The sequence below is a fragment of the Podarcis raffonei genome, chromosome Z (assembly GCF_027172205.1).
Source record: "Podarcis raffonei isolate rPodRaf1 chromosome Z, rPodRaf1.pri, whole genome shotgun sequence".
NCBI lineage: Eukaryota > Metazoa > Chordata > Lepidosauria > Squamata > Lacertidae > Podarcis > Podarcis raffonei.
Window position 1 is genome coordinate 12,911,686 of NC_070621.1, and position 132,950 is coordinate 13,044,635.

Consider the following 132,950-nt stretch of genomic DNA (forward strand, 5'->3'; position numbering starts at 1 on the left):
TTGGAATGTTTCAGCAGAAAATATTGTTTTGTGCTGCACAGGCACCATGGATTCAATCCAGGTGAAGCTCAATGCTTTGATTTAAATGAAAACATATGGGTCCAGAAGCTCTGAACTATGCAGCAATCCCACCACATATGAAGCAGTGTTCCAGGCAGCAGAACAAATATTCCATACCTTGTAACCTGCATGAATTGTTACTATGAGACCAAGCAAGTAAGTGGCTAGTTACAACCTGTCTTCAACCATCAACAGACAGAAAAAGGCCACATTGCTACAAATATATCTAATACGATTTTTACAGGATGAAAATCATAAATCCACAGTGAATAGTATCACTTCCATTGTATTCAAAGAGGACAAGGTATGCAACTAGAGGATAGTAGCATAATCATAAATTTGTTCTCTCTCAAATTTTATGTGAGAGAAGATAAAGGATGGCTAATCAGCCTCTGGGACAGATGGTGCAGTAACTTTGCAATATGTAGTAAATTCTCACCACCTAGAACACAGTAATGGTTAGTATAAATTTAAAACCTCCTTTGTGGCCTGCACCAGCTCCTCCAAATAAGGCAGAAGATCATCCACGTTACCCTTCTCTGCATCATCTCTACTACACAACTTGACATATTACTAAACAGAGTAATGAACAAAAAAATACAAATCTTAATATGAATCTTGTAAGTAGAATGACAGCTATATTCCCATTTAAGATCACTCAAACCCAGGTTTCACCTTTCTCCTAAAGTCCCTGGGGCTGTGTCTGAAGGCATATAAAGCAAACACCTTGCTGAAGCAAAGTTGAAGTTCAGTGCTAGGAGGAGAGACAGGAAATCTACATAAGCAGAATTTTCCAACCTGGCACTCTCCAGAGGGGCTGTGGCTCAGTGGCAGAACATCTGCTTTGCATGCAGAGGGTCTCTGGTTCAATCCCTAGCATCTTCAGGTAGGTCTGGGAGAGAACCCGCCCTGAATTCTTGGGAGAGCTGCTGCCAGTCAGTATAAACAATGCTAGATGGCAGCTTATCAAGTTACCTTTTGACATCATCTCCCATGTCTAACAATGTTTGTATGTCATGGGTGAATTCTCAAAATCATTTCATATGACCAAACTAGTTGCCACTTTAAAACCCCACTGCCTCCTTTGTCTGGTAAGCACACACGTGAGGTTTGCCCCTTTCTTCTTGGAGAGCCATAATTTTGTTCCCTGCTTAGCATACCATAAATATGCAAAACAAACCTCCGTAACACTTTTGTGGAACTGTGGAACATAGAATATATTTTATCTGATAATTTTCCTGTTTGCTTTCTCCCACAAAAAGAACCATTTTGACACCCAAAATAGAGCTCCTTCTTCAAACAGACTTTGCTACTCACCACCATCAATACCCTAAAACAATGCTACACCCAGGGTAATGTGGGGGTTGCAAAATGATGGCTCATCTGCCAGCAGAGCTGGACTCCCTCAGGTGGAAGGTTGGGATATAAACAGAATAAATAAAATGAATTTGCAAATCAAAAAGAAGCCATGATGCTTCAAACGAGCTCATGCCCACAATAAACTGGGATAATTTCTCCTCCCTCCTCCTCATGCCTCATAATTTTTGGCAAAATGGTACCGCCTCATTTTACTGCCTGCAAACAGGATGGGATAATTTCACTATTGGGATGGGATAATTAGCTTATATGTCTGAGTGTTTAACACTGCTTCCAACTTGTAGACACCTAAGACACATCCATCTAGTATTTATGGACCCACTGCCTTTGAACATGGAGGCTCCAGGGGGTTATAATGGCTTTGATCATTTGAAGCTACCTTAAAACAGAGTCTGGTCATTGGCCCATCAAGCATAATATTACCTGCTCTGACTGGCAGCAGCTCTTGAACATCTCAGCCAGCATGTCCCACTTCTCCCCCCATGCCCAATATGATCTGCTGGAGATTGAACTGGGATGCCCTGCATTCAAACATAGTGTTTGCCACTGAACTACAGCACCTGCCTCATCCACAGATTTATCTTCCATGATTTTAGAAATAAAGCTATCTAAGCCAGAGGTTGCCAATCACCCACCACATGCTGTGGCCCTGAATTCCTTACATTAATTACACACAGTGTGAAGCAGTGCTTCCTTCTGTCCACTCTGAACCTACCAGAGATTGATTTTGTGAACCTGCCTGATTCTGAGCCAGACCATGACCCCATCTATGCCAAACTACGGTCATCTCAGATGGGAAGAAACTCTAGTACGGCGGCACCTCGGGATGCGAACAGGATCCATTCTGGAGCTCCATTCGCATCCTGAATAGAACTTAAAACGTGACAGCGGATTGGCGCGTCTGTGCGTGTGGCGTTTTGCCGCTTCCACGCATGTGCATGACGTCATTTTGAGCGTCTGCACATGCACGAGCACTGAAACCCAGAAGTAACACGCTCCGTTACTTCTGGGTTGCAGCAGAGTGCAACCTGAAAGCGCTCAACCTGAAGCACATTCAAACCAAGATATGACTGTATCTCACACAGAATTTTCTCTTTTTGGGGGAAGTGCTTCGAGCTTTATTACCTAGAAATTAAGAACTAGAAATTAAGAACACATTCTCTTCCTCTCTCCAGCAGCCCCCATCACTACCACCACCCTCCAATTTGGAGGACTCTTCTACCCCACACTTTTTCTTCAGAGCCTTACAAGTTTGAAGGTTGGAGGAAAATTCCTTTTCTGCAACAAGAAGAGGGAAATATGTCATAGAACAACACAGCAGGGGACAATCCTAACTGGCAAAGAGAAAATAAATATTCTGACTTTAGACTAAAGTGGGGGTAGAGGCACAAAGAGTAGAATAAGTTAGTTGAAATATAGATGAAAACTATAAACACATAAGGGAGGGAAGGAATGCTCTGACCTGAGAATTAAACTGAGGGAGGACACTGAGAACAGGATGCTGGGACTAGAATGTGATGGCCTGAAGCAGATTCTTCACACAGCAGGAATGAGGAACCTATGGCCCTCCAGGTGTTCTTGGACTACAACTCTCATCATCACTCACCACCAGTACAGTTGGCTAGGGGCTGATGGGAACTGGAGTTCAACAACAAGAGGACCACAAGGTATAGTGTTGGTTGTATGGCCTGAGAGGGAAAGGAGGGGATGTCAATGCAAAATATGGAGGAGGGACGCCTAATTTGTGGCAGAGGAAGAACATATAAGAGCTAAATTACTTCTGAGATAAATGCATATAGGTCAAGGTGTAACCTGATCAGAAGTTGAAAGGACGGGGTAAGCAAATGCAAATGTAAGGAATTAAGGTTGTATGTGTGTCAGTGCAACAGTGGCAAGAATTGACAAAGTGAGGAAAAAATGGCCTGCCTTTAAGCTAAAGGGGCTGTAGACTGGGGGGTGGGGTGGTAGGATGCAATGTCAATGGTGTGAATAGTCTGACCAGACACTGAAAGGGTAAGGAATAAGACGTGCATGGCTTTATAAAAAAAAAAAGGAGGCAAGGCCAGGTGGCTGCTATCTTTGCAAAATTGGGGGCGGGGTGGGGAAGCCGACAATCACGAGGTGGGATAGGAACACCTTGATTTTCGGCTGAAAGGGGAGAGGGCGTAGTCTAGGTAAGAGGACGGGAAGCCAATGCAAAATATGGAGAGGGGAGATAAAATAGGCGGTCACGTGCAAGCTGTAAAGAAGGCAATGCAAAAAAAAAAACTGGGGTGGGGTTGGGGACAGAAGTATCCTGAATTTAGGCTGAAGGAAGGAGTGTAGGGAGGCGAGGGGGGGGGGCAGAGAGAGAACGTAAAGGGATGCCAAAGCGAAATATGGGGCGTGCGGGACAGCGCAGAGGAAAACGACACGGCGGGGCTTTAGGGGCCGTTCGCTTAGTGGCAGAGCACCCTCACCGCGCGCGGGCAGAAGGTCCCGGGTTCAACCCCCAGCGGCGTCTCCGAAACCCCCGCAGAGCTACTGCCAGCCAGTGTAGACAACACTGAGCTAGTTGGGCTCGGCGTAAGACTGAGATAAAGCGGGGCGGGGTGGGCTGCTGCCGCCGCCGTCGCCGCAAACTAGACCAGGTCCGCCCCTTCTTTTGCCGAGGCCGGACTCTGCACCCATTGTGTGCCTCTTATCCCACCCCCCCAACTTCACCAGCCCCACCTCGGGCAGCCCCCTCACGGCAGGGCCCGGCGCTGCGAGGGCGGGCAGGACTACTGAGAGGAGGGGGGGCGGCCTGGTACGGGCTTTACCCAGCCTAAGGGGACCAACCTGTGAGGCGAAGCTTCCGCCGCCGCTGCTTGGGTCTCTCCGGGTCCGCCGCCCTGCGCGAGCTCCTTCCAGCAGGGCCGCCGCCGCCGCCGCCGCCGCCACACCGAGACGCTCCTTCACTCTCCCTCTCGCTTCCCAAGCCAGACACTGCGCATGCGGGATAGAGGGGAGCGCCCTGGAGTGGCTGGTATAAATACTGTCGTCCTGGGAAGGGAAGGTGCGCGCCACCTGCGTAGCCAGCAGGGGGCAGTGGCGGCAGCAGCTGCGGCAAGGGCGTTGAATTGCTTTGCAAGTGCAGTCACTCAAAGGAGAAAGGGCGGGACGCCACGCCCCGAAGGCGGGGAAACTGTTTCGTCCTCCGGAGTTCTTGCTACCTTCGTTCATTGTTTTCATTCATTTATACGTACCCCGCTTTTCTCCCTGAAAGGGACTCGAGGCGACTTACAGTTAAAACAGGAACAGCTAAAAACATTGGGGAGGGAAACAATTAAACAATAACAGAATTTAAATTCTCTGTATGTATAACAGCTAAATTTTAATAGAATTAAAACACATGCTATAAATAAGGGGGTTAGTTAGAGGGGGCTGTACAATATTTAGGATAGGAGGGATGCTGCGATTTCACATCGTGCTACTATTTCAGTGTTCTGTGTGTTTTGATGTTGTACTCGCCCTCCCTGGGGCCTATGGGGTGAAAAGATGGACAATAAATTATAATGACAGAATTTTTTTTTAATTCACTGGAGCATTTTGCTATGCTTTCTTTGCTCCTCCCCCCATCCTCCCCCCCTTTAAAAAATCATGTCAAATTAAGACAGGGACTACCTTAGCTTTTAATACTCAGATCATTTGTACTGTTGTTTTTTAAGTCCTCACTACATCTGTATCCATACCATTCCTTCTTGTGGTCCCCCCCCCCAAAAAACACACTCTCTCTTCACAACAGACCTGTGAGATAGGTTAGTGCTGAGAGAGTGTGACTAGTTCAAAGTGAGTTTCCTGGCTGAACCATGATTTGAACCATGGTCTCCCAGGTCTTAATCCAACACCATAAGCACGAAACCACACTGGCTCTCATACACCATTGCTGCTTGTCATGCAATCTACATTCCCAGGGGATGAGGGACCAAGGAAGGAAGCAGTGGTGTGTCCGCTCTTAAATAAAACTTCATTAGATCCTTTAGGTAAAGGTCGCTGTGGGTTAAACCACAGAGCCTAGGACTTCCTGATCAGAAGGTTGGCAGTTCGAATCCCCGCGATGGGATGAGCTCCCGTTGCTTGGTCCCTGCTCCTGCCAACCTAGCAGTTCGAAAGCATGTCAAAGTGCAAGTAGAAGGCGGGAAGATAAACGGCATTTCCGTGCGCTGCTCTGGTTTGCCAGAAGCGGCTTAGTCATGCTGACCACATGACCTGGAAGCTGTACTCTGGCTCCCTTGGCCAGTAAAGCGAGATGAGTGCTGCAACCCCAGAGTCGGCCACGACTGGACCTAATTGTCAAGGGTCCCTTTACCTTTACCGGGACAGCTTCCGGGGCACGGATCTATCCAATTACCGCCCAGTTTCGAATCTTCTGTATCTGGGTAAGGTAACTGAGAGAGCAGTTGCTGAACAGCTTGGCAGGTTTCTGGAGGAAACATCGGCTTTAGATCCATTTCAGTCTGGTTTCTGTCCTGGTTTCAGGACCGAGACGGCTCTGGCCACCCTAACAGATGATCTCCATAGACAACTGGATTGAGGCGGGGCGGGACTGCTTATTCTCTTAGATCTGTCAGCAGCCTTTGATATGGTCGATCATGATCTTTTGGACCACTGCCTCACTGACGTGGGGATACAGGGCACAGCCCAACGATGGCTGTGCTCTTTTATCTCTAGTTGGGGACAGAGGGTGGCACTAGGGAGGGAGATGTCGCACCATTGCTTGGTGTGTGGCGTACCGCAGGCCGCAATCCTCTCCCCAATGCTTTTTAACATCTTTATGTGCCCCCTTGCCCAGATTGTCCGGAGCTTTGGGCTAGGTTGACACCAATATGCTGATGACACTCAGCTCTATCTCTGATGGATGGCCACACCGACTCGGCCCTGGACACACTGACCAGATGCTTGGAGGCTGTGGTGGGTGGTTTCCTGGGAGCCGATTGAAACTAAATCCTTCAACGACAGAGGTCCTCTGGCTGGGTCGGGATGGCATGAGGATGAGGGACCAACTCCCTTCTCTTGCGGGAGCCCAATTAGTGCCAGTGCCTTCCGTTAAGAGTTTGGGTGTAATCCTTGACGCCTCCCTTTCCATGGAGGCACAGGTTACAGCAACAGCTAAGGCGACATTTCTCCATCCTAGAAGCATTAAGCAGTTGGTCCCTTACCTTTCCCACCCCAATCTGGCCACAGTGATCCATATGACAGTCACCTCCAGGCTTTACTGTAATTCACTCTACATGGGGCTGCCCTTGAAACTGTCCCAGAAACTCCAGCGGGTGCAGAATGCTGCAGGGAGGCTCCTCACAGGGTCCCTGCCATGGGAGCATATTCACCCAGTGCTTTACCAGTTGCACTGGCTCCTGGTGGAGTTAGGGTCAGGTTCAAGTACTGGTTTTGACCTTTAAAGCCCTTTGTGGCTTGGGGCCCTCTCATTTATGGGATCACCTCTCCTGGTATGCCCCCCAGAGGACCTTAAGGTCCATGAAGAACCATAGTTTAGAGGTCCCAGGCCCTAAGGAATTCAGATTATCCTCCACCAGGGCCAGGGCCTTCTCAGTGATGGCTCCGACCTGGTGGAATTCTCTGTCCCATGAGACTAGGGCCCTTCAGGATTTAATCTCCTTCCATCGGGCCTGTAAGACAGAGCTATTCCACCTGGCCTTTAACTTGAATTCAGCCTGATCTTTTATTTCCCTTCTCTTCCCTCCCCCTCCCCTTTTATGAAGATCACCTGTTCTGAGACCCCACAGCTGATTCTCCCTTGGCCTCCTCACTGGCCCAAGTAGGACCAATTCAGCCAGCTAGCCCTGGGGATGATCTAATTGATTTTTTATTTTTATTGTTATTCATGTTTTTATACTGTATTTTATGCTGCCTTTATAATTAAGTGTTTTAAAGTGTTTTAAATTTGTTGTTAGCTGCCCTGAGCCCAGTTTTTGAACCAGGAAGGATGGGGTATAAATAAATTATTATTATTAGTAGTAGTAGTAGTAGTAGTAGTAGTATTATATCTGCTGAAATTCCCTCTTCTACATAACTGTTAAAGCTCTGTCCTCTTTTCCATCTGACCAGTCTAGTTACATTTCATTCTGACCTTATCAAAAGGCAAGCAGGGTTCCTGGGGATGATCTTAAAGCTCAGATAGGTCCAGGTGAGTGCAATCTGTCTTTCAAATAACCAGGTGTGAAATTCCTCCACTATAGATAACACCTGCTTCAAACATGACAACATTCCCTGAAAGGAAAAATCCAGCACTTCAGGGAGAAAGGTGCTAGCACTTTTTAGGGTGCTAGATTGTAGTTAATGCATGTAGTTAATGCATGCATTTTATTCTGTGAACCACCCTAAGACCCCCAGGCATAGGGCAGTATACTAATGCTAATACTAATGCTAATACTAATACTACTAATAATAATAATAATGTGTTACAGTCATACCTCGGGTTACAGACGCTTCAGGTTGTGTTTTTTTCGGGTTACGGACGCACCAAAACCCAGAAGTACTGGAATGAGTTACTTCTGGGTTCCAGCGGTCACGCATGCGCAGAAGCACCAAATCCCGCATGGATCACGTTCGCAACCCGAGCGTCCACTGTACCTTAATAGTGCCTGAATGAGGACACTTTTTATCTAATGATCTAGCCAACCTCTGCTTGTACAGTGGTACCTCGGGATGCGAATGGGATCCGTTCCGGAGCCCCGTTCACATCCCGAACAGAACGTAAGATGCGACAGCGTGTCTGTGCATGCGCGGGTTGCGTTTCGCCGCTTCTGCACATGCGCGTGACGTCATTTTGACCGTCTGCGCATGCACTCCGTGCGAAACCTGGAAGTAACGCGCCCCGTTACTTGTGGGTCGCCACAGAGCGCAACCCGAAAGCACTCAACCTGAAGCGTATTTATCCCAAGGTATGACTGTAGTCTCTATCTCTTAAATTAGGTCCTCCCCTAAAAGCTGAGCCACTTTGTTGTTCTCCCCCAACTAGTTGATACAAGATGTCTGCTATTTCTCTCATTCTCTGTAACTGTAACTTGTTTATGCATTAATAAAGCCTTTGAACTCCAGAAACTTGTAACTGATTGTTTCGATCTAATTCACTCAAGCTGCAAAGGTCTGCTAACAATGGTGAAGAATTATATTTTGAGATTTTAACATTCCTACTTGAGATTTCCACTGGCCTGGGGACAATTATTATCTCAATAGGGATCAGAAAGGTGTGTTTTAAAACTTCAAATGGAAACCGTGAGTCTGCCAAAAAGGCAACACCCATCGCAGCACAACTACAAATGATGGCTCTCTCACTAAGATGCATCCACAAATAATTTGGAATGTATTCAGCTTTGGTTCTTCCACAGTATACAGGGTTAGGGGCGAAGGAGCACACAATTGTGGTGTTTGTTTGCTTGCTTGCTTGCTTGCTTGCTTTTTGGTGCCAGTTTTGCGGACAAGGAGATAAGAGCAGAGTTGGAACAGATCTCAAAGATCCATCGACGCAGGAAATCTGCTGATACAGTTAGTGGCCATCCAGCATCTACCTAAAGAACTCTTAACAAAAGAGAGTTTGACACCTTCCAAAGCAATCTGTTCCACTGTTGAACCATTAGTTACATCTGGATAATACCTTTTAATGTCTGGCCAAAATCACAGCCCCAGATGCATACGTCAGAACAAGTTCTCTTTTTCCCTCACATCACAATAAGCCAGACCTTCTGGCTCATTGTGGTTTATTGTGAATAAGCAGTGTGCTGAAACATGCAGCCCACTTCACTCCTCCCCTGGTACAAATAAGGTAAATGCACCCAGATGCCTGGGCATCTAGCTACATCCAAACCAGGAATCAGAGCTTCTTGCTCCCTGGAAAGTCATGATTGCTAGCTATGGTTTGCTGTTGGCTTCCTGATCATGGTTTGTGAAGGGGCAACAGACCATTATTCATGGTTTGGATGTACAGTGGTTCCTTGGTTTTCGAACATAATATTTTCCAGAAGACCATTCGAGTCCCGAAACGTTCGATAACCAAAAACTCAATGTGGAAAACTCAATACGGAAGCCGCATGGCATGTTTGACTTCCGAAAAGTGTTTGAAAAGCACTTACTTCCAGGTTTATAGTGTTCAAAAACCGAAATGTTAATCAATAGAGACATTCGAAAACCAAGATACCACTGTAACAGGGAGTCAGAGCAGGGCCAGAAGCAAAAGCGAGTAGAATAACAGGCGTGTACAAAAGTCAAAAATTTCTACACACACACACACACTTCCATCCAGACAAGAAAGAGGCAGTATAATAGTTCAGTGACATATTCCAGCCAGGCAAAAACATTCAAGGGTAGTGGAGAGAGGAAGGGCCTGGACAGTAGTTATTAAGACCAGCAAAATAGGTATGGAGATATATTTAGCTCCTGACCCTGAGGCTCCCCACCCTGACTTCAGGACTAATCATAATTATATCTCACATCTGAACAGTAGGTAGAACTGAAGCCATAGAAGCTGGGTGTGAGTTGTACATTCTCTGACTCCATTGCATTCCACTTCTGAAATCAGTGAGCTGCTCTGTGCACACTCCCACACTAATTTTTCCTCTCCCCGAAATTATAGAAGATCCCCCTGTGGGCTCTCAGGAAAAGTCACAGAGGACTGTTCTTGTCCTGTTTTTTTTTTTTTTTTTTTTTTTTACCTAACTGATGCCATTTTGCTTCTGTGAAAAACTGCCTGCTTTAGAATTTAGGAGGATGAGCCACAAATATGTGAAGACCAGTTAACGTTGCTAGGCGATTTTCAGGAAAACCTCCCTCTGCCAGGCAACTCACCCCTTCAAGGTATCTAGGAAGGGTGTCCTGTTTTGATCAGCGCATGGAACCTCAAAAGGGGGGAAAGAAGGGGGGACGCCTATAAAAAATAAGAAGAAAGGCTGTTTGGTGTGGCTTCATCATCACACTAGTGAGTGTGGCTCCCCTGCTGTTTTACTCAGTTGAATAAACAAGTGATTATGGGAATCTCCTCTGTCTATGGCATTTATTGGCTTTTCAGTGACCAAGGCAGCTTGGGCCCAATTAATTGATACCCAACACCCATCCCTCAACAGCTCCCATCTTGATACTTGCTTGATATAGTATTTTATTAGTGCCTGCTAAGGTAGGGTTACCAGACGTCCCCAATTCCCGGGGACAGTCCCCGGATTTGCAAATCTGTCCCCGGACAAATTACATCCCTGGAATGTCCCCAGATTTGCAGATCTGTCCCCGGGAAATGTGGCAGCGGCAGCCTCAGCAGCCTGGTAGCGCATTTGCTCTGGCTGGTTTCAGGAGCTGCTCACTACTTACTGCCGTGGCGCATGCCATTTTTCCTCTCCGGAAGTCCCCATATGATATGTCTTGTGCACAACACATCATATGGGGACTTCCAAAGAGGAAAAATGGCGGGCACCATGGCCACGAGCAGCTCCTGAAGCCAGCCAGAGCCAAATGAGCTACCAGGCTGGCTCCAGGCTGCTGACTGTCTCTGCCGCCATCACTGCCAAAGGGGAACCGGGGACGTCTAGCGCTACAGATCTCCTGCCCACTTCCCCCTTTGTTTTGACTGATCAGGGGAGGCTCAAGAGTTTCAGGTGGGTGGTGCGCCATTGCCCAGGAGGGGCGCAAGGCGCGTGGTTTCTCTGCCAGGCAAGGTGCAAAGCCCTTCTTTCAAACCCTGTGAAACATAAATGCGCAGAGTTTTTTAAAAACTGGGCAATGGCACGCCACGTGCCCGTGATTCCCGAGCCTCCCCCGATCTCCTGCCCCCTTCCCCCTTTGTTTTGACTGATTGGGGGAGGCTTGGGAGTTGCAGCCGGTCAGCCGTTGCCCAGTTTTTTTAAATCTCTGTGCATTTATGTTTCACAGGGTGCAAAAGAAGGGTTTTGCACCTTTATACAATATGCATGTGTGCTTGGGCCCAGCATCCCCACTACTGACTCCCTGTTGCTACTCAGCTTAAAAAAAAAAAAGTGTCCCTGGGTTCATTGAAAAAAAATTGGTAACCATATGCTAGGGCACATTTTCTCTCTTGGCTTCAGTCTTGGCTTTTGAATATGTTGGGCTGGTAGGAGGGGCTAGCACCTTGAAAGACAACTGGCAGAGAAAGAAGCATACCTGCATCCTCAGCTCTGAGGCTCAGCACCATATGCCTGAGTGAAAAATAATCATTTTGTGATGTATTCACAGAGTCCTGCACACATCAAACAGGTAGTTTAAAGTATGTGTAGAAAACAGTTTTATTTCTAGGCAAAGAAGAGCCAAGCTCATTAATCTGATTTGGTTCTGCAGTTATTGTGTTTGTAGCACCATTAAGGCCTTTCAGTGGCACTTGCAAAAAGGCTGGAGATATAACATGGTGTGTTAGAGAGGGATTGTGTACTGCAAGGAGCAGGACACACACCCCTTCTCCCATTTGGGGCTGTAATCTACACAGCTGGCAATAGAGGTGGGTGGGACGAAAGCAGATGGTAGCCAGAACCTCCCATCCCATTCTCTCTTTCTTACCCCAAATCAGCTTTCCCCTTGCCCAAAATAATTACCCAGCCAGATTATCTGACTTGGCATTCTTAAAGTAGGCTTTGACCACCAGGTGGCTTCCCCAAGGTTTTGTTGGACAACTGGCTGTCATACTGTCTGAGCCTAATGGGAGTTGTAGTTCAGAGCGTCTTGGAAGGCATCAAATTGGCAAGGCTCCTTTGAAAGTTTAAAGCAAGGATTCAGATACGCATCTGAATACCTTGCTGGAAAACAACAGGAACATGTTGTGCCCATATTTGCCTTCAGGGCTTCCCATAGATATCTGGGGAGCCACTGTGGGAATGTAGGACGCTAGACTAAGGGGGACTTTGGTCTGGATACTATGGTTTGTCTCATGCGTTTTTATTGTTAAGCAACAAATCAGTTCACAGAAGGAATTACTGAAGGCTGTTTACTTTCCACATGGCACATTTCACAACAGCCAGTAGTTTGATGTTAAATTGTTGCTGTAACATCCAGCCTTTATTTGCAGCTCTTGTTTCCCCTTGAATGACGGTAGTGTGTGGGACCCCAGAATAGAGCGTAACTCTCGTATCCTGTTTAGCAGAAGTAATTTGTATGAGGACTGTATAGTGACACAACAAGCTTATAAAAGTTTTAAGTGTCATGCTTTCTTCCATCGAATTGTGGGAATTGTAGTTTGTGAGAATACTGATACATCTCCATTAAAGATCCCCGTCACAGCAGAACTATAGCTCTCAGGATTCATTGGGCTTGGGCGCATCCAGGAGGAGGCAGGGGGCAGCTGCCCCCACAGATCAAGTAAAACAATAAAAATACTTAATTAACTGAGGTTCTGCCCCCCCCATAAATTCTGGCTACACCTATGCCTTGGGAAGATGGAATGACTGTTAAACCTATTTAATTATGTGGCATAGATATATATATGTATATAACACTGCTTTTTTTCAAAGGTAGAATCACCTCTGTTTTATCCTGCAGAGGGTTAACAACAGCAGCTAGGAGGAAGATGTGCACATTAGTGGCATTAAGCCAAATTTAACCTCTTAGAATCATAGAATTATAGAATCTTAGAGTCATAGAATCTTCTTGGTATAGGTCTTGTTATATTTTATAGGTATACAGGCTTCACAGGTTCTTCCTGAGGCAGCTGAGCAAGTTGAGGAAGTCTGTGCTCAAGTAACCCTAGGAAAGCTCCCTCATCTTCTGCCTGGATGAATGCTAGGAAGTTGAATGGCAGGATATGGTGCAATACTATGAAACTGTGGGGTGACTCATACTATGTACATTTATTCAGATATTAGTCCCACTGGGTGGTATCTGACTTAAGTCATAAAAGACCAATTGAAATCAATGTCTGCTGACTTCTGTAGGTTTACTCTGAGCATGGCTTAGGCTTCCAGACGGTTGCTGTTTTCAGGTGGGATGCAATCAGATACTGGCAAATTTATGTATTTATTTATTTGATTTATATCCCACTTTTCCTTCAAGGAGCTCAAAGTGGCATACATGGTTTCCCCGCTCCTTGTTCCATTCTCGCAACAATGCTGTAAGGTGGGTTAAGCTAAGAGGCAGTGAATGGCCCAATCACCCAGTGAGCTTCATGGCTGAGAGGGATTTGAACCCTGGTCTACCAGGTCCTAATTCAACACTATAACCACTGCACCACACTAGCTTTAAATCCAGGTTGTGCAACTGAAGTTGATTTGGTGCTTTTGTGCAACAAACCTGCTTCCCCAATCCCATCAGAATTTTTATAATAAGTGACAAGAAAATGCACTGGAAAGTGATGGATAATAATTGCTTGATGAAGTATCTCTGCAAACAATCAGAATAGAAGTTCTAGAAAAGATGGTCTGACTGTTGTCTACCCTCCCCACAAATTTTGTGCAGATAAAAAAGAGCAAAGCAACTACCCATAGTGTGCAAAACTAAGTGTATTTAAGATTCAAAAGCTCAACCTAAACAATATCCCTTCAGTGGATGGTTATGTCTGTTTTTCCCATGGGGACTCTCAGTTGGACATTCTATGCCAGGGATGCCCAATCTTTTTTCAAAGAGGGCCAGATTTGATGAAGTGAACATGCGTGAAGGCCGACTTTTTTTCAATTTTACCCCAAAGTTGTTGAGCTTTTTTAACAATTGTTGAGCTTTTTTATGGATTTGACCCCCAATGAATAAACTGCCACAGGGGCAGGGATAAAAACAGACTTTGGACGTGCCTGTGAATGCTTCATGTAAAAAATCATGTGTGACTACTGCACATGTGTGTGTGTGGAGGATCTTCTTTGTCTTATCTACCTCTATGCAGTGACATAAAGAAGAAAGATTATCTTACCCATCAAAAGAGTTTATTTGTTGCCAGCAAATATGGACCCTGGCAAGCTAGTACTTGATATAATGGTTTGAAAAGAGTTTTTCCTTTGCATTAATTAATGTCAGAAGCAGGGGCACGCCTACAACTGGAGTTGCTACACCTGTGACTAAGGGGGAAATTGCAAGTTGATTTTTTTCCCTAGTCACGAGAGCTTATGCAATTTTGAATATTTCCCAACACCTTATACCTTCAAGCTATTGCACTGTTTTTATGAGGCTGCCATTCTCATGAACAGTTATGCCACTTTCAGACAACCTGTTAATTGAGAACTCACATTGATTTGGAAGTTTGCAGGAAGGTTAGACAACCCAGGCCAGGCATAGGCAAACTTGGCCCTCCAGATGTTTTGGGACTACAATTCCCACCATCCCTGAACCACTGGTCCTGTTAACTAGGGATGATGGGAGTTGTATTCTCAAAACATCTGGAGGGCCAAGTTTGCCTATGCCTGACATAGGCTATTTATTTAGCATGCATTTTGATTTCTTTGCAGGGACATTAAGCAACACTGAGTCAAGCAAGTGTAAGCCCCCACTTTCCATTTAATTTTCTTGTCACTTTTCTTATTGCAGTAAGTCCATTTTGGGTGGGATGGGGAACAGGTTTGTTTGCAGTATTCTGGTGAAAAGTAAGAACATAAGAAGAGCTTGCTAGATCAGGCAAGTGGCTAATTTAGTCCAGCGCCCTCTTCTCACAGTGGCCAACCAGATGCCTCAATGGGAAAGGACCTGAGCACAGGAGCACTCTCCCCTTCTGCAGTTTCCAGCAACTGGAATTAAGAACTAGAGGCAGAGAATGCCTATCACGGCCAGTAGCCATGGATAGCCTTTTCCTCCATGAAACTAATACTCTTATTTCTTCCAATTAAGGGCATGCTGACTATACTTTCTCTCTCTCTTCCTTCTGGTGTTGTGTTCTGTACATAGAATGCTTAGTGTTAAGGTTTAGTCTTAAGTTTTTGTAAGTGCTGCAACTGGATTTTTATGGACTGTGCCAATCCTGAATGTACAGTATTTGGACTTGTGACCATTATGCTCATTTCCCTTCAGCACAAGTAAAGCTCTACTGGATAAAATATTGCCTCTGATCTATTTTTGGAAACTCTGCTACTACGAGTTTAAGTTTTTAAGTTTTTCCTTCACACGTACAACATAAATGTATCACCTCTTCCTGGCCTTTTCCCTAATCAGAAAGTCCCAAATACTGCAACTGTTGCTGGAGGCCTCCCAATCACTGTTGATTGCGGAACCTGAATCTACAATCACGTGGCTGGATCCCACCAAAAAACAGCAGCAGTCTGTTGGTGTACCCTCACGTTACAAGGGGATGGTGCTAGTATTGTTGTAGGGCAAATCTGCTGTCTCACTAGTACCATTAACTACTCGTGAATCGGGCTGAAGAAAGAGTCTGTATTTAGGCTCCTCATTTTCTCCTACATGGAATGAACTGTGTTATGACACCATATAACACAGTATGTCTGCTTAATTATATACTCCATGTTTTGTCTGGGAAACTCAAGGGATGAAAACGAGGTTCCAACGTTTTACCCTCACAATAACCCTGTGAGGTAGGCTAGGCTGAAGCAGAATGACAGGTCTATCCTTGGCCAGTTAGCTGCGTGGCCCACAGAATATAGCAGCCAGCATCTCCCCCAGTCCTAGTCTGACACTTTAACCGGCGCAAAGCAGCCTTCAGTACTGCCTACGGAGACATTGTGGCAGCCATAGGCACAGCAACCCATGCCTTTTTCTGCCCCCCCCCATAACAGGCTGCTAGGCCCCGTAACCATAGAAACTTCCAGAAAGAGCCAACCCCTCCTGCCTAGAGATTTTTCAACATGACGCCCAATTCCAGCCAATGAGCTCGCTCCGCTTGGCTCATGCAGCAGCCCTTGATTGGACTGCAACACCGGTAGGACGGCCCAATGAGGCTCGAGGACGCCGAGATGAAAGAGAAGGGGTGGGGAAGGAAAGCGACACAACCAAGCCTGACGGAGCGGTGCGCGACGGGGGCCTGACGTCACAAACGGAGCGGACCTATCGGCTCCGGCCAGCTTGGTGGCAAGCGACCAATCGGGAGGCTCCAGCGAGAGAAAATGGGCCAATAGTACGACTCCACGCAAGGCCACGGGAAGATATATAAGAGCCGAGGGGGACATCTGGGCCAGACCGTGATCTTTGAGTGAGAAAATCACAATTCAGATCGTTGCGTTCGTCGGATAGAGCGTGAGGCGACCGCGAGGTCCCGTGACCTAATACAGGTAAGGCTCGGGGTGGCCTAGTGCTTGAGCGGAGGAGGAGGAGGCGGGGGCCGGGGCCTAACGAGAAGGGGAGGGCGGCGTCTCCAAATCTATCGGGCCATGTGGGTTCCCCCTTGCCCTCAAAATGCCACTTCGTTCTCAGTTATCCAGGTTCCCATTGAGAAAAATCCTATTGCGGCTCACGGTCCAAAGCGCGCCATTTTTATTCCCATTTCCTGCTAGTTCCATATTCCCCTTGGTCGTGGTGGGGTGGCGATTGCAATGGTTACAGTATTTGGCATGCATGAATGAATAAAAGGGGTTTATATCGCAGAATAGGAACAGAGGTTTGTGCGGGGTATTCCTTTTCGTTCCCCTTGCTCCTTATCGGGGAGAGGGGATTTATGCAAAAAGCAGGACTTGCTAGACGTCTCTGTATTGTGTTTGTTTTGTATATTGATAACCTTTACCGGTTTGGGGTAAATAGTAATGGCTGGGTTTCTGGTGGTGAGTACAGCGACTACTCCCTTCTCCCACTTTTTACGATGGTTTTCTTATGAGAATGGGTGAGGGCAAAACAGCTGTGGTTGTAGTGAACAATGTTAATTATTTGATTTGAGGCTGCTACTCGTTTTACAATGGCTCCGTATACCAAAATTGGGAGGGGGGAGCAGGCTATCTCTAGCACTGGATTACCAATTTACTCTTTGCCTTTAATGTTGGGATTGTCTGAACTAAAGTTAAGAGGTTGGTAGCCCTTTTTTTGATGTGTTACGTTTTGCAGCTTTTACACACTGCCTTTCCACGTGATTTTTCTCAATGAATGTCTGTAGAATTTAGCACAGTGTGTGGGTTCACATTCATGTTTAAGTATCACAACAGCTACATATTTTCTTAACCCCTTGGCCGCCTTTTCCTTGAACAGAAAAGTTTCCTTTGTGTAGGATTTAGGGTGTTTTCTTTGAGTGGCCTTCATGTTTGCAGGCTGTGGGTCTTGGTAGCCTCTAGTCCTGACTGGCCCGCCCAGCCTTTGCTAATGATATGTGGGACAGTAATACTTACTCTGTAAATCTGCCTCCATTTCTGTTAAATGGGCATCATGGTATTGTCTTTTTGCTCATAGTATTGCCACTGATGATTGATTTTACTTATTACAGGGTGTTTTTCTCCCTGATTGTGAATACTTGGTACAAGGGCAAAATGAAGTATGCGCTTGTCTGCCTGTTGATCATTGGCAGTGTATTTGCTGCTGATGACGACGACAAAAAGGAAGATGTGGGGACTGTGGTTGGCATTGATCTGGGAACCACATATTCCTGGTAAGTAAAAGAAGGGTGCCTATTTGATTGAGTGTCTTCTGGGTGTCTTGAATAGCTTATGGCCACTGCACCAAAATATGGCTAAGATTTGATGCAGTGTTGTGAACCGTCATTCTGCACTAGTGTACGCAAATTAATTGTACTGTACTACTATTTTAATGCACTTGGTACAAGTCAGGGGAGTAACAATACGATAGCTATTCAGCTCAAACTATTTTGATTCAGTGTACAGTGGTGCCTCGCAAGACGAACGCCTCGCAAAACGAAAAACTCGCAAGACGAAAGAGTTTTCCGTTTTGGAGGTGCTTCGCAAAACGAATTTCCCTATGGGCTTGCTTCGCAAGAAGAAAGCCCATAGGGAAATCTCCGCTGGCCTTCCCGGGACAGCGGAGACTTCTCTGCTGTCCCGGGGCGATCTGAAAATGCTGGCGGGCGGCAGCGAATGCTTCGCTGCCGCCCGCCAGCATTTTAAAAGCCCCCGGGACAGTGGAGACTTCTCTGCTGTCCCGGGGCGATCTGAAAATGCTGGCGGGTGGCAGCGAACGCTTCGCTGCCGCCCGCCAGCATTTTAAAAGCCCCCGGGACAGCGGAGAAGTCTCCGCTGTCCTGGGGGCTTTTAAAATGCTGGCAGTCGGGAGGAAAGCCCTCCTGTCCCCGGAGCTTGCGGGGTGGGAGGTGGGGAGAAGGGCTTTTCTTCCCACTGCCAGCCTTCAGAACAGCCTTCTGAAGGCTGGCGGTGGGAAAAAAAGCCCTTGTCCCCCCCCCCCAGCCTTCAGGTCGGGGGACAGACTGTCCCCGGACCTGGTCTGAAGGCGGTTTCCATAGGAACGCATTGATTGATTTTCAATGCATTCCTATGGGAAACCGTGCTTCGCAAGACGAAAAACTTGCAAGAAGAAAAAACTTGCGGAACGAATTAATTTCGTCTTGTGAGGCACCACTGTAGTCTTACAGCTAAAAGCTTGAGTACTGGCCAGAAACATTAGTATTAACCTGTTTAGCCCAGAGGATACAAGTAGCTTACTTGTTGCACCTCTTCACAGGGCTCAGATTTTTGGCTTGATATGCCTGATTTTCTCCTGTTTGCTGTTGGTTTTATGTGAATTCTGGGGTTTTTTTTTTTGTTGGTGTTCATTTTTTCTTGGTTGTGTTAATGCATTTTAATGTACTGTATCTTAGGTGTATTATATTTTGTGAACCACCCAGAAGGTTTTAAATAATACATATATTTTAAAAAGTAACTTCCATTCTCTTTTACAGTGTTGGTGTTTTCAAGAATGGGCGTGTGGAGATAATTGCTAATGACCAGGGTAACAGAATCACACCCTCCTATGTGGCCTTCACACCAGAGGGGGAACGTCTTATAGGTGATGCAGCAAAGAACCAGCTGACTTCAAACCCTGAGAATACTGTATTTGATGCCAAACGCCTCATTGGTAGAACATGGAATGATCCTTCTGTGCAGCAGGATATAAAATATCTACCTTTCAAGGTACTCATTTTGTGCCTTTTATGTTATGGTATATATAAAGTACATTGAACACCTTTTGGTGTGAAATTTGAACCCAGCATGTCCCCAATCATAGCACTGTCTTAAGAGACACTAGGTTACTAAGCAATGTATGAAATGTTTTTCCAGTCCACACAACTTATGGCACTGCTTTCACTCTGCTTAAGATACCAGCATCCAAGCATGGGTCATTCTGCATCTGGCAACCCGATGGGCAGGTTGTTTGGTCCTGCCACTTCTTCAATGGAACCTCTTTAAGTCCACCACAATATTAATATTGTAGATGGTGTGCTTTTGGTTTGTAACCATGTCCACTTGTACTTGTCTTTACAGGTCATTGAAAAGAAGTCGAAGCCCCATATTCAGGTTGATATTGGAGGTGGCCAAATGAAGACCTTTGCCCCAGAAGAAATTTCAGCAATGGTTCTGACTAAAATGAAGGAGACTGCTGAGGCCTACTTGGGAAAGAAGGTAAGATGATGTTTCCGCTGGAGCACACAAGCAAAAAGAATAGGCACTGAGGGGAGCCTTCGTGGATCTACCGTGTATGGAGATTGGCCAGTGGTTGGTCTAATCTTTTACTGCTTACTCTAGTTAGCAGCAGGTCTCGATGCCTTTCTGGTCTAGAGATCATTCTAAACTGGCTTGAACATGTAATATTCTACTTACAATGTAAGTGCTCTGCCACTGAGCTTTGATGCCTCCTAACAGGCCTGGCTGCTTGTACACGAGGAGTCCCTGCTTTTTTGGTTCCCCAGGACATAAAATGGATGGGGGTGGTAGAATTGTTCTCCAAGCTGAGAAGGCCAATCTGTAGCCTTCTGGATGTGTTTTAATTCCAATTTCCAATATCCCTGACAGTTGACAATGCTGGATGGGGCTGATGAGAGCCCTGCAGCATCTAGAGGGCAACAGGCAATCCACTCCTCTAAATAGTCTTGAAAGGTGCATTCTAGACAATCGGGCTCCCCACCCCCCAAAAAACCCCTTTATTAGATGTTAATTTGGAAACAGCAATCAGAATTACTCTCATTCTTCTTCAGGTCACCCATGCTGTTGTCACTGTGCCAGCTTACTTCAACGATGCCCAGCGTCAGGCTACAAAGGATGCTGGTACTATTGCAGGGCTGAATGTCATGAGAATAATCAATGAGCCGTAAGTAGGGTTTTAATAGTCTTCTGCCAGTATTTGGAGTTTGTGTGGGCTTTTCTCACATTTACCAAACTAACAAGTTGCTCTTTCTTACAGGACTGCTGCTGCTATTGCTTATGGCCTAGACAAGAGGGAGGGCGAGAAGAACATCCTTGTCTTTGACTTGGGTGGTGGAACCTTTGATGTCTCCCTCCTCACAATTGATAATGGTGTCTTTGAAGTTGTGGCAACCAATGGAGACACTCACCTGGGTGGGGAAGACTTTGACCAGCGTGTAATGGAACACTTCATCAAGCTCTACAAGAAGAAAACTGGAAAGGATGTTCGGAAGGACAACAGAGCTGTTCAGAAGCTTCGTCGAGAAGTTGAAAAGGCCAAAAGAGCGCTTTCTTCCCAACACCAATCTAGAATTGAGATTGAATCCTTCTTTGAAGGAGAAGACTTCTCTGAAACCTTGACAAGAGCAAAATTTGAAGAACTGAACATGGTAGGTATCTTGAATTTTAAAATAGGTTGTTTCTAATAAAATGGCTCTACTATTTGGAGCAATTGCTGTACACAAAACATAAAATTGGGAGAGAAGTAAGATTATAGTAACGTAATAACATGTAGTACATGCGCGTCATGGGAAAAATAAGGTGGTGCCCTCCTGTGTGAAACTCCCAAGTTATAAGAGAAAAATAAGGTGGTGCCACTCCCAAGACACTCTGCTGGTCAAACTGCACCAACAGCAGAGAATAAATTGGTTCCCTAATGGCTTGAGTCAAAATTGCTTGCCCTCTAAAAGATAGCAATGACTGATATTTGTAGATTCTCCTGTTAAAGAAAAATGAGATATTAAGAGTAGGCCCATCTGATCTCAAATAGCATCATACATGGGCATCTTGGGGGGGGGGATGTATCTGATAATTTGGTGACTGTATCATCTTGTGGCCTTTTTCTGTGATTGCCTTTCCACATCAATTAAGTGATTTTAAATTCTGCTTGTAGGATCTCTTCCGTTCCACCATGAAACCTGTCCAGAAAGTCCTAGAGGATGCAGACCTAAAGAAGTCTGACATTGATGAAATTGTGCTTGTTGGTGGCTCTACTCGCATCCCCAAGATACAGCAGCTTGTGAAAGAATTTTTCAATGGCAAGGAACCCTCTCGTGGAATCAATCCTGATGAAGCTGTAGCTTATGGTGCTGCTGTGCAGGCTGGTGTACTCTCTGGGGATCAAGATACTGGTAAGTCTGAGTGACTTAAATGCTGCATGAGGTGTTGGGCAGAGTAGCCTGTACAAGTGAAAAGCTTCCAGTCAGCCTCATAACTGTTTGGAATGGAAGATCTTTCTTTGCTGGCTGTCAAGTTTGTCACTACAGCTAGATAAATTATGGTGATGCTTCATCGCTTAAAACCTACTTTTCATTCTTAGGGGATCTGGTGCTGCTTGACGTGTGTCCTCTGACCTTGGGCATTGAGACTGTTGGTGGAGTAATGACCAAACTTATTCCAAGGAACACTGTTGTCCCCACCAAGAAATCGCAGATCTTCTCCACAGCTTCAGATAACCAGCCAACTGTGACAATTAAGGTTTATGAAGGTAAGTGGCTGACCAACATCATTTGGTTTGGAAACTTTTAGAGTTTTTTGTCTTCTGGGCAGTAAAGAGTAAAAGGTGACTCCAACACAGCTTAATTTTGCAATGCATGTTTCCACATTTGTGAGGTTCCTTAACATGCTTTGAGTATCACTAGCTGTTGATTATTAATAGAAACACAAGTGAGATGCCTTTAAAAAAATGATAATCTTGTACTTGCATGATTACCAGAGTATAATCTGAGTGATTTCATGTGAAATGAAATTTTCCCCTTGTAGGAGAACGTCCTCTTACAAAGGATAATCATCTCTTGGGAACTTTCGATCTGACTGGAATCCCTCCTGCTCCCCGTGGCGTCCCTCAGATTGAAGTTACATTTGAAATAGATGTGAACGGAATCCTTCGTGTTACGGCTGAGGACAAGGGCACAGGCAACAAAAATAAGATCACCATCACCAATGACCAGAATCGTCTTACTCCAGAAGAAATTGAGAGGATGGTCAATGATGCAGAGAAGTTTGCTGAGGAAGACAAGAAGCTGAAAGAGCGGATTGATGCTAGGAATGAGCTGGAAAGTTATGCCTACTCACTGAAAAACCAGATTGGAGATAAGGAGAAGCTCGGTGGCAAGTTGTCATCTGAAGACAAAGAAACAATAGAGAAGGCTGTAGAGGAAAAGATTGAGTGGCTAGAGAGTCACCAAGATAGTGACATCGAGGAATTCAAAGCCCAAAAGAAGGAACTGGAAGAGGTGGTGCAACCAATTGTGGGCAAGTTGTATGGTAGCGCAGGCCCACCCCCTACCGAGGAAGAAGCAGCAGGAGGAGATAAGGATGAATTGTAGACATCAGTTTCCTAGATGTTGATGCTGTAAATATTGGACTTTGAACTTTTGTTTAAACTATTTGAACTCTAGATTTGGAATGTGATCTGAATCTTCACATTGGGTGGAGTTGGAAATGCTAGCCCAAAAGTGGCTGTATACTGCTTTTCATTAGCAGTTGATAAATGTCCAGCAGGGGGGTGGGTAACCTGACACGGGGAGCGGGTGAAGTATTGAAACCATTCTATTTAACAAGTTGGGTTGTGTGTGTTATGTGGAGAACTTTTCTACCCTCCACAAGTGACAACAATAAATTTGTTACTTACACTGGATCTGGGTCTATTTGATCTTTGTAACACAAAAGTATGCATTATTGTGCCAGGTCAGAATACCTCAAGCTGGATCTCTGAATAATTTAAGGAATTTCAGGCCCAGAAATATACAAGAGAGAAGCTAAGGGTTGGACCAAGCACACAAGCGAGATGATTTTGGACAACTTAATCCCTAGCTTTATCAGCTGCTCAACTCTGCAGTTTGTTTGCTTGATCACACAACAAGCAGCCCATCTACTATTTTAGTTAACCATAACTAACTCTGAGAGCCATGATGTGTTGCTTATTTAATTTTCAAGCTGTCTGGCTCTTTAATCAACATAAGCTAATGCAATGAAACCACTTGGCCAATAACCTGTGTTAATTACAATCTGCTACCCATTGTTGGCAAAAGCTGTGTGCCCTTAGGAGTTAATGGTACTTTCCTATCTGTACTGAACTGTTTCAGTGCAGTAAATCTGTTATATGGGAAATTGTCCAATCCTGAACCCTCCAGCACTAATTCTTATTAGCTTCTTCTAACACATCCTGATTCATCCCATTGTTGGCAGGAGAGCACCATTTGGGGTTCAGTGCCTGTAGAAACTACACATTTCATTTTCTGAGGGTCTTATTTCACTTCCATGGTAGTAATATGAAGCAGTCAACCACCCAAATTTGATTAAAGGAGGGCAACTCACTTGTATTTTATTAAACACTCCCCTTCCTTTCCCAGCCATTCCAGCCACTGGACACGCTGAAACTTTCAAGAGGCAGAAATATGCGCACACACTTAATTTGTAGTCTTCCGGCACAAAATGTGGATTGTCTTGCATTACAAGGAGGGAGGCAGATTTAGATTATTAAACATTTATTTAAAACATTTTACTTAAGAAGAGTTACAGCACTGTCTTTGTAGATTTCCCCTTTAATATCCATTCCACCAAACACTAAGCACAAGTGTTCATCTGGGCAGCCTTGAGATAGATTGTCTCCATTAGAGCCTCCAGCTCCTTCCTTCCTGTTGCTGTCCTCACTGGAAGACACTTTCCATGGAACAACACACATAGACTGGTCCAGACGAGCAGAAGGCACAGGAGTTTTAAACTCCAACTTTGTCCAATGTCCCTTTTCTGCAGTTAAAAATAAATAAATAGAAAACTATGCAAAAAAGGGGGGAATCTTGTAAATTAAAACATTATTTGTCAATCTTGAAGAGAGCTGGAAAATTAGACCTGAAGCTTCTACAGGGAGTGGAAATATTGGGGATCTCTTTTCCCTCTTAACATTTTAAGTGACATACATGTAAATAGTGACGGCTGCCAGCTGTATGGTTTTAAAAGCAGCAAAGAAAGATTTTTGGAGGATATGGCAAACCAGTTGTTTGGAATCAAAAAGGGGAGACTGCAGTTTTGCACAATTCCTGCCTGCAGGCTCCTGACTGAGAACAGTATGTGGGGCTATTTAGACCAGAAGGGTTATGGAACACTGAAACACTGAGCAGCTCTTAGGCACCTTTCAAACTATTCCTATCTAGACCAAGAGTAAGAAACTCATGGCCTGCCAGATGCTGTTGGATTCCTAACTTCCATCAGCTCCAACCGGCATGGCCAAGGGCGGGGGTTCAGCAACATATTGCAGAGCCACAAGTTCAGATGGGTTGGGTAAAAATAATAAATTACATACTATTATTCCTGATCTAGCCCACTGCTGCCTAATACTGAGAGCAGCTCCTCAAGGTTTCCACTAGTGAGATAAGAGAGAGAGAAGCCCCTTTCCTATCACCTGCTGCAAAAGATCCTTTTAACTGGAGAATATTTGGGATTAAACCTGGGACCTTTCTGCATGCAAAACACCTCTTTCACTGAGCTATAGATGCTTTTGATAAACATGAAGCTGCCTTATTCCATATCAGATTTCTTTTGCACACGGAGCCCAGGTGTGCCTACTCTGAATTGACCACAATTTTCCAGGGTTGCAAGCAAATCTGTTTCAATATCCCTTGTTCCCTGATGCTCCATCTTGTTAAAAATTGCAGACTCAAGGGACTGAGCCTGGGACCTTTTTCATGCAACAGGTGAGCACGACCTCCAATCTACTACTCCCACTCCCTTTAGTATGTGGTGACAGTGTTTATAATCTGGGGCGGGGGGGGGTCACACTACATAATCAGAGGCCACATAAGCACTCTCTGTTTTGGATTACAGCTCCCATCAGATTCAGCCACTACTAGCTTCAGATAAGGTTGTCATGTGGGGAGGTTACATGGCTGGGGCTGCCATCTCAAAATTGCTGGCAATGGCACATACACAAAGAGGACTCCCCAGTATAATGTTTCCAATGGAAGCTAAGCAAAGATATCATAAGAAACACGCACCTATGTGATATTTATACATTGTGTCCAGTGCTCCTGTTGGGTCCATTCCACCAAATATATACAAATGGCCCTGAAACACAACTGCTGAGTGGGCTGCCCGCCCTGCTGGTACAGATCCAGTAGCTGACAGGGTCTCCCACTTCATTTCAGCTGCAAGCACATTAAACCAATCCACATCAGTGCTCATCAGGTGCAAAGCTTAAGCAAATTGAGCTTGAAACACACATAAGAGGGCTGCATGCACATTCAGCGATTCTGCAACAGGAAAATGAATTTGGTAAAGAGTTTGGGACAGTTACTTCAATGTTAAGTTTCTAGCTGTTAATGACAGCAAAGATTATTGGGGGCGGTGGCTTAAACAGATGGGAAATGCCTGTAAAATAGGAATCAAAGAAAGGCTAAATGGTATTTAGAATTTATTTTTCACATTAATGTCTGCCTTTCCATAAAGGAACTTACGGCAGCATACACAGTTATCCTCCCCTCTCCTCCCTTGTATCCTCACAACCCTGCACAGTAGGTTAGACTGAGAGATTATGCCTAACCTAAGGTCACCCAGAGAGATCTGAGGGGGGATCTGATTCCTCGTCTTCCTGGATCATGTCAAACACTACCCACTACCCCATACTACCTCTTAAGGCTGTACCACAATTCTGTAGTAACACAGCCTGCAGGTTACTACAGTACCAGTATTTCCCACATTCTTAGCCTTTAAGGTTTTATAATGCGTGGCTTCTAAAAGCTAAAGATCTATGGGTTGTTTTTTTAAGGCAAGGTGGGAAGATAAGAATCCCTTTCCACAAAGTTTGCACCACTGAGTACTTACTTGTATCAAAGCAGAAGAGATCATCAAAAAAGGTATCACCAGCCAATCCGCCATGTATGTAGAGCCTGTTCTCGACAGCCACCACGGCATGGCCATGTCGAGGAGCAGGAGGGTCGCCCCGAACTTCTGGTTGCAGCCATGTCAGAGTGGCTACAAGTGGCAAGAGAGAAATGTATTAAGATGAAGCAACAGCTACCTCAAGGGCCTTGCTCCCTGCTTCCCACACATAGGGTTAAAAGGCCTACATTAGTCATGTTTATCCATTTCAATGGGTTTTCTCTAAGTAGGACTAACAGGATTCAACTCCTACTTTGCTCCATCTGCTGCCAGGCCCAGGGGAATCAGCTAAACATTTGGTTTGGGAAATATCTGCACAGGAGCAGAGGAAGCTTACCAGAGTCAAAGATGTGAAGCTGCTGGTCTTTGACTGGATCCACCCCTTTATCACCTCCTCCAAATACATATAAACGGTCCCCAATCACTGCTGAGGATGTATGATAAGTCCGAGGGGATGGTGGAGTGCCGCTCACCTTAGGGCTCATCCACGTTCCAGCTTCTAATATGGAAAACAAAAATATTTGTAAGCTAAGCTACAATATTGAAAAATTGGGGATTGCACACAAGTAAATTATAGGCACAGAAAATGAGGGTGGGTGCAAATTTCACGTCACATGTGGAAGAAAGAAATGGAATTCCTAGTCCCTTTGGTTACCAGGCAAGTGCTTAAATGCAAGGCTAATTTAGTGGTATTTTGATTCAAAGGAATGTCAAAGAGAAACTAGAACTTGAAACTACTGAACTGTAGTTCCTCAAGAGATTTAGTGCTATAAGTTAGGGACTGAATTGAAACATTTTGCGGGTTTTAAATCAAATTACATGTGCCAGTTTGCTGACCAATGGCTTGGATGTTAGGATGTTATAAACCAACTATTTTGTGTGTATGTCAATGGCCACTGTTAAAACACAATTATCACCATCTCTACATATTATTTCCTTCCGATCTCACAATTCCACCTTCTGACCCACCAGTGCAGTAACTCAGGATAATACTTCATGCATCTAAAGAAGCAAAAGCTGATGCCATAATAAATTTATTAGATATAGAAGGTGACACAATATACTGTTGTTTTTGCTGCAGTACGATAACCCAGCTACCACTCTGAAATAAGTTTTATTGTTATTTTCATCATCTAACAGATAGCCAGTGTGGTGTAGTGGTAAGATTGTTGGACTAAGTCCTGAGAAACTAGAGTTCAACCCCCTGACTAAGGCCAAGTGAACTTGGACCAATCACTCTCTCCTAGCTTAACCTATCTCACTGGGTTGTTGTGAGGATAACCATTCTCAGGAGAGCTATATTTGCTGCTCTGAGCTCCTTGGTGGGATAGTGAGATGCAAATATTGGATATGAATAAATTTAGAACCTGGACAGCTGCATGTTTGAAATCTTAAAAAAAAATACTCCAAGAAAAAATACTCCAAATACTTCATTTTAATAAAATGAAAAGGAAATAACTAATACTCACGGAGGTCCAGAACTTGCACACAATTCCTGTTCCCAGTTTCACTGGCTCCTCCAAACACCCAGAGGCTCGTGGGCCAGCTTGTGGGAATGAAGGTGGCATGCTCATACCGCGGCAAGAGACCCCGCCAGGCAGGTGCCGTCCAGCAGTGTGCATCTGGGAGCCAGAAAGACATGTAAGAGCCTGGTAGTGGGATCAGGCCAAAGGGGGCTCATCTAGTCCAGCATCCTGTTCTCACAGCAGCGCCTGATTTCGGGCAGTGTGGGGGCTTCCCATACACAGGGCGCCAAAAGAGGGAGAGCAAAATTGAGATGGTCCATTTCAGTGTGCCAAATTTTGTCATAACTCAGCCCACCATATTACCAAAGATTACCAAAGTCTGCCCCTGCTCAGAGGCCAGCCAGATGCCCCAATGCAAAGCCCACAAGCAGGACCTAAAAGCAGCAGCACTCTCTGCAATTGCTGTCAGGTAAAGGGTGGGACGCGGGTGGCGCTGTGGGTTAAACCACAGAGCCTAGGACTTGCCGATCAGAAGGTTGGCGGTTCGAATCCCCACGATGGGGTGAGCTCCCATTGGTTGTCTACATTCTTTGAAAAATGATTGTAATGAATCATCACTAGTCACGTCAACAAGTGCATCTTGCTCTTCTGCTGATACAGCCTAGGACTTGCCGATCAGAAGGTCGGTGGTTCAAATCCCTGCTACGGGGTGAGCTCCTGTTGCTCGGTCCCTACTCCTGCCAACCTAGCAGTTCGAAAGCACGTCAAAGTGCAAGTAGATAAATAGGTACCGCTCCGGCGGGAAGGTAAATGGCGTTTCTGTGCGCTGCTCTGGTTCGCCAGAAGCGGCTTAGTCATGCTGGCCACATGACCCGGAAGCTGTACGCTGGCTCCCTCGGCCAATAAAGCGAGATGAGCACTGCAACCCCAGAGTCGGCCACGACTGGACCTAAAGGGTGGATGGGCAGGAATTTCCCAAAATGGCCTGGTGGGCCAAATGGAGTGGACTGGTGAGCCAAGTTTGGCCCCTATGGCAATGGCACCATCAGGGCAGAGCTTTTTGGAAGAAGTCCAGGGCACCAAAATGCCACAGGGCTCCTTTGCGTGTCGAGACCCTGCAGCCACCCCCTCGTTGGAAAATAACTCACACAAGGACACAGATATTAAGTTTATGTTATTGGGCAAATTTGGCAACAACGTTATTGAATTACAGAATGTGAGAGGTATTGGCTTAGGCATTGATGGGACCTGACTATATCAGACTTCTGCCCGCTGTGCAGGAAGTCCAGTAAGGGTAAACCACCAGTAGGGGGAGCCTTGTCCATGCAAGTGGAAGTCCTCCGGCTCACTCCTCAGTTTAAACTGTCCCCGGCCACACCCCACTGGCCAGCGGATTGGCTGGCCGGGCTCTGACGTGGCCGGGATCCCCCCAGGCAACGGGAGACAAAGTCCCCTGCCCCCGGAGGGGAGTGGGTGGCCACACACTCCACCGTAACTCCTCCCCACTGGGAAGTGGAGCAGATTTACCACATTTGGAAACCTGGTGAAGAAATACAGATCGTCATCTAAAGAAGGAGAAAGAACCCCATGAATCCAGGGTCTAAAATTACTGCATTGCAGCCATGAGGACCAGGAACTTGCTTTTTTTTACAAACAAAAAACAAAAGCAGTTTGCTTGAGAAGCTGAATTCTGCCACATATCATATGCTTCCTTCCTGCTCTAATGACACTCTAGCCCTTACCAAGATCCATGACGTAGGAGTCGGCAAAACTGCCACTCGGGTCTGCTCCCCCGACAAGGATGACTTTCCCTTTCCTGCAGCCTGGCTCTGCAGGAGGTAGGTACAAGGAGTTCTGCCCCACACGGGCACAGGGACTGTCCCCAGGTAGGAGAAGGGCATACCTGGCATGGAGAAATAAGCAAAAGGGATCTCAGCAAGGCTGCTGTTCCATGTGGAGCAGAAGATGAAGCGTGTCTCTTTAAGCCTGCAATGCTATCTATGAACACTTACCCAGGAGTAAACACCACCGAACAAACATGCATAAATGGTGTAGCAGCTACTAGGATGAGCGGGGAACCAGGGTAACCCTGGGCTATGAACTCAGTCAGAGAGTCTCAGGGAAGTCACTCTCAGCCTCTCCATCTACAACATGGGGATAAAACAAGGCTGGGTAACCTTGCTGGGCTGCTCTATGGATTATTGAGGGTGTATGTGCAAAATACTGTGAATACCCCAATCTTATTATTCATACAAGAGTGAAACAAAATGCTGCAGTATGGACTCTGCCAGAGAGCCTCTCTTCCAGGATACTCCATTCCACCACCAAATTTTCTCCTCCCTGCTTCTCAGAAGCCAGTCATTATTCCTTGCTCAGTGTGTATAGTTCACCCTTAGTGAGCTGTTTTGCCCTCTCTGGGTCCAATCACTTGCCCCCCCCAAAAAAGTTAGTTTTAAACTTTTGAAAAACTTCAAGCTCTTCCAAGCCTGTTGTGGGTGGATGGTGCTGTTTTACCTACATGAGGTCACATACCAGAAGATGCTATGCAGCGTTTGCCAAATGGATGCCCTCCAGGTATTTGGGACTACAACTCCCATCAGCTCCAGCCAACAGGGTCGTTGTCATCCAGAAGATCTGAAATGCACCTTCTTGGCAAAGACTGTCTTCTCTCTGTCCCATCAACACCAGAAGCCCATTAGGTGGTGACAGGAGAGAGAGCCCCTTCTGTGGCTGCTCCCCTAGATAGGATTCCCTCCCAAGAGAGGTTAGATGAGCTCCCTCCTTGTTATCCTTCCACCAGCAGGCTAAGACCTTCCTGTTCAGACAGGCCTTTGGGAACTTAAGGTACAGGCGATGCTGACCACTGGGCTGTTGTCAAGACAAACAGGATTTCAATTACTGGTTCCAAATGTGTTCTGATGTATTTTAAACTATTGTTCCTAACTAGTTTGTTTTTATTACTTTGTATTTTATAATGCTGCTTCAAAACCTTGAATCCCAACTTGGGAGAAAGCTGGGATATAAATATAATAGGCAAACGAATAAACAATACACAGTAATATACAGGATAGCATCCTCACCCCCTGGTACACCAGATTTCTGCAACATGATGTACAGTCATGTTCTTTTGAGGATAACGAGAATTGTTCTTTAAACCATCTGGAGGGCACCAGGGTTGGGGGAGGTTGATGTGCACAACATTTTTAAAATTTAGTTTTTAACTGAGGTTTGCATATTTCAAAAGAAAGAGCCACAACACAATCATAAGGTAATACTACCAATAAATAAATTACCAAGGTTGCCACCCCCTACAGCGATAAACAAGATCCATACCCCACACTACAATTCAAAATGTACAGTAAGTGTGGTGTTAGAGTGTTGGACTAGGGGTCTGGGAAACAAAAATCCAAGTCTGCACCTAGCCATGACGCTCACTGGGTGTCCTAGAGTCAGCCCCTTCACTCTCAGCCTAACCTACCTCACAGGGTTGTTTTGAGCATAAAGCGGGAAGAAAGAGAACTATAAGGGCCACCATGAGCAGCTTTGAATAAAATATGGGCTATAAAATAAACATGGCAATACAATTAATATAAAAACCTGTCAAAAGCAGCATTAGAACACTGTAGGTGTTGTATCCCCCTTTTTATTGGATTTTTTTACAAAACACAATACTGTAATTCTTTCTTTAAGTATTTACTTATGTATTTTCATTAGTACAGTAATGCAAGAATTCTCACTGATGCGTGCAGACCATTTGACAGGGCTGCAGGAGATCAGGGCCCTGCCTCGCGGAGCCTACGGTCTAAAATTCAACCTAGGAAAGCAACAGCAGAAATGAATGGCGCGCAAGAAATCCGCTATAAAATCGGAGGCAGGAGTAAATATCGGAGGCAGAATCTTGTAAAGGAAGGGCTATTATTAATTTAAGCCTCTGGCCGCAAGCAGAGTTTGATTGCTTATTGCACGTCATCTTCCGCAAGTTAATACTCCCTTTGAAAGGCTATTCCCCTCTGCTGGGGGGCACAGGAGAGAGAACTCCCTGATCGATGGCTGCCCCTTCCAGGTAGGCTGAAGCGGATCCAGGGGGCCCACGCCTCAGTTCAGAACCGACCTCCCCGCACCCTGTTTCTCTTTGCACGTCAACTCCCTCAAATTGCATCCCACGTGCACTGATGCCCCGCCTCGAGAACGCACCAGTTGCCTTCCTCCGGGTTTCCTCCAGGCTTCAGCTCCAGCAGCGCCGTCCGCGAGCGCGGCTCCGGCCCCATGGATGCAGGCCGAGGGAGAGGGGTGAGATAAAAAAAACCGACGCCCCGCCCCCGGGTCCGTTGCTAGACGACCAGCAGCTCCGACCTCAGCGTGGCTACTGTGCAAGCGGACAGCGCTTCACGGTAAAACCACCCCGCCGCTGCACACTTTTAAATTGCATATTCTTCCTCCTCAGTTCATTCTAAGGTGCAGCATACTTTTCTCCCCGCTTATTTTTTTTTAAAGAAAGAGGGCCACGTGAGAGCGTTTATGAGCATGTGCAGATCTCTTCCCATTTCATCACACAAGCCTTTACTTCCTCTTGCTTCAGATATGTGGGATTGCTGGTGGCCAGGCTGCTATTAATATGTTTATAAGGTGTATCATGTATATTTATATAAAATATTTCTTATTTATATCTGTTTATTTAAAATGCCTTACAAGGAGTTGCATCCAACTGAGAGTAGGCCTACTGAAATCAATGGGCCTGTCCATTAATTACAATGGGTCTATGCTCTGTGTATACAGTACCTAACATTAGATACAGACCAACATTTTTTACCTGCCCTCCACCATGTGGTCCCCATGTGGGTTACACAACAACTGCTTAATAAATATAAAATTACAACAAAAACAACAGAATTCCAGACAAAAGCAGCACAAATACAGATTAATCCAAAGAGAGGAGTCAATTACAGTGGTACCTCGGGTTAAGAACTTAATTTGTTCTGGAGGTCCGTTCTTAACCTGAAACTGTTCTTAACCTGAAGCACCACTTTAGCTAATGGGGCCTCCCGCTGCTGCTGCTGCTGCTGCGCTGCTCCCCTGCAATTTCTGTTCTCCTGAAGCAAAGTTCTTAACCTGAGGTAATATTTCTGGGTTAGCGGAGTCTGTAACCTGAAGCGTCTGTAACCTGAAGCGTCTGTAACCCGAGGTACCACTGTAAAAGATACTTTAATGACTGCAGTTTCTGGATGAAACATGAGGGAAGCCCCATATAGAGTGCATTGTAGTTATCTGGTCTTGACAGAATTGGTTGACAGCTCTCAGGATCTTTGGGTTACAAATGATTTGTGGCACATCAGCCACCATCCCTTGTTTAAAAATATTTGTTTCTTTCATCCAGTTAAGTCCTCTTTGCTGCAGTCTAGGAAAAGCCTCACTTTTTCCTCTCAGCACCTATAAGTTAGTTTAGCCCATCCTCAGATATGATTAATCTGTGGCATAGCCAGTTCTGGAACACTGCACTTACAAAAAGAAATAACAAAAAAGATTAGAAGAATAGGAACACCAGTTGCCAAGAACAGTTTTATTTCATATCTTATTCTTTGGCGATCACTCGTAGCCGAGTAAGATTGTTTTCCATGAACATGATTTTAACAGTGAGTCCGTAAGTGACTATGGAGGCCAATTCTGGATCCACACATCCTTCCACAGTGGGGACATAGGTTTCTGGGCGGGAGTTGATCACAGTGAGGGTTTGCCAAGCATTCCTTCCTCTTAGCACGTTTCTCCCTTTCATCCTGAGTCTGAGTCTCTTCAAAGCCCATGGCACCTTTGGTAAAGGCTGTTCTCCAATTGCAGCACTTGCAGGCTAGTGTTTCCCAGTTGTTGGTGTCTATACTACATTTTTAAAGATTTGCCTTGAGAGAATCTTTAAAACTTTTTTGTTGACCACCAGCATTCCTCTTTCCATTTTAAAGTTCAGAATAGAGTAGTTGCTTTGGAAGAAGATAATCAGGCATCAGAACAACATGAGCTGTCCAACGAAGTTGATGCTGAAGAATCATTGCTTCGGCACTGGTGCTCTTTGCTTCTTCCACTACACTGGCATTAGTTCACCTGTCTTCCCAAGTGATGTGCAGTTCATCCCCGGACACATGGTTGATGGAATCTTTCAAGGAGTTGGAGATGGCGTTTCTAAGTGGTCCATGTTTCACAAGCATACAGTAAGGTTGGTAGTACAGTAGCTTTGTAAACAAGCATTTTGGTTTCCCTGCAAATTTCCTGGTCCTCAAACACTGCACTTCAATTGGTAGAAAGCTGGACTCGCAGAGCTCAAGTGATGCTGGATTTCGGCATCTATGTTGGCTCTTGTAAGGGATAACTGCCCATATACACCCCAGAGAAAACATGACTGGAACCTGCTCACAACACACATGTAACCCTGTGGAGGTTATTACCTGGCGTAAACTGCATTTTATGTACAATATTCATATATGCACACAAACACATACATACTGCAGATCTCATTTAACTAATGTACTAGGCACATTTTTATATAATTGGACTGATGAAATGTGAATCAACCTTTAGATGAATTTGCGTGTGTGTCTCCTGTATTGTGTTCTTGTATTCTGGCTCCCAGCCTCTTAAGCGAGATGAGCACGCAACCCCAGAGTCGGTCATGACTGGCCCGTACGGGCAGGGGTACCTTTACCTTTTATTCTGGCTTTTTATAAATATAACAAAGAATTGCTGGGTGGGGGAGGTAAACAAAGGCAAAAGAGCACCGTCTGACACCCACTTTACATCCCGACCTCCCTGTGGCGTTGAGCTATAGGTTTTGCGCCAGACTACGAATCCCAGAATGCAATGGGGTTGGGATTCACCTCAGAGCGCTGTAGGAGGAAGAAGCCGGTAGTCGTCTTCAATCTTATCGGAAATCAGTCTCCCGACGTCGAGTTTCGAACCTCCAGCGGAAGTGGGTCCCCTCGTTTCCGGTTTGGGTTCCCTCCCGCCGTGGGAGGGGAGGGAGCGAGAGGAAGAGAGAAGGAGGCGTTCTTGCGTCCTCCTTACTTTTTGCTTTCGCTTATTTATTTATTTATTTTAAGGGACATTCGCCCTTTTTTCATCCGGAAATTCGAGGGATTGGGTTTCCCGCTTCACCATCAGGAATTGCCGTGTCCTCGCTTCCAGCCCTCTCTCTCTTCTTACCTCGCACCCTCCTCCTCCTCCTCCTCTTCTCTCTCTCTCTTTTCCCCCTCTTTTCCTACCTCCCACCTTCTCCCCCGAGAAAGCTGCCCTCCCAAAATGGCGCCTTTGGACTTGGACAAGTATGTGGAGATTGCGCGGCTTTGCAAGTACCTGCCCGAGAACGACCTCAAGGTAAGAGGAGATGGGGAGGCTGGGTCTTAGGAGGGGCAGGGGGCGGGTGGGGACCCCTTCTCCCCTCTCTTTCCACGTAGGGCTCTCCTTGAGCTTCCGCTTTCACGGAAGCCGCCCCAGCGCGTAGAGGCAACACGGGCACCCGCTGAAACACTTTAATCAGTGGTCCCCCAATTAGCTAATTACTGCGCACCCCTATTTTTTAAAAGCCAAGCCATGGACCCCCTACTTTCGCATCCCTAATAAGCAAATCATTTTAGGTATAATTAAAAATATCCGTAAAATTTGTAATATTACAACAAAAAATGGCAAAGACTTAGTTGTGGGGGGGAGGAGACAAATTTAATTTTATTAATGTATAGTACAATTAACAAATTATGACATGTCTAGCAGCTACTAAACCTTAATTTTATTTATTTGTTTGTTTGCTTGCTTGCTTCCTTGCCGTTCATCTGGCTTGGTTGCCCCAGCCACTTGGGGCGGCTCCCAACAAAACACTAAACCTAAATGTGATGGGAGAAATCATGTCTCTTTTGCCCCCCCCCCAATTTCCTTCCATGTTCAGTTCAATATTGCCTACTTTTATTCTCAAATCTGGTTCAACATCAAGCCAATTTCTAGATATTTCAAAGCTTTTTCAACTAACTTCTTATAATTAGCAAAAACCTTCACCCAGAATTGGTTGTCTACATTCTTTGAAAAATGATTGTAATGAATCATCACTAGTCACGTCAACAAGTGCATCTTGCTCTTCTGCTGATACAGCCTAGGACTTGCCGATCAGAAGGTCGGTGGTTCAAATCCCTGCTACGGGGTGAGCTCCTGTTGCTCGGTCCCTACTCCTGCCAACCTAGCAGTTCGAAAGCACGTCAAAGTGCAAGTAGATATATAGGTACCGCTCCAGCAAGAAGGTAAATGGCGTTTCTGTGCGCTGCTCTGGTTCGCCAGAAGCAGCTTAGTCATGCTGGCCACATGATCTGGAAGCTGTACGCTGGCTCCCTCGGCCAGATGAGCGCCGCAACCCCAGAGTTGGCCACAACTGGACCTAATGGTCAGGGGTCCCTTTACCTATACTTGTAATGCCTAATAAAGATTTGGCGAAGAAGAAGTAGGTGTACATCACATTCAAAAGGATTCTATAGCCATGAGTTTTCAGGATTTGATACAGAGAAGTAATCTCTGAAGCTAGTCACTAAATCATGCAGGTGCTCAGTGGTGTAATAGTTACTTCTGGTATCAATTTTTTGTCGGTAGCCTCTAGAAATGTCTCCAGTGTTGGAATATTAGTGAGGCTACCATCTTCTCAGCTTGCCCATAACCATAATTTTTAAATCATTGCCTCAATCTTATCTTCAACGTAAAAAATATTCACATCACTACCCTAGAAGCTTGTGTTGAGAGTGTTTACGTGAAACCGTCTGCTAAGTAGTCTACCATACACAACTGCGCAAAGTTGTTAAACTGATCACATGGAAATTTTGAGTCCGTCAGAAAAAATCATACTGCATCACGTAATTCAAAGAATCGCTGTAAGTCTGGACCCTTCAAATGAGAGTCTGTTTTATATAATCAGACATATCATATATGCTTCATTTCACAGTGTTGTTCAAAAGAGGTACAGTGGTACCTCGGTTTAAGAACAGTCCTGTTTACGAACAATTCGGTTTACAAAACTCCGCAAAACCGGAAGTAGTGTCCTGGTTTGCAAACTTTACCTCGGTCTAAGAATGGAATCTGAATGGTGGAAGGGCACCGGCGGCGGGAGGCCTCATTAGGGAAAGCGCGCCTCTGTTTAAGGATGGTTTTGGTTTAAGAACGGAGTTCCGGAACAGATTAAGTTTGTATACTGAGATACCAATGTACTGTGTTGATTTCCTTAGCTGCAGACTCACCAAGTACTCATTTGCATATAGCTGGCCCTATAGTATGAGCCTTTCCTGCTTTGGCAATGATTCTTGTCATATCGTAAGAAGCTAAGGTTGATTCTCCTGAGTGGTCACACCAGAGTTTTTCCTATGGCTTTTTGCCCCTTCAACTGCAAGTTTGATCTTGAAAAAAATCTATTGGTTTGTTTTTTGTAGTGGTTGTGTTTTGTCTCCAAATGGCATTGAAGCGTAGCAGGCGTCATAGATTAATTAGCCAGAAGATCGTCATCATTGTACTTACGGATTTTTGTTTTTTTTCTGTGATTGAGATATGAGATATAACACTAGTAGACGTGCTGACACTAAGCATACTGGGAAGTATCCACAGAATTAACAGTACTAATGGGTGGCACCACCTGAGAGTCTTTTGTTTCCTGCTCTGTAGTACTCATTGGTCTTTTCAAAGATCCCATCTTTTATCATGAATTTGTTTTTTACTGGTTGTTTTTCTGTAAAAAATTACACAAAACATATTGTTACAAAAGCTGGGTGCCACCCACTCTCTGCTGAGCCAGTCTTCCCAAGATGGCTCTTTCTTCCCAGAACACCTGTTCCTATCACCTCATGCCCAGTTACCCTGGGAACCTTCTGTCTGCCCAGGTCCAAAATACCTCCTAGATGGGCCATCAACACCTTTTGTCTTGTAAATCCCTCAGGTTTTACTCAGGTGAGGCCTTGGTTTGGAAGGAAGCTTAGCTTGTACTTTTCCACTGGCCCCGTGGTAACCCGGAAGTACCGGAAAGGGTTACTTCCGGGTTTTGCCGCATGTGCAGACGCGCAAAATGACGTCATGCGCAGAAGCGGCGAATCATGACCTGCGCACATTGTGAACCCTCATTGTGAATCCATTGTTTTCAAGAGGTCAATTTATGTTTGATCTGCTGTTATCTTCCTTTTGCCACCTATTGAAATTTGAGAGTTCTGAGAAAAGTAGATAAAATCTGGGATAACTGGCTCTTTCACAGATCAGAAGCCTTTAATTAACAGGAAATAAAATCACAGTTGGATTAACTGCTGAGATGTGTGACCTAATTTCCTAGAGGAAGTAAGAGTTTCCACCAGGTAAACTGGAAGGACAGTTTTGTAGAGGATTTTTATTTACAAACTACAGTTGTCTAGATGGTTGAACAGTGTTCTCCAAGCTACTAACATGAGTTTGACCAAACTGAGGGAGGCAGTGGAATACAGGAGTGCCTGGTGTGCACTGGTCCATGGGGTCATGAAGAGTCGGACATGACTAAACGACGACAACAACACCACCACCACAGTTGTCTATAGACAGCTGCTTAAAGTTCCTGTGGGTTAGTAACTTCAATGTACATGTTTACAAAGCTGACCCTTTCACAAGTTTCTGGTTTGACATGGTCATAACCTTGTTAGCTGGCTATGTGCCATTGTGATGACCATAATGCAGAGAAATCCTGTATTAATGACCAAAATGCACTCTCTCTTTGTAGCGCTTGTGTGACTACGTCTGTGACCTTCTTCTAGAAGAATCTAATGTGCAGCCAGTGTCTACACCAGTTACAGTCTGCGGTGACATACATGGACAGGTGGAGTTTTATATGGATTGTTCCTTTGATGCTATACCCTCCAAGAATAAAGGATTGACACTTGCAAACAATCTTTTGCATTGTAAAAGAATGTGCAAGTATTCACTAGGGGGACATGGAAACAGCAATGCAATATCCCTCCCTTTTTTATACCTTGAAAGAAAATGTTTTTGTTGTCATTTGTTCATAATGATAATACTATACATTCCACAAAATTCAGAAGTGACGGTTGGTTGAGTGTACTCAAGAGCAAAGTGTGTTAATTTTCTGGAAGTAAGCATGATCTATTCATTTCTTTCCCCCTACAAACAAGTAATCCAGCTTTGCAGAATGGGGACTCAGCTGCATAGCTGCAAATGAAATATTTTAAGTGTGTTGTAAAGACATTAGATGGCAATGGGTGAGCTATGGCAAATTCAATATATTTTTCAAAACTTTTTTTTTTAAATGCATTTTTACAGCGTTTTTTTATATGTGTGTAGATTCCACCTGAGTTGACGCCTTGAATCATTTTCTGAATAACCAGGCTACATAGTTTTGGTTCTTGGCCTTTAGACTGCAGTTAATTGAACTGCTTAACATTAACAGGAGTATTATCCCTGAAGCCTCTAATACAGAAGTAATTCTGTTCAAAGGTTATAGATATTGTGCCCAGAGGAAGCTGGCAGGATTAAATCAAAGGCTTCCTTTAGATCAGCACTCTTGTAGTAAAACCAATGGTGCTGCTTATGATTTGCATTGCAAGATTTAAAAAATAGAGAAACAGAGTTCTTGCAGTGATGCCATGTTACAAAGTTATGGCAGTATTTCGTTGTGGGTGGTGCATTTGCAGTGCTTTAGAAGTGATAGTCTAGGTGTACTTTGCAAGAACTAAATGTTGTTCAAGAGGTTGGGCGTGGTAGAGAGAGCATCACTTAGTGATGCGTGGAATACTTATTTCCTCCCAATGCACCATTGAAACCATAAAACAAATATTAACATTAGTTTTTGAAAGCAGTACCAAGGCCCATAATTAAACACAGAATATTTATCAGGAATAGTTCAGGTATTGTCTGCCTTGCACTGATTCAGCATCAAACAGTTTAGGTAAACCCCAGGATCAAGCTGGTAGTAGCATTTTAGCTGTTTGAATGTGAGATTCTAACACTTGAACGTCCCCTAACACACCTATGTCTGTCCAGTCTGTGCCTTTTCTTCAGATGCCTTTCAGAGCCACCTGTTTTTTAAAAAACTGAAAGTTCATAACTTTTGGGACGTTTTAAGTCATTTGGGTTTAACACAGAATGTTTTTTTTAAAAAAAATATTTTCAGAGTTTCAAAAAAAAAATTTTTTTACACACACACTTGTTTACATTAAACCATAGTCCATATCAGTACCTTTATGGGGTTCCCTGAACCCCCTGATTTCCCCCCACCCCTCTCTTGGCTTCCAAAATTTATCTTCCTTTTTAAACTGCATCTAATGACATTTATCCAAATTATTATACTGTACTTCATTTTTATCCTTTGTCATTTTAAATTACAAGTGCTTTATCAATCCTGCTAGAGTTTTTACAATTTTTCCAGTGTTCTTTAATATACTGTATTCTATAAAGTTATGCCATTCTTTGTTGAATTTGTTATCCTCTTGGTTTATCACACAATGTTAATGATACAAGCCTTCCCTCCTTTTGTTTTTGTGTTCCAGTTTTATGATTTATGTGAATTGTTCAGAACTGGAGGTCAGGTTCCTGACACAAACTATATATTTATGGTATGTACAAATTAAATTCTAAAAATAACTAGCATGTTTTTTAATGTAGTGCATCCATGACTTGGTAAAGCAGGGAGCTCTGTGTATGTTTTAATTTGGGTCCTGTTTCCTTGCTTGCTGTGTCTTGCCTCTGCTTTTTTTCTCTCTTTACCATCTCAGAAAATATAATCTAATTAAGGAAGGCTTGGACTGAAGTGCTTGATTGCTCATGTTCCTGAAATTTCAAACCTTTGCTCAGCGCTGTGCAAAACTGGTAGAAGTAGAAAATGGTTCAAATTCTATTCAGGGCAATGAGGAAGAGATTTGTTTCTTTGTGAGGGGGTATCTTATTATTATTGATGCAACTTTCATTATTGTGGGAATTCCTACTTTGCATGAATCAGTTACTTGAGATAGGAGAGGTTCTGAATATGAACAGAACATTTGAAATGTATTTTATATGAGCCATAGTAGAAGGGCTGAGGTTGTGGTTTTCTGCAAGTACAGTTTTTTTAACCGTCATGCTCCTAGAACTTGTGAGGGGCCATAGCTCAGTGTTAGAGCACATGCTTAATACATCAAAGGTCCTACATCAGAATTAAAATTTGCTCATGCTCATAAGAAATATATTGGAAAACAAAAAGAAATAACTCCTAGCAGTGCCGGGTTTATAACATAGAACACAACTACTTTATAATATGATCACAGGATATCCAGAAAGTATAAAACAAAACAGCTACATAAGAACATGAATCATTCCCAAAATATAATTATAAACGAGCCTCATAGTACCTTAGGTATGAATACAAAGTCATCGGTATGAGCTTTCTTTTGCTGGGTAATCTTATTTATATTAGGCCTAATTTGAGGCACGCTCATTTTATCAGTAGTGTGGTATAGTGGTTAAGAGCAATAGACTCGTAATCAGGTGTCCGTCTCCGCTCCTCCACATGCGGTTTCTGGGTGACCTTGGGCTAGTCTCACTGCTTTGGAGTCTCTCAGTCTCACAGTTTGTTGTGGAGGAGGAAGGGAAAGGAGAATGTTAGGCTCTTTGAGACTCCACTTCGGGTAGTAATAATGCGAGATATCAAATCCGAACTCTTCCTCTTCTTAACAGCACAGAGAATCCTTTCTCTTTTATGATCTTTCGTATTTGTCAGAGTTGAAAATCCCTGTTCCCAACAATATGTCAAGGAGAACTGTAAAAGAATAGTCAATACTATTCTCCTGCACAATTATGGATCTCAGTTAGGATGGTCCTCAGTAGCACTTGATGCTCTTGCTTTGAAAAGATATCTTTCCATATCCTTCAGCTAAAATAAAATATTTTCATACTATACTATGCTGCACAACACTGAAATGTTTAGTGTCCTTTAGTCAAATGTTGATTGTCCTTTAGTCTACCTAAAGGTAGACTACACCCTTTGAGAACTACTGTCCTAGATTCAATCATTGTCACCCCCTGTTATCATTCATTATTTGAATTCATTGCCCACCCTTCACCAGCAGGTTCTAGGACAGCAAGTTAAAATTCAGAATTAAAAACAGTTAAAACAGATTGGGGTCACAGAAATAGAACAATTTCCAAAAATGCACATTTCAGTTGTCAAACACCAAGGTAAAGAAGTGTTCATCAGTCACTGAAAACTGTATGGTGAAGAAGCCAAATGCATCTCTCTGGGGAATAGGCCTGGGCTATTTTGTGATAGATAGTTGAAAACCAGTTTAATAACAACTGGTTCAAAATATTTGCCCTGATGATAAAACTTATGAAGCCAAGCCAGAATGCTTTTGTCTGTTGTTCCGACGGGTCAGCTCCACCCGCCTCCTGCAGGGGGCAGCAAACCACAGAGCAGCCGTAGACTGGGAACTTCCTCTGGCGCCAACACCATTAATTTCCACTTCTAGGCATGCTGGTAGGTGCTCTGATCGGCATTCTGCCATGGGGTTATTCCAAGTTTAGAAAATAAATAAATAAACCTTGCACCACTTAAGCCTCTTCTTTCCCAAGTTTCCTGCTACAGTGGTAGCTCGGGTTACATACCTTATTTTTTCGCCCTATAGGACGCACTTTTTTCCCTCCAAAAATGAAGGGGAAATGTGTGTGCGTCCTATGGGGCGAATGCAGGTTTTTGCTGAAGCCTGGAGAGCGAGAGGGGTCGGTGCGCACCGACCCCTCTCGCTCTCCAGGCTTCAGGAGAGCCCCACCGCCAGCCCCACAAGCTCGGGGGACAGCGGGGAGGCGGAACGCCGCCATCCCGCTGTCCCCTGACTTGGTTAGAAGGCTGGCGGGGGGCAGAAGCCTGCTCCTCCCCGTCGCCAGCCCCGCAAACTCGGGGGACAGCGGGGAGGCGCAGCGTACCTTTCCCGCTGTCCCCAGACTTGGTTAGAAGGCTGGCGGGGGGGAGAAGCCTGCTCCTTCCCGTCGCCAGCCCCGCAAACTCCTGACCTGGTTTGGAGGCTGGTGGAGGGCTTCCCCCTCCCCCAGCCCCTCAAGCTCCCAGAGCAATGCCAAAGCTGCACGCAGCTTCGGCATGGCTCTGGGTCCCGTTCTGGGGGCTGGGGGAGGGGGAAGCTCGGGCTTGCGGAGAGCTTCCTGTTCTGGGAGCTAGGGGCGGGGAAGCTCGGGGGGAATAATTTTTCCCCTTTATTCCCCCCCCCCCCAATCTAGGTGCGTCCTATGGGCTGGTGCGTCCTATAGGGCGAAAAATACGGTATGCTTCAGGTTACATACGCTTCAAGTTACAGACTCCGCTAACCCAGAAATAGTGCTTCAGGTTAAGAACTTTGCTTCAGGATGAGAACAGAAATCGTGCTCCAGCGGCGCAGCGGCAGCAGGAGGCCCCATTAGCTAAAGTGGTGCTTCAGGTTAAGAACAGTTTCAGGTTAAGTACGGACCTCCGGAACGAATTAAGTACTTAACCTGAGGTACCACTGTATTTTTCTTTCTCCACACGCCACCCGTGTGTGTCTGCTTTCCCTTTCTCTCTTTCTCTGTGTGCTTGCTTGTGTCTCCCCCCTTGTTGTGCCTGCCTGCGTGTGCCTTCGAGGAAGCCCCTACGCCCACATGAGCTGAAGTGGTATGGGCGCTTGCTCATCTGTAGGGCTGGGCAAGGTATCTCAGCTGCTTCTTCCTTGCCTAAGGTGGGAAGAAGCAGCCAAGATACATTTCAGATATTATGATATATTATTATATCACAGTATTTAGCTGCTGATGCATCACAATGCTGAAAACCAGATATTGCCCAGCCCTATTGGGGAGGAAATTCCACAATTTGGGGGCTGCCCCAGTTAAAAAAAAGTACCTGGTCTACTGACTCCTCTGAAGGGGATTGCTTGTTTTTATAATAGTATGTAAGCTGTTTTACTATCCCTCCTTTTCTTTTTTCTTTAATTGTATAATTATGTCGCTGTGTTGTGCCCTGGGACCTTAAAGGCAAAGTGTGGATAAACAGTCCAATCAATCAATCAATCAATCAATAAGCAAGCAAGCAAGCAAGCAAGCAAGCAGAGGCTAGCAGCCCAGTCCTATGCATATTTAGTCTGATACAAGTGCCTCAGAGTTCAAGTGCATGTAACATTGCAGCCTGAGTGTCTCATGTCATGCAGTATAGTAAAATGTTGTTTAACTTTTCAGGGTGACTTTGTAGACAGAGGCTATTATAGCCTTGAGACGTTTACCTATCTTCTTGCCCTAAAAGCAAAATGGCCTGATCGCATCACACTTTTACGTGGGAATCATGAGAGCAGACAGATAACTCAAGTGTATGGATTTTATGGTAAGTTCTCTTCCTACCCTACCTTCAGTTTCATAGTTATAATCAACATAAGCCCGTGATGAGTTGGCTTGTCCTCTTAGAAGCTGTAGAACAAGGGTGGTGAAGCCTCTGGCTCAGGGACCAGATGTGGCCTCCAAGCCTCTCATGTTTGGACCTTAAGACTCACCCCAGGCCATCCAGCTAACCTTCCCTGCTTCACATCCTTATTGAGCCTTCTTGCCTGTCCTTTAACACTAACAATAATTATTGCTTGTCTGGATGGAGGATAGAGAGGGGTGTGTTAATGTGTGCAGAAACTAGCCTCCTGTACAAAAGTAAACAAACAACCTTAATTGCTCCACCTTCTTTTGCCTCTTGATTCCACCCATCACTGGCTGTGGCTGCTGCAACTTTGCCAGATGTGAATGTGATCCTTGGGCTGAAAAAGGCCTTGACTCTTGGGCTGAAAAAGTCCCTGGCCCTTCCTGTAGAGTTTGGAACATTTTTAGAAGGATTGTGAACAAGGGGTTTGTTGTTAAAACAAGCATAAGCTTCTGCTTTATAATGTAGGAAGCTGTCCTTAGAATCTTAGAGTGATGCGTAGTGCTAAGATCTAGAAATAGAGATTCTGTGTTAGTGTTCCTCACAATATATTTTGAAGTGTACCTACCCACCCAAAGAATCCTGGGAATTGTTGTTTGTTAAGGCTGCTGGGAATTGCTGTTCTGAGGAGTAAACTATAGTTCCCAGGATTCTGGCGGGGAATGAACAGTGCTTTAAAAATATGTTGTAATATGGACAACTGATTTGACCTGTATCTGCAACTGTGTGTGAAGGAAGAATATGGCTTAATTAGATTTGTCTAATGGAGTATTGGATTCGAAATGGAGCAGGTTGTTTGTGGGCATGCTGAGTGATGCTGGGCATGCAATACTATTTAATATACTTTTTGAAAAAGAAATATCTTTCGAAGTCTCACAATTGATGTAAAAATCATGTTCATCTGCTCGTTGAACATTTCTTTCTTCATGATAGATTTAAATGATTACACATTTTTTCAAGTTATTCAAGAAATGTGAACCAGTTAGGATAAAACTTTTAAAGTAGCTAAATCTGTTTTATAAGGTTGTGAATATAATGAATTTTGGATGCAACCCAAATTAAATGAGTGATTAGGTGAACAGATAATGCTGGGTTTTCAGTCAACATGGGAGCTCCTATCTCCGCTGTTGTTCCTACAACCCGTCTAGTTTAGTCTGAGAAATTATGATCACTAAAACATTATTCTCTTCACTCTTTCCCCTACTTCTTTCTCCAATAGATGAATGCCAAACCAAATATGGTAATGCTAATGCCTGGAGATACTGCACCAAAGTTTTTGACATGCTCACAGTAGCAGCGGTAAGGGGTTTCTTTTAAGTGAATAACAAGTGACTTTCTGTCTCTGTTTCTCTAATTATACATTTACCAAAGGTGTTTTTTTTTTTTTTAATTTCAGGATTGTGGTCCTAATAACATCTCCGCCTTCTGTCTTTTTTCCCTTCAAGTTAATAGATGAGCAAATCCTCTGTGTACATGGGGGCCTGTCTCCAGACATAAAAACACTGGACCAGATTCGGACTATCGAGCGCAACCAAGAGATCCCACACAAAGGAGCTTTTTGTGACCTTGTTTGGTCTGACCCAGAAGATGTGGACACCTGGGCCATAAGTCCCCGAGGTGCAGGCTGGCTGTTTGGGGCAAAAGTCACAAATGAGGTAAGAAAACCCAGTTTCCCAACCATGTCTCTGGCAGTGACTCTGGCCTGCAATCAGAAAGTATTGCCCGAGAAAGAGAAATGATGGGGAGTTTAAGACGGTGTTTCCCTCAGAGAACAGGTTTGCGTTTTAGGAACAGTTTCATTTTATGATTCTGCTTTTGCTTCACACAACTGTTGCATTTGATATCCTGTTACTTGCACGAGGCAAGTTAAGATTGGGCATGCCCATTCCATCTTATTCATGTTGCTGGGGGTACAAGTGCTAATAGTACTATTATTTTTATTATATCCCACCTGTTCTCCAAAGAGGTCAGGGTTACTGACATATGTGGTTCTCCCCCTCCTGATTTAATCCCCACCCAGAGCCAGTGTGGTCTAGTGGTTAAGAGCGGTAGTCTCGTAATCTGGGGAACCGGGTTCGCTTCCCCACTCCTCCACATGCAGCTGCTGGGTGACCTTGGGCCAGTCACACTTCTTTGAAGTCTCTCAGCCCCACTCACCTCACAGAGTGTTTGTTGTGGGTGAGGAAGGGAAAGGAGAATGTTTGCCGCTTTGAGACTCCTTAAAGGGAGTGAAAGGCGGGATATCAAATCCAAACTCTTCTTCTTCTATAAAGGGATGCGGGTGGCGCTGTGGGTTAAACCACAGAGCCTAGGACTTGCCGATCAGGAGGTTGGCGGTTCGAATCCCTGCGATGGGGTGAGCTCCCATTGCTCGGTCCCAGCTCCTGCCAACCTAGCAGTTCAAAAGCACGTCAAAGTGCAAGTAGATAAATAGGTACTGCTCCGGTGGGAAGGTAAATGGCATTTTCGTGCACTGCTGTGGTTCGCCAGAAGCAGCTTAGTCATGCTGGCCACATGACCCAGAAGCTGTATGCCGGCTCCCTTGGCCAATAAAGCGAGATGAGCGCCGTAACCCTAGAGTTGGCCACGACTGAACCTAATGGTCAGGGGTCCCTTTACTTTTACCTTTACAGCCCTATGAGGTAGGTTAAGGTGAGAGGCTGTGACCCACCCAAAGGCACCCAGTGAGCTTCATGGCTGAGTGGGTATTCAAACTCCCATCTTCTAGGTTCTTTTCCAACACACTGCTATATAGTATAAATCTTGTGTTCGGGGATATTTTATTGGAAAATACGACACTGGTGTAGGATGTCTGGATACAGTAATCAAAATGGTTGCACTTCATGTTACTTCATATTGAAAGTGCCTTAGTGCTGTGTCACTGCTGCCTGGTTTTGTTAACATATTCTTAAAGATTGCGTTCGGCTTTCAGGATCACATTTTAAAAGCATCAAGTCTTAAGGAGAAACTGAGAGTTTAAGGGGAGAGAACAAGAGAGTATTTGAAAGGAGACTTTAGGATGAGAGAAAGAACATCGCCGCCGCCTGCTCTGTGTCTTTGTGCTGGGCTTCTGTAGTGTTGCCATGGCTCCTTGTCAGTGGAATAGAATGTGTGTGCGTCCGTGCATGTGTGTGTGTGTGTGTGTGTGTGTGCACACTACCTCCAACATTTTTACTGTAAATATTTTCCTTAACTTCCTTCCTTATTTTTTTGTTTACACCTTAGTTTGTCCATATCAACAACTTAAAGCTCATCTGCCGAGCCCACCAGCTGGTGCACGAAGGTTATAAATTTATGTTTGATGAGAAGTTGGTCACAGTGTGGTCTGCTCCGAACTACTGCTATCGCTGTGGAAATATTGCCTCAATCATGGTCTTTAAAGATGTAAATACAAGGGAACCAAAGCTCTTCCGTGCAGTTCCAGACTCAGAACGTGTGATCCCCCCAAGAACAACCACACCGTATTTCCTCTGAGATGTGGCTTTGCCCTTTTCTTTTGTGACATACCCTTTTAGCACTTTGCTGCTGAAATGCTGCCTCTTGCCTTTTATATACTTAAATTATCTAAATGTGTTGTATATTGTCAATAGGGGTGCATATTTAAATCTCTCTCCCTCCTCTTATCCCTACCTTACCTTACTTGCCAGCTTTTGAAATGTCTCTGAGCACCCACCTACCTGTTTTGTAGTACTTGTGATTTTTTTTTTTAGTTCAGTTCTTTTTTTTCCTTTTCAAAAAATAGGAACATGCATTTTCCCTTTAATTAAATAAATCTGAACAGCAAAACATCAGAACTAGTCTGATCTTTCATTCAAGGGGTTGACTTTGGGGAGGCTATTGTTTTTAATAAGCTTTTAAAAATTTCAGCAGCAAAGTTGTATTTGGTGTGCATGATGGGACTGTCCGAGCCCTGCTAGTGAATACATTTCCAAGATGTAAAAAAAACATCCTGGTTTGTATTTTGCTTTGTCAGCATAAATAAATGGTGTTAATGGCTGCCCCTGATCTCCCTCCACCCGTTGCTTTATTTTTTTAGAATTTAAACTAAAATGCAAAACCTCGTACAGGTAAACGAATTTGTACAACGAAATAATTGTTCTGATTTTTCTCAGATACTTTGTCTTTTTAATAAAGTCATAACTCAGTCTCTAGGTTAAGCATTCAAAATAAAGCCCTACATTGTTGATGTGAATTCATGTCTTTTCATTCTCCCCACCCTCTTTTCACAAAGAAATCTCACATGTGTGGTGATGGTTTGATTGATAGAATGTTTGGATTCTGCTAATACAGGACTTCCTTTTCCTTAGCTAAATTTCCACATAGCAGCCCCTGATTTTCAGGTGTGTCAGAGCTATCAGTTGTACAAGGAAGTAAACAACTTTTAATAAGAAAAAGTGATACCTAGGCATTTGTGTTCCTAGATGTTTTAAATTATATGGCCCACAGAAGGATCTGACTTGGTTGCATATTATGTATAGTAGTAATATCATGCAACCAAGTCAGACCCTTCTGTGGGCCATATAATTTAAAACATTTAGGAGTTATAAAACTGAAAGTTGTGATATAGTTGAATGAGTTGAACTACTGAAAAGCAATGAGACTCGCACCATGCGTGCTTAATACAAGCATTAGATGCATTAATCTCAGTTCACCTGTCCCAACTAAGTGCGGGGCCCTTTTGTCACCTGATGTAAATTTCAGCTTTGGAGTGTGGCTGGTACTGTTATTTAGTACATAAACTGTTCCCTTGACACTGCCTTCTAATCAGGTATTTCTGATACACCAAAATGTTTGCTTCCAAGCACCAGAATACAACTGGGTTGCTTTCATTTGGAGAGCTTGTCTAAAACATTTGGTAGAAATACTTCTATGCCGGAGTTTGCTTTTGTTTCAATCGTGTGCTTTTTGCTCTCACTGGAGAATGCCCACACTTTCGATTTCCAATTTCCTCCTTGTTAATAGCCTTTCCTGGTATCACATCAGTAGATGTTCAAATTCAACCAAGATACAAGTATTCAAGCACACAGTATAAATATTCACTTTATATTGCTTTTACAAATATTTTTCAAATGACAAAGTTACCTTAGCTACACCAAATCCACTAATTCTACAAATGTGGTCAAGCTGTTTTTGCAGATGGACCAACTCCTCTTTCATAAGTCGGTTTTTATGGTTACCTTGACACTGCCTATTTATGTGTGTGACCTTTTGCTTCTCTGCTGTACTTCTCAGCTTGCCTCTCATCAACACTGATGAGCTAACAGCTGTGGAAAATATCTATGACTTCCGCTTAAGTGAACAATTCAGTATATGAGATAGAGATGAGATATTGATCCTGGTAACAAGGATGCATGGCTGTGTGCTTACAGGACCTATACATAGCTTCTTCTTTTTAAAAAAAAATAAATTAATTTTCTTTTTTCTCTTTACAAATATAACATACAGTTTACATGACATCTCTCCCTCCCTCCTTTTGGATTTCCCTCAACTTCCATTTCTGATTTATTATCCTCATTATTATATTCTGCTATTTTCTACAAATATTGTTGTCGTTTAGTCGTGTCCGACTCTTTGTGACCCCATGGACCAGAGCACGCCAGGCACTCCTGTCTTCCATTGCCTCCCGCATCTACAAATATATTTTTCCTTTTATTACATTATTTGTTCTCTATCCATAAAATTGTGAAAGTCCTACCATCAAGTCAATAGTCTTTCTTTGTTTCTGCAAATATAATATAAAGGGTTCCCACTCTTTTTCAAAATCCTTATTGTCCTTTTCCTGAAGTCTGTCTGTCAGCTTTGCCAACTCCACATAATATACATGGCTTCTTAACAGTAGAGCCCTGCTCTGCATTGTGGACTGCTGTTTTAATCGTATTCCCTGTGTCAATATATTTTAAAATTTATTTAAAAGCCTTTCTTAAACTGCTAAATATTTAAACTTCTCTTTAAGTGGTATACAAAAATACAACAATAAACAGTATCCTAAAAACAGATGTATCCAAAGTTAGCTCTCTTAATCAATGTGGGTTCCTTAATTTCAATGTGTCTTAGAATCATAAAATTGTAGAATCAGAATAGAAGGGACCCTGATGGTCATGTAGTCCAACTCTCTGCAATGCAGGAATCTCAGCAAGATTATACTTGGCAGATCACCATCCAAACTCTTAGAAACCTTTAAGGAAGGAGAGTTCACCACTTCTCATGGGAGTCTGTTCCACTGTTCATTAGCTCTTACTCTCAGAAGGTTCTTCCTGATGTTCAGTTGAAATCTCCTTTCTTGCAACTTGAATCCATTGGTTCATGCCCTAGACACAAGCAGGATAAAACAAGCTTCCTCTATATGACAATCCTTCAGCTATTTGAAGATGGCTATCATATCTCTTCTCAGTTTCCTCTTTACCAGGCAAAACATACCCAATTCTCTCATCTATTCCTCATAAGGTTTGGTTCATCGTCCCCCGCACATGATCAGATTGTTAATATCCTTTTTTACTTGTGGTTCCCAGAACTGGTCACAGTACTGCAGGTGTGGTCTGATTTCTGTTGATTGGGACACTACTGTTGATGAAGCCTAGAATCATATTAGCTTGATTTGCTGCTGCAACACACTACACTGCTGACTCATGTTAAACTTGTGGTCTACTAAGACCCCTAGATCCTATTCACAGATACTGCTAGTAAGCCAGGTGTCCTCCATCGTATACTTGTGCAGTTGGTTCTTCTTGCCTAAGTTTAGAACCTTACATTTGTTCCTATTGAAACTGATTTGTTAATTTGGGCCCAGTTCTCCAGTCTGTTAAGGTTGTTTACAGTCATACCTCAGGTTGCAAACGTGATTTGTGCAGGAGGCATGTTTGCAACCCACAGCACCGCGTCTGTGTGTGACGCGCTTCTGCGCATGTGCGTGATGTCAATTTGTGCTTCTGCGCGAGCGCCGAAACCTGGAAGTAACCCGTTCCGGTACTTTTGGTTTTGACATGGTCAGCAACCCGAAAACGCACAACCCGCAGCATTTGTAACCCGAGGTATGACTGTAACGATGTTGAAAAAGAATGGGCCCAGGACAGAACCCTGCAGTACCCCATTTAACATTTTTTTCCAGGATGATGAGGAAATGTCAGTGATCATTCTTTGGTTTCCGTCAATCAAACAGCTACAAATACACCTAACAGTTACCTTGTACAGTCCACATTTTACCAGCTTCACAAGAATATCATGGGGGACTTTGTCAAAACACTTACTGAAATCAAGATAAACTATGTTCACAACATCCCCATGAACCACCAAGCTTATAACTACAGTGGACCCTCCAGATACAAATTAAATTTGATTCAGGGGTCCGTCTGCAACCCAAAAAGTCTGTAGGCAGAGGCACCGCTTCTGCACGCAACATGATTGAGCGCTTCTGCACACATGTGCGGCACGCAGAGCGCTTCTGCGCAAATGCACGGGGCGAAACCTGGAAGTATACACTTCCGGGTTTGCCATGTTCATAACACGAAAGTTAACGTATCCCGAGCGGTATGGAACTAAAGGGTCCACTCTATATATAAAAAACAGATTTGTATCGCATTAGTTGTTTTGAGAAACTCATGCTGGGTCTTAGTAATAACAGCACCCTTTTCTAGGTGTTCACAGATTGACCATACAGTCATACCTGTACCACTGTATAATTAATTATCTGTTGTAGGACCTTTCCTGGTATTGACGTCAAGCTGACCGGTTGGCAATTACAGTACCAGGGACTTATTTCTCGCCCTTTTTGAAGATTGAGACAACATTTGCCCTCCAGTCTGCAGGGACCTCACCTGTTCTCCAAGAGTTCTCAAAGATTATAGACCAGGGGTCAACAACCTTTTTCAGCCGTGGGCCGGCCCACCATTCCTCAGACCATGTGGTGGGCCAAGCTATATGGGGGGGGGGGGAATGAACGAATTCCTATGCCCCTCAAATATCCCAGAGATTTAAATAAAAGGACACATTCTACTCATGTAAATACATGCTGATTCCCAGACCGTCTGTGGGCCATATTGAGAAGGTGATTGGGCCGGATCTGGCCCCCAGGCCCCTGTCATAGACACTGAGATTACATCCGCAAGCTCTTTTAGTACCCTTGGATGCAGCTCCTCAAACCCTGAAGATCGGAATTCATTTAAATTAGGTGTTCCCTTACCACATTTACTCCTATTTTGGGCTACAGCTCTCTCCTTGCATTGCTTATTTTTTTATCGCCAGTTTGGGCACAGTTTTCCTTTTGGGTGAAGACTGAGGTAAAGTAAATGCTGAGTAGTTCCACCTTCTCTCTGTCACCCAAAGAATTTTCCATCTCTTCCACGCAAGGGACCTACTACTTGCTGCTTCTACTCTTAAGTCGAACTTAGTTGGATATAAACAGTATTATGAAAACAGAAATTCAGTAATAAGAGTGAGCTTATGGTTCAAGGAAAGCCTGTGCAGATAGAATATAGAATAAAATATGCAGGAGTTTGGGGTAGGTTGGAGTATTTTCTGGGGCTTTCTGGATTGAAGTCAATTACTAACTTCCATTTTCACTTGTACAATACTGCAAATGATTTATGTTGCTGTATATCTCCTGTGATGCTTGTAATGTCCTTTATAATTGTGGCATTCATACAGAGCCCCCGGTTGTCTCACGTACACCACTAATCCGCTGCCATCAACCAGGGTCTCCCCAGTAAATCACTTAGTCTCAGTCAGGTTCTTAAGTTAACAAAGAAGAGTGTAGTTTATTGCAAACACAAATAAACTTTAACTGCATTCAAAACCTTGTTACTCTTTACCTTCTTAGTCTTATTTTATCCTGTCTCTAACTCTTCTACCTCTCCTCACATAAGAACCAACTGCACTAACTGTCTCTCTATTTCCAACTGCCAACTGCTTTCCCAACTGCCTTTCCCAACCAACCAAAACTAACCCAAACCTCAGGCTGAGTCCTTTTATAAGCAGGTAGGCTCCGCCTCTGGCTTTTCTATTGGTCTGCCTGTTAACCCTTTCTCTCCCCCATACAGACATTTTCAAACGAACGGGCAAACGCCACAATAATAACTTTTAAAATTGTAGCTACCGAGTTATTGTCATTAGGATCCTATGGACAACCCAGTTTGAAGCAGCTGTTTTCTCAACATCTTCACAGTGTAAATGTGTGTGGGTGTACACAAGAAACTGTAATTACAGTACATAATGACTAATATGGGGTTTTTTTTAATAGGGAGGTTTTGCACAATACTTCTTTATGATAATTTAAGTATTTTACTGATGTTTTGTTGATTGTTTTAAAGGTGTGGGGTGTGAGATTGTACTTTAATGGAAGCCTACAGCTTCTTAATATTTTTTGGATATTGCAATCTGTGCCCGCTAAGCAGCATATTGAGAGCACTCTTGTTCAAGACCTGAATATTTCTTTTGAAAAACACAGTGGAAATGGATATTGCCCTCACACTACCTACAAAAAATATATGCCTTAATTTCCCCCCATTCTGAAACATAACTATGGACTAGCAATGTTTGCTCTTCTTCCTGTGGATTTTTTAAAAAGAGTCCGCACACACGCAGATGCAGTAATACCTGCCCATGCTCCAAGAATGAAAAAATATAGCGGAGGAGTGATTAAGATGGGAAGTAATCCCAAACAGCATGAATATACCGTATTTTTCGCACGATTGGACGCACCGGACCATAGGACGCACGTAGTTTTCAGGGGGGGAAATCAAGGAAAAAATATGATTCCCCCCCCCAGCTCTGGGAGCAGTGGACAGGCTGCACGCAGCCTGTGCGCTACTCCAAGACCTTCTCCCTGCTTTTGCGGGAGGTGGCAGAATTCCCCCACCTCCCGCAAAAGCCCACAGGAGCCCCGCGTGACTCCTGCGGGCTTTTCGACCAGGAGGGAGAAGGGACTGAAACGGCCCGTCAGTCCCTTCTCCCTCCTTGGGGAAAAGCCCCCAAGAACCGCTGGCTCTTTAAAGGCTGTGCGGCTCCTGCGGGCTTTTCTAGGAGGTGGGGGAATTCCTAGAAAAGCCAGCAAAGCCGTGTAGCCCCTTTAAAGAGCGCACGGCTTTTGCCTGCTTTTGCGGGAGGTGGGGGAATTCCCCCATCTCCCGCAAAAGCCCGCAGGAGGGAGAAGGGACTGACTCGGCCAGTCAGTCCCTTCTCCCTCCCTGGGGAAAAGCCCCCAAGAGCCGCTCGCTCTTTAAAGGGTGCGCGGCTCCTGCGGGCTTTTCTAGGAGGTGGGGGAATTCCCCCACCTCCTAGAAAAGCCAGCAGAAGCCACGGAGCCCCTTTAAAGAGCGCCTGGCTTTTGCCTGCTTTTGCGGGAGGTGGGGGAATTCCCCCATCTCCCCCAAAAGCCCACAGGAGGGTTGGAGAGTAGCGGGAAGGCGTCGCACGCCTTCCCGCTGCCCCCCAATCTCTGGGGCTGGCAATGGGGGAAGCGCTTTTTTCCCCACCGCCAGCCTCGAAGCCGGGTTGGAGAGTAGCGGGAAGGCGTTGCGCGCCTTCCTGCTGCCCCCCATCCTCTGGGGCTGGCGATGGGGGAAGCCCTGCTTTCCCCACCGCCAGCCTCCAACCCGGGTTGGAGAGTAGCGGGAAGGCATCGCTGCCTTCCCACTACCCCCCAATCTCTGGGGCTGGCGATGGGGGAAGCGCTGCTTTCCCCACCGCCAGCCTCCAACCCGGGTTGGAGAGTAGCGGGAAGGCATCGCTGCCTTCCCGCTGCCCCCCAATCTCTGGGGCTGGCGATGGGGGAAGCGCTGCTTTCCCCACCGCCAGCCTCCAACCCGGGTTGGAGAGTAGCGGGAAGGCATCGCTGCCTTCCCGCTGCCCCCCAATCTCTGGGGCTGGCGATGGGGGAAGCGCTGCTTTCCCCACCGCCAGCCTCCAACCCGGGTTGGAGAGTAGCGGGAAGGCGTCGCATGCCTTCCCGCTGCCCCATAATCTCTGGGGCTGGCGATGGGGGAAGCGCTGCTTTCCCCACCGCCAGCCTCCAACCCGGGTTGGAGAGTAGCGGGAAGGCGTTGCGCGCCTTCCTGCTGCCCCCCATCCTCTGGGGCTGGCGATGGGGGAAGCGCTGCTTTCCCCACCGCCAGCCTCAAAGAGCAGACTCTCCTGGCTTCAGCGGAAGCAACGCAAAGCCTCCGGAGCGCAGGCTTCGGAGGCTTTGCCTTGCTATCGCTGAAGCCAGGGAGCCTGCATTCGCTCCATAGGACGCACACACATTTCCCCTTCATTTTTGGAGGGGAAAAAGTGCGTCCTATAGAGCGAAAAATACGGTATTCCATCAAGCTCTTGCCACTGGTGTGGATGGCAAATGGCAGAATAGCAATGAATATGAATGACTTAGAAACTGGAATGTGAGGACACTAGTGTCCCAGTCACATGCTCACAAAAATAGGATCCAAACAATCCATTTGTGCAATAACTCCCCTTTGTCTGGAAGCAACCATAATCTAGCATTTGTTGTAAATAATTTGCCAAGCTTGATTATAATTTTTTTTAATGTAGATGTACACTGAGTGATTTGAGAGACTGAAGTGTAACAGTACAGTCATACCTCAACTTACAGACGCTTCAGGTTGTGCGTTTTCAGGTTACGGATGTGCCGAACCCCGGAAGTACCGGAATGGGTTACATCCAGGGTTCGGCACTCACCTATGTGCAGGAACATTAAATCACACTTTGCGCATAAGTGCCAAATCGCAATCTGCGCGTGCACAGATGTGGTGCTGCAGGTTGCGAACATGCCTCCCGCGCGGATCACGTTCACAACCGGAGCGTCCACTGTACTTGTTTTGTAGGCCCCTTGAAATGAAACTGACTTGACCAGCTTCCTAGACCTGCAGTAATTCCCCTGCCTCCCCAGCCTCCTGCCCAGGGATTTGCAATATGATGCACTGAAAACAAAGCAGACTGGCTGGATTTAAAAAAAAAAATAATGAAGCTGATTGGAGGGAAATTGAAACAAGCAAAATGTGAAATGAATTGAAGTTGAATTGGACCGAGGTAAATTGACCTGGGTGTTGGCCATTTTGAAAAGGGCCAAAGTTCAACAGAGAAACCGGAGTGAATTGAGGTGAAAGTGAATCAGGTTCTCGTAGCTGTTTATATTAAGAGATTAGGCAGATTAACAAAACCGCATTGTGGTTTATGAATTGAGGCCGCGGACACGCATATGCATCTTTATTTAAAAGGTGCACTTTTAATTCGAATCTCAAATCGAAGTGGCACTGAAGGAAAGGGGGCATGGCTGTCAACTTTCGGATTTGAAAATAAGGGATCAGTAGCCTCACCTATCCCGGGGACAGTCTACGGGATATCTAACAATCCGGGATAGCAGCGGGAAACTGCGCTGGAATAAGGGAATTTCCCGCAAAAAAAGGGAAGGTTGACAGCTATGGAAAGGGACGAGAGCGGAAAAAAAAAGATGCTCCGAGCGGGGAGGCGGGGAAGGTGGTTGCGTTGTGAGGTCACGTGGGTAAGACCGGCTCGAGGCGGAGTGACGCAGACCGAACGGGAGCTTCTCCTCCTCACTCTTTCTCGCCCTCCGCCCTCGCCGCAGGCCAGGCCCCGCCCAGAGGGTGGGTTGACCGCGCCTGTCAGTCGGCCCCGCCCTCGCCCTGGCAGGCGGGAGGGCGGGGTTTCCTTTTCCGGGCAGTGCTGTCCTGAGGAGGGAAGTGTAGCCTCGGCGGCGGCGGCGTGCGTGGCTGTGGCGGCGGCGCCTCGGGAGAGCGCCCGGCTGCCGTCCGGCTCAGCTATGGCGCGGAGCTCGCTCTCCTCGCGCTTCCGCCGCCTCGACATCGATCAGTTCGACGAGAACCGCTTCGTGGAAGAGCCCGACGGCGCCGATGCGGGGAGCGGGGCCAGCGCGGCGGAGGCGGAGGGAGGAGCCGGCCCGGAGGTGGAGGCGGCGCTGCGGCAATATCCTTTCTCGGCCCGAGCGAGCGACCCCGGAGGCCCCTCGATGTCGCCCACCCTTGACTGGCAAGGCGCCCTTCCAGGGTTTCAGGCAGCGGGGTGGGGGGTGTGTGTGTGTCTCTGTCGTCTGTCTGTCTGTCTTCCAACCCTCCCTAGAGATGCCGTTGGGGATTGAACTGGAGACCTTTCGCGTGCAAAGCATGTGCTGTGCCACTCAGCTGTGGTCCACCCCCGTTAGAGATAAAGTGAAATGCTAGTGCTGAATAAAGATGTGCTTTTAAATAGGAGCCCTGGAAGCTGCCTAATACAGAGCCAGTCCGCCTAGTTCAGTGTTGCCCGCACGGACTGGCAGCAGCTCTCTAATAGGGTTTGAGGCAGGGGGATCTCTCCCATCCTTACTTGGGGATGCTGTTGAAGATCCAGCTAGGGCCCTTCTGCATGCAAAGCTAATGTTCTGTTGTTTAAGCAAGGACTGCTAAATAAAAAAGGAACGTAGGAAGCTGCCTTATTCTTTTTTCCCTGTGTGCCTTGGGCATTGCTTCTCTTTAGCCTCCCTCTATTCCCCCCCACACACACCCGTACTCTTTTGGAGATCCCTTTGTTTTTGCCCACTTTTGTCTCTGTGTGCCTCAGTGCCTTCATTTCCTGCTACTCTCTCCCCAGTGTGCTTTGGGGCATTTCTCTGCTGCCCACCTTTCCCCCTCTTCTCCCATATGGGCCATTACTTCTCATCTCTATTCTCTTCCCTGCTCTATTTCGTGGGGCATTCTTTTTAAACCCTTTTCTCCCCATGTGCCTGGGTGCTTTTCATCTTTCCCACTTCTTCTCTTCCTCCTTCCCATTGTCTTTGTATTAATCTGTGAAAAAACATAAATTTTATCCAGAACAGGGATTCTCCTTTAAGCGCAATGTGAATTGAGGGGGCACCTCATAATGTTTTTTACCATATAGGGGAAGGACTGTAGCTCAGTGGTAGTCTTTGGTTTGCATGCAAAGTGTCTGATATTTCCCCCCTGACATCTCTAGGTAGGACTAGGATGGAACCCAGTTTGAAATCCTGGATATCTGCTGCAAGTCAGTGTGGACAGTACAGAGAATAATGGACTCAGTAATGGGTACTGACTGTTTGAAGGCAACTGTGCTAGATTGTCCTCCTCTGCCTGATCTTTCCTTCCCTGATCGATTCTAAGGAGTTGGTTGTATCTCTTGTTGTAGCTGCTTTTATGGAGAAGGCACCATTCTTTTATTTCTCCCCCCTCCCTGGAATATTTCTGTCCACTTCACTGCTTATCATTCTCTCTCTTCGAGCAACTGTCACTGAGGAGGAATGTAGACTTTGCAAGATCAGGCAAGTGCGTAGTTAGCCATTTACCCTACTGTGAAACTCTGGAAAGCCTTGAGAACATATTCATTCTCCTAAACACCTCATCTCTGACTTTCCCCTTTTGGCATTGGCCTATACTGTCAGAATTTGCTTCACATCCAAACACTGTCTCTCCTTTTGTCCAATAAGATAGCTAGAGTTCTATCCAGTGTTAGTCCTACACCCATTGAAACTGATGTGCATGTCACTCTTGGTTCATTCATTTCAGTGGGTCTGCTCTGAGCAGAACTTAGTTGTGCACAACCCTTAGCTTCCTATGATTTCATTTAGTGGGGGGAGGGAGTCCTCCTTTACCTAGTACAATGGTACCTCAGGTTACAGACACTTCAGGATACAGACTCCACCAACCCAGAAATAGTACCTTGGGTTAAGAACTTTGCTTCAGGATGAGAACAGAAATTGCGTGGTGGTGGCGTGGTGGCAGCAGGAGGCCCCATTAGCTAAAGTGGTACCTCAGGTTAAGAACAGTTTCAGGTTAAGAACGGACCTCCAGAACGAATTAAGTTCTTAAACCAAGGTAACACTGTAATGGACTTCATAATAACCATGTTTTTCTTCCATCAGAGGGTCTGGGTAGTCCTCAGGGGTGCTCATCCTTTTTTAAGAAGGCAGAGGCTGAAAAGGGAGGGGTATGGATGGAGCTGGCATTTGAAAATCGCCCAGGGTAGGGTGAAGCAGCCTCTAGTGAAGGAACTGTCTTAAGGGTTGGTCCTTAATGCCTGTAGCCTTCTGGAAGTTGCTTTACTTGTAGTGGTTGCTGATTGTAGCCATTCGTGTCTAGTCATTACAAGGAGGGGCAGCTTGGGTCTGGAAAATTGTGTGAATGATCCGAGGAGCTTCAGATACCTGCAGAAACACTGTCTGAAAAATGGGTGTGTGTGCATCTGAACAGGCTCTGTTGGGGAAGGGTTACGAGTGTGTAGAGAGACCAGGTGATGTTGCAGGGCAGGCCACCATGGTATGAGGTTAGCCCTACCCCGCGGCTTTCCACAGTGTGTAAGCAATTAAAAACATGCGTAAGGGTCGTGAGGCATGCTTCCGTCATGCATGGAATCAGGTTTGGCAAGAAGGCACTTGCCTTACTGGATCTCTGAAGGGTGCTGGTGACAGGGGCGGGCTTGTTCGTGCCAGCCGGAATTGGCAAATGTGGCCCTGCCTGTGCCTAATGGTGAAATGGGAGCCTGTGCTTTCTGGAATGAGGAGCAGAAAGTCCAGTTCAGAGACCAACAGGTCAGGAAGCTATTGCTTCTGTCATTTCCAGGAGAGAAAGAAAGATGTTAAAATATGAGTGTGTGCTTTTGCTCCAAAAAAAGATGTTGAAATGTAACCAGAGCTGAATTGATGCAGCTCTGTCTTGGACAGTGCTTGCTGAGAGACTGAAATAATGTATTTAAAGTGTGACCTTGTACCGTCTGTAATATTCCAAGGAGGACAGTGACAGCTGACGCACTACAAAAGACAGGAAAGGCCAGCATGTTACAGAATCAATAGTATTATCAGCTCTTTCGTGGGTTCAAGCAGTATATTTGCTGCTGGGTTTGTCCTAGCTGCTTGCTTGCTTGCTCTCAGTAGTTGGCATGTGTATCTTTCCAGCAAGAATAAGCCCATAGATTCAGAAGTATAAGCTTTATGAGATGAAGGGGATGTGACTCACAATGGCAGAATTATGAACAGAAGTGTTAAATGCTTTGAGATTCTCAAGATGAGATGCTTTGAAACAGTATTGTTCATGCTTCTAATGATGACTCTCCCAGGTGTGGCACCTCTTGGCTTTCTCTACCTTTCATCTCCTTTGCCATTGGATTTCCATAAGTTGTTCTCTTGGTTAAATGGAACACACTAGTCTCTGCACTTAAATATTGTTATTCTTTGCTGAGAGTAGGCTGTGCAATTGGTAGAAGCATATTTCTGCTTGGCTGAAGGAAGTCCTGTGAACTCTGTATGAAAGCAATTTCCAGAGCTTGGGTTCCTGCTTTGGATAGGTGTCTTTTTAATTTTTAGGTAGCTGTTAGTTATGCCAGAGTCTGAAATCCAAAGTTAACTGCATCCTTGTAGATAACAAGAATTACAAATCAACATGATTGTTTTTTCACTCCTTCTCATTTTGTTGCTTAAAGCTGTGGTTTACAAACTCTTATTTCTGGGGTTCCAGGAGCCCCTCCACAAGATTAGTAATTTGGGGGTGGGGGTGCTTCCTGAAAGATTGGTTAACTAACAAACTATCTTCCCCTGCAATGTACAGCCTTAGGTTTTTGTGGGGCTACAGTGATGCAGTGCATGGTTACAGTGCAGTAACCTTTAGGATTATCTGCAATGCAAATGTATTCTGCACCAGATATGAATGGGGTTCTTTCGCAGACAGATCTGCATAGAAGGTATTCCCTGTAGAGGTGTGAAGTTTGAAAAACATGGGTTTGCTGCCGGTGAGGGTAGTGTTGTAGTGTTTGAAATTAGCCACCTGCATTTTGCACCTGCCTGTTGGCCACTTGCTACCTGACATCTTCACCACCTGGAGGTGCACGCCTGGGGATCATTGGCTCTTGACTGTTTTCACACACCAATACCACATCCTGTAGAATTCTATCAGTTATATTTTATCTGCACAATCAGAATGAATTTCAGGAACCAAAATGCTTTTTCTGTGCAGCCTGAGGTGAAGCAGTGAACAATGTTATAATTAATTGTAGCTTGTCTTCACTTACCCCACCCCACTGCCCTGCTCACAGTTGTGAAGAATATTCTTATGTTATGAATGGTCCATATCACCATTAATAAAAGAGATAGGAAGAGGCCAATACATATGTTGACTGTCCCTGGATCAAGTGACTTTTCTTCTTTAAGTTCTCAAGGCTTTTAACCTAGCTCAAGGTTGTCCTCTAAACTAGCCAGATATTTAACTGATAATCAATCAATCATAGTCAGTCCAAAACTGAAAAATAAGACTTCTGAGATATCTTGCCCCAAAATGGCAACTAGACATTCCGTTTTGGAGACAGAAACCTTGGTTTAAGGAGCCATTTGGTGCCTAGTTTATATATCTGAGTTTCTAACACTAGGTGAATGTTGTGGGTGCTTTAGGGTCTATTCTTCATCCCTTAGTCAATGAAACAAGACACTTTGGGTGCTGTTCTTTCAGGATTTGCCAAGTTGTGAAATCACCATTACTGGTGAATTAAATCAAACCATTGAGAGTTCCTATGAAGGAAAAGAATATTCAACTCCCTGCTGTTTTTTGCAACTTTTCAATGAATGAATAGAGTTAAACTGGTATAAAGATGATCAGAATAACTCTGCTGCCAACCACCGAGGGACATAACCCAGATTGTTCCTTTTATTAAGAGGTCAATGCCTTTTAAATTTGAATGCTGTAACATGCATAGGTCACACAGGCTTTTTCTGTGCTGCTAGCATATTTGGATGTCTTGTCTCATTTAGTCTGTACAAAAAATTCTTTACCACTTACTGTAACCAAAGGTTTTCGCTTCCACCCTTGCCTGCAAATTCATTTGCAGTGTATAACTTTGGTGATTAGATTGAAGGAATTCCTGGTCTCCCAGCAAAACTGGTCTGTGTACTGGGATGTGACAGTGAATTAGAACTGTGGTGCTGAGGAGTAGGGTTGTGTATTTGCTATTTTAAAACCTCGAATTTAATCTTCCAAACTGGTGTTCTGAAACCTGACCTTTAGCACCTTGCTCAAAATGTTTCTATGGTAGCTTTACTTGTTTTGTGAGAAACAACAGTACAAGAAAATTTGAAAGATCCTGTGTTGGTTAAAAGAGTGTTGAGAAGAAACAGGTATCAGGTAGTTGAGAAGATTGCATAGGTAGGCAGTGGGACTCCCCTTAGCAACTGCCTCATGCATATTGAGGAAATCACTTACTTTCTTGCTACTGTTTAGCTGCAAATGTTCTAGTTAGACGCCTAAGACCAACTAAGAAGGTTGAGCAGTCTTCAGTTTCTTGTAGCTACTTTTAAATTGGGAGTTGTGATGTTCATGTGGGGTGCTGGGTATATTTGAGGAAAGTGAGTGTGTGCCCTAGTCCATCTCCCACCACCATTCAGCTGAATGGACATTTGAGACTGCTTCCCTGAAAGGCAAAAAAAAACCAAAAAGCCTTAGTTGTTGTGTAGGCTGCTACTTGCTCACTGGTTTCAAGGCTGGAAGTCCTCTTATATGTGTGCCATCCATCAGACTGGTTGCAGGCTGTTTAGTTTTCTTTCTTTTTTGTGTGTGTATGTGGTGGAAACATGTGTTTGTGTGTGTAGACGGGTCTTTGCAAGTTTAGCAGCCCTAATTCATTTTAGTGAAAGGTTTGAACTTTGTATGGGTTTAAATTCCTTGCAGCCACTGGTAACACCAGCTCGCTGCTGCTGTGAGATCAGTCTTACTCATTTCAGCTAAGTAAAGGCAACCATAAAAAATAAGGGGCACTTTTAATCTTTAGTGTGTTTGTGGAGATTTAATAATAAATGCAGCCTTTTTGTCTACTGTTCCCTTGGTGTCTTTCCTGATTCCTTGGTATCCTGGCAGCCGCATAAGTAGAACATAATATTATTATCATTTTAAAGAAGCTTTAAGGAGAAAGATTAACAAAATCAGATTTGTTGTAATAATGGGAGAGTTATACTGATAAGTTCCAAGGATGTCTGAGACATCAGGTTTCCTTGATCTGATGGCTCTGTCGCTTCTGCTTTGGATGATAAAGGGTTTCCTGTCAACTATAATGTGAAGTTTCTTTTAATAAGTGTAGAGGAGATTGACCTTGGCACGGAAGGAGGCCTTCCTTGCAATCAGTGACGCTTTGTGTGATGGAGATTCTAATGGACTCCTTGTGGAGTAATTTCAGGGCAACAAAAAATGAAAGGCACTAAATAATGTTCATCGCATGGGAGAGGGGAGCAAGTTCCAGCGTCTGGTTCCAGCGTCAATGTTTTTCCTTTATTTGCTTGATAAATGAAGTGCCTTGTGGGGCATCTTTGCCTGCCTCACACACACTCAACAGAATCCCGTTTCTGTAACTGGTGAATTAGGGATTGTAGTGGCAGAAGCCAGGTCGTCAGCATTTCCTTTACTAGAGGGAATTGTAGGCTGCCTGGTAATGGTTGGGTTTCATCAGGGTTGGTCAGTGCCCAAATTGATGTCCTTGGGTCTAGCTAATGTGTCACTGTGCAGCGAGTGCTGAGAGACCCTGGTTAAATTTCCAGGCCTGGTACAGGGTGCTGGTTTTGTGTGTGTTGTGTGGGTCAGCTCAGTTGCTTTAGTTCACGGGTGTCAAACACAAGGCCCGCCAGACCTCGTCATGTGGCCCATGTAGCCGCCTCCGGCCACCAGCCTTCACCTCTTATTATCGCTTTTTTTTTTGACACAAGAAAGCCACCTCTCTAGTGCATGCGCGGCAGCCTACAAGCCAGAGAACGTCAGCCCTCTAGCGGCGCCGGCCGTTCTACACAGGAAAACTTCACTTTACATGCATTCAGGAAACCTCCACTTGTTTTTATATTGAGTGGACACATAGTCCTACAGATACAACCGGCCCTTTGAGGGTGACCAAACTGCTGATGCGGCCCCCGATGAATTTGAGTTTGACACCCCTGCTTTAGTTCCTTGACTTATGTGGCTGCACAGGTGATATGCTCAGAGCTTTCCATGCGGCTTTACAGAATTCTCCTGTCAACACAAAGAACCATGCAGCAAAGGTAAGTTGAATCCTGGAGAAAGTCATTGTTTTGATAATCAGAAATGCTTAGAATCTGGAGACCTTCTGGTTACAAACACTAGAATGTAAGTGCCTGTCTCCCTAATTGCTCACCAGTGCCTGGCTGGGGGCACCCCATTTTTTGTATTGCTCTTTTTAAAAAAACCACAAGCCATCAAAAATGTATTACATAAACAAATTCCACATTGCCTTGAAGAGGAAGAACAAGAGTCATCTTAAATCCTTCCAAGAACATCTTTCCAGAGATTGTGTTACAGTTACGCTTATATGTGGTAGTGTAAGTAATGAAGCTACTCCGTATATCTTCATAAATGCCATCTTCCACCGCTTCCTGATGCCACAGCTCCAACATATTGGTAGCATGGTTCTTCCCAATGTCCTGCTACTACCAGGGCTTTTTTTTCAGCCAGACCTCGCCAGAACTCAATTCTGGCACCTCTCAGGTGGGCACTATTGCCATTATAAGTTCATGGTGAGTTCTAGCCCCTGTTTTGCTAGAAAAATAGCAGTGGCTACCACCAATATAACAGCAGTCAACCAAAAGCTCACCAAGCTAAGGGTATCTTTTCCGGCAGAGAAGGTTCTGAGCATTCCTCCTTTAATCAACATTTATTAGTCATTAATCACCATTACTAGGTATCATAAAATGTAAAAGATAGTACTGTAGTACAGTACTGTTGACAAGGGAGATGCACTCTGTGCTTTATTTCTGAGGTTCATAGCTCCTAATTAAATCTTCCCAACTCTACCTCCTAAACTTCTTTTCCACCCTTCCGCCTTTTTTTTTATCTCTAGATCTTCATTCACTGCCCTGTTGACCCCATAAGGTTAATAGTGACCCCTTTGGGAAAGACTGATCTAGTGTGTTTTTGGTAATATGAAAAGACTTGTTTCCGGATCCTGTCTTTGCTGTTAAGTGAGTTCCTGGGAAACAGCTGGTGTCGGTTGGGTTGTATTTGCGGTCTTATTCTTCTCTTGTTGCCTGTCTCTCCAGGAGCGGGCCCAGGAAGTGGTGCTGAAGGTTCTGACCTCCTTTAGAGGCAGCGAGATTGAGCAGGCTGTGAACTCCTTAGACAGCAACGGCATTGACTTGTTAATGAAGTACATTTATAAAGGATTTGAAAAGCCAACAGAAAATAGCAGTGCAATACTACTCCAGTGGCATGAAAAGGTAGGTGATTTCTCTCCCAGCTTGGAGGTCCTAATCCACGTGGTTCAGCAGGTCGGGTCTATTCTTGAAGGGCCAGTGACCTGACACTGCCCACCTGTACAAAACACTCTTGCCTGCAAGAGGATGAGGATTGGGGCGAGGCAGGGGAGGGGCTCTTGAGAAGTGTAATCTATGGAGGGATGAAAATGCAACATACAAAATTAGAGTTGATGGCAAGAAAGACATAAATGTTGTACCAGTCTGTTAGTGACTTTTCCAGGGTTGGCAGTGCAGCGATACTCAATACTTGCCTCTCAAGAGGTGCAGATGTACCAGTGGGCGGGTTGGGGACGGACGACTTTTGTGTTCTCATGACAACATAAAACCTGTTTCTGCTTGCTTTCGTTTCCAATGGAAACGACAGCTTATGCCCAAAGTGGGCTGATGTGGCGGGGATGGGAGTGTGGAGTTTGTGAAATCAGATAGCTTAGAAAGAAGAGTTTCTGTGTGGCCTGCCAGGCTCAGAGCAGCAAGGTGTTTCCAAGAGAGGTTTGGTACAGTGCCTAGCTTGGGCACCATTGTTTGCACCACTCTGCAGGGCTGTAAGTGCAAAGAAAAGAAGCCTGCCTTGTGCTGCGGTTTCTCACAGCTTCCAGAAGCTGCACCTGCCCAAAGCCATTACAACTGTAGGGTTATGGAGGCTAGCCTTGCTTATGGTTTCCCCATCCCATGTGCACAGAAGACTCAGAATGAAGACTAGCAGAAGCTCCCATCCTCATCTATTCAAGCACAGCATTCTCCCTATCTTATTGCCTGGCCTGGCTGGGGTAAAGGGATTCATAGAGCCAAAGGGCTAACAATAGGGGGGAATCAGTGAACTCCACATAAAAAAGCAACATTAAAGTCAGCAGAAAACTGATGGGTTCTTCTCTTCCCCCCCACCTCAAAAAAGAAAAGAAAAAAGAAATAGCGAGAGAGATTGATACAGCCTGGTTAGTCAGCCCATAAAATTAACTGGTTTTACATGAGGAGGTGGTGTACCTTTTTTAGAGATTCTGCAGATTGGGTGAGCACAAATGCTTATCATTCACTGCCTCATTTGCTGGGGTGGGCTTGAACTGGCCCATAAACTAACTTTTCTTTCTCTTCCTGTTGCAGGCATTAGCAGTAGGTGGCCTAGGCTCCATAGTCAGAGTCCTGACTGCACGAAAAACTGTTTAAAAGACTTTATGTTCTCTGGAATTGAGACACCAAGAACTCTGTTGGAGTCAGGAAGAAGTACTGGCTACACCGATACTTTGGTCCACTCTTCTAGGAACCACAATCTACTGAAATACTGTGTGTGTATGTGGCAGGCGGGGGTGTCCCTCCTTCCTCTCTTGGAACAGTGTCCTTTAACAGAGGTGGTGGTGGTGGTGGGGCAGTTTTATGTATTCTTGTTTTCTGACTATCAAGGCAGGAGCTGGGAGGGGAGTCTGTGTTGTGAAGGGAAGTGGGGGCAGCCCATTTATGTGCAAGCACCTGCTTCCAGAACAGCTATTGCTCTAGCCAAGTGTGTGTGGGTGAGTGAGACATTAATTTAAATTTAACAATTATTTGGGATTTTGGGATGGGGCGGGGTGGGGAGCTGTTATGTCAGATGCAAAATGAGAATACCTTGTTTTGGGGGTTGGAAAAGGGTTTTATTATGCAAGAGAGCTTTTTGTACATAGTTGAGACTAAGTGGGCTGAGTATGAAGTTGGTTTCATGTAAAGTGCCTGCTGCTCTTTCAAAATAAAGTTCTTGGATGGTTAGAATAATTAGCAATGGATTTTAATGGGAGTGGGCTGCACCCTCTTCTGCCTATACATCCAAACACATACATTATGCACACCCACACACATTCTCTCTGCCAGGTTTTTTTTTATAAAAATAACCTACTGCTACTATGTGGTAGAGCTTTCATTCCCCCCCCCATGGATGTCACTTAGTTGTCCATACATTCCTGCCTAGGAAGCTTAGCTTTTATATTTAAATCATGTACCATTTGGGTTTGAGGAAGCTGAAATTGATTTTGATATAGTGGAAGGCAGCAGTAGTCTGCTTTATATGTTTGAAAATCCAGATTTTCCACATTCAGACACTAATCTCACACTGCTAACTAGTTGCCCATCTCCCCCCAAATGATGGTGGTAGACAGATGAGTCTTTTGTCAAAATAACACATTGTACAAGTCTTCCTAGTGCAGATCAAAGGCTAGTTTCCATAATAGCAGCTGCTAAGATGCCTTTAGGAAGCCCACAAGTAGGACCCGTTGTTCTTGCAGGGTAGTATGTAGCCATTAGAGGTTGGTTAAGGACAAGAGTACTTCTGAAAGACAGCTTTTTATCAAAAAGACAGATTTTATCATCCTGCTTTAAGCTTGCCCTGTTACTGTATTGTAAAGTATTACAGCCTAGAGAAAACACAGCATAGTACATTCTTAATTTGAAATTGAGAAGGTGAAGTGCTGTATCGACTGTGAAGCTGAGAATGGAGTCCATTCTTTTCAGGAACCTGCACAATAGACTTGCAAGTGGACTATAGGGGTAATAAGTGAAGCAGTGCAGTTGAAATAGGCACTTTGCAGTCACAGCAGGAAAGGTGATGTGGCGTTTTTAACCCTGAATGGGGAGACAGATGACAGAAGGGCTGTTCACATTCTCAGGAAGACACAGTCTGCCTCTTCTGTGTTTAAAAAGAGAAGAGAGAACTAATTCCACATGCCCAGTGAAAAACTTTTCCATTAAGCAACCGTAAGCAAGGCTTGGAACCTCCAGTGCTACCAGTTAAGTATATACCATGAAACATGAAGATAATTAAGTAGCCTCAAGTTTTAATCAAAAATGTATTGCACCACAAATTAGGACTCTACAAGCCATTACATAATACAGTCCATATGTACACAGAATGAATGGACTTCCCAAGTGTCCATAAAGGCTTTTTTCTACATACACTCCAAAGGTGGTTTGTGTTTTCTTTGTACAAGGAGAAAAAGTGCATTGGTTGCTACCGTTGAATGAATATACACACCTCATTCGTGCTCTGATACCTTACAAGAATTCAACACTAAGGCTACTATAGACTCCAGCCCAAGAGGGTTTCCATACAATACCTTTTAAAAGGTGACTCTGGGAAAATACAATAAAGTATCAACCAGTAGAAATTTTACGCTGTGCTCTTGGTAAGAAAAACCAACCCCACCATGGCTGATTTTTTCTTCTTAATAAGCACTTTGTAAACAAAAATATACTGTAGCTTAGCAATATGCAGTGGCAATATTAAAATTGCAACCTGCTCTCTTAACATGGTTGATGTTCTGTACAGAATAGACAGTATCTTTGCATAGACTGGTTAATAAAAATATAGGGGTGGGGGGCTTTTTTGTTTGGTTTATAACTAAAGAAAAAAGAATTCTTAAGCAAGGTCATGTACTTTGTTTCTTCTTTCTAATGAGCCAAACTGACTGTTACTTTCAAGTAGTGTAAAAAAAATTAACTGTGATTATGTGAGGAGCTCCCCATCTGTTAAGTAAAGCAACATGGATTGCTAGTGTTGCGGCTGAAATGGAGCTAGGATATGTTGTCAGAGGCTGATGCACCTGCAGCTCTCAGCTGCCCCCTTCCCTGCAAGCAAATTCAGCTAGAGGTGAAACAGAACATGTTCTCTCAAAGCAACCCCATCACCTTACTGTTTTCACTTTAAAAATGAGAGGCCACCACCCTCCTTCCGCTCTGCAACTTGCTATGTTCATCTAGAAAGGTAAGGCAAGTACATGAAGCTTTGTGAAGACCACTTAATCATTTTTCTTTAAGAAAAATAAATCTGGCCCTGGCTGAAGCAGATGGGGCTGTTTGCAGCATAGGTGTGAATGCACCAGCAGTTTCAGTCAGCCTTGGTGAAGCAGTGCTGAGAAGGGAGGTGTTATCAGTCTGAGAAAGCAGAATTGCTCCCCATCCCGACAAGGTTTTCTACACTGTCTGGAATGATGTAAGTGCAGCACAGACACATGCACTTGTTCCTCAACATACAACACTTGGGATTTCTGTTTGTGACAGAAGCTGCCCCATGCTGCTAATTCCTGCCACCAGAATCACAACTGCTTGGGTTCCACAAGGCCTCAGAAGCCGGGGCCATTTGTTATCACTAAATGATGGAATAGGGAGAGGGGGTGTCAGGCTGCAGCAAAGGACACTCCTTTTACAGTACAGCTTTGTAAACAATTTTTCAAAGTTCTTGTACAAAAATACTGTGGTGACAGCAATAAAGACACCACCTCAGTTGGTGGGTGCAGGATCCTTTTCATAGAAAAAAAAAAGCAGCTGGAGGCAGGCAGCACATCCTTGGGTCTTGGGGGGGCACTCACGACCACGGAGTCCTTGGACTTGAGATGGAGGGTCGGATGCTGCCCCTGGGAGATGGTTTTGACCCAAACCACGACATCTGGCAGAAGGAAAACAACAAGACAAAAAAAAAGGCACACCATTAACTGAGCAGCTAAACATTATGGGCAAAGGAAGGTGGAAAATCTGTAAAGTCCCAGCAGAACAAAAATGGGGAGCAATAAGTCAATACCCTGAAAGCTTCCACAAAGATATATAGGTTGAAAAGCCATCACTAGGCCAGGCTGGGGTGTGAAGCTAATGCAGAAAAGTGATAGGGAGGCAATCTCAGTATAATGCAAAACAGACAAGCTTAATTAAGCACAGGTCTTTGAGGACAGATGCAAGAAACCATCAGCAGCCAGGAAGAACAGAGGAGCCACCAGGACATGGACTTCTGAACAGTATGTATGAATACGTGGAAAGAAGACAACTTTGGAGTTGATAGAAGTGCAAAGAAGAGCTGCATTCCCTTGATATGGCCTAGGACTAGGTGACCCATGTAGAAGCAGCAATTCACAAGCAAATTAGAAAAAGGCCTGAGCTTAAATTTACTTAAATATATACTGAGCTTAAATAAATATACTTGATGCATGCACCCTGTAATGCTAATGGCAATGTGGCTGAGACCCAAACTGAAAAGGAAGATTCCCAAAGCACATGTGATGGAAGGACTGGAACAAAAGCTCCATTTCTGGCACACAGACCCACAATGCCTGCTTCACACATGCAAGCTATCCCTTGATATAGGGGTCATCAAGTGACGGAAGATGCCCAAGTGAACTTGTAAGAGTTCAAGCAAAGTCTTACCTTATACTCCAAGGTTTCCTTGAGCATGTTTTCTTCCTCTTGAGAGAAGTTTAGCAACACAGACATGGCTTTTATCAGGTGGAATGCCTGAAATGCAATAGCCGGTGAGTTACAATTGATTTTTATGTATAACCCTTACAGATTTGATCACAGAGGTACAGCCAACTAGCTAGAGAAAAATGCTTGTCGCTCTTGGTGTCTGCTAGTGGGAAATGCCTGGTGCTGCTGGGCAGTTTAAAGAAACCAACAACTAATGTGATTTTTAAACAAATTGTAATTTGTGAGTTTGGGGGCTATGTGCACACACAAAAACATACCCGCAACCCAGGGCTCTGACCTGACCTGGAGAACAATGACCTGATCCCAAATCAATTTGTGTGTGTGGCGGTGGAAGCTAATGCTTATTAAGGTTTAATCTGATCTGCCATCTTGAGTCAAAATGGCATCTAAGTGGTGAAAAAGTCCATTGCCTGAGTTAGGCAGCTGAATCTATGCCAAAGAATGGACAGAGTCACACCAAAGTAATGTTTCAACCCTTCATCTTGGTTCGAAATGGCATTTGGCATCCAAACACTGACAAGGGCTGCTGCCTCTACCTCAGTAACCCTTGTACTGCGTTTGGAGATAGTACTGTATTTTTCTGTGTATAAGGCAATGATTTTTGCTTAAAAAAAATTAGGCAAAAATTGGGTGTTGTCTTATACATGGATAATGAATGCAGAAGGGGGACGTGTGATTAATGGCAGCAGCAAGCAGGAGGTTGGCGGCGGGTGATTGGTGGCTGCAGCAAGGCCTGCTGGTGATTGGTTGTGGCTGCAGCAATTGGGCAGGCGATTGGCAGCTGTGGTGAGGTGGGCAGGTGATTGGTGGCTGCAGCAAGTGGGCAGGTGGGCTGTTGGTGGCGGTGAGCGGGCAGACAATTGGCTGCGGTGAGATGTGCGATCGGCAGTGGCTGTGGCAAGCAATTAGCAGTGGCAGGCAGGCAGGTGAGTGATTGTTGGAAGTGACCCCCCCAAAAGCTAAACATGGGGGTATGTTATACACAGAAAAATACAGTATCTTGAGAGGTGGTTGAATGCATAGAGAACAAATGGACAAACCACATTCTAAAATATATAGTAGAAAATAGTGGATTAGACTTCTGTGTTTCAAGCTGGGATCCCTGAGGTACTAGCTTACTGTGGTTAATTTTGTACGTATGCTTCATCAAGGTGGCAGGCAAAAATTCAAAAATATTCTGAATTTGAACTTATGGTATGTCACATGGAACTTATCACCTGAGGTATGTTGATTCACAGCCAAAAGCAAAATAAAGAGGGAGGAAACTGGAGGGCAAGGCAGGAGGATGAGGACAAGTTAAAATGGCACCGTCAGTAAAACATGTTTTTCTTACCTCTGATTCCCGGCAGGACATAAATTTTAGCACAACGTGCTTAAGGTATTCAAAGTTTATCTCTCGGGAGTCATTCAGATCGGAGTTGTTTGTTACAGTCAAGGCAGCAGTGGGGACCTCAGGGACCTCACCATCGGGTCGCATTTTCTGAAAAGGGTAAAAACCAGTGCTAGCTTTAAGGGACAGGCAAAGCAGCCACATCCAACACTCATGTCCTCCTAAGCCATTCTGGAGAGCAAGAAACAAACGGACCCTGCTGGGTCTGCATATATGCCACACTATCAAATTCTGCCCCCCCTCCAAAGGCGACTATAGCAACCTACATAAATTATGCAAACTGGGCAGCTCATTCACAGCAAGCGCTCACTAATTTGGATCATTTGTTCCAGTTATGCTAGCTAGTCCCAAACAACACTTGAGAAAATTCAAGTCACCACTCAGGCTTCCAAAACATCAGTAGTATTACCCATGCATATATTCATCCCCATAAGTGCTAGAAATTTGTCTTTACAATAAAATTCAAGAGCTGACATCCTCAAGAAACTGAATTCTGCTTCTGCCACCAAATTCTGCACTTCCCCCCCTTTGCATGCTAAAATCATGGCATGCACACACACACAGTGACACACACCAAACTAGTCCCTATGATAATGACAGAGACTGCCATTCAGCAGAAGCTGAACTCACCAATTCTTTCTGCAAGGTTTTCTTCAGCTCTGCCATCCTCTGCTGCAGCTGCTTTATTGTCTACCAGAGGAGAAAGGGTAGGGAAGAGAACATCAGTTCACAAGTCTGGCCATCAATAAAAGCCACTTCACCTCAACTATCAAGCCTTTTCCACAGTGGCTCCCCACTTTTGGGATGCTCTCCCCAGGGAGGCTTGCCTGACACTTTCATTACATATCTTTAGGTGCCAGGCAAAAACACCCTTCTTCTCCCAAGCTTTTGGCTAATTAAACAACTTATGGCCTTTTAAACTGGGTGGTGGTGGTATTGTTTGACTTAGACTCCTGGAACTGTTCAAAAACCAAGGCACGACTTCCAATTGGCTGCAGGAGCTTCCTGCACTCAATTGGAAGCTGTGGAAGCCACATCAGATGTTCAGCTTCCAAAAAAGTTCATAAACCGGAACACTTACTTCCGGGTTTGTGGCGTTCAGGAGCCAATTTGTTCGGGAGCCAAGCTGTTCAACAACCAAGGTACCACTGCATATCAGAAACAATTGGAAGGAGGGGGAAAGTAGGAGAAAGGCTTATGAACAGTTGAACCCACACCTTGTTCTTCTCTGCGATTTGCTGCTCCAAGTCTCTGTTTTCCTTCTGGAGCTGGACAATATCAGTGGCAGCCACCTCCCCGTTTGGCTCTGCTCCCCCATCTTCAGAGGGACACAGATGCTTTTTCAGGGCTGCAGAAGTCAGTTCTAACGTAGCAGCCTAGCAGGAGGTAAAAACGGGCTGGATTTAGCAAAATCAGAGAGGCAACAAAAAGAGAGCTTATGTACATCCTGAAAAGATTTGGGACAAGTAGCTTTCTCCTGGCCACATATGAAGGGGCAGGGTGGGTGAGAAGAGATAAGCAAGCACCAAAACTACAGGAATAATGGCTGCACCAAGCTACAAGCAGACCAGCTAATATGGGTCAAAAGGCTGTGCTGGCACCTCCAAAACAGATCAAAGAAAGCTTAAGGTAGAAGCAGCGCAACTGTGATGAGGTGATTTTTCAATTCTGAAAACCTGTATAAATTGTGTTTATTTTGCATATATGTGTTTTGCTTCCACAATCATGGGAAGTGTTAAGGAATTATAAAGGACTTGGAAATCTTACATAGCAACCCTTCTGGCTGATGAGATTTCATCAGGCATTGCCCACAAACTCAAGTGCATCTTTGCATCCATAAGGCTGGAAACTTGTCAGTTAAAAAAAAAGGGGGGGAAACTGTTGGGATTTAAAAATCTGTCACAGTAGGTGGAGCCACAGTCAACGCATTCTAGTTTTGAGGGTCCACCTTTACCCTTGTTGAGTTCTGCCAGGGGAACACAAAAACTAAGGAGCCAGCACTGAGTTGTTCTCACCCTTCCTGTCCCCAGTTGTAAGGAGATAGGTAGGAGGTGGATGACAGCAGACCATGACTGGTGGGGGGGGATGCCCCATTTCCCCCCTAATGACATTATGGTTTGGCTGAAATTGCCCAATGGACTAAATGGGGAGGTGCATGGGCTGGAGGTTCCCCACTGCTGCAGTGTTCCAGCACTGAAGAGAGGAACATTCCAGAGGAGAAGCCACAGTGTTCCTTTTAGAAAGGCTAAGGGCTCGCCCTGCCCAAGGAGGGGGAAGCTGCTTACTTGCTTCTCGCTGACTAAGAGGCGCTCCTGCTGGAACTGTAGCTGCTCTTGCAAAGCACTCATCCGTTTCTCTGCTGCAGCTTCTGTCTCCATGGCCTGGTGCTGGCACAACTCAAGGTTGGACTTCAACTGGTCCATCTGCAGCAGAAGTGCATCGTGGTCTAGAAGGAAAGGGAAACCAGTTTAGAAGCAGGGAAGAGAGGGTGGCAAGCAGTCATTAATCAAGAAGCATTCAGTCCAAGAAGCATTCAGTCAGTTCCCCCAATTTTATCCTCACAACAGCCCTGCAAGGTAGCCTAGGCTGAGAGAGGAAACGACTAGCCCAACATCACCCAGCAAAAGATTCGTTGCCAAATGGGGGTTTGATCCTGAGCCTCCCAGGTACTAGTCTGCCATTCCAACAGAACATAATAAAATTCAAAACAGTAACAATTAATTGCACATTTATTCAAAATGCAAGTAAACCTATTTAGTTTAATTAATTCAACAAAACTGATGAACTTGATCCAGTCATTCCATCCACTCTGGACCACTGTTCTAACCTGTGGTGCTCCAGATGCCATTGAACTACAATTTATCCTGAGCTACTGGCAGCTGCTGACGACAGTTGGGAGTCCAACAGAACATGGAGAGCCACATCACCCTCCTTGCTACTAGTAAATTAAGCTTTGCTGGGTCTTACCTTGCCTTAAGTGCTTCAGCTCTTCCTCCCTTTTCTGAAGTGCCTCTCCTTTCTCTGCAATCAGCAGGTCCTTCTCATTCAACAGCACAGTCAGATCCACAAGCTAAGCCACCAGGGGGAAAAAGAAAGGCCATGGACAGGTATGATGTTGCTTCCAGTCCTTGCTTTTCAGACATTCCAAAATGAATGTTTATCATAATCCAACATCATTGTAAGACTGGACCCACTCGAGGGCTATTTTACACTAGGCGTTGGAATGCTATATCAGAAAAGGAGGATGGCAGCCAAAGATGGTGTCCTTTTTGTGCAAAATCTGGTGTAACAGCATGCACAAGCAGAAGTGTCCAGAAAACATATGCTACCTATTACGACACTGGACAAATGTCAGCCCTTGCCAACCTGGGGCCCTCCAGATGTTCTGGACTTCAATGCCAATGTGCTGGCTGAGCTGATGGAAGTTGTGGTCCAAAACATCTGGAGGGCACCAGGCTGGCTGAAACATTTGCACAATGAGCTTTCGTGGCTATTTCCTGTCTTTGCTTTCAGATCTAAAACACCTAACTTTCCCTCCTCCCCTGACCTCACCTCAACACATGATGCTTTTTGACAAATGGCTGTTCACACTTTCAAGGGTGAGATGCAAGCAACACAGGACACCTGTGGAGAGGGCTAACTACTGGCCCTGATGGCTGTGCTCTGACTCTACAGCCAGAGGGAGTAATGCCTCTGAATACCAGTTGCTGGAAGCCACGGGAGGTCTCTCGTGCTCGGGTCCTGCTTGTGGATTTCCCATAGGCATCTGTTGGCCACTAAGGGAAGAGGATGCTGGACCAGAAGGGCCACTGGCCTGATCCAGCAGGTTGTTCTTCTGTTTCCCCCCCACTCCTCTCACAAGCTCACTCAAGTCTCTCTTCCCCTTACACTGTCCTCCATCCCCAAATATCTGGAACACCTTCCCCCCTCTCTAAACTGTTTCTCCTCAAAATCCTCTTTGTCTTGATTAATCCTGATTAACTTTGCTGGACCTCCAAACCTCTTCTGTATCTTCCTAAATTTGCGGATTAAGAATCCACCATTTCCAGACTTAATTTCTACAGCATCCAACACCCTGCTGGAGCTAGAGGAATATGTAACAGGTGAAGAAGGATCAAAGGCTAAAAACGCTCCAGAGCCTCCGTGAAGAAGTGTGACAGATTTCTATGGTGAAAAGTTCTGGCTTCATAGCAGAACAAACCCTGGTCCCCAAAGCCACTGCTTTGGATAAAAGCTCTGCCCAAACACAATTCCCACTTCATAAACAGCAGGGACCAGGTGGGGGAGGACAAGGAAGTGGGGGAGGACTCTATCAGAAGGGGATTTTCCCTAGCCACTGAAATGACTGGTTACCATGAACAGTTAAGTAATGACAGACAGCTTTTACCCAGGCAGTAAAGTCAAGACAGAGGCATCCATTTTAGATTCTCAGCTATTATGGAGACCACCTGCCCATCTCCAAAATGATCCCCTATCACTGCCTGATTTGCAGTCATTCGTGGTGGGCCAGAACTAAGTTATTTGCATTGGCTCTGATTTGACCTGTCAATACCAACACAATGAATGGCTCAGGTGCAGCCTCCCGCCGTGGCCAATCCTGAAGACAAAGCCAACTACACCCACAGTGGGTGCCAAAGGAGTGAGCCCACCTCCTGCTGCAGTTGATGCTCCCTTTGCCCTCGCGTCTCCTCCAGGACTTGGGTGGTTTCAGCGCTACTGCTCAATTCTGCCTGCAAAGCAGTAAAAATCCTGGGGTTAGAGAATGGAGGACTCAGAACGAGAGTAAACTCCCTAAACCCATGCACTGTAGTGTGGAAAAGGCCACCTTCCCAACCACAATTCTAGCCTACTCTCCCTTGGCAAACTACCAAATCCCAAACGAAGGGAAGGCAAAGAGTTGTATCCAGCCAAGTTATACTCAAAAAAAGGTAAAGGTAAATGACCCCTTGACAGTTAAGTCCAGTCAAAGGTGACTATGGGGTGTGGCGCTCATTTTGCCTTTCAGGCCGAGGAAGCCTGACAGCTTTCCGGGTCATGTGGCCAGTATGACTTTACCGCTACTGGTGCACAGAACACCATGACGAGTGCCAGAGTGCATGGAAACACTGTTTACCTTCCCACCACAGTGGTACCTATTTATCTACCTGCACTGGTATGCTTTCAAATTGCTAGGTTGGCAGAAACAGGGGCAGAGCAACAGGAGCTCCGTCACACAGATTCGAACTGTAAGACCTTCTGATCGGCAAGCCCAAGCAGCTCAGTGGTTTAGACTACAGCGCCACCCGCGGGGTCTAGAATAGACCCCAGTTAAGTCATGTCCATCAATTTTAATGGGCCTGCTCTAAGTAACTGGATGCAATCAAAGTCCATTTTAATCAAAGGAAGACGATAGAAACAGAAAGAAGAAATCTCAGTTCAAGGTGGACTACTATTCTGACCTTCAAGGTCACATTACCTTTTGCCCACCCTCTGAGGGCTGCATGCCAGTGGTGGGCAGGGCCTAAATCACCAGCAGGTGTAGCCACACTTAAAACACACACACATCTCTTTCTCCCCCTCATCCCTTCAAATGCTTGAAAAAAGTATTTTAGTTTTTCCAAGGAACTGGTATTGATAGGCAATGCTGCTGGGGAGAGGGAAGTTAACCCTTTACTCCTGAGCTGCTATATCAACAAACAAAACCCCCTCACTTACACAGCAATAATATTTGAAAGGGGGCAAAGTGGGGCAGTGAGGAGTGAGGCCTGGGGTCAGTCCTGAGGGCCAGACAGAGCAGACTTGAGGGCTGCATTCAGCTTTCAGACCCATGCTCCACAGCTCCCCACCCCAGGTTTATAAGGATGCCGGCCCACAGAGGCAGCCGTTGCAACAATCTGCTAGCAACATTTGCAAAACAAAACCCATTAAAACACCTGCAAGTTGACTGAACTGGCTGTCAAAGCTAGCACATTTAGGTAGGGGTCCCTCTCTTCTCTGCTGCACTAGCAGCATAGCTTTTGCTTAACCCAAAAAAGGCAGGATACCAGTTTCCAACAGGCTGGATGGATATGACTGTTAAGAGCACAGATACCTTTAGCCTTCCCAATTCAGATTCTTGCTTCCTTAAGGAACTTTCCAAGTCTTTGCATCTGCCTTTCAGTTCTTCGTTTTCTTTTTCCAGTTGGCTCTAAATGAAAAACAGAACAAAACATTGGACTCATGTAGGAATAAAGATCAAACATTTATTCTTTCTCAGCACTGGAGGTAAAGTTATGCTGGACTGGAGGAAGACTACTGTTGATCCAGGCTCGGAAAATATCGCCTAGCAGGAGGAGAAACAGCTGGGTACCAACCTAGAATGAATACTTGGAATATTTTGATATATATATATATATATAGAGAGAGAGAGAGAGAGATACAGATGGAGAATTGGAAGCCCTTTTTATTTCTCTTTCTTTCCTTAAAAAAAAAAAACTTTCTTCATTCTTTTGTTATTTTTATATTCCTGTTTCTGTTTCTTTTTCTTTCCTTTCCTCTTGCTTCTGGGTTGTTGTTTTTTTTAATGTCCTCTACTGTACACACATGAAGCTGATGGACCCAGTGTGTGAGGAAAAGAAAGGAACATCTCCCAGGGAGGGAGGTTGGGAGAAGAAAAGGAAGCGCCTAGGTGAGGGTCCGCCCCTTTTTGTGTGAGACAAGAGTTAAGATCTACCTTTGAAAGATGGATTTGCATCTTTCTTTCTCTTTCTTTTTTTTATTGTATTGTATTATGAAAAGCTTTAATAAAATCTTATTAAAGAAAAGAACAGAAGTGGCTAGAGAAGATGGACAGTTGCTCTGAAAAGGAGAGCAGGACTCACCATCGTCTGATGCGCAGCCATCCTTTCTGTCTTCTGGTCAGCTTCCAGGGTTGCCATCTGCTCCAGCAGCCTCCCAACCTGCTCTGTGCACTGGTGCTGCACAGCGTAGAGGCCTTCCTGCGCCTGGATTCTCTCCAGCTGCAGATCTGTTTGCTGCTAAGAAAGGACAGAGTGAGAGAGTGGGGTGGGGGAAGAATCTAGTATTGAAACTCCATCAACTCTGCATGTGTTCAGAACAGGTTAAGCAGAGGAAAGTGTGATGAAATAAAATTATATGAATATGTCTTAGCATATATCTATATATGTTAATTCAATTGGCTTACTCCCATTCACATGCTTGATTCTGAAATTATTTCCAGGTCTGTTTTTAGATCTGTAAATTGTTTCGGTCAGAACCAAAACGGCAGAGAGTGAGGAATGGAGGGAATGGGTGTGAAGCCTGTGGTTCTCCAGATGTTGTCAGACTCCCAACACTCATCAGTCATGGGCCGGCACAGCCAATAGTCAGGAATGATGGGATTTGTGATTTAAAATATGGAGGGCCACAGGTTCCCTGTGTCAGGGGAATGTTATTGTGAAGCTTGAGAAATAAATAGGAAACCAGTCTCCTAGAAAGCTTGGGATGAGAAAAGCCTGCAAAACACTTCCGGATTCTCCCCTATATTCTTCAGGGCTAGGACCTTAGGAAAAACAAGCAAACTGAAAAACCCACAATGCCCTTCTCTGCAACTCAAACAGGATGCAGGAATGGCAAAAACAAAGCAAAAAACCCCAACCCTCTGATGGGCCTCTTCTTACATGAGTGGGCCTGGAGCACTTACAAACTGGGAGGCAGCAGTAGTAGCAGCAGCACTGCAATCCAGGAGGTGCCATTTTCATTTCCCACAATGCATCACTCTGGGCATGGTGGAATATGAAAGTGCTGGTGAAAATAATCTAAACGGGGAATCTAGGGCAGACATCTGATGGGGGTCCTGGTAGTTTATTTATTACTTCACAAAATTTATACCATTTGATTATAAAAAAGCAATGCTCAAAACATTTTACAATATGAATAAAACAATGAAATCATCAGGCCGGGGGAACTAAAACCTTCAAAAGACAATCAAAATCAGCAATAAGCTAAAAAGCAGATTAAAACACATATCAATATACTACATGTCTAGGATAGGTTTGCCTTGACAAAACGGTTTTTAGCAGGTGTCAAAAAGATTTGAATGAAGGCACCTGTCTGACATCAGTGGGCAGGGAGTTCAAAAGTGTGGGCGCTGCCACACTACAAGATCGTTTTCCTTCAAATGCAGATTATGTGGTGCCCGCTAACAGTTCCAGTTCCACAGATCAGAGTGGGTGGGTGGGCATATAGGGGGAACAAGATCTTGGAGTTGCCTAAGGATGCATTATAGTGACTCCAGGCATGCCTTGCTCACGTGTCTCTACTGAAGCTCTCAAGTCAAGTAGGAACACTGGGCTATTGTAAGTATTTTCCTCCCCGCTCACATCCTGAAAAGCACTGCCAAAAGCTAGGCCACACTAAACTCACCAGCTTTTGGATCTGCAGCTCTCTCTCTTCCATCTCTTCTTTGCTTTTTGCTGCTGTCTTGTTAGCAAGCTGTAGTGCCTGTTCTAGATCTTTCACCTACAAAGAAAACACAGAGAGCCTTCTTTGAAAGCCAATGTGGTGTAGCAGGTAGAGTGTTGGGCTAGGACCTGTGAGACTAGGGTTCAAATCCTCACTTGGCCATGAAGCTAGCTAGGTCATCTTGGGCCAGTCACTGCCTCTCAAAATAATCTACCTCACAGGGTTCTTATGGAGATGAAACAAGGAAGGGGAGAATCATGTACGCCACCTTGAGCTCCTTGGAGAAAAGGTGGGATATTAAGGAAGTAAATAAATAAAATAAAATAAATAATACTTGTCTTGGGTTTCTGACACCTCAAACTCATAAACAAATTACTGAACCCAATGGGTGTTCCCTAATGGTTCTTCAACACCCTGGAAAAAAGTGACAAGTGGGGTGCTGCAGTGTTCTGTCCTGGACCTGTTGTTGTTTTTCAGTGTCTTTATAAATGACTTGGATGAAGGAATTGAGGGGATGCTCATCAAATCTGCATGTCACACTAAACTGTGAGGGGTCGCTATTGCCACAGAAGACAGGATTCAAAGTGACTTTAACAGATTGGGGAACTGGGACCAAACTAACAAAATGAATTTCGATAAGTACAAGTGGAAGCTTCTGCACTTAGGCGGGAATAACCAGATGCACAAGTACAAGACGGGAGACACCTGGGACTTCTGTCGAGACAAGATGGCAAGCGCCAAGGCCGCACAGAGCTCTTGAGGGCCACCAGCACCAACTACGCTGCCTGGCTGGTCCCTGCGCCACCGCTACTGCCACAATCGGGGGGGGGGGGAGAGACCAGGGGTGCCCAATGCAACAACCAGGGAAGAAAGCCACCAATCACAACGCCTGTACAACTCTATAATTCTACAGCAGCCAACAACCACTACCACCAAAACACCGAACCACAACATCCCCCCACTTCAACAGAACACAGCGCACATCCCAGACGAAGGCCACCAAGACAATCAAGATGGCACTAACCAAGGAGATGCCGAATGACAAGGAAGTCTCAACATTCCCCCCATGATGACAACTGCCCAACAACAAAAGGGACCTGAGGGAAATGGAACTGAATCTAGCAGAACTGTTGAAGAACACAGTTACTCCCCTGAAGACGATAATCAGCGACCTGACCTCTAAAGTGGAGACCCCCACTGGCACCATCTCCACTCTAGAAAAGAAAAACCAGATGCAACTCAAACAAGTACTGTAGAGCAATTCTGAAAGGAAAACACATGTCTGAAAAATAAATTAGCTGATACGGATTGCCGCCAAGAAAAATAAAGCATGGAAGCGAGAATTAAACTAAAAGCCCTTGAAGATTGCAGTAGACGCTGCAATAGCCACTTCTGCAATTTCCCAAAGAAAATGAAGGACAAAAAACTGGCCAATCTCATTGTACGCTGGCTAAAACCCACAATCCCAAACCTGAATCTCAAAGTAGATGATCTGGAAAGGGCACACAGCGCTCTAAGACCCATGCCGAAAACCAACACCCCTCCATGAGACATCATTGTGTGCTTTACCTGCTACAAAAAGAAAGAAGAAATATGGAATAACTTCAGAAACACAACCATTCTCGGATATGGAGAAGGCCCCATCCTGGCCTTTCAGGCTATATCGCAAGAGACCCTAAACCGAAGAAAAAACCTACAACCATGTATCCAAACAAGCAGGAATCAAGTACCAATGGGGCTTCCCCTTTCGCCTCATTGTAACAACTGACACAACACAGCACACAGCCACCAACATTTAGCGAAATCATAAAAGGAGCCCCCATCCCCAAAACCTGGACCTCTTCGAAAATAGTCTCTATCCCAAAACCACTCAAAGATAGCCTCAAAATAGAATCATACCACCCAATCTCATTGATAAACCAAGACTACAAGATATTCACATCAATCCTGGCTAAAAGCCTAAAAATCTTCTTATGCAAACTTATCGTCCTGGACCAAGCAGGTTTTGCCCCTAGTCGCAACATAACAAACCCCATTAGGAAACTACTGAATCTGATAGAACACAGCAAAACGATCAAACTCCTACTGACATCCCTAGACATGTCCCTAGACACCCTTAAAGCCTTTGATTGCTTAGAATGGAAATAGCTATTAGCAGTATTAACTAACATGAAATTTGGCACCAACTTCCTACAAACCCTCAAACAAATGTACTCCCAAACCTCAGCAAAATGCAGAATTAACAATATGGACTCCAATACTATAGCAATCTGAAGAGGCTCTAAAGAAGGACGCCCACTGTCTCCCTTCCTATTCATCCTGGTCCTGGAAACCCTAACAATCCTACTGTGAGCAGCCCCAGATACCAAGGGTATGGAAAGAAAAGGTAAAACCTACAAACTAAGGCTCTTAGCAGACAACCTGCTGGTCATAACACCAGACCCCATAAACAAAGCAACCACCCTAAGTAAAGAACTCAGCACATTCACAATGGTGTTGGCCCTACAAGTAAACTTTGCAAAATCTGAGGCTATGTGCTTCAACACTACCACCTCCCACCCGCATACCCAAAAGGAATTCAACTACATTACAAAGATAAAATTCTGCTGCATTTGAACCTAGGGGTTTAAATAACCAAAGACCTCAACAAACTATACCTCTACAATTACAAGTAGCTGTGGCGACAATTCAACAGAGAATTGAGGAAATGGAACAACACCAGTTTCACCCTCTCAGACAAAATAGCAATGATCAAAATCAGGGGTCAGCAACCTTTTTCAGCCATGGGCCGGTCCACCGTCCCTCAGACCATGTGGTGGGCCAGAATATATTTTGAAAAACAAAACAAAACAAATTCCTATGCCCCACAAATAACCCAGAGATGCATTTTAAATAAAAGGACGCATTCTACTCATGTAAAAATACGCTGATTCCCGGACCGTCCATTGGCCGGATTGAGAAGGCGATTGAGCCACATCCGGCCCCCGGGTCTTAGGTTGCCTACCCCTAATCAAAATGATCACCTTCCCAAAACTAACCTATTTATTCCAAACCCTCCCAATCTGGATTCCCCCAACCCAACTTCAGAAGTGGCAGAAAAAACTACACTTGTTTATTTTCTCACACAAATAGCCAAGAATAAGCCCCAAATACCTGCACCTCCCCTCCTCAGGAGGAGGATGGGGAATCCCCAACACAGAATCAAATTACATCACCAACCATCTATGCCACATAATCCTGCATATTCTAGAAGACAAGGCAAAAAAATGGGTTCACTTGGAGAGAGACTCAATCAAAAACATCCTTGCAACAGCATACCCATTTCTCTAAAACAAACTAGGCAGATTATCCCCATCTGCACTAACCTACTATTCCAACATGCAGCACAAAACATCCAGATGAAAACTTGGCAAACCAAAGGCCTACACTGTTTAAAAGACTTCTACAAAAACAACAAACCCATACCAACACAAGAAATACAAGACAAACTAGGAGACACCCAAATACCTTGGCTAACACATCACCAAATACATGCCCTCTTAAACAACCCAGCAGTTAAATAAGCAGCCACTAGGCCCTTGACCACCTTCGAAAACCACCTCCCAAGAGCAGAGGGACATGGCAAAGGGATGGTATCCACAATATACAAAATACTGGTCTAAAATCCCACAACCCCTCTTGACGCAATCAAAGAACAATGGGAGCTCAACATAAACCTCCCTTTAAGTCCATATCAGCCAAAAGAAGGGAACTCACTCTGAAACTCACCTACAGGTGGTACTTAACACCATGGAAACTAGTGCTGATACACCCAGGAACCTCACCAAGATGCTGAAGAAGCTGCACCTCCTTAGGCACATACCTCCACATGTGACGGGAATGCCCTAAAATCCAACCCTTCTGGACAGCAGTCCTACAAGAGATATGCAAAATAACTAAACAGGTATTAGAACTCACCCAAGAACTGACCTACTGAATATCTTCCAAGATCATAATGTCCACTCACATTATACAGAACTTATAACCCACCTACTCTCAGCAGCCAGAAGCCTCATAGCCAGACACTGGAGAGACCTGTCAGGAGTAAACATGGGCCAATAGTATCAAATTGTATGGGAAACAGCCTTACTAGAAAAGCTATCCAAAAAACTGAAACTGACAGGGGGCAAATAGAAGAGGACGCCTTCACCCCAGTATGGCTCCCCTTTATCCCATACACAGCCCAATGAGACAATGATAAGAATCCACTGATAGCATATGAATCAATCTGGCTTATCTGACCCAACAAACCCTCCCCTCCCCATAAATGCCAACAAACCCCACTGCAGACAACCACAGACAACCAACCACACCCTGCCCCCCCAATACCACTCACTACCAAGGAAATGTAATAAACAAATAGAAAGAGAACCTACCCAGTTGACACTGACACGAACTCCCACACAAACACTATACAAAATAATATAAGCCTCACCACCCCACCCCTCCTCTCCCCCATCTTCTTCCCCAACCTTATACTGTACTCCACACAAATGTCTCACAACAAATGTAACTGATTTGTAAGAAAGACCTGTACAACCTGAAAAAAGAGACAATGCATGTACTTTTGTAAACCAAGAAAATCTTTAAATAAAAAAATAAGGGAGACACCTGGCTTACTAGAAGTATGTGTGAAAAGGCCCTAAGGGTCTTATCGGAGCACAAGCTCAACTTGAGTCAACAGTGAGATGCAGCAGGAAAAAAAGCTAATGCTATTCTAGGCTGCATCAACAGAAGTATAGTGTCCAGGTCAAGGGAAGTCATAGTACCGCTATATTTTGTCTGGGTCAAACCACACCTGAAGTGCTGTGTCCAGTTCTTGTGTACCTTAATTTAAGAAGGATATTGACAAACTGGAATGTGTGTAGAGGAGGGTGACCAAGATGATCAAAGGTTTGGAAACCAAGCCTTATGAGGAATGGTTGAGGAAGTTGGGTATATTTAGCGTGGCTAAGAGGAGACCGAGAGGTGATATGATAGACATCTTCAAATATCTAAAGGGCTGTCACATGGAAGACAGAGCAAACTTGTTTTCTCCTGCTCTGGAATGTAGGATCTGAACCAATGGATTCAATAAAGGAGTTTCCAACTAAACATCAGGAAGAACTTTCTGACAGTAAGAGCTGTTCAGCAGTAGAACGAACTCCTTTGGAAAGTGGTGGATTCTTCTTCCTTGGAGGTTTTAAAGCAAAGGATGGACAGTCATCTGTCATGGATGCTTTGGTTGAGATACTTGCTTTGCAAGAGGTTGGAGCAGATGACCATCTGGATCCCTTCTGACTCTACAATTCTATGATTCTATGCACACACCACCCCAGCCAGCCTGCCTCCCAATTTGGGGAAGAGGAAAGAGATATAGACCAGCTGACATGATGGCCCCTACCTGTGGTGAACTACTTTCCTGGAGGCTCTGCACAAGCTCCTCTCTTACGCTTAGGCACACCTGCCTTTCAGCCAACTGGCAGTTCAGTTTGTCAATCTAGGAGGCAACAGACAGGACCAATGACCCAAAGCCAGGAGAACTGCAGGGTGCAGCTTTCACTGGCTGTACCATGAAGGAGACCACGCTTGAATGTTGTGGGTCTCCCGCCCTCCACTAAGGACCACGACAGAATATAGGGCCAGCAGTGCTGCTACAGTGGGACTTTGGGGTGGAGGTCCAAGTCCTCACTCAGCAGCACAAGCAGGAGGGGACCCCAAATCCAGAGGGGCCACATTTTGAAGCAAGTGAAGTAATGTTTATTATGACCTAAACAGCCCTCTCCCCTCACCCCCCATAAAACCACAAAATCCAGTTTAAAATTACGTAGAGATATAGAGATAGATATAAAAATAAAAATAAATAAAATGCCTGATGCCTTCATTATACACCTTTAGGCACCAGGCAACAACGTCCCTTTTAAACCAGGCCTTTGGTTGATTTGATTGACATCATACGCCCTTTTAAAAAGTGTTGGGGGTGTCATTGGATTGTTGTTTTTATTTTGATTACATATTTTGTGGTTTTATATTCTGCTTTTATTTTGTAAACCGCCCTAAGACCTGCAGGTATAGGGCGGTATATGAAGAAGGAGGAGGAGAAGAAGAAGAAGGAGAAAAAGAAGAAGAGAGATGAGAAGTGCCCTATACAGAATCAGACCATTGGTCCATCTAGTTAAGTACCATCTACCCTGATTGGCTCTCCAGGGTTTCAGGAAGAGTGTTTCTTCCTGCCCTACCTGGAGGATGATGGGGATTGAACCACCTGCGACCTTCAGCATGCAAGGCAGGTACTCTACCACAAAGCTAAGGCCTTTCCCTTGAAAATAAAGAAGGTTCTAGTCCTCACAGTTCTGTATAAATGGCTGAATTAAATAACAAGCTAAGTCTACCAACTGCAGCATTATCTGCACTGACTGCAGCAGTTCTCAAGGCAGTGGTGTTGCAAAGGTGCGCGGGGGCAGGCGGATCACCCCGGGTACCATCCTGAAGGGGGGCAACATTCAGCGCCCCCCCCATGGCTCCCAAGCCTAAAGCTAGCGGCAAAGCAGGGGTGCTTTGCTGCTGCTTTGCCACTTGCTGTAGGCTTGGGAGTTGTGGGCAGGCGGAGGGTGCCGAATGTCACCCCGTTTGGCACCAGGACCTTGCGAGTAGATGCGCACACGCGGGAAATGGCGCCAGAAAGGCTCCTCTCGGCGCAGCTGGGTGAATGAGCGTGAAGCTACAGCATCTCCCAGAAGGGAAGGAGCGAGAGGAGGCGCGTGCGAGAGACGGGGAACACTCCCTCTGCTTCCTCCAGTGACTGACTGCAGGACGAGAAGAGGGGTGGAGGCGCCCCCACGTCTGGTAAGCCACGAGCAAAAGGGCTCAAAATGGAATGCGGCGGCAGGTGTGGGTTGGCTTGCTATTGGATAAGTAGTTTTCTCCCACGCGTGGGAGTCCTCAGCATGAAGCTATGAATGGCACCAGGAAGCTGCATGGGGTGAGGGGTGGGGTGAGATGGCGGGATGAACTGGGGTGAAGGCAGCACGCAGCTCCGTCTCACTGGGGTCTCCTGGTCTGTTTCGTTAAAAAAGGAAAGCGCTCACTTTGAGAAACTGAGTATCCGTCCATCCCTAGTCCTAGATAATCCTTGGGACGGGAAGGCATTTCTTGCCATTGACAGCTGCCGCTACTGCTGCCTTCTCTGTCTGCTACTCGAGGTACCTCCGAGGATGTGGACAGGCTGCTTGGACGAGTGAAACCAACCACCTGTCTCCTGGATCCTTGCCCATCCTGGCTTATAAAAGCTAGCCAGGAAGGACTGGGCAATGGGCTTCGTGGGGTGGTGAATGCTTCCCTCCGTGAGGGAGCCTTCCCAGACCCGCTGAAAGAGGCGGTTATTAAACCGCTTCTTAAAAAGCCATCTTTAGATGCGGCCATGATGGCCAACTATCACCCAGTCTCAAATCTTCCATTCTTGGGCAAGGTGATTGAGCGAGCGGTTGCCGAACAACTCCAGGCACGCCTGGAAGAAGCGGACCATTTGGATCCCTTCCAGTCGGGATTCAGGCCTCATCATGGGACTGAAACTGCCTTGGTCGCACTGGTTGATGATCTCCAGCGGGCTAGGGACAAAGGTGAGAGCTGTTTCCTAGTTCTGCTGGATCTCTCAGCGGCGTTTGATACCATCGACCATAATATCCTTCTGGACCGCCTTGAGGGGCTGGGAGCTGGGGGCACTGTCATACAGTGGTTCCACTCCTTCCTCCTGGGCCGTGTTCAGAAAGTGGTGGTGGGGGATGAGTGTTCAGACCCCTGGGCTCTCACTTGTGGGGTGCCTCAGGGTTCTGTCCTCTCCCCCATGCTTTTCAACATTTACATGCAGCCGCTGGGAGAGGTCATCAGGAGGTTTGGGCTGGGTGTTCATCAGTATGCGGATGATACCCAGCTCTACCTCTCTTTTAAATCAGAACCAGTGAGGGCGGTGAAGGTCCTGTGTGAGTGTCTGGAGGCGGTTGGAGGATGGATGGCGGCTAACAGATTGAGGTTGAATCCTGACAAGACAGTACTGTTTTGGGGGGACAGGAGACGGGCAGGTGTGAAGGATTCCCTGGGGTAACTGTGCCCCTGAAGGACCAGGTGTGCAGCCTAGGAGTCATTTTGGACTCACAGCTATCCATGGAGGCACAGGTCAAATCTGTGTCCAGGGCAGCTGTTTACCAGCTCCATCTGGTATGTAGGCTGAGACCCTATCTGCCTGCAGACTGTCTCGCCAGAGTGGTGCATGCTCTGGTTATCTCCTGCTTGGACTACTGCAATGCACTCTACGTGGGGCTACCTTTGAAGGTGACTCGGAAACTACAACTAATCCAGAATGCGGCAGCTAGACTGGTGACTGGGGGCGGCCGCCGAGACCATATAACACCGGTCTTGAAAGACCTACATTGGCTCCCAGTACGTTTCCGAGCACAATTCAAAGTGTTGGTGCTGACCTTTAAAGCCCTAAACGGCCTCGGTCCAGTATACCTGAAGGAGCGTCTCCACCCCCATCATTCTGCCCGGACGCTGAGGTCCAGCGCCGAGGGCCTTCTGGCGGTTCCCTCATTGCGAGAAGCAAAGCTACAGGGAACCAGGCAGAGGGCCTTCTCGGTAGTGGCGCCCGCCCTGTGGAACGCCCTTCCAGCAGATGTCAAAGCGATAAACAACTACCTGACATTCAGAAGACATCTTAAGGCAGCCCTGTTCAGGGAAGTTTTTAACGTGTGATATTTTACTGTATTTTTGGTTTCTATGGAAGCCGCCCAGAGTGGCTGGGGAGGCCCAGCCAGATGGGCGGGGTATAAATAATAAATTATTATTATTATTTTAAGGTGCCAACCGGCCAGTAATTACTTTCAGCTGGTGGGGTTCCAGGCAGCAGCTTGGGCAGAAGGCGGCTGCTCCAAACAGGAGTGAGCAGGCAGCGCGAAAAGAGCAGCGAAGAAGCACTACTTTCTACAAATAATAATAATGATAATATCTACAACAGCTTCCCTACAGTCTCCTGTCCCCAAGTCGCTGGTGCCCAATGAGCCTCGGTTCTCCTCCCACCATTGATCTGAGCGGATTGCAGCCTATGGCTTCCAATTCCAGCCAATTTATGTGGGAGACAGTCCCAATCCACACAGGGTTTACTTCAGAATAAACACTCTTGGGCTCAGGCCATAACTAGTCATACTAAGGGCTTTACGCACAAGTAACCCGCCTTCTCCCATACTCAAACCCTTCTTCGGGGCAAGTCCCATTCAAATGACCACAACCACAACCCCAAGCCTCTTTCCAAGGAAGGAAATCCCATTGCATTCAGGCCAATAATAATAATAATAATAATAATAACAACTTTTGAGTAATCTCGTCTGGTTCGAAGTCCTGATTTCTTGTTTTAGCATGAGGGTTTCAAGTGTACTTAAGATATGGAATGTGGCTGCAAGCAGCCTTGCTAGGGAGTAACTCTCGCCATGCTCAGTGAGGAAGGAAACATGCATAGGATCCCACTGCGAGGACGCTTGCTAGCCGAGCTGGATACTTCCGAGTAAGCACACTTGGGGCTGCACCCTCTCAGGTCCAGAATTGGCCCAACCCAATTCAGTGGAAGCCCTCAATTTCTGAATTTTGTGGGGAATGCTGGGGGTGGGGGATGATTTGGGGATGGCAGCTGGGCTGCTTTCAAGGTCGACTCCTTACTCAGGAGTAAGTTCCTTAGACATCCATTTTACTTGATGTGAGTGATCTACAGGAACACGTCCCTTGGGTCAGCTTGCAAGCGCCATCCTATATGTTCACTCAGAAGTAGTCCAACTGCGTCCAATGAGCCTTACAGTCAGGGGTGTAGGCAGGGCTAGGCAGGGGGGCAGGGGCAAGGGGGTGGACTGCCCCAGGTATCACTGACTCCCAAGTCTACCTCGAGCTGTCAATGTGGGGAGAGGGCGTGACAAAAAAAATTCCGCATTGGGTACCATCTGACCTTGCTACGCCTCTGTCTCAAGGATTTCAGGACTGGGACTTTCCCAGCCTTACCTGGAGATATTGGGGACTGAACTGGGGGCCCTCTAAATTCAATGTAGATGCACTCCTGTTGAGCTACAGCCCATTCTTAGGGGTGATTATGTGAGGGATCGCTCAAAAGATGTGATTCCTGCCCCCTCAACCAGTCCAAAGTGGTACAACCCAGGGCACACAGCACTTCGTGCCTTTCCTGAACATGTGCTTCACTCACACCTTCCTACTGAAACCAAGTCCTAGATCAGAAATATTTATTATTATTTTTATTAAACAGGTGCTGTGGCCTGGAAAGGCTGCCGCTTGCCCTGTAAACCATCTCCTCCAAATATATAAAAGGTTGGTTGCAGATACTCAGCAGCCAAGGAAAAGCACTCAGCACATGCTCAGAGAAACTCTATTCCTACTACATCACAAGTTCCAGGGCAGAGCAATGGACCTGAAAACCATGAGAAGAGAGTCCCTCCAAACTGAGTACCTGGCTTGACCAAGCCAAGAGGAATCCCCAACCCCAGAAAGTATGAGAAGGCTGTAATTCACCAACCACCAAGCAGCATCCCAGGTTTCAGAAAGCAATCCTGCCCTGTGTACCTGAGTCTCCAGAAGACTTAAACTCTCTGCATGGCTTGTCCGTGCAGCTGAAAGCTGCTGCCTGGCCTCCTCCAGTCTCTGTTCCAGAGCACTTTTCTAGAAAGGGGAGAAAATGCAATGACTACTAATATTATTGTTACTATGGCTTTTATGTGTTGATGTCTCACAACTTGGTGGCCCTCCAAGCAGTCAACAAAATACAATGGAAAAAGAACAGACAAAAATACAAATAAATTAATAAAAGTACAGAGCAACCATGCAAATGAAACAGAGAATCATTAAGCAAGAGTTTTCTACATGGCATCATTAAAAGTCTGCAGCCAAAACTGTAATAGAATTGGAAAATGCTGCAGAAAAGTAGGGAAAGGGTCATAGCTTAATGGCAGAGCATCTGCCTTGCAGAAGGTCCCAGGTTCAATCCCAAATTGTATCTCCAGCTAGGGCTGGGAAATACTCCTGCTGGAAATCCTGGAAAGCCCCTGCCAGCCAGTGTAGGCAGCACTGAGCCAGATGGACCAACAGTCTCACTCAAAATGAGGCAGGTTCTAGTGCTCCTAGAAGTTAAGTAGGAAGCTATGTGAGGGAAGAACTGTGCAGCAGGAACTGTCCTGTCTTCGTGGCCTTGATGCTGTCACCAGATCTGACCCTGGTTCTGAGTGACGTGGGTGAGGAAAGCTTCAAGGAAGGGTCTACTCTTTACGAAGGGCAAGACAAGCAGAACCTCCATTGACACTGGCTGTAAGCTGAAGAATAACCTGAATAACTTGTGCTTGAGCTTGTTTGCTTCCTCCACCTTCCCATTCCTTTTTTCTCATGTGCAGTCTCTTTTTTTATTGTGAGCCTTGAGGGCAGAGCCTGTCTTAGTACTGACTTTTCTAAAGGGCGGGTGCAAAGACTGCAAAGAAATAAAACAGTGGGCATTATAGTTGACCAGAGTGGTCAACTATAATGCCCATCAACCCCAGCCGGTGGCTGTGGATGATGGGAGTTGTAGTTCAGAAAACACCTAGAGAGCCGAAGGTTCCCCACTCTTGGACATAAAACAATAATCTGGTCTAATGCCAGCCAAACTTCTCACAGTATTTAGTATTCCTGGGTGGCATGTAAATACTCACTACTCACGCAAGGGAAAAATTAGGGCCATGCCAAACCTAAACCAAGTGAGGACAATGACAATGCTAAGCTGAATTCACATCTGATTGATGTTTTAAGACCCATCAGAATGGCAGCCCCGCCCTTTCAGTTACCCACTTGCGAGAAGACCATGCTCTACATCCAGAATGAACTGAGCCCATGCTATCAAAATCCTTAAAGCCAGGCTCTGACCAGAAAGCATCATTAGCCCATGATGGGGCAGGAAGGATCTAAAAGATCCATCCTTCCATTACTGATTTTCAGGTGGTGAGTGTTGTTGCTTGTTCAGCGAAAGGGGAGTTGTATCAGCAGGCTTGGGGGAACATCAACAAAATCTTTAGCAGGGGGAACCCTAAGGGGGAGAAAAACAAACCCCTCAAAACAGTCCAGTGAATACTGAGCAAGCTCAGTGAACATAGAATACTGGTTGACAGCAGTGGGTGGAAGGGAGTACTGTAGAGGAGGGCACGGCTGGCTGAGACACTACAAAGGAGCACTCCACACTGCCAACATCTGTGGCCAGTTCCACTTGTCTCTACAAACAGCATTTTACTGGAAGTGTGAAAGCTCAGCGGCTTCCACAAGGCTGGTACCCAGCCCTAAAGAACATCTTCATGGATGATGAAACAATGGCATGAAAAGATTTGATGGCCTCAGTACAGCACTCTTGCAACCCCTTCTAAATGCCCCAAATTTACCTCCCTGAGCAGCTCCTGGACATGCTCGTCACCAGAGAGATTCCCTTCAAAGTGCTTCTCCAGGATGGTCACTTTCTCCTGCAAGTGGCCCACAAGTTGGCTTTTCTCCTCCACCTCAACAATCATCTGTCGAGAGACATACGTTTGCTCTGCAATGAATTCTAAATAAACATGGGCACATTGAAGCGGGCATACCCGTCAATGTAGGAGAGGCTGCGCATTTGCAACCAGGCACTGAGCAGGGAGAAGAACCAGTCTCTCACTTTTGTGCAATGGGGATTTCTGATGGGCATATTTACTAAGACCTTTCACAGGAGCCAGAGGAGGTACTGATTCGTGCACCCATGGGCACCAGGTTGCTGACCCCACAATCTCTGCACATCAATTCCAGTTTTTCTGGTTGCTGAAATATCTGTATCATCACATAGCATTCTCTTCTGCCCAAACCCTGGGGGTCTGCTTACCCCTTTTCTCAGTGTGATAACATCCAGGCCATACCTTTTGCTTATTCTGTTCATGCTCCTGTTTCAGAGAGTCGTGTTCTCGCTGCAGTGCTTCCAATCGCTTTTCACAACTGGCGGCAGATACTTGAGCCTAAAATATATGCTTTATTAATTATTGGGTTTTCCCACTTTTCCACCAAATGGGGCTCAAGAAGATTAACAATGACAATATGGAGGAAAAAACAATTAGAGCAGCCATGCAAAGAAAAAGCAAAGATACCCAAGAACAAAAAACAAAGTTATTGAAATAAAAACCATTTTCAATGGGTTGTACACAACTTTAGTCCCACTCAAGGGTGGGCCAACTGAAATTAAAGGACACAGCTAACTGAGAGTCATTAGTTTCAATAGGCCTACTCTAAGTAGAGTTTAGTTGGACACCTACTGAATTTCCCCCATAAAAGTAATAAACCACTCGATTGTTTAAAGAAAACAACCCTCAAAGTGGTATACAAAGAAATTAAACAATAAAATATCAATAATGAAGTTAAGAACAGTGTTTAAAAACATTTTAAAGATAATTAAAATTAACAACAAGCTAAAAAACATATTAAAACACATGTCAACATTCTATGTACCAGTGTAGGTTTGCTGAAACAAAAATGTTTTTAGTAGGTGCCCTCCCTGCTGCTGAAATAGGAGATGCTCCCATCAGCATTGGCATTCTGCTGGCTCCTGAAGACACACCTGCTTGGGCAAGACTTCTCCTGAAGTGAACTTGTGATTTTATTGTTTTCACTGTCTTTTCACTGTTTTAATTGCTATGTTTTTAATTTTTTGTTTTATTTTTTTTTTAAATATTTTTATTCAAGAATTTTTCCATATAAACATAACATACATAAACATACGAAGACAAAAACACAACAAAAAAAAAAAACAAAAACAACAAAACATGTACCATTTCATATCCTGATTTCGTATACCTTCCTTCCCCGACTTCCTCGTGCCTCCCTTTTCTGTATTCCAAATTCTTATCAATTACTCAGCAAATCTTCCCTTATTTTAATTTAAGTTTAAGCTAATCTTCCATATTCTCCTTGTCTTAACCATTACTAATAGTAACCGTTTACTTTCCAATCCATCATCATTCTAACTTTCATTAACTTTGTGATATTTCTTTAAATAGTCCTTGAATTTTTTCCATTCTTCTTGCGCTGTTTCTCTTCCCTGGTTTCGGATTCTGCTCGTCATTTCTGCCAAGCCCATGTAGTCTATCACCTTCATCTGCCATTCTTCCAGTGTGGGTAAATCTTGCGTCTTCCAGTACTTCGCAATGAGTGTTCTAGCTGCTGTTGTAGCATACATGAAAAAAGTTATATCTGTCTTTAACACCCCTTGGTCGACAATACCCAAGAGAAAGGCCTCTGGTTTCTTGGTGAAAGTATATTTAAATACCTTTTTAAGTTCATTATAGATCATTTCCCAGAATGCCTTAATCTTCGGGCACGTCCACCAAAGGTGAAAAAATGTACCTTCCTTTTCTTTACATTTCCAACATTTATTGTCAGGCAAATGGTATATCTTTGCGAGCTTGACTGGGGTTATGTACCACCTATAGATCATTTTCATAATGTTTTCTCTTAGGGCATTACATGCCGTAAATTTCATTCCGGTGGTCCATAACTTTTCCCAATCAGCAAACAAAATATTATGACCAATGTCCTGAGCCCATTTAATCATAGCTGATTTAACCGTTTCATCTTCCGTATTCCATTTCAGCAGCAAATTATACATTTTTGACAAGTTCTTAGTACTGGGTTCTAACAATTCTGTCTCCAATTTTGATTTTTCCACCTGAAAGCCAATTTTACTGTCCACTTTAAACGCTTCATTTATTTGATGATAGTGCAACCAATCTCTCACCTTCCCTTTTAATTTCTCAAAACTCTGCAATCTCAGTTTGTCCCCTTCCTTTTCCAGAATGTCCCAGTATCTTGGCCACTTAGACTCCATGTTTAACTTTTTAACTGCCTTAGCTTCCATTGGCGACAACCACCTTGGCGTTTTGTTTTCTAGCAAGTCTTTATATCTGACCCAAACATTTAATAATGCTTTTCTGACAATATGGTTTTTAAAACTTTTGTGTGCTTTAACCTTGTCATACCACAAGTATGCATGCCACCCAAAAATATTATTGAAACCTTCCAGGTCCAAAATGTCTGTGTTTTCAAGAAGCAGCCATTCTTTCAGCCAGCAGAAAGCTGCCGCTTCATAGTACAGTTTAAAGTCTGGCAGGGCAAACCCCCCTCTTTCCTTTGAATCCGTTAATATCTTAAATTTAATTCTGGGCTTTTTGCCCTGCCAGACAAATTTAGATATGTCTTTTTGCCACTTCTTGAAACAGTCCATTTTATCCATTATTTGCAATGCTTGAAACAAAAACAACATTCTTGGCAATACATTCATCTTTATAACTGCAATTCGACCTAACAAGGAAAGCTTAAGATTTGACCAAATCTCCAAATCTTTTTTCACTTCTGTCCAAGTTTTTTCATAATTATCTTTAAATAAGTTCACATTCCTAGCTGTCATATTTATACCCAGATATTTCACTTTTTTAACCACAGTCAACCCTGTCTCATTCTGAAACCTTTCTTTTTCAACCTGTGTTAAATTTTTCTCCAATACCTTTGTTTTTGACTTATTCAGTTTAAATCCTGCCAATTGACCAAACTCTTGGATTATTTCCAAAACTCTTTTCGTGCTAGCTTCTGGCTCTTGCAGTGTAAGTACTAGGTCATCTGCGAATGCTCTCAGTTTGTATTGTTTAGCTCCGACCTGAATCCCTTTAACCAACTGGTCCCTCCTAATCATATTAAGCAAAACCTCCAGGACCGATATAAAAAGTAATGGGGAGATGGGGCACCCCTGTCGTGTCCCTTTTTCTATCTTGAACTCTTCTGTAACCACATTATTTACAATTAATTTTGCTTTCTGTTCAGAATAAATTGCACCTATACCATTCTCAAACCCTTGGCCTACCCCCATCCCCCGGAGGTTCTTCAACATAAAGCTCCAAGAAATGTTGTCAAAGGCTTTCTCGGCGTCCACAAATATCAAAACATAATTTTTTGTTTTAATGTAGTTCCAATGCATGTTGTAAACTGCTTTGAGATTCCCCCCCCCCTTAAAAATATAAAGTGGTATAGAAATGATATAACAACAACAACAACAACAACAACAACAACAACAACAACAACAGTACTACTACCAGAACTAATGATAATGTAAATTAAATAACAAAAAAATTATTTAATTTCTCTACTATCCTTCAATTCATTTGAAGGGAAAAGGAAAGCTTTTAACCACACTCTCTGCTTGCAAGAGAGGCATCTGATGTATGTGGGTAAGAGAAGAGAATCTCCCACTTACATTTTGTAGATCTACTGACAGTTGCTGAATGTACGCTTGGAGCTCCTGGCTCCGCTGCTCTAAGGTTGTGATCTTGCTTTCTGCATTCTCCTCTGCATCGATGAGCTCATCCCTGTGAGGGGAGGAAATGAAAGGAGGAAGAGAAATTTAACTTGAAGGCCAGAAATCAGGGATAGCCAACACCGTGCCCTCCATATATTGTTATGATTCCAACTTCTATCAGCCCAGCCAAGAGGGCCAGTGGTCAGGAACAAAGGATTTGGGAAGTCCAAGAATATCTGGACGGCCATAGGTTCCCATCCCTGAGCAAGAAGTTCAATTCTCTGTGTTAGGTCTAAGCTGAGATAATGGTTTCATATCCAACCACAGGAAGCTTTATTTCATTTGCTCTGAAATGGTGCCCCCATGACCTGTCTTATGGAGATGGCAGTGGTTTTAGGTCTGCCCCTTAGAGCAGGCATGAGAAACCTGGGCCTGCCAACTTCCATCAGCCCCATCGTTTTGATGATATTGTTTTGGTTTTCTATTGTACACCACTTTGAAATCTTTAAAACATTAAGCACTTTAGAAATGCTTTTTAAAAATTGTTCATTAAACTGTTTCGAAGATACAGATTAAAAAATGAAACAAACAATACCGATGCAAAGAGTGAGCCATTAACATAACAGGCTTAAGATAGCTCAGTAACAATGCAAACTCATCAGCTTATGTTTATATTTATTCTACAGGGTTTCAAGGTAAAGAGGTAACTCAAAAGGTCCATAGTCTAGAGTAGTACTCTGATGTGGTGGACCAGCTATTTTTCCCCTCCCAACATCCCAGATTCTGGTGCCATATTTGGTCCCGGAAGCATCCCATCCAACCTGGGCTGTGATGGGGCTGCCACTGGCCAGCAGCCAACAGCTCGTGGACCAGCACCAGTCCTTGGACCACCACTTTTGAGTAGCACTGGTCTAGAATATACGAAGGACAAGGAGAAAACATTATCCTTTACGCTGGCATATCTTAAAATTATCACATAAAGATTCTGCCTTTCCTAAAAGAAGCTCAAGGTGGTGCACCTGCTTCTTCTTTCCACTTTATCCTCACAACCCTGTGAGGTAGGTGAGGCTGAGAGTGACTGACTGGCCCACTGAACTTCAGGGCCAAATGGGGATTTGAGCCCTGGTTTTCCAGGCTGTAGTCTAACACTCTAACTATAACACTATGATGGCTCAATAAATGCTACTCATAATTTCTCAAATGGGTCTTTCACCTACTATCCCCTGGCTGCCCTGAGTTTTTTGTGTTTTCTCTAAAAGGGCACATTGCCAAACTTTTTGATACCACTGATCAATACTAACATTCAGCAGTGCCTTCCAGTTCTGGGCTACCACCGCTCGTGCAACCAAGAGGAGATGCTTTTAAATAAATAAGAATTTACAGGCACACAAAGCCTGTCCAGGACAAGACACCCAGAGGGTCTAAACAGAACATTCTTTCCCCAACCTTTCTGCTTCCAGCTCTGCATGCTGCTTTCGTAGTTGCTGTAACTCTGCTGCCTGGTGGGAGGACAAAGTGCGAAAGGTCTGCAGCTCCTCTCGAGTGCGCTGCAGCTCTTGTGTGGAGGATCCCAATTCCTGCTCCATCTGGGCCAGTGACTCTTCCTTCTTCAAAAGCTGCATGTTTTAAAGAAAACAAACAACAAAACTACATATCAATCGGCTAGCTCTCAGAGGCAGAGGGAACTTCTCAGTACAGTGCTACCTTGGAGTATGGCAGGGGTGGCCAGTTTAATGCCATCCAGATGTAGTTGCACTGTAATTTCCCACCATGCCTGACCTCTGAGCCCTGCTTGCTAGGGCTGGTGGGAGTTGTAGGATGGCTTCTTATGCCCCTGTGTCTTAAGGGAAGGACTATAGATCAGTGGAAAAGCATTTGTTTTGCATGCAGAAGGTCCCATGTTCAATCCTTGACATCTCCAGGACAGGCTGATAATGTCTCCTGCCTAAAACCCAGGAGAGCTGCTGATGGTCAGTGTACAAAATACTGAGCTAAACAGGACAAGCTTCTGATGTTCCTACTTTGAGATTGCCCATGTACTCCCCTTTGATTCCCACGGTGAAAAAGAGGTAGAACATAAATGTAGTAAATAAACTAAAGGGTGAAGGCAGAGTCCAATAAGCCCAAGGGTAGATAAGAGAGAAAAAGAGGAAAGCCAGCTGTGGGGAGGGGGGGGGTCAGTGGAATATAATGGCAAGGGCTTCCTGGATTATGTCCCAGAGGTCTAGGCTGGGTCTAGCTGCCCTACCCCAAATGGGCCTCCCTTGGGATCACTCACCATGTGCTTGACTTTAGCCAGCTCCTGCTGCTGGAAGCCCTCCAACTCATCAATCTCATCCCTTTTCTGGAAGAGGTTCAAGCTCTGCTCTTTCATCTCTTGTAACTGTGCCGAAAGGAGCTTCTTCTCCTGTTGAGCAGCCCACACATAGAAAAGAAGATTAGGGGGATTTCCCAGCTTCAGTGTAAAAGCCAATTAAGATCTGAAAAGGGGGAGATTGTCCAGTGGTCTGCTTGGTGGGAGGAAGGCCCATCTGCAAAGGCCCTATATATCAAAAAGTACTCACAACAAGGATTTTGTGGTGGGTCTTGATGTTCTTACGCAAGCTAGCTAAGGTCTGTCATAGAAATTATCTCTATTCTGTGTAAAGAAAACTGAAAGAGCAACAACAAATGCTACAAAATACGCAATAAAACCATGTATACAAATTACTAATATTTATAGGGAAAAGCTCTCATCCTCCTGGTTCTCACCCAGGACCCAAACAGCCCACAAATTGCCCCAGAAATCTCACAATGAAGAGCTTTTCAGGGACCCACTGGCACCACCCTAGTTTCTCAGGTGAGGCTTTATGAACAGACACCCAGTCTGATGGAGCTTCCTCTGTGTCCCATCCAGCACTCAGATGCACACACACCAGTTCTAGGTGACAGGAGGTTTGGCTTGGTTAGTTTCCCAGGGGTCCCCTCAAGGATGGCAAACAGAACACCCCTTCACTCAACTGGAGGCTGCATCCAGTGCTAGTCCATTATTTTCAGTGGGTTTACTCTGATTAGAACTTAGTTGGATGCAACCCTTGGGAACGAGAGACCCTTAAAGCCACACCCCTTGCAGCAGAAAATGAAGCAGCAGCTTTGGGAGTTCTCTTGCTCAGGGGTAAGGATAAACTGAGAGGTACTGCCAGGTGTAAGTTGGGGTGTCGCAGGCCAGCCTTGTTTTCAAGGCATCTGGGCATTGCCACACTCTCTATTGTCGAGGGGTGTTACAAGCAGAGTAGTCTCTGTCTTTCATTCAGCAGAGACGGCATTTAAAAGTTTGACAATTGTACCTAAGTATTCAGAATATTCTTCTAGTCTGGTAATTATTCTACTGCTTGTTTGCCATTAGCTACCCCTGAGTAGTATAGGTGCTCAAGTAACTAGAAGCCTTTTTTGTTCAAGATTCTAGGCCTCAAGAATATAGAGAAAAATCTGGAAGCCTTTTATAAGCTTCTCTTATTCAAGTGTTCTAGGGAATGGTTTTCTGCTTCTCTTTCAAGGATCACAATAATATTTCCCTAGCCCAGCAGAGGGAAACCCATGGCCCTCCAGATGTTGGCAAACTACAACTCCTATCACCCCGTCACCAGACATGCTGGTTGAGGCTGAGAGGAGTTGGAAGCCAAACATCTGGCGGGGGGGCAGTTTCCCACCTTCCTGCCTTATGGAGAGAGAATTTACATCATTCTGCTGGTAACCCTGCAAGACCACATAATGCTTTTGCTATCAAGAAATGTCTACAGGATTCAACAGTCTAGACTGTCATGGAAGACTGAGGGACATGAGGCACCGAGACTAAGCTGCTTATGATGTCTGCAGCACAGCTGGGAACTAAATTTGAAGTCTATTTGGGAAGGGAAGGAAGAGAAGATTACAGCCTCCAAGAATGAGATCCTGTCTGTTTGCACATTTTAGGGCCCAGCTCCAAGTAAGCTACTTGCCTTTTCAAGGTGCGACAGCTTCTCCCTCCATTCCTGGGAAGGAAGAAAAGGACAGGTCAACATTTGCATGCCAGAGGGGCTATAATGAGGGAGAAGCTGGCAACAAACCAGGGAGCAGAAAAGTTCAGAGCCTACACCATCTGTCCTGCACAGTTCAAAGGAGCAACAGCAACTGGTGCTGTTATTGCATCACAGAGAGGCTCCCTTCCTTAAAGGGACAGTCTGAGAGAGAAGGAGCATGACTGTTTGTTATTTTATATGATTTATGCTATAATGTTTTAATGTGTTTTATTATGTTACTGTCATTTATTGTTTGTAAGTCACTTTGGGATTCATTTCAATGAAAAGCAGCACAGAAATACAATCAATCAATCTTCAGTGATGGCTCCTCACTTGTGGAAAGCTCTCCCCACAGGGAGGCTCACCTGGTACCACCGTTACATATCTTTAGGCACCAGACAAAAACAGTCCGGAAGACCGTTCAAGTTCCACAATGTTCGAAAGCCAGCAAAGGGCTGGCTGCAAGTTCAATGGAGAAAACTGAAAAACATGCAGCAGAATTCATTCGACTTCCAAGGCATGATTGAAAATGGAAGCAATTACTTCCAGGTTTTCGGCTTTCGAAAACCAAAACATTCAGCTTCTGAGACACTCAAAAACCGAGGTACCACTGTAATTGTAAGTGGCTCTGAGTTGCCAGGGCAAAAAAAGTTACTAATAAATTTAACAAATAATAACAATCTTGAGAGACTATTTCTGGGAGAGTAGGAATGGGAGGGGAAAGTGCCCCCTCAATGTTTGTTTGGTCTACAAACCTCATCATTCCCTGAAATGACCATGCTAAGCCTGAAAAAAGTGAGGACCTGGCAGAGTGGGGCTGACCAGGAAGGCTTGTCCCTCTCCTCACCCATCTCAGAACTTCTGTAAGCATGGCAACAAAGGCTTCACGAGCCTGACTGACCTGGTCCTTCTTCTCGAGAGCCAAAACTGTGCCTTCTGCCATCTTGGCCGTGCTGGCTTGATGAGCCTCATTCTGCTCTTGGAGCTTCTTCACAAAGGCTGTGGGTGACAACACATGAGCCGGAGAAACACCTGGGTGCTACTGTGCCCAAGGCCCAGACTCATTCCATCTTAGGAGTGCAAGTTACTGCCTAACAGTGAGCCAAGGCTACTCCAATGCTGCCTGCTCTGACTGGCAGTAGGTCCCCAAGTCCCTCAGCAAAGTGTTAATTGCTAATGACTGCTACCCGAAATCAGTAGTGGCTGGTGCCCAATGGGGTTGGTAGGGCAGAAGGCAGGGAGTCCAATGGTAGGTGGAGGCACAGCCAGTGACAGGTGGAGCTAAGCAATTCTAGCTTTGTCCTCTTCCCCCTCCCTGCAGAGTTCTACAAGGGCAACACTGAGATTAAGGAGCCGCAAACTGACAGGCAGTGCCATCTCCTGGACTGTTGTGAGTCAGAAAACAGGCAGGCAGATATTGGCTGTGGGTAGACTGAGGTTAGTGGGGCAGTCCCACTACTGCCTGAAATTGTTTTAACTGGAGATTTTTGGGGTAGGGGTGGGGGGAAATCACACCAGGACCTTCCATATGGAAAGCATGTGTTCTGGCACCGCCCCTTTGTACTGCCCCATCAGCAGAACATTACTCCACAGAATGAGGTAACTCTTCGACGGGACCCAAGCTGGGGTTTGGGGCGGATGCTCCCCCTGCTTATTCAAAAACCTCTGAACCTTGCACAGGTCCTTCAGAAGCTGCAGATAGCAGATGAGAACATTGTATGAGAGATGCCTATGTTTTGTATGTGTTATATTTCTCAGAATAAAGAACCATTCACAGTTCTCTGCTCATTTCACTTTCTCTTCTTTCAGTGTCCCAGCTACACTTCAGGCAGCACTATACTGAGCAACTATACTAGGCCCAAATCTCACCCCTCATCTGCTTTCCCACAAATGAGGAAGTAAATAAAGGGCCTGCTCAAGTGTATGCCAAACCACAGCTTACCATTTCAAGAATGAGATTCAGGCTCACACGCTGCCTCCTCCCCTCAGGATTTTGCTAGTGATAAACCTGTTTCGAACAGCCAGACTAAAGTCTATGCTGGCCTACAAACTGTGCCTTCATCCTCATTTGCAAGCAAGCACAAATAATAATTTTCTTGCCTGGCTCAAGTTCAAAAAACAGTTTTACTTCCTGAGGCTTCTAAGCCCTTTTTTAAAGGGAAATGGAAAGAAGATGGGTACGTACAATCCTGATGGGTCTCTAATGCGTTCTCAAGCTTCTCCTTAATCTTCTGCAAGTTTCGGACCTGCTCGGCGTAATCTTGGGGGAAGGAGGCAGCAGCACCAACCAGAGATGGGCAGACAGGAGGGGAAAAACCGGGAGGAGGGGAGGAAAAAAACCTGGTGAGTGAAGAGGAATAATGATTTCCTTTGTTTGAAAATCATTTCTGTTAAGGAAGGTGAGGCAAACGGCCACACCTCAACACCAGGCAAAACAAAATACTGCTACTGCACATGAAGTATGAAGAAGAGGTACAGACAGAAGGAATTTTGCTAGGAACAGAGAATCAAACATTGCTGAAAGGGCAGGGCAAATTACCAAGACCAGCAGAGTGGCTCCAGCAGTCCATTCCTTTCTCGGTAGCCCATAGTATAGTTGCACAGAGTATGTGTAAACTCAGACCTTGATGCTCTATAAAATCACACATACAACATCCCTGCTGGCTCAAAGAATGGAAGCAGTTTTATCATCATATGTTAGAAGAACAATGCGTCATTTTTGACTGCCTATCCAAGTGCAGACAGTGGAAGGATTAATGGAGTCTTACAGCAGTGGACTACAGAAGTGTAATTAAAAACAGGAAGGGCTTTTTTTGGCAGGGTGGGAGCGCTGCCCACTCTAGCAATGGATAAGGGACATTTTTAGCTTTAGGGCTGCATTCCTTTGTAGACAACCTTTGTTGGGGGGTGGGGGGAGAGACATGCCAGTGGTGGGCAGGGCTAGAAGCAAAAGTGGGGGAAAGCAATGGATGTGACTCTTTTGTATAGCAGGTTACTTTTTGGCCACATAAATATCAGAGGGTCTCTGCAAATACATAAATCCCTTTCCATCCTCTATTTACACAAGCAAGAGGCATGATCACATCCAAGGACACATTTGGGCCATGCCAGAGGACAGTGTGGAGCAGGCCATTGAGAGGCATGGCCTGGACAGAGTCTAGAAGGCCTAGAAGGCTACTTTTGGCTCACCCTCTGCTTTGAACAGGTATGACTTCTGAATGTTGTCTATACAACAGGGAGCACATGTGTTCTTAGGCCAACCCCTCACCCCCAACATGGCACCTACCAGACAGCTTGACTTCCAGCTTCCGGATTTGTTCATTCCTCCGGAAGAGCTGAGACGAGAGGTCCTCCCTGGAGCTGCTTCCATCTGAGGGCTTAGTGAATTAAGAGATATATAGTAGGGATACTCACTTTTAAAAATTCAGAAATGAACAGTCCAACACACTTGTCCATTTCAGCAACAGCAACAAAAGAAGAGCCTGCCCATGGGGAGCAGGGGGAGAGATGAGAGGAGAATGGCACTTTGCTGCAGTTCTTACATCATGCTACAGTTTTTAAAGCATTGGCAGTGTTTTATCCCTTCCACTAGCAAAAATGGTGCTCTCAATTCTTCTCTTATGATTAGATAATGTCACACTAGATGGATAGGCTCATTCCTCTCAACTCAGCATTGGTCTTACTCCACCTTCATGAGGTGCTAGTGAATTTTGCCTTTTTATGCTAAATTGCATAGAAGTTGTCATACTGGCTGCTTGATACCCTTGCCAACACAGAAGTGAACCCCACACTGCTCACCAGTCAACATCACTCACTTGTCAGAGTTACATCAGGTGACTGACAGGTGAACATACTGCTTTATTGAAAATTTGGCGTGATAATGAAGTGCTGGATTCAGCCCACACTATCAGTGCTACCACCTGGTGCACTTCCCCCATTTCTTCTCCTGGACAAAAGGAATTGGTACTACGACATTCAAGAGGACCAAACCACACCAGAGAAAGATTCATAACATTTTTAGGTTTGCTTTTGTATTCTGTAGACTTCAACATAAAATTGAGCAAATCAATACATAGTTGTTTTAAAAAACTAGATAGCAAAACGTAGCATTTGGCACTTACAAAGTCATCCCCGGAATCTGCTCCTACAGATGTGATGGACTCCTTGCTGACCGATCTGGGCATTCTAGCCACCCCTCCTGGCCGCGGAGAAGTAGCTGCCTCTTCCGCAATCTTCTTCTTTAGCTTTGCAAACATCTTCAACAGCCAGACAGGCCCTCAAAGGCAGGATCACTGCAGTTCAGACAGTCAAGGCACAAGCACACAGCAGTCTGTGCCTGATTTATCTTCCATCCAATCAGTTCCTCTCCCTCAAGGGGCTCATTGCCCAGTGCTGTTTCAAAATTAAGGGGGTGAATTTGTAATGACCAAATCTGACAATACAGTTCAGTAACAATACAGTTCGGGGGTGCATTTGTAATGACCAAATCTGACAATACAGTTCAGGCAATCTGCAAGAATTAGTTCAAAATCAAAATCTATGTTTGGAACAATTTTGAACTCCTTGAATTCTAAACCTACATTGCTCTCCAACTCTCTTCTGTCCACCTACCCCAACCTCAATGCAAGCCAAAGTACTGGAACAGATACAATACTAGTCAAATCTAAAAACAAAATCGTAACTAATGTTTTTTGAAGCTACTGTCACTGGGAACCACATTCGCACTCAGGTTTCAGACCTTTTAACAGTCTTCAGTTCCTTCATCTTTTTCTTAAAACCAATACATAAGATTATGTACTTCTGAGTCATGTTTTACAATATTTACAAGTATCCCAATAAAAATAAACTCCATAAGGCTTTAAAATTGACTGTAAAATTTAAACCACAAGATGTGCCCTTGATTGATGGGCTCAAGCTATCAAGACAGAATGAGACACAACACTAAAAACATCATTAGAAATTCCGGCCCATACCAATACTTGGCTCTTCTGATTTTGTTGGCTTCAAGTATGTTGGAAGTCACAGGGACCCTACCAGTGACATGCGCCATATGCAAGAGGCAGAACACAGCTTGCAACATCAAAGCAGGGCCCCCAATGCAAGATAAAAGAACTAAAGAAGAGGTCTCACTGAAGCCACATGAAGGGGAATTACCATCTCCTGGCTCAGCCTCTCTGTCTACCTAACACCATCTCCCTGAGCAACCATGAATTATTTACTGGATTTCCTGACAACCCTGCAGGAGCTATAGGACACCTGACACCACCTGTCCTACATGCTGACCTTGAAAGTACTTCATGAACATTGTAGGCTGATTTGTGATAGCAACTTCAGCTTCCCCACATATTTAACTCTGCCTCTCACTACCAAACCTCATGATGACACCCTCAGCTTGAACCAAAAGGATGACTTACAGGATCCACTCTGAACCAACACTTAGCAAGAGGTGCCACAGCTTGTGTGCCCAGAAATCACTATCGCCAACCAGGAAGCACTCTTCTCTAGTTCTAGAAGCAGGTGGGATGGTGGCAGCAAATGACTAATGGCAGGCAACGTTAATAAATTATGCCTAGACTTTTTAGCTTTTCTAATACAATTTCTAAGTTAATGTTTGAAAAGCATTTTTAACTTACACATGCCTGTTATTTACATATAGTTGAGAACATAGCCAGAGGCACTCTTTATTTATACATTCTGGGTCTGAGAGATCATATTTGGCCCCCGGTATGATGCTCTTTGAATTTCTTGTCATATTCAGTTTCCCACCAACTCACATTAGACTACAGTAATGTCAATGCACTCCCCACCATCACCTGTTACTGAAGGGGTGGGGGAAGTCAAATTTGGCCTGTGGGATCATTTTAAGACAAGTGATGCTCACGCTATATATCAGGCACACAGATCAGTTATCTCCAGTGTAAGCACTAAGTGCTAAGACAGGAGATAAGGGATCTCTTATCACTGATCCTAGTGCTAAGCACTACAGTAATTATTACTGTATTTACCCCTTATCAGTTGCTTATTGCAGTAGAGGCAAACCCCCTTAGGAGCAGCTATGGTGAGCTGCACTTCTGTCTTATATTCTTCCTACAGAAAAGACTGCTGTCTGGGATTGGTTATATGAGACATCTTTTGACAATCTTTTAGACACAACTCAATGTGCTGGTGTTAGTTTAAAATTCTAACACAGCTACCTTAATGATTATTTTCTCCTATATGTGGACCTGTCCAGACACTAAGGTAATATTAAGAAGACTTTCTTTGGATTCCACTTGTTAGAAGTGAGCTGGGCTGTGACCCAAAAAGGCCTTTTCAGCTGTGGCAATTCAACGTCCTTTCAGTGACAGGTGGAGACTTTTAGGTTTCTTTAAAACAAAGCCTTAAGCTGGCTTTTAAAAACCTGGTTTAGTACTGGTGCGCTGCTCTACTCCATACTTTATCGTAACTACTGTTTTGCCAACCTGGTGCTGTCCAGATGTGCTGGGCTACAACTCCTTCAGACCACACCAGCACAGCATTGCTGTATGGGAATAGCAGTCCAAAACATTTAGAGAGCACCAGATTGGCAAAGGCTGCTTCTCTGCCTTATTTACTGTCCTTAAACTACCATTAGTTATTTTGGGACCCTTTGGGTAGAAGACAGCAAGAACAGAAAGCTTAAAAATAAAACCAACCATCTCACGAAGCAGTGAGCACGAGTCAATACACACATTTGAAGTTGCTTTAAGCATCTTAAATAAATTTGATTCTTGCCTTCCAAAATTTGCATAACATTATCTTTAACCATTTTACCTTTGAATAGCAAACCCCTCATTGTTTACATTGCTACTATAATACCTATGTTCAATACAACCAGATCCACATTGCAATCCTGCCCCACCTGTATTCCAGGGCTTACTGTCTAGCAAGTACTCTCAGGTCTTGCTAGCAAGTTTCCCATAATGGGCATCTGGCTGGCCACTATGAAAACAGAATGCTGGACTAGATGCGTCTTTTGGGGTCTGACCCTAAAAGGCTCTTCTTGTGCTATAAGTACATTTAGGATTGCAAAGGGCATTATGATATGGATGTTTCAGCCAGGAAAGATCTTGTCTGAAATTCCCACTTGGTCACAAACCTCAGTGGATAACCTTTGGACCAGCTTTGTTGTGTGAGCAAAATATGGAGACATGGAAAGACTTGATGTCGATGTCCCTGCTCTTGAATAAAGTACAATAAAAAAATCAAGTAGGTGATTCCAAATATAGTTTTATTACTTGATCAGAGCTTCTGAGGCATTCCAGGTGTTTTCCTTTTTCTGCAGTGCCCAAACAATGTTGCTAGCATCAAAATGCTAGCGTGTATCCCATCACTCACCCCATAATTAAATCTGGATTTATTCTTTTCAAGGGAAATTACAACGCACATGTTACCAAAACCCTGTTTGTAAATTAAGCCCCATCTAGAAGGACTCAAGGTTAACACTAACAATAATGATACAAAAGTCACAACATAAAACAGGAAAACAAAAAGTCACTGGAGTCATACCTTTATTTGGGTCAACTAAAATGCTGCAAAACCGTGGTGTGGTTTTGAGTTACGTAGAAGTCTTCTTCAGACTTACTGTACAAAATCAGTTACAGATAGGTAGCCGTGTTGGTCTGCCATAGTCAAAACAAAAAAAAAAATTCCTTCCAGTAGCACCTTAAAGACCAACTAAGTTAGTTCTTGGTATGAGCTTTCGTGTGCATGCACACTTCTTCAGATACACAGTGTATCTGAAGAAGTGTGCATGCACACGAAAGCTCATACCAAGAACTAACTTAGTTGGTCTTTAAGGTGCTACTGGAAGGAAAAAAAATTTTTTGTTTTGTACAAAATCAGGCTTTGGTGGGGCAAGGCTTGGAAAGAGGGAAAAAGAGAAGTAGGTATTTCCCTCCCCTCATTACTGTGAAAGCCAATGAAGAGCGGCAAGACCCAGGTTCAAATCTCTGTTAAAGCCATTAAAGCTCACTGGGTTACCCTGGGTCAATCACTATCTCTCAGCCTGAAACGCTGTGAAGATAAAACGCGAAGGAGAAGTGTGCACACCACCTGGACCTCCTTGGAGAAAAAGTGGGACGTAAGTGTAAGAATAATTCATAAATAAATAATGAATAACGATGCCTGAATCTTCCCCTCTTCCCTCCTCGAACCCTTTTCCTTTTACATGACGCCTGAAGAACAGCGTTGGGGAACCCGAACACTTTCTCGCATCTTTTGCTTGGTCCTTTTATAGGCAATAAATATGGTAAATGAGCGGGGAAGACGGAGGCTCTTAACAGCCGCGCCAAACCTTCCCTATTTACCGTATTTACCGTCTCACCTTTCTTTCCAACACTACCACCCTCCAGAAAGCAAAACAGAAACCCACCCCCAACGACCGCAATACACTGACATTTCACGCACCCTCTAAACGCCAAGGAAAAGAAAAGGCGGAACATAAAACCCTTTCTCTTAACTCACCGGCTGGTTCCTGACAGAACGGACGCCTCAACCACTCAGCCGGATCCGGAAACAGTGTCACCACCGGCTGGCGGAAGTGACGTGGCAGAAAGGGACTAGGGACGCGTGCGCAGAGAGAGGTGCTGTTTGTTTCTTTGTGTGTAAGTGTGTGTAGCGAAGGAGACGATATAAGGTTGGAGGGCGTGGCCACTTCGGAGGCGTGGCTAAAGAAGAGGGCCCACCCCTCGCGTGACTGAAAAAGGGCGGATATAAGAAAAAATGGAGGCGGTACTTGCGTCACACGTCGCGCCCCTCCCACTTTCGCCTCAGGACGGCGTTCGAGGAGGCGGGACAGAGCGGGAGGCAGGCGCTCAAAGGACTGCGTACGGACGCTCACCGTGCATTTAAAGCACACGCTTAACGCTCACCCCGCAAAGTATTCTGGGAAATGTGGTTTGCCCTCACAGACCTACAATTCCAATAGCACCCTTAGCAAACTACTGTTCCCAATAAATGTGATTTAAATGGGAGGCGTGTATGCAGCCTGTACAGAAAATGAAAGAAACACCATTTTGTTCTTTGCTGTTATATAAAAAATATTTTTCCTTTTTAATAAAGAGGTAGCTGTCTACACTTAAGTAAACTCGCTTCAAGTCTCTGCCAAAGCAGACTGTGACTTTTTTTTATTGCTGTCCTTTGCTTTGTGAGGAAAATGCTGATTTGTTTTTGTGAAAGGGCTAATAAATTTTTATATGGTTATTATCTCTCTCACCTGTATATGTCAATTTTGTTGTTCCCAACTTGGATTCGAAACATTCAATGGGCATCAGGCTATAAACACTCCAGATAAATAAAATAAATTTGGAGCGAATCCCCCCAAAGGGGTAGTCAACCTGTGGCTTTTCAGCTGCTGTTGCTGGGGTCCCAACTCCCATAATCCCCAAGGACTACATGCAACATCTGGAGGGCTACAGGTTGATTATCCCTCACACCTCAACACTCTCCCCATGTAACACTAGGTGTCTTCCCTATTTCTAAATATAAAATTCACTGCTGAGGGCATTACACCATAGATTTAAATCACATAGCTCCCCCCAACCCAATAATCCTGGAAACTGTGGTTTACCCATCACAGAGCTACCATTCCCAGCACCCCTAACAAACGAGTTCTTTAAAAGAATCCATATGCTTTAAATGTACATCACATAGTAACACAGGAGGCTGCCTTAAGGTAAAAGGTAAAGGTAAAAGACCCCTGAATCAAAGGCGGCTATGGGGTTGTGGCACTCAGGCCGCAGGAGCCAGCGTTTGTCCACAGACAGCTTTCCGGTTCATGTGGCCAGCAGGTTTAAACCGCTACTGGCGCACGGAGGACCGTGACGAGTGCCAGAGTGCACGGAAAAACAGTTTACCTTCCCGCCAGAGTGGTACCTATTTATTTACTTGCACTGGCATGCTTTCAAACTGCTATGTTGGCAGGAGCTAGGACAGAGCAATGGGAGCTCACCCCATCGTGGGGATTCGAACAGCCGACCTTCCGATCAGCAAGCCCAAGAGGCTTAGTGGTTTAGACCACAGCACCACCCAGGTCCCCTATACCAAGTCAGATGCCATGGCCCAACTAATTTATTGCATACCCTCCAACATTTATCCAGTGAAAATAGGGACATCCTCTTCAGTGAGACTAAAGAGGTATATTTTTATAAAGGATATTTTCTTCAGTCAATGGTGCTCTTTAAATGTTCACATTTCAGATGAACAGGGTGTGTTTTATAATCTGATGCTTTATGCATCTGCTTTCAGCTGCTCAGCTGCAGAAATGCAAGCTCCAGAGCTGGGTTTTAGCAACCTCATCAGGATCTCAGGCACTCATCAACATGATTTCCAGCTCCTTTTGCTGGCTGAGCTGCTTTTTATAGATCAGCAGTTGAAAAAGTCTCATGTCTCCCTCCCCTCTCTCACCTCCAATCTTTCTAAAATCAATAAAACTGCCTCTTTTGTGCTGGTTCATGGGATGTTTTGCCTTACATATTAATCTTCTATTCAGTGGCAGAGTCAATTTGCCTGCTTTAAAAAGATACAGAAGGGGTGTTTCTTATGAAACCCTTGGCAAAGATCCATAGCCATACTTGTTACAATTGTTCATCAGAAGATCCTTGCACATGGATAATTATATATTTTGTGATTTTGTGTTCTAGTTTTGTTCTGTGAGCTGCTCTGAAACCTCCGGGGATAGGGTGGAATATAAATAAAATAAAATAAAATAAATAACAAAAAATTTCTCTCACAACACCAGAACTCTTATTCATGCCGCACATATGGTAGGTAAAACTGTGGAACACACTGGCACAGGAGGCAGTGATGGCCACCAACTCGGAGAGCTTCCAACTTCTCCTGATTGAAGCACAGAGAGTTTGAGGACCAGGACATTTGCAGGGAAACAAAAATGCTTGTTTATAAAGCTGTTGTACTACCAAGCTTACTGTATGCTTGTGAAACATGGACCACTTGTAAATGCCATCTCCAGCTCCTTGAAAGATTCCATCAACTGTGTCTCTGAAAAAATTTACATCTTACTTGGGAAGACAGGTGAACTAATGCCAGTGTACTGCAAGAAGCAAAGATCACCAGTGCCGAAGCAATGATTCTTCAACATCAACTTCGTTGGAATGGTCATGTTGTGTGGATGCCTGATTATTGTCTTCCAAAGCAACTACTCTATTCTGAATTTAAAAATAGAAAGCGTAATACTGGTGCTCAACAAAAGAGGTTTAAAGACTCTCTCAAGGCAAATCTAAAAAAAGTCGTATAAACACCAACAACTGGGAAACACTGGCCTGTGAGCGCTCCAATTGGGGAACAGCCTTTACCAAAGGTGTCATAGACTTTGAAGATGCTCAAACTCAGGATGAAAGGTAGAAACTTGCGAAGAGGAAGGAACATTTGGCGAATCCTCACCGTAATAAACTCCCACCCGGAAACCTATGTACCCACTGTGGAAGGACATGTGAATCCAGAATTGGCCTCCATAGTCACTTACGGACCGTATTCATGGAAGAATCTTACTTGGCTATGAGTGATCGCCAAAGAAGAAGGTGGTGGGGACCCCAGGACTAGGTCAGAAACGGATGGAGAAGAGATAGAGAACCCAAAAGGCATCAGAAAAGGATTCTTGGACTTTTATAATCATTTGTATAGAAACAGAGAAAAGAACAATATGAAGAAAATAGAAAGATATCTAAAAGAAAAAAAGGTGCAAAAGATCCCGACAGAAAAGAAAGACAGACGGAATGCCCCAATTGAGAATGAGGAAATAATAGAGGTCATAAAAGAATTGAAAAAAGGAAAGGCTCCAGGACCAGATGGATTTACATCTAGTTATTACAAAGAATTGAGGCATACCCTGATGGTACCATTGAAAGAAGTCATGAATAGTATTTTGAAGGAAAAAGATATTCCGGAAACTTGGAAAGAATCCTTTATCACACTTCTTCCTAAGCAAGATTCCAATTTAACACAAGTTAAGAACTATAGGCGGATTTCATTGTTGAATACAGACTACAAGATTTTTTGAGGAATATTAGCAAAAAGATTAAAAAAGGTATTGCGAGAATTTATTCACGAAGATCAAGCAGGTTTTCTTCCAAAGATGTTATTCTTATTTCAAATGATTCCTATAATCAAAGGGACAACGATCTTTAAAGAGTGGCAAAGAGTAATTTCAAGATATATTTGGCAGGGTAAAAAGCCTAGAATACAATTTAAGTTATTAACAGATGCAAAGGAAAGAGGAGGCTTTGCCCTGCCAGACTTGAAATTATATTATGAAGCGTCTTGTCTCTGTTGGTTGAAGGCATGGATAAAATTAAAAAATAACAAACTGTTAGACTTAGGATTTGATAACAGATTTGGATGGCACGCGTATTTATGGTTGGAGAAGAAGAAAAGTCATAAGGGTTTTGAGAATCATATTTTCCGGAGATCCTTAATAGAAATATGGGATAGGTATAAAAATGTATTAGAACCTAAAGTCCCACACTGGTTGTCTCCATTAGAGGTTATGAGTGTAAAGAAAATTAATATGAGAGGGATTTGGATTACTTACGGTGATTTAATAATGAAAGAAGGGGGGAAACGGAAAATGAAGCCATATGAACAAGTAAAAGAACATGTGTTTGATTGGTTGCATTATTTCCAGGTAAATGAAATGTTTAAAAAGGATTTTAAAGAGAGTGGATATACAGAAAAAGAATCGGAATTTCAAACAGAGATCATAAATAATGAGTATAAGATAATGTCAAAAATGTATAAAATGTTGTTGGAATGGCAAACGAAGGATGAGGAGGTAAAGTCGGTTATGATACATTGGGCCAGAGACTTTGGTTATAATATACAATTGGTTGATTGGGAAAAAGTATGGAATTAAAATATGAAATTTACTGCATGTACTGCGTTAAAGGAGAATATTATGAAAATGGTATATAGATGGTATATTACACCGGTCAAGTTAGCAAAAATGTTTAAAACTTGTAATAAGTGTTGGAAATGTAAGGAAAAAGAAGGATCGTTTTTCCATATGTGGTGGGAATAGGGTTTCTGGGAAATGATATATAATGAGTTGAAGAGGATGTTTAAATACACATTTGTAAAGAAACCAGAAGCCTTTTTGTTAGGAATAATAGGAAGAGAGATAAATAGAAGGGACCACAAACTTTTTCAATACGCAGTAACAGCGGCAAGAATATTAATGGCCCAAAAATGGAAACAAGAGGAGTTACCGACCCTTGAAGAATGGAGAATGAAACTTATGGATTATGGGACTTCCGGGTTAGCGCCATCGGCTAATGGCGGATTCCCTCCGAGCTCCGGAGGGAATCGGCTCCGCAGGAGTTGGGTCTTGCCGCGGCGACGACGCGGGGACCCTCAGAAATCACAGGCGGTGAAGCCTGTGAACTTGGTGACTCGGCGGGCACCATTTGTGCCCCCCCGACCCGCAAAGGAGCCTTTTTAAAGGCTTCGGAACGGGGGACGGGGTGAGCGGCGCGGTGCTGAGAGTCGACTGCTTCTCCTGCGGAGTGAAGCCGCATGCCATGGTCGGAGAGCGCTGACTTCTTCTTGTGAACAATTGTACATGAAAAGCAACAACCCGTGAGTAGTACGGAAATTGGATTTACAAAGAAAATGTGTTTTTTAATTAGGCACGATCGGGGAAGGCGCAAACAGGAAGTCCGTCTCCCCGTCTTGTAAATAATCTAAAGCAAGGATCAGCTAACTAAGGTCGAGAGAATTTTTTCTTGTTTATTGGGCAAAAGACATTAATTTCACGATTTGGCAGTATAAGTAATTTTACTGGAGGATAAGAGCTAATTTTGGGAGCTGAAGTGCCACCCCCCCCCCGGACCCGGGAGTGATCCGCGAGAGAGCCTGTTGAAGAGGTATTGAAGAGTTTGACAGCTGTCAAATTAGCTGTCAAGACTGAAAAAGAGAACTTTGTTTTTGTTGTCTCTGCTGGTTATATTTGTTACAATTTGGTTATAATTTGTTGAAAACAAGGAAGAATTGATACAAACTAACTTGACTTTTGGATTTGAACTGGAAGGAATTTTAAGTAACCAAAATCCCTCTAGAGGGGGTTTTGGGACATTACAAGAATGGCTGAAGGAGGGAAAATACATGCTAAACTGGACAGAGTTTTTGTTCTCTTGGGAAAGTTACAAGGCCAAATTGATGTTTTGGCTACAAATGTTGCAACTCTGGATTTAACAGTAAATAAACTCATTGAATTTGATAAGGACTTGACTCAGGAAGTCCATGCAGCTGGACAAGAAGAGAAACTTGAAAGATTTGAGAGTGTGGAGAAAGAGATATATGTTGTTTCTGAGGAAAAGGAAGGAGGAGCTGTAATGCTGCAGATGACAAAGGAGAGCCAGAGGCCTGACATGATGGCTACAAAGGAAAATAAGAACTTGATGTTGAAAATCTGGTTTGAATTGGAGATTGAAGAACGGAGAGATCTCCTTATGTGCAGATCTGAAGATCCAAGGATTACAAATCTGATTAAGGTGGAAGTTGGAGCTTTGGGGACATTTGGACTTGAAAGGAGTAAGAAACAAGATTCGGGCTCCACTTTTAAGTATGGTGGTCTGGCTGGAGGAAACATGGATCTCATTCGGCTAGAGCTTCTCCGAGATCTGGTGTTTAATATTAAGGACTATCAAAAAAAACCGGCAGAGAGGAATTGAGAGAGAATTAAGAGCCTCGGACGTGAGATCTCCAGGCTGATAGTAGATTAAGACTGATGGACATTTGTTGGGGATTGAAACCGGGAAAGGGGGGGGTGGAGTTTGGGGATCCAAAGGGTGCATAACTACAATCTGTTTTTGCTTTTACTCTGTTTTGCTATTCGTATGAAAATTGGGGAAGTCGTGGAAGGGAATTTGGGTCGACTTTAGAAAGAGGTTTTAAGAATGAGTATTGATATATAAATATTGATGTTTATAAGGTAAAATTGGATTTTTAAAAAATGAACTAAATAGAAAAAGGTCAAAAATTGGGGATAAGAACTTGTTGAACTAACAAATTTGAATTGGAATATAAGAAGGGGAGGTGTGGGGCGGTCAGGGAAATATGTTATAGAAAAATAAGGATTGTAAACTTTATGTGTTTTTAACTTTTTTGTTTTCTCTTTTTTGTTTTTTAATGTATTAAAGTGGAAAATTTCAATAAATATCTTATAAAAAAACTTATGGATTATGCAGAATTGGACAAATTGACTGGGAAGATCAGATATCAACGGGATCACAAGTTCATCGAGGACTGGGGAAAGTTTACAGATTATCTGAAAAGCATAGGTGACAGACAATGCTAGTGGGTTTTAAAGAGGCTCTCTGAAGGTTAAAGATGTATTGTAAAAAAGAAATAGAATTGAAAGGATAATATTAAATGGCAATACTAAATATAGAGAATGCGTAAAAATGGAAAATATGGATGATTGGTGGAGAAACCGGTGGAAGTCCAAAAAGGTGAAATTTGTAAATAATGTTTGAGATGGCGAATTTGTAAAAGGAAAATCTTAATAAAAATCATTATTTAAAAAAAGGACTAGGTCAGAAACAATGTGCTGGGGAGGAGTCTCAAGGAAGAGTTCTCAACCAAGCATCTCTTTTTCTTTTATTTTTAAAAAAATATTATTTATTGATTTTTTACAAAAAAACTTAAAAAATGTTAACATAAACTGTAAGTTACTTTATGCATTTTCTTCCCGTCCTCCCCTTCCATGGTTTCCCTTTTTCAATAAATAAAAAAATTGATGAAAGGATTCCAATTATAAAGAAATAAAGTGATACCAAGGAAAAAGGTGGGAATGAGGGGAGGAAAGAAAAATGATGCATATAAAAAAGAAAGAAAACAATATTTAAAAATGCAGTATAATATACTCTCATACATTCTTACATAAATTGATAAAGTGTTATTTACCCTTGAATGCGGCATATTTCACCCGTACTATTCAATATATCCATTTTAACCTCTCTTTTTTAAGCCTGATAGTACCCTCTCTAAGATCAATGAGTTCCTTATATGTGCCCCAGTTCTTGTTCACATTAATTTCTTGACTGGCCCTGCTTCAATGGGGGATCATGAGGACTTTCTTTCTAGGACATTTTTCAGTCTTGCCCAAACACAACAACAACAACAATTTATTATTTGTACCCCGCCCAGCTGGCTGGGTTTCCCCAGCCAATCTGGGTGGCTTCCAACAAAAGATTAAAAATACGTTAAAATGTCAGTTATTATAAACTTCCCTAAACTATATAAGTTCTTCTGTAGAACGTGGTTGAGGAAGCTGTTGCTCATACTTCAAGTCCTGCTTGTGTTTGCACCTCGCTGTAGCAACTCTTTATACTCAGCAAAAAGTCTCTAATCCCCAATGTCACCATAAGGGTGTGGATCGAGGTTGCAGACTGTGTCTTTGCTGAGCCTCCTTTCCCGGCAGATGACATTCTTGTGTGGGTCTTCTTGCTTCCAGAGGCCTCCTCTCAGGCTCCAGTTGACAGGCTGCCATTTTCCAGTGTGGATTCATCATTTCATGCAGGAAAGACAGAAAGGAGGTTCTGTTAGAAGGGTACTGAGTATCAGTAATGTTAGACCCTCTTGTTGCCCCAGAAATTATCACCGTTGGTGAATAAATTATAAAAAAGGAGGCTTTTATAACAGAGAAATGGAACCATACTGCTGCTGGGGGGTTGCCTGCTCCCCCTACTCAAGAGGATTGCAGAGTCCTGCAAGGACCAGGAACCTGTGCAGGCAGGCAGCATTGGCGACACCTGCTGCCCCAGCTAGGCATACATAACTAACCTCTACTGGATTGGTGGGAAGATGAAATGGGATAACCCTGTGCAAAGCTGCAAAGAAAGCAAAGTGACCTTACCAGATGCTTAGCGGCCAGGTGGAGTACAAAGTGGAGGCCAAAGCTTTTGGGATGTACCCACCACTTGACTTGTGGGGCTAGATGGCAAAGGGCCCTCATTGTGGCCTCGAGAAGAGAAGAGGGTTAGAAGTCAAGGAGAACTCAGAAATGAGCTTTTCAACAGATTCCACCTTCCAGTGGTAGCCCTAGGGTGAAAGTAATCAGCCCCTTCCGATTTCTGCAATTCTCTGAGTTTGCTCCTTATCCTCTTCTCCTTTTTCCTTTGGTTTCACCTCTGTTTGACAGCCAGTAAGCCATTAATTTGGATTGCAAATGCTTGCGAGAAGCTCAGTGAGCCATGCCTGAGAGATGGAAAATGGGATGATGGAGGAGGAACACAGTACAAATTAATTGTCCTCCAAAAGCTAGACAATCTCTGAAGCTCCTGAGAACAACCTCTCCCTCACCTTGTTGGCCCTCACCTTGGCCACCTCATCCTCATCTTTGAAGTGAATGACAATGACCAGTTCTCGAATGGCTCCTGTAGTTGTTCTGGGAAGCAGTTGGTCTCTAGCCCTAGCCCAAAGCAGCCCCAGAAGTTCAATGGCTGCTGCCCAGATGAAATTTTCCTCACACAGGCAAAAAGCAAAAGTGTGTCTCTCATCAGAGCTGTTTAATTTCCCCAGCAGAAAAGGTGAGATCAGGGCCCCTGTCCACTGGGGTCTTTTGAGGCTGGCCAGCCCCCTATCCTCCCTCTGGTGCAGCATTGGGGGCAAACATGACTCTCCTCCAAGGCGGTGCCTGGGCATCTGTTTTCCATGCAGGCTTCCAAGAACAGGTGCTCCAGAGGAACACCCCACATGCCAGAACATTTTCCTTGCATGCCAGTCACAACACCACCCTTCCTTTTCCAAAACAATAAATGGACCCTGAGGAGTATGGCAAGCCAGATTCACCAGATCAGGACGGAATTGCAGAAAGCCTTCTGGTGAGGCTGGAAAGGGCTTTTTAATTGCTTTAGCAGAATGCTTTTAATGGTTTCACAGAATTCATATACTGCCTGATGCTAAAAACCAACCCAGCTCTCATAGCAGTAAACAATGTATTGAGACATTGTCATGCAGAACCCCATGAACAGAGGGACTGTTCATCTTTCAACCAAATTATTTCGTGGTTTAAAGATCCTATTCAGAATAAAGAATGCCTAGGACCGTTCCTCCTTAACAGTGTATTATGTAATGTGCAATCCAGAAAGCAGTTGTTCCATAATACTCACATGGGCAGCCAGACTGCAGTAGCTTACAGCCAGCATCTTCAGGGTACTACACGAAAGAAATACTCTTTTCAAAGATCTGAAAGGCCCAACAGTTTTTCTTTTAGCACAGACTTGTGCTTGGCTGTGATTCGAATCTAAATTCTTCTTGCACCCTCCCTCTAAGCATCACTTGCCATGTCAGAGTCCAAAAGCAGGGATATCCCTTTGAGTCTGAGCTTCCGGATTTGTAGGTGATCATGTTGCAGCCAGGTAAGCAGGTGGTCCAGTGCTTCCGTACAGGGATAGACCAGCATATTGTAGATAAGCAGCTCAAGAGACCCAAAGAGAAAGAAACTCTGATGTTTCAGAGTTGGGATGGGATGGGATACTTTCCTTGTCCCCACAAAGCACTTTTCTGATGGAGGTTTAGACAGGTTCTCATTTTATCCACCATCTGTAGTCTTACTTACAGATGGAGAGTTGGATCCAACTATGTTCTGTGCTGAGCAAACCCACTGAAATGAATGGACCTAAGTTCATCATGTACATCAAATCCAACTGGTCTACTCTGAAGAGAACTAAAACTGGAGACAATCTGGAGCCTTCACATGAGCCACAGAATATTTAAGGTAAATGATTACTCAGAGTACATAGTAGAGGTGGGGTCCAAATTCCGAAGGATGCATGTTGGGGAACCCCCACTGGGGTTGCCGTCTAAATTGGGGAGGGCGGATGCTATGTATTCAGTGGTCTGTGTTTGCCTGAGCTTGAGTCTGGACTAAGGATTCTGAGCTCCTGTGTTCTGATTCGATACATGATGTCCAATCACAGAACATTTCAGGATTTGGGCCTCTGCCATTGGCCCTTGAACTCTGAGTCGTGATTCATAGTTTGGAAGTTTAAACAGCCAATCATGTTGGGAGTGGGAATGGCCCATGCTTTCAGAAATGTATATAAGCAGTTGCTTTGCCCCTGTTATGTAATTCAATAAAGGTTCTTGCTATTATCACTGTGTCTTGCCTCGTGGGAACTCACCTGCACTTCACTGGTGACAAAGGTGGGATATAAGGCTAGGTATGCAGCCTTGGCTAGCTCCCACAAGCTGAAAGCACTGCTGAAAAACTGTCGCCTCAACTGAGCTGAAATCACTGACTGCATCCACAAGGCAGATCATACAGAGCGGATGTCATGGCCACCCAGGGCCACATTGAGGAATTTGACACCATGGTTCCAGGGAAATGGGATTCCTATGTCACCCAGCTTGAGTTATTCCTTGCAACCAATAACGTGACTGACTCCAAACTGAAGAGGGCTACGCTGTTCAGTGTGTGTGGGCCTGCTACGTTTGAGATTGCCTAGGCTCCAGTGGCCCCAGCCAAACTGAGCGATACAACGTTTGATGCAATAATGCTGAAGCTAAAGACCCTCTTCGCTCCCCAGTCATCAGAGATTGCCTGCCAGCATGCCTTCTACAAATAAGACCAGGCCTCAGGTGAATCCATTGCTACCTTTGTGGCAGACTACCTGCCACTGCAACTTCAGCGACTGCCATTCGCCCTGAAACCCAAGTCTGATGCAGAGCTAGATCACCTCTTGACCCAGTCCTGCATGTTCAATAGGAGGCACCAATTGTCACTCCTCTTAAGGCAAATGGGGATGTGAGAATCTGCGCTGACTACAAGTGCACCCTCATCAAGGCCCTGCAGCAGCATGTTATCCTGTTCCAGTTGTGAGTCATCTCCTTGCATCGCTGGCCAGTGGAAAAGTCTTTGCAAAGCTCGACTTGGCCCAGGCATACCAACAACTTCTGGTCGTTGAGGCTACCTCTGAGGCACAGACAATCGTGACCCACCACAGGGCTTTCCGCATCAAGAGACTACAGTTTGGTGTCAGTGTGGCCCCAGACCTCTTCCAAAACCTCATGGAAGAGTCCTGAAAGACCTCCTGGGCGTCATTCCTTATTTTGATGCCGTCCTCATCACAAGGGAGTCCGAGGTAGAACTTGCGGCCCGTCTTTGAGAAGTCCTGCGCCGTTTCCAAGACGCCAGCCTTAAGGTGAAGAAAGAAAAATGCCAGGGGTGCCCAAGGTTGAGTTCCTTGGGTTCCTGATTGATGCTGACGGCATCCACCCCACACTGGCAAAGGTCAAGGCCATCCAAAGTGCTGCACCACCACGCTCAAAACAAGAGCTGCAGTCCTTCCTGGGCTTGCTGAACTACTACCACTCCTTTCTTCCCCATAAGGCAGCAATAGCAGAGCCCCTGTACCAGCTATTGGACAAGAAAGCCCCTTGGAACTGGGGCCATGCTCAGGATTCTGCTTTCAATGCTGTCAAACACCTGCTCTCCTCTGACAGCGTTCTTACTCATTTTGATGAGACAAAGCCCGTTGTGCTTGCCTCTGATGCTTCCCCATATGGAATCAGCACGGTCCTCAGCCACCAGTTACTGGATAGGCGGGAGACCCCCATTGCACTCTACTCCAGGACCTTGTCATCTATGGAACGCAATTATGCCCAGTCTGACAAGGAGGCCCTGGCTATTGTGGCAGGAGTGAAGAAGTTCCATGACTACATCTACGGCCGCCACTTCACGATTGTGACAGACTACAGACCGCCACTTCACGATTGTGACAGACTACAAACCTCTGCTGGGCCTTTTCGCTCCTGATCGGCAAATGCCCCAGATCCAGTCCCCGAGGATGCTAAGGTGGTCCCTCTTTCTCAACACATATGACTATGTGCTGCACCACCATCCTGGTAGGAAACTGGGCCACACAGATGCCCTAAGCCGCCTCTCACTGGCAGACTTTGACACCGACCCATCCCCAGCCTATGGTGTGATGCTATTGGAGACTCTGACGCAGCCACTGCTCCATGCCACAGATGTCGCCATGCACTTGGCAAAGGAGTGCACCACCTCCCACATCTTCAACTGGGTGTGGAAGGGGTGGCCAGCGAGTTGCCTTGATGCAGAGTTCTCCCCATTCGTCCCTGGCAACATGAACTGTCAGTCCACAAGGGATGTCTGCTGTGGGGAAACTGGGTCATGATCCCTGCTAAGCTGTGGACCAGAGTGCTGGAGGCTTTCCATGTGAGTCATCCAGGCACCGTCTGCATGAAAGCTTTGGCCAGGAGCTACGTCCGGTGGCCAGGCATTGATGCAGCAGTAGAAGAGTGGGTCCAGCACTACCAGACCTGCCAAGAGACCCGACCAGCCATGCCCAAGGCCCCAATTCAACAGTGGGAGAACTCTGCATCAAGGCGACTTGCGGTGGTCGAGCACGCCGCAATCAAGACTCCACATTGATTTCACTGGCACATTCCAAGGTCAGACGTTCCTTATCATTGTGGACCCTTTCTCAAAGTGGCTCGAGGTGATGCCAGTCTCAACAATGACCTCCAAGGTCGTCATCCGGGCCCTGTGGTGGGTGTTCACCACACACGACCTGCCAGACACTATCGTGTCCAACAATGGCCAAAACACCAAGAACCAAACTGTATATTTCCAGAAACTATGAATTATGCAGATCTGCCTTGACATGCAAACAGAATCAAACTCCTTCCTCATCCTCGCTCCCTAGTAGCCACTTGAAGGATAGTCTCCCTTGGAAAATCAAGCTGGATAAGAAACCCTGGAAGCTGAAGGAAAAGGGACTCCATTTGTCCCTTTGCGATGCACTACTGAGTTGAGGAATTCCTGGGCAGGCAGGAAGTTGGCAGCTATCAGCAGCTGTGGAAAGTGATGGCGCACAGGTACCTTGTATTCATCCATCCTGAGGATCGTGTGCAACAGGCTGGTCAGGTGTTGCTGGGAGAGAGAGAAGTGCAAGTCACTTTCCCTGCTTTTCTGCAGAATACAGAAACCCCTTGATATTACTCTGGGGAGAAGAAGCCAGAAAGTAGGGGATTCGTCCTTACCACAGCGGTGGCAGACTCTGCCAAGGGGCTCTGATGCAGCTGCTCAACCTTCAGATGGAGTAGTTGTTGTTGGTCAGCCAAAACCTCCTACCATATTCTCTTGCAGGCACAGCAACAGTCAGATCTCTTGGCTCAGGGATGGCACATGATTGCAGGGAGGGGACCATTTGGTTCTCTGGGCAGTGGTGCGGGCGCCAGAAAGGCGCTTTGCCTCTAAACCTGACCCCTCCACAGGTGGTTCGGCTCCATCAGGAACTCTACTGCTTGCTGCCATGCCGCAGAGAGAGGAAATGGCTTGGTCTTCCCTGGTCTCCTGCACTCCAGAATGATCCTTCAGTGATCTGGATCAGCCCCTCTATGATACTGCATCTCTGCAGATGGCAAAAAGAGATGGGAATCCTGCACCAATCTCACCCCTTGTTGCCTCGCCTAGAGAACAGAGGCCTGTCCCTGCCTTCTCGGCTTCTGCTCTGTTGCTCTTCCTGTTAAAGGACCTAATCCTGGCTATGGTACCACAGCGGGAGCCCTCCAAATCCTCTGTCTGTTGCCATGAGGCAGCAAATCAGAGGGAGGAAGAGATTTGGAGACTGGCTGCTGACACTGTGGGGAGCGGGTTCTCCAGCTGCCTGGCCTCCCCCCTCAGGGAGAGAGTTACTTTCTGAGCAAGCCCTGGAGATTCCCAACATCTCTCTTAGGCCGGTAGAAGCCTGAGTGCCTCATACGTGAAAGAAAATTGGAGGAGGTATTCAACTACTTTATCCAGGTGATATTAAGGTAAAAGCGCAGATGGCCACTTCTCTACTCTCCATTGTAGACCTCGGAGTGATCTTATGGAAGGCCTCCAGCAGCACCTCCACCTGTCAGAGATGAAGGAGAGGGTCACTCAGATGGTACCATGAAGTGAGGCTGTCTCAGGACCCTTGGGCTGAGGTTCTTGTTCTGACATTGTGAGGCCCCTCCCAACAAACATGTGTCATGGCCACCCAATGGCATGGGGTGGACTGCCCTACTTCAAGGCGGAGATTCTTCTCTCCTACCTTAGCAGCATCCTACCTCCACTGCTTTGCCGCTGAACTCTTGCAGCAAGTGGGAGATGTCCAAGGGCTCGAAGGTGCTCTCAGCAGCAAGGTCACTGGCCAGGAAGCACTTGGCCTCCAAGAGCTGCTCCGCAGGAAGGAAGGTGCCAAAGACCTGAAACAAGAGATGAAGGTCAGAGATGGCCACGGGGAGAAAGTACTCATTCATTCAGAGCATTTGTACTCCTCTTTTCAGCCAAAAAGGCTCCCAGAGAGGCTTATACAAAATCAAAAACAAGACACTCTCTAGTCACAGGCTTACATTTGAATAAACAAACCAACAAACACAAACAGAAGCTTCCTTTGACCTTTGATAGCTCTTTGCCAAACTTGGTGATACCATTATTCTACGTCCTAAAGCTAAGTCCCCTGGAAATGCCAACTTTCACCTACCTCTGGGAGTCTCTGAGATGCTATATTCTAATCTAAATAAGCAAGGGTCACTACAGCAAACCTCTGCCAACCTCTCCATGCTGAGGATGCCAGAACCTCAGTTCAAACAGTCACAGGCTCCGTTGCTTGGTGACATGGAACGCACGGCCAGCATGCCAAGATTCCAGGAGAGTCCATGTGGCCGAGTGGTTAGAGTGCTGGGCTTGGACCTGGGAGAGCAGGGCTCAATTTCCCACTCAGGGCAGGAAGAAGCTATAGATGGCCCCCTGAGTTCCTTGGAGTTCAAGGAGGAGCATAGGAAGTTGCAGTGTTCTGCAGTGTTTGCGGCAAACATGAAAGCAGCACAAAAAGGAGACCAATACGGGACATAAGATTACCAGGTTGATGGACTAGATGGAATGGACAGTAAGGACTGACATAACCCGAGACCAGGAAGAAGAGACATTGGATGAAGATTGGAAGAAAATTTTTTAAAATTTATTTTGGGAATTAGTGTAAAATTAACGAGTATTAGGAAAAATGTTGGAATGAAACTATTTGGCTTTAGTAGAAATGATATAAGGAGTTATGTACAAATAAATATTAAGTTTTAAGCTTTAAGGTATTTTATGGTAAGATAAGGTTAAAATAAATTAAGGTAAATTGAACGATAGAATATAGTGAAAGATGGAAAGGATTTGCTGAGCTAATTAATAGGTTAGACTGTTAAGATAAATTACCCAATAAAAATTGAGAAAGATGGAAAGAATTTGCTGAAACAAATAACTAAACTAGAATACAAAAAGGGAGGTGTGAGGAGGTCGATGAAACAAGTAAATGAAAGATAAGGATATGGAATATTGGATGTGTGTTTTTTATTGTTATTGTTGTATTGGTTTTTATGTTTTTTCCCCTTTTTATGTATTGTTATATATGTTTTGTTAAATTTTTTGTTGTTTTCTTTTCTTCTTTTTTCTGTAATTTTTGAAACTTCTAATAAATATCATTTAAAAAAAAAAAGGAGACCAATATGGTGCCATGGATCAAATGTGGGACTTTCTGCACGCAAAGCAGGTGTTCTGCCATCAAGTTTTGCTCTTTCTTCAGTTTTCCATTTTGGTTGGAAGAGACCCAGAGTGTCATCTTGTCCAACCCTCTGCAATGCAAGCCTCAATGTATTCAATACTGTATGTGTTTCTTAAATATGTATATTTTAACTGCTGATTTTATTAATGTTTTGATTATTTTATATCTATTTACAATATAATTACAGTACAACTAACTAAATAAAAGCGAAACGGAAACAGTATTACAGTTTGCCAAACTCATTAGCTTTTTTAAAATTTGTAATCCACAGTCAATACTTTTAAAAAGTGCTGATTTATACAAAGAAAGAAAACCACCTTCCCACCCACCCCAAGTCTAATATATGATGTAACAGGGGTAATTATCTCTTTCTCTTATGAGTTAGCATCTCTTCCTCCTGTCAAGAAGGGCTGGGACAGAGGTCCCGCCAACGAAGGGCTCAGGGGCAGGAGGGCTAGCCAGGGTCCAATCCATACTTAACCTTTTTAGACCCAGTCTCTCTGCAAAGCTGCTAAACATTCTTCCAAAAGTTGGTGTTGGAATCCGTCTGCTTCGGGAGACAATATTGAATCTTGATGTTTTACTGTCAATTCGAAACCCCGCTAGGCAGCGCTGTCATTGTGCTGGGAGCCTGTCTCCACGTGCAGGGGAAAAACGTCCCCTGTAGCATCATTACGGTGCCTTATGTCACAATCGGCCCCTCCTTTGTTATTCCCCCACCCCGCCTGGGTAAGTGGGAGCTGAAGCCTTGATGTCGATTTGCCCCAGGCTGAAAGGCGCTGACTTCCAAGCAGGCAGACGGGCAAGCAAGCCGAGCACAAGGCGCCCCGCTGAAGCCCGCAGAGAAAGCTCGCGCGCAGGGGAGCAGGAGACGCCCCTGCAGATCATCGCTTCCCCGCAAAGCCGCTTGCCTCCCGCGGCTGGATCCCGCGGCTAGATCCGGCCGCCGGGAAGCAGGAGGTGAAGAAGGGGGCGTGGACGCAGCTGCCCCCCACCACTCGGCTCCTTCCTCCCCTCCTGCTGCCGGGCAAGGGCGCCCCGCCGGATTGCAATGGCACTTCTGCCCCGCTGCTCCCCCCCCCTGCTCCCCCCACCATCATCTCCCTCCTCTGTTCTAGTGCAGCAGTCTCTGCCTCGGCCGCTCTCCTTCCTCGTCGCCCGCCCCCCAGCCAAGGCAGTCCCTCCAAGACCCCACCGCCCCCTGCCTCCCAACAGAAGGATGGTACACATGAACATGGGCATGGAGCTGAGCGCGCCGGACTCCGCCCGCAACGGGGCGCTGCTCCTCGCCGGCCAAGAGCGCAGCTTCGAGCCCGGCCCCTTGTTGAAAGGTCCGCCCCCCTCCCCCGAGGAAGCTGCAGCATTGAAGCCCTTCCGCCGCGCTAGGCAAGGGCAGGGCAGCGGCATTTGCCCGCGCACTTTGAAAAGTGGCGGCAGATCTCCGTCTCCTTGCCAGCTAAGCGAAAGCGGGACATTCCCGGATCTGTGAATTCGCGATGTCCCGGGACATTGGGGCACTAGAGGGGTCGGCTGTTGTCTACCCCGGGGTGGCAGGAACATTGGGCCCTCCAAATGTTGCTCAGCTCCAAAGCCCATCAGCCCCAGCCGGCGGGGCCGAGAATGAAATGTGACTCTGGTCCCAAGATGGCCATGCAAGAAGAAAATGCATTTCTGCTGGTAGTGGGTGTTGATTCCCCACCCCCCAAAAGCCTTTTTGATTGCTTCCCGCATATAGTTTCATGTTTAGCCCACTTCTCGGTAGAAATTCCCAGGTTATTTTCATTTCTAGAACCAAATTTAAGATATCTGCTGTCATTGATCAGTGTGTGACATCACAGGAAGAAAAAACAGCACAATGTACTGCTAATGCAGGTGGGTTCTTCGGTCTCTAATCCAAGACTTTAAAAAAATCCACCAAGCCTGGCATTTCCTAACTATTTTTCACAAGAATTAACTGCCTTGATTTTCAATAATTTCTATATATTGGTAGTATGCCCCCCAAAACCAGTTTCTGGGGAACAGGAGGAGAGAGTTTTAGTTCATTCATATGTCCTGTTTATGGATGTTCCATAGGCATCTTGTTAGCCACTGTGAGAACAGAATGCTAGATGTAGGCTTTGAGTTTGATCCAGCAGGGCTCTTATATTTTCTTTCTTTAAAGCCAGAATGTAATGACATTTTCATGAAAACTGGAAGAGTGGCTGTGTAAGAGGGCCTTCCTGCTTTTAAAGATGATTGAAAATAACATTATTATTCATCAATGTGGTTGAGAATTATAATGATAAACAGTAATGATTGAGTTTCATTCATTTAAATGTGTAGCCCACCTATTCCTGAAGGCTGAAATGCACACTTTTAAGCAAATATGTTTATTGTATATTGGTAGTACATATAATTTGAGTGGGTCTCAGATACAAAATTCATGTACAATAATTCACAACCGATGAGTGTACTCACATTTCAAGCAAACATTAACCAACGTGAAAGCCTTAAATACACTGACAGCAAAACCCCAGAAATGTCATATCCTTGTTACTTAAACACAACATAAAAAGCATTTTTTTACAGTATTTTGTTCCCTTGATGCTATGTTAGGTCTGTAGAGAGTCACAGTGTTAGATTGCAAATTTTATTTAGTGGAATTGTCTTCCCAAAAGCAGTAAACAGAAGGGAGTGGCAGACGCGCCAAATTTACAAAAGGTTGCCACATGCCCAGCTGTTACTATCTTGCGGAGATAGCTTTCATTGAACCCTTGGGAAAACACATCTGTACAAACCACAGCGCGGATTATAAATATCAGGCAACAGAGAAATGTCAGATGGGACAAGAAAGGAAAACATCCATGGTTGGGCGTATGGCTTGGTAATTCAGATGCATTAGACACACAAGCTTTGTACGAGAAAAGGGAGAGAGAAAGGAAAGAGAAAGAAAAAGATTGGGTTTCCACACTGATGGGGTGTGTGTAATGGTGTGTTAACTTGGCAAAGGGGGGAGGGAAGCCATTTAGAACCTTGTAAACAAGAATGACCCCTGATCTTCTCAGCATCAGAAAACAAAAGCATCACATCACACTGGTCAGATCAGGAATGTTGTAAAAATCTCAAGTCATAACATAGATAGACTGGCACCAAAGACGTGGTTATGTAATAAATGTAACAGTGGCTTTGTAAACCGTTACAGGGGTTCCCCTACAGCATCATCACATGCACTATGAACTAGCAGCACTGAGAACAGGTTAGGTACATGTAAAACGCTTGTGCTTCAATCCCTTTGAGAAAGAGATTCTAAGAGATACAGCTGTATATTCCCTACAACTGGCATCACAGTTCAATAAACATTTCAACCACAGACAAGCATTTGCCACAGATTAAAAATTTATCTTGTTTTTACCACTAAGAAGTCATGTTATTAGTTCCAAATGAAGTGTTGTTGTTTTTAAAAAAGAAAAAAGTAGGCATGTTATTTTCTATTACAAGCTTATTTATTTGGTGTGTTTTTTAATTGCAAGTTTGTTAGCAATGTGCCATTCTAAGTAAAATGTTACACCACATCGCTTGACTTCAATTTAATGTTTGCTAGAATTTCAGCAGGGATCCAATCTCACTAAGACTAGCACTGGAGTCTGAAACTTGATTTCTATGTATTCATAGCCCTTCCCAATTTAAAAGCTGTTGGTGTTGTCCAATATTTTATTTTTTAAAAAGCTTGCTGATGCATATTAGTTTAATCCTTTCCTTCAATTGTGCGGCAGGGTTCAGTGCTATTCTTAATCTATTGTACATAGGCTTCCTGCTGCATTATCCAAAACATGCCTGCATGAGCAAAAGATGAGCAGAATCACCATAGCAGAGAACATACTACCATTTTTCTATAGTCAAACCGAGCATCTGCAGATCTAGAAGCTTACAAGGCACACATAAGCAAACGAAAGATGCATCAACATGCAAAAATGACACAGAAATCGGAGGCTTAAAGATCCACAATAGAATCAGTAATCAGGCCTTAGTGGTATTTAAAATTCAAAAGCCACCAGTTAAAAAAAATAAAGATAGAATCTGACATCTAATTTCAATGCATTGTTCAAGGAATCGTTGCTTGTAGCATCATTACAAGATGTCCAACTGTTGCTTGTTCATCACTGTCAGCTCAGCCAGAAAAAACTGAAATAGTAAGCAGTTCCTAAATTAAAACCAGCCTGCTGATTACAGATGCATTTACCTAAAAGGCACACTTCCTCCTAAGTAATTTTCAGTTTTTCCAGAGAAATGCAAAAATGTGCTCTATTCTTAGAGGAAGCAGTAGAATGTTTATTGTTTTTAATTATCTCCTTATCCCTTTACTCATCCTCATTTGGCAGCCCAACAGGACAAGAAGGTGGAGGAAGGAGAGTTGGTTGTTGTGCTTTAGGCTATGGCATAGTGTGTGGGGGCCCTAACTTCTTGTGGCCCTCCAGATCTTGTTGGACTCAAACTCCCATCAGCCACAGGCAGCATAGCCAATGGTAAGCAGTGATGGAAGACGGGAGTCCGGCAATATGTGAAGGATCACAGCTTAGCTGATCCTGGTCTAGATATGAGCAATTCTATCTAAGGAAGGTTAGTCCATGTTCTGCTTCTGCTGCCCAGCTTAAGCATGGCTTAACAACAATGATAAAAGGGCTAAAAAAGCCTGCACTGAATGCTGGGAGCTTCTCACTTGGCAGCAGATGCATATTTTCTACTTAGTGTACACCTCACATTTACTTCTTGCATATGCTCTACTATTTCATTGGAATTTGCTTCCAAGGAAGCATAGACTGAAACTTTAGACATGGCTAAATACAAAATAGATTCTAAATGAGAAACCACACAGATTCCAGGACAAACTTTGTTTCTGAAACTTCAGAGTGAAGTGCTGGCTAGGTTACCCTTGGAAGAAAACGAAGAAGACCCACTTTAGATGCGAGAACTATTCTAACAAATAAGATTAAATGGGTACCTTAGTGCATTACATTTACATATCATTGGGTGCTAGCACAGCAGAGCAGAAAGAGTGAATGAAAGTCAGCCTTATTCTCAAAGCATTCCTTCAGGATTCTCTTTAACATAGGAAGTGTAGAGATTTGTATTCCAGAGGATCACAAGGCAATGCTAAAAATTAACTTTGTCTGATAGATAAGACGATCAGCAAATGGAAGATTTAAAACTGATTAGAGTTAAATGATCTGTACCTTGAAGTTTCCTGAACCACTAGCATATTCAGCAACACCAACAGCAATAACCACTTAAGTTGATTGCATGTTGTGGTCACAAGTCGGTCCAGTTTGGGTGTCCAGAGCACAGAGCCTCGTCCTTCATTGTAGAGATTTTGCTACCAGCAATAGCTTTGCAAACGGTCAAGGGACTGCCAGTGGGCCTCAGCATCCCACCTCCCCCCACCGCCAGTCATGCAGTAGCCTTTGGGCTAGATGGACACTGGCAATAATAATTATAAAGTAACAATACTTTTATTAATACAAATGTAATAAGCTGGGATTAGAGAGGAAAGGGGAGAGAGAGAGAGAGAGAGAGAGAGAGAGAGATGCTAAAGCAGGAAGTTAATGTAAAATCTTCAGGAAGATATGTTAATTCAGAAATCTTCAGACAGCAAATGTCACTGTAGATCCAGACACAGCCCATCCCAGGCTCCTTCTGTCCGAGAAAAGTGTGAGGAGACAAACCTCAAGCCCTGCCCAAAATCCAGAGAGATTCAACCATGAAGACAGCCATTTCTGGGAAGACATGTAGGAAGTGGGGGAGGGGAGAGTGTGTATTTTGGACTAGCGGGGTCACCAGGAAGTCTGTGGGGAGAAAGGGCCACTTTACCTTAAGTCCTGAGGAGTGGGGATGTACTGGCAAGTACTGGGCCTGCATATCCAGCATTTGCCTGATTTCCCCCCTCTGTTACTGTGTGAGGAGCCCAACAGGCCCTGCAGAAGTTCCTCTCCAGACCAGAATGACTTATACAGTGGTACCTCAGGTTACAGACGCTTCAGGTTACAGACTCTGCTAACCCAGTAACAGTACCTCGGGTTAAGAACTTTGCTTCAGGATGAGAACAGAAATCGTGCTCCGACAGCACGGCGGCAGCGGGAGGCCCCATTAGCTAAAGTGGTACCTCAGGTTAAGAACAGACCTCTGGAACGAATTAAGTTCTTAACCTGAGGTACCACTGTATAACACCATCAAGAGATGGTTTGGGCAGCTCATTAAAAGGTAAAGGGACCCCTGACCGTTAGCTCGAATCGCAAATGACTCTGGGGTTGCGGCGCTCATCTCGCTTTATTGGCCGAGGGAGCCAGCGTACAGCTTCCGGGTCATGTGGCCAGCATGACTAAGCTGCTTCTGGCAAACCAGAGCAGCGCACGGAAACGCCGCTTACCTTCCCGCCAGAGCGGTACCTCTTTATCTACTTGCACTTTGACATGCTTTCAGACTGCTAGGTAGGCAGGAGCTGGGACCGAACAACTTCTGATTGGCAAGTCCTAGGCTCTGTGGTTTAGACCACAGTGCCACCCTCTTTAGGGGTCCTTTAAGGGCTTTCATTTCTGTCACAATTGGCAGAAGCAACAAAACAAACAAAAATGGTGGGTCACCGTTGTAGTCCACTCCCACCCCCATTTCCTAGAATTCCCCCTGCAACTGAGTTCTTAAAGAGACAGTAACTCTTTTACCAGTCCCGATAAATTCCTCCAAAAGAAAAGGAACCTGACAGAAGCAGGGCAGGACTGGAGGGTGAGATGGTCCTTCACTCTGGAAGAGGAGGCAAAAGACCTGAAAGACTTGAAATGCCTTGGAGCCATCCTATTAACTGAATGCCCTCCACTCCTCTCTGGAGGATGGCACTGCAGGAGATGCAGCACAGAAAGGCTGCCTGTGTCTGGTGATCGAATTACAATACAAGGGTTCACCCAGCTGCAGAAATTTATGTGGCAAGACCACTGAGTATTATATGATGAAAAGACCTAACAGTAAAAAGCAGACTTTGAAACTGTTATGCAAAAGAGAATATGCTTTGGAAGTGCCTACATTTTTTTTTTATGTGAGGCTCATTAAATGAAAAAGGGAACCAAACCCTAACACAGCAGGAAGTCTTGTCCAATCCCTAATTTTCCCCCCTTCCACTAAGCATAAGACAACAACCTGGATTCAAAGCAAGTTCACAGGGGGACATGAAGATCAATTTCTATTTTTGGAGATCCACCTAAATTCAAGACTACTCTCAGCTTTTCCTTTTGCCTTTC

General features: G+C 44.8%; 5 protein-coding genes and 1 long non-coding RNA gene across 9 annotated transcripts; 3 read left to right on the forward strand and 3 right to left on the reverse strand.

Moving 5' to 3' along the window:
- The first annotated feature begins 16,486 nt into the window (after positions 1-16,486).
- On the forward strand, positions 16,487-23,296 carry HSPA5 (heat shock protein family A (Hsp70) member 5). Of its 2 annotated transcripts, none has more exons than XM_053374356.1 (9): positions 16,487-16,601; positions 17,738-17,899; positions 19,160-19,391; positions 19,743-19,880; positions 20,453-20,565; positions 20,659-21,049; positions 21,553-21,790; positions 21,979-22,146; positions 22,422-23,296. In XM_053374356.1, exons 2-9 carry the CDS (start codon positions 17,781-17,783, stop codon positions 22,985-22,987), a joined length of 1,965 nt encoding a protein of 654 aa, XP_053230331.1. In that variant the 5' UTR covers positions 16,487-16,601; positions 17,738-17,780; the 3' UTR covers positions 22,988-23,296. The 2 variants fall into 2 exon arrangements, with proteins under 2 accessions (XP_053230331.1, XP_053230332.1); XM_053374357.1 differs by having other exon boundaries at positions 16,507-16,592; positions 17,736-17,899.
- Positions 23,297-24,131: 835 nt separating this feature from the next.
- RABEPK (Rab9 effector protein with kelch motifs) lies at positions 24,132-32,490 on the reverse strand. 2 transcript variants are annotated; one of them, XM_053374385.1, is made up of 8 exons: positions 32,198-32,490; positions 30,016-30,147; positions 29,746-29,906; positions 28,007-28,159; positions 26,875-27,036; positions 26,481-26,630; positions 25,655-25,804; positions 24,132-24,410 (listed from the first exon to the last, which is right to left on the reverse strand). In XM_053374385.1, the coding sequence occupies exons 2-8, from the start codon at positions 30,045-30,047 to the stop codon at positions 24,163-24,165; spliced, it is 1,056 nt and encodes a 351-aa protein (XP_053230360.1). In that variant the 5' UTR covers positions 30,048-30,147; positions 32,198-32,490; the 3' UTR covers positions 24,132-24,162. The 2 variants fall into 2 exon arrangements, with proteins under 2 accessions (XP_053230360.1, XP_053230359.1); XM_053374384.1 differs by lacking the exon at positions 30,016-30,147 and having other exon boundaries at positions 32,198-32,489.
- Positions 32,491-34,989: 2,499 nt separating this feature from the next.
- Positions 34,990-48,052, forward strand: PPP6C (protein phosphatase 6 catalytic subunit). Its single transcript, XM_053374373.1, has 7 exons — positions 34,990-35,359; positions 38,742-38,837; positions 40,525-40,590; positions 44,207-44,348; positions 45,649-45,728; positions 45,875-46,084; positions 47,655-48,052. The coding sequence occupies exons 1-7, from the start codon at positions 35,285-35,287 to the stop codon at positions 47,901-47,903; spliced, it is 918 nt and encodes a 305-aa protein (XP_053230348.1). The 5' UTR covers positions 34,990-35,284; the 3' UTR covers positions 47,904-48,052.
- A 9,039-nt stretch (positions 48,053-57,091) lies between these two features.
- ARPC5L (actin related protein 2/3 complex subunit 5 like) lies at positions 57,092-67,516 on the forward strand. Its single transcript, XM_053374387.1, has 4 exons — positions 57,092-57,362; positions 64,371-64,443; positions 65,458-65,634; positions 66,772-67,516. The coding sequence occupies exons 1-4, from the start codon at positions 57,199-57,201 to the stop codon at positions 66,832-66,834; spliced, it is 477 nt and encodes a 158-aa protein (XP_053230362.1). The 5' UTR covers positions 57,092-57,198; the 3' UTR covers positions 66,835-67,516.
- Positions 67,517-68,446: 930 nt separating this feature from the next.
- On the reverse strand, positions 68,447-109,719 carry GOLGA1 (golgin A1). Of its 2 annotated transcripts, XM_053374355.1 has the most exons (24): positions 109,595-109,719; positions 105,232-105,502; positions 104,397-104,487; positions 103,296-103,370; positions 102,012-102,109; positions 101,051-101,083; positions 99,352-99,480; positions 98,520-98,689; positions 97,032-97,143; positions 93,655-93,750; positions 93,157-93,282; positions 91,325-91,420; positions 86,118-86,213; positions 80,657-80,752; positions 79,114-79,269; positions 78,345-78,440; positions 76,924-77,004; positions 75,242-75,344; positions 74,560-74,720; positions 73,492-73,650; positions 72,905-72,964; positions 72,218-72,364; positions 70,825-70,911; positions 68,447-70,075 (listed from the first exon to the last, which is right to left on the reverse strand). In XM_053374355.1, the coding sequence occupies exons 2-24, from the start codon at positions 105,364-105,366 to the stop codon at positions 69,995-69,997; spliced, it is 2,484 nt and encodes an 827-aa protein (XP_053230330.1). In that variant the 5' UTR covers positions 105,367-105,502; positions 109,595-109,719; the 3' UTR covers positions 68,447-69,994. The 2 variants fall into 2 exon arrangements, with proteins under 2 accessions (XP_053230330.1, XP_053230329.1); XM_053374354.1 differs by lacking the exons at positions 101,051-101,083; positions 102,012-102,109; positions 103,296-103,370; ... (1 more) ...; positions 105,232-105,502; positions 109,595-109,719 and having other exon boundaries at positions 79,114-79,266; positions 99,352-99,804.
- A 7,652-nt stretch (positions 109,720-117,371) lies between these two features.
- On the reverse strand, positions 117,372-119,587 carry LOC128406743 (uncharacterized). The gene is made up of 2 exons (XR_008328598.1): positions 119,257-119,587; positions 117,372-117,628 (listed from the first exon to the last, which is right to left on the reverse strand). It is a non-coding gene; the product is annotated as an uncharacterized LOC128406743 (long non-coding RNA).
- Positions 119,588-132,950: the final 13,363 nt, after the last annotated feature.

Excerpts from the sequence above, each read along its gene's own strand:
- HSPA5 (XM_053374356.1), top strand. The coding sequence starts at position 17,781 with ATGAAGTATGCGCTTGTCTGCCTGTTGATCATTGGCAGTGTATTTGCT. Across the intron at positions 21,791-21,978 it reads CTCTGGGGATCAAGATACTG|GGGATCTGGTGCTGCTTGAC; the intron begins GTAAGTCTGAGT and ends TTTCATTCTTAG. Across the intron at positions 22,147-22,421 it reads GACAATTAAGGTTTATGAAG|GAGAACGTCCTCTTACAAAG; the intron begins GTAAGTGGCTGA and ends TTCCCCTTGTAG.
- PPP6C (XM_053374373.1), top strand. The coding sequence starts at position 35,285 with ATGGCGCCTTTGGACTTGGACAAGTATGTGGAGATTGCGCGGCTTTGC. Across the intron at positions 40,591-44,206 it reads ACACAAACTATATATTTATG|GGTGACTTTGTAGACAGAGG; the intron begins GTATGTACAAAT and ends TTAACTTTTCAG. Across the intron at positions 44,349-45,648 it reads TCAAGTGTATGGATTTTATG|ATGAATGCCAAACCAAATAT; the intron begins GTAAGTTCTCTT and ends TTTCTCCAATAG.
- GOLGA1 (XM_053374355.1), bottom strand. The coding sequence starts at position 105,366 with ATGTTTGCAAAGCTAAAGAAGAAGATTGCGGAAGAGGCAGCTACTTCT. Across the intron at positions 102,110-103,295 it reads ATTAGAGACCCATCAGGATT|CCTTTGTGAAGAAGCTCCAA; the intron begins GTACGTACCCAT and ends TGTCACCCACAG. Across the intron at positions 101,084-102,011 it reads CTCTCGAGAAGAAGGACCAG|GAATGGAGGGAGAAGCTGTC; the intron begins GTCAGTCAGGCT and ends CTTCCTTCCCAG.
- ARPC5L (XM_053374387.1), top strand. The coding sequence starts at position 57,199 with ATGGCGCGGAGCTCGCTCTCCTCGCGCTTCCGCCGCCTCGACATCGAT. Across the intron at positions 57,363-64,370 it reads GTGGAGGCGGCGCTGCGGCA|AGGTGATATGCTCAGAGCTT; the intron begins ATATCCTTTCTC and ends ATGTGGCTGCAC. Across the intron at positions 64,444-65,457 it reads CAAAGAACCATGCAGCAAAG|GAGCGGGCCCAGGAAGTGGT; the intron begins GTAAGTTGAATC and ends CTGTCTCTCCAG.
- RABEPK (XM_053374384.1), bottom strand. The coding sequence starts at position 32,271 with ATGGGGCCGGAGCCGCGCTCGCGGACGGCGCTGCTGGAGCTGAAGCCT. Across the intron at positions 27,037-28,006 it reads TGTGCAAGTTCTGGACCTCC|AAGCTGGAACGTGGATGAGC; the intron begins GTGAGTATTAGT and ends TTTCCATATTAG. Across the intron at positions 26,631-26,874 it reads GCTTCACATCTTTGACTCTG|CCACTCTGACATGGCTGCAA; the intron begins GTAAGCTTCCTC and ends TGCCACTTGTAG.